Source organism: Saccopteryx leptura, chromosome 6, assembly GCF_036850995.1.
Source record: "Saccopteryx leptura isolate mSacLep1 chromosome 6, mSacLep1_pri_phased_curated, whole genome shotgun sequence".
In the NCBI taxonomy this organism is placed as follows: Eukaryota; Metazoa; Chordata; class Mammalia; order Chiroptera; family Emballonuridae; genus Saccopteryx; species Saccopteryx leptura.
This window is the reverse complement of record NC_089508.1, coordinates 48483588-48627766: the sequence shown is the minus strand read 5'-3', so window position 1 is coordinate 48627766 and position 144179 is coordinate 48483588. Positions and strand designations below refer to the sequence as shown.

Sequence of the window (144179 nt, the reverse complement as noted above, 5' to 3'; positions counted from 1 at the left end):
TCTGCCCCTCCGGGGCGTCACTCTGCCACGACCAGAGCCACTCTAGCGCCTGGGGCAGAGGCCAAGGAGCCATCCCCAGCGCCCGGGCCATCTTTGCTCCAATGGAGGGGAAGAGAGAGACAGAGAGAAAGGAGGGGGTAGGGGTGGAGAAGCAAATGGGCGCTTCTCCTATGTGCCCTGGCCAGGAATCGAACCCGGGTCCCCCGCACGTCAGGCTGACGCTCTACCGCTGAGCCAACCGGCCAGGGCTGTTGTTTTATGTATGGAAGAAAGCCTTCCAATGAAAGATGCAAAAAAAAAAATGTTGAACCATTAACTCAGGAGCCTCAGAACAAACTGTGAAATCTAAAGCAACTCTCCTATGGTGGAGTAACCTTAGAGAGAAGGAGGGGGCAGACTTGCTAACAAATCCCTACAGGATGAGTCCCTAGAAGGAAGCAAGACACCACGGAGACAGCTTTTATAGGTGCTTGTGACACTATTCCATTCCATTGCCCACCCCTCCCCAATTCCTCAGATAAATAAAGTAATTACCTGATTCACCCTACAGCTAAAATTAGTCCCTTCTTGGGTAGCAACAGCCCGACTTCTCTTCCATTTAACTTCTGACTACCGGGACAGGTCCTTTTGTCTTCATCAAAAAACTCTAAAGTCAATCGAGGAAAAACCAGGCTTGTCTGAGAGCAGGAGAAACTGTAGCCCCAAGGCAAGCTTGAACCCCACCTTCCCTGAGCGGGATCCAGGAGTCAAAGGAAACCCACGATCAAAACCGAGAATGCCTGTCTCCAGCTCTCCATCTGACTGCTCCCTATGAAATATTCACGCCGGGGGATACCCAGCTCCACTCGCTCCTTCAGTAATACCCAGTGGCACTGAGATGAAGGAGGAGCCACTGATAAAAAACAAAAACAAAAACTCAACCAAGGAATAAATTCTTAACACCAGGCAGGAGACCAAAGGGCCTCAGGCAACCAAAAGGGAGAAAAAAGAAGTCAACAGTACAATAAAGAACTCCTGACAGATTCTGAATTCTTTATAAATTAAGAATAAATAAATCCCACAGGTCATTGAGAACTCTTTTCGTCTCCAGAGTCCCCATTTGAGGGCTATCCTAGCATAGGAAAGATGACCCAGCACTCCGAGGAGACCTAAACAGCTCTGTCAAAGAGACGTGAGTATTTCCAGTACAAGCCCATGGTGCCCAGAGCATGAACTTCTGCTGGCCAACTGAGTGGCCCTAAATTGAAGCAACTATGAAAATGGGCCAGGAAATAAGACTGCTATCTTGACCCAACAGTTCGCAATAAGACTGACATAACACACTGGTGAAACTATATGCCACCAGACAGTATGTAACCATGGTGACCTACAACCATGGTTACTGCACAAAACTGGGACTGGCCTTTCTTACCGCCAACAGGAACATCAAAAATGTCACATGTGCAGCCTATTAATTTTTTTTAAAGTGATGAATCGATTTGAAAACTGACAGGCTCAATTCAGCTTCATTTTTAAGCAAGAAAGCAGCTAGATGAGCTTTGCTTTGCATCTATATTCAGCAATTTAAAAAGACTTTCATAGTTTGTTGTATCCCACCCCGGAAAGCCCCAGCACTCTTCTAGGCTTTCCGGGGTGGGATATAACAGACTGTGAGAGTCGAGTCAGGAGAAGTCCTTGGGGAACAAGGCAATAAGAGGAATAATCCTCTCTGGGCCTCTATTAGCTGTTCTGTAGATGGTGGGGAGGTGAACACAAAAGTTGCTATATTTACCATCAAAAGGGCCTATCTACAGGGTTCTGGAGGAGTTAGAAAAGTTCCAGTACATGAGGGGTGAAATGCTTCTCCCAACATACTCTTTTTTATTAAGACACAAGAAGCAAGATTCTACCCAGACTCAGGCCTCAACTCTTCTCTTTACTTATACATGAAACCAGAGTCTTACTTTTTTAAACAGTAAATCTCACTGGAAGTCAGCAGACGAGATAAAACGAAGCTGTAAGAAATACGCTGCCAGCAACAGAATCAGCTCTGCCCTAACTCTCTGGGGATCCCCAGGTGGCAACCAGAAACAAGCTGAAGAAAAATAAGGAATCACTTAATTTCTTAGCACCAAATAAGAATGCCTTGGGTACTAAACATAGCCGGCGAAGGAAGATAGCAGACTTGAAATTGTTCTCCAAATAACAAAAGCTTACCTCGTTAAGTGTTGAGACATGTTTTAACCATTTTTTCTTCATAAGGAAGCATCTCAGAGACATTCCATACTACTCAGGGTTGTTAAACATACTTTGTGTAATACAATGATACCCTTCCTAACGGCAAGCTAAATATTACAAACACTGCAATGCCAAAAGTATGCAATCACTTGCTCCCTGAAAATGTATATGCAAAACTCTTGTGCATGTGAATATACCGTATTTCCCCATGTATAAGACGTACCATTTTCCCCCCAAAAAATTTGGGGTCTAAAAACTGGGTGTATTACACAGTGGTTGTGGTACTTCAAATGCCGTAGATGGAACTGAGGACGAGGCAGTATATGAAGACAGTGATTCATTATCAGACACAGATGAGGACAAGCTAATGGATGGGAGTTTTGACAGTGAGGAGGAGTTGTATGAAGTTTATGATGAATAAAACTTGAGTTCAATAACTTTATGTAATACTTTTTGTTTTTCAAATTTCAGGCCCCCAAAATTAAGGTGCGTCTTATACATGGGAGCGTCTTATACATGGGGGCATATGGTATGTGTTTTATTGGGGGAGAAGCCCTATCTAAATTTTCAAAGGGACCCAGGAAAGGGTTGGAAACAGACTGAACCAAAACAGAAGTGGCCTCTGCCTCGGACCGACCTGCCCCCGGTGCTGATGTTCTAGGTAGCACTGTCTCGGTTCTCATGGCTTTCTCTGTTCTCAGCTGTCACTTCTCACCCACACTCTTGTAGCATTTTTGTGGTTTCTCTGTCTCTTTCCTGGCTACCTTTTCCCTCTCTTCTGGCTCACATTTTTGATACTGCTCCTTCACTTCGGGGGTAAGAACAGGTATTGCTTGTTTTTTTGTGGGTTTTTTTTGGAGAGAGAGAGAAGGGGGGGGAGGAACAGGAAGCATCTACTCATAGCAGTTGCTTCTCATATATGTCTTGACCAAGCATGCCGGGGGTTTCTAAACAGGGACCTCAGCGTTCCAGGTTGATGCTTTATCCAGTGCACCACCACAGGTCAGGCAGTAGTGCTTGTTTTTTTAAAAAAGCGCCCATTTGCTTCTCCACCCCTCTGCCACGCCATCCTCTCTGTCTCTCTCTTCCCCTCCTGCAGCCGAGGCTCCATTGGAGCAAAGATGGCCCGGGCGCTGGGGATGGCTCTGTGGCCTCTGCCTCAGGCGCTAGAGTGGCTCTGGTCGCAACATGGCGACGCCCAGGATGGGCAGAGCATCGCCTCCTGGTGGGCAGAGCGTCGCCCCCTGGTGGGCGTGCCGGGTGGATCCCGGTCGGGCGCATGCGGGAGTCTGTCTGACTGTCTCTCCCTGTTTCCAGCTTCAGAAAAATGCAAAAAAAAAAAAAAAAAAAAAGGTGCAAACTTTTGATTGGCAGACCAGTCATGTGTCTTCTAAAATTCAGTACTTGTGGCCAGTTTCATTTCTGATCAGCCTATGGGCTCTTTTGTTACCTTTGGGTTTGTGGGTATTCTGGAAAGCTGAGGATACTAGATATCTGATTGCTGGGGACACTATTGGACTAAGCTTCCTGCATATTGTAGTAAGCTGAACATGGATGTTAGACAGAAATGAACATATTCACACACATGCACATGCAAGCACACACACAAGCATGCACATACATACCTTCAATCAACCAACAATTGATCTATAGACTACTTTCAGAAAGTTGAGACACTTTGTCTTTTTTCCAGCTTATGTTAGTATCTGAAATATTGGCATCCCCAGGCTAAGCTAGGATGTGCAAGAAATATTTAGAGCTTGCTCAGCAAGGCATTTTCAATCATGTTCTATAAATAGCACGCTATTAAGAAAAAAAATCAAGAAAATGTTACTGCTCCTTTATTGGTTCATTGTGACGTGTAAAACAAAAAGAAGGGCGATGCCTGACCAGGTGGTGGCGCAGTGGATAGAGCGTCGAACTGGGATGCGGAGGACCCAAGTTCAAGACCCCGAGGTTGCCAGCTTGAGCGTGGGCTCATCTGGCTTGAGCAAAAAGCTCACCAGCTTGGACCCAAGGTCACTGGCTTGAATAAGGGGTCACTTGGTTTGCTGAAGGCCTGTGGTCAAGGTACTTATGAGAAAGCAATCAATGAGCAACTAAGGTGTCGCAACGAGAAACTGATGATTGATGCTTCTCATCTCTCTCTGTTCCTGTCTGTCTGTCCCTATCTATCCCTCTCTCTGACTCTCTCTCTCTCTGTCCCTGTAAAAAAAAAAAAGGCGATGAGGGAGGCAGATGAGCATGATTGCCGGAAAGCCCGGCGCGCCCGGCACCATGGTACAGGAATAGAGCCGTGGCAACTGCTGAATGCTGTGACAAGAACCAACTTTTACATCTGCTGTAGCCCATCACACAGGAGAAGATGCCAGCTCTGAGGGCCCAGACATACTGCTTTCATCTTCCACCTGTCAGGAATGCTGTTTTATAGTTTGGGGGTGGGATTGTTAGCTTTTTACACAACTAAAAATGACAGGGTCCTGGAGGAGAAAGCTATTTCCAAAAAAAACTAGAAGTGGCAGACACCAGATAATCTGAAAATAACCGAATCCAAAAATGTATAAACATAAAGCATGCACAGAAATGTCAGCTCTCCCATAGTTGAAACAGATGAAAACATTCAAACAATAGAAGAGTTAGCCATATGTATCCAAAAGGCAAGGAATAAGATGAGCAAGTAGCCGGTAACTGAGAAAAGCCACGAACTCCCTCCGGTGTCCTGTCTCCGAACCACAGCAACGCGATCCGTGGATATCCACACCGGCGGTTCCGGTGGATGTGGCTGTCTGAGTCCTTACCTCATTGTGGTCACTGGCCGGGATGTGGGAAGGGCTTGCTTCTTCATCGAGGGGCTCAATCACTGTCACCTCTGCAAACTCCTCCACAGATTCTTGAAACTCTGGTAAGGACCTTCGTCCATAACGCTTCCCACCTCTGACATATTTGGGTTGGGCTTCTAGTGAGCAGTCTGGGCAAGGAGACAAGAGTTGAGGCCACATTACATGACAATCTCAGCTTTAAGCTGACACTCGCAGCCGTCAGACGCAGCCTCTTATACCAGCCCCAAAATAAACCACCACCATTTGCCAGCTGTGCTGGATGTGGGTGTGTGGGAGCCACCAGGTCAGATGCAGAGGACAGCTTCTAATTCCAAATGACTGACGGTGCCTGAGCACATCCCTGCGTCGGATGGGAGGGAAGCAAGGCCGGCAGGACTGAGCCCGGGCTTCGGGCTCCTGTTCATTCTGTTTATGAAGGTGGTGTTTGGCAGGACAGGGAGAGGGCACCAGCATACTAACAAAGAGGCAAACTGGAGGTAGTCTTGGAAAAACCATGACAAAACAAACACAGTATCAGCTCTGTAAAGTTAGGATTCACACCACTTAGTCCGAAACACACCCCTCGCGTACCTGAGTGGCTCTTTGGTTAACCAGCCCACTTTCTGATTTATCAGAGAAGCAGGACGACAGGACAAAGAAACTGACACAGTGGATCCAAATCAATTAATGACAGACAGCTCATCAATAACATGAAACCTGGCATCAAGAGCTCATTATAAAATTAAACGCTCTGGAATTAAATAGGAAATGTGAAACTGCATTAAGAAAAAAAATGGTGTATTATGTTTTTTTCCTTCTTCGAGAACTTCAATGTTGTACAAAGTAAAAAGAATTGTGCATAAGAGAGTCATCTCTTGACCTTAACGAAGGACTGCAGCACTGACATGATGATGTGTCACAGGTTCAACATTCACCTCCACCACCACCACCTCCACCACCTTCACCATCACCACCACCTTCACCGCCACCACCACCACCACAAATTAATCTTTCTCCACAATGGCCAGCTTTAAAGCAGTAAAATAAATACTTCACTCTATGCAAATGTCATGTTAGATATAGGGTGTTGTTTTTTTTTCCAACTTGCACAGAATTAGGAGAACAAAATACTCTATTAACATACAAAAGACTAGCAATGCTTTAATTCTTATCATCCACACAGACACAGTGTCTCTCTAGAGAACATAATATGTGCTCTGTTTATACATGAAGCCCTAACAACATATGCCTGAACTCAAGCATGTAGATTTGTAGATGAGGTATACACAGATATCAACAAAGTGAGGGTGTCTGTTTAGATAAGAACTAAAAGAATGAAACCCTTCCTGTATCATCACTGAAACCATGTTAGGGGTTCGCCATTACTTGGTAGTGGCCCTGAAGGACAGTGGCCCTTGCCCCTCCTCGGGTATGAGCTCAGATTTCACAGATGTGGTCAGAAGCATCCTGAAAATGCTCGGCAAAGCTCAGAGTGAAGTACTTATGCTTGTTCTATAATTTCTAGCATATTTATAGCCAGCTTTTAAAAAGTTATCAGCCCAAGTCATTGTATTAGGATGAGCAATTCTCTTACAGGAAGGATTTAGGCATACAAAATTTATATTGAAAAAAATCACATGCATATTTGAAGGTACCTTTTATCAGAAGAGAGTGTGTCAGCTTGTAAGTATTCAGGATCGGCCCCGACACCCGAGCTACTTGTTGGCAGCTGACACCCACAGATGCTAGTCAGATAAGAGGCAATGCAGAACCATCCTTAATTTATGACATATTCTTACATTTTACTGGCAGACAACAAGATACACCATTAGTGATGATGGGGACTTGGGAAAGATAAAAAGGAAAACTTACAATGTCAGAAAATGGAACATGGGCTTTTCCCAGTGTGAGAACAGTTGCAGCCTGGGGGTGGGAGGGGAGGGATAGAGGAGCTCTGAATGCATGCTGCACTTTTGCCCAAGGGAATACAGTAGTGGGACAAAGCAACCATATTTAAAAACCCTCTGTAATTTAATCCCAAACCCACTTGTGGATGAGACAGTTCCTTAGCTCTTTGCCACTCAATACCCCACGCTGAGCAGGGAGCAGCCGTAGATCGGACACAGCTCCTTCTCTAAGCCATGGAAGGGAACAGACTGTGAGCAATTAGGGACCCTGTGGGGTTTGAGTCCACGTGTTCACTTACTTATTTCTGCATTGTCGGGAACTTAAAAAATGTTTTAAATTTATTTTATTGTAACTAATTCTGAGCAAATTTTCAGTTAACATTTTTCGCTGACGGTACATATATCACAAAGTAAATTTTAATCTTTCGGAAGAAAGATATTACTAGCACACACAAAAACTAAATGAGGTAGTAAGGCTTCCTCATACTGAAGTTCCTAAATTATCCACGTGACCAGTAAAGAGTTAGAGTCCCAGTGGTAGTCAACCTGGTCCCTACTGCCCACTAGTGGGAGTTCCAGCTTTCATGGTGGACAGTAGCGGAGCAACCAAAGTATAAATAAAAAGATAGATTTAACTATAGTAAGTTGTTTTATAAAGATTTATTCTGCCAAACTTAGCGAAAATCCGACATAAAGTACTTGGTAAGTACAGTGTGTCCCTAAAGTCATGGTGCACTTTTGAACAGTCACAGGAAAGCAACAAAAGACGATAGAAATGTGAAATCTGCACCAAATAAAAGGAAAACTCTCCCAGTTTCATACCTATTCAGTGCAGTTCAATGTGGGCTCATGCACAGATTTTTTAGGGCTCCTTAGGTAGCTATCCTGTATAGCCTCTACAGACTTGTCACTGACTGATGGCCTACCAGAACGGGGTTTCTCCACCAAACTGCCGGTTTCCTTCAACTGCTTATCCCACCGAGTAACGTTATTCCTATGTGGTGGCGCTTCGTTATAAATGTGCTGATATTCACGTTGTACTTTGGTCACAGATTCAAATTTAGTGAGCCACAGAACACACTGAACTTTCCTCTGTACCGTCCACATCTCAACTGGCATGGCCGTGGGCTGCTCTGTTGTATACACGGTGTTACATCATCATCTGCACATGCGCACATGCTGCCACATCATCCTACAGAAACTGGGAGGGTTTTCCTTCTATTTGGTGCAGATTTCAAATTTCTATCGTCTTTTGTTGCATTCCTGTGACCGGTCAAAAGTGCACCATGACTTTACGGACACACTGTAATTATTATTATATGGTTTGACTTGCTGTAACTCTGCCTTATAAATTTTATAAAGTTACTTCCCTACTTTATAAATCACCATTACTGTGGAACCAGTGGGCGGTTAGAAAATTTTACTACTAACAGAGATACAAAAGTGGGCGGTAGGTATAAAAAGGATGACTACCCCTGAGTTAGACTAATCACACCAATTAAAAAATTACTTCTTAGACTTGCACACGCACTCATCCCTCTCCTATTGAGAGCACCAGCATCACTGTCCTGACAGGATACGAAGGCAGAAAAGACAGCAAAAGGAGGTCGGGGGAAAAGCACGCAGCCAACAGCCATTGCCGTGTTAAGTATCTGAAAACTCTAGTCTCCTGGTCGATCTCTATCAGGTCCTTACAAGCCCACAGCAGCAGCTACCAAGCAGCCGGCCTTGCTGGGGATTTTAAGACACTCTCTCACATCCAAATGAAAGAATTCCTTACCCCTTTCCTTACCACGCCCAGTGAAGACTCATAAAACAGCAGTTTATTTACTGTAGGAGCGCATCCACCTGTAACTTACATAGTTCAGGGTGTCATGCTGGAACAATTTTATCGATGGACATTTGATTTACTATGAAGTACAATAATTTACCTCCATGGCTTCCTTTAACAAAAGTCTGAGTAACTGCTCCAATCATGAGCTTCAAGGAGAGATGGAAAATGTCAGGGAAACAAAATTGAAGTGCCTTGTTTCTGGTCTTCTATTTCCTTGAACATATATTCATAATTCTACCTGGATTGTCAAGCTTCTGGGTCATTTTCCATTTCTCCTAGTTGCCATCACTCCACACACAAATAAAAATGGGCTCTGAAGGAAAGTGGGCAAGCCCAGCCTGCCAGGGGAGTCTTGGACACCATCCATCCTGGAGAGTTTCTTGTGAGAGGCATCAACAGCACAGTAAGGTGACCTGAGGCAGTCCCACCTGACCTAGTTTGGATGATGTAGTCTTTTTTTTTTTTTAATGTCATCTTTTTTTTTTTTAATTTACTTTTTTAGATTTTATTTATTCATTTTTATTAGAGAGAGAGGGGGGAGAGAGAGAGGGGGAGAGATAGAGCGAGAACAGGGGAGAAGCAGGAAGCATCAACTCCCATATGTGCCTTGGCCAGGCAAGCCCAGGGTTTTGAACTGGCGACCTCAGCATTCCAGGTCGATGCTTTATCCACTGCGCCACCACAGGTCAGGCCTGGATGATGTAGTCTTTACTGCAGAAAACAAACACTTGGTCTGATTCAATTTCCTAAAGACTGCTGGAGTATCATGGAAGCAACTAACAGCCTCTATGGAGCAGGTGAGAAAAAACAACAACATCTAATTGGAGCTCAAAAGATAAAAAACAAAACAACAAAAACATTCCTTTTAACTATAAAAATAAAACAAAATCTGGATGTTCAGACACCACATTCTTTACTCTATACCTCATCTGTCCCAAGAAGAGGAATTCCAGACCTGTGATAATATTCACCTTCCTGAATCAGGATGAATCACCATGCTCATCATGCACATGTGTGACTTGTGACCAGAGGTCTTGTACGTATAATAATAATAAAATAACATTGAAATACAAGGTCGGTAATTAAGACCCTCAGGGAATAAGCCAGCTGCAGGCAGGGAAAACAACGGACACCCATCCAGCCCATCTCTGTCCGACTCCCTCCCCCCACTCTAACTGGGCAGTACTCTCTCCTAGAACTGACCACAGCCGCCAGAGGATGCCGAGCTGCCACTTGGAATACTATCTCCTGGTGGCCAAAGGCAAACCAATGAGGACCCAAGGGGACGCTGAAATAATTACCCGAGACACTATCCAATCAATGCTCTCTTTGCAAAAGCACAAGCACACTACCTGGAATGGAGCAGCACCCATAGCACACACATGGGAAGTGAAAGAAGAGTTTCAAAGATGTACTCCATCCAGTATTAGGCTGAATCACTTAACTCATTGCTACTTGAACACCTGCCACGGGCAAAGCATTATGTTGTACCTATTGAGGGACCAGATGGATGTTTTATCATTTTTTGAAGAAATTTCCCTGTTTCTAAAAATGACCTGAGGACATTTCAGGTCAGAGAAGACAGCCCCGCCTTATGGTGCTGATACTCTTATTTGGGGACTGCTTGTGCAGAGCCCTGCTTTCTGCTTTCCTTCTTGCCCCACCTAGTCGACCCAGGAAATCATTCCCCGACTGCACCTCCCCCCAGAGGACCTCAGCACAGGAGTACTGCCAGTCTGAGGCTCTCCAAACTACATTTCTGCCGAGTCTCAGGAGTCCCGAAATCTACTGTATTTTTTGCTCCATAATACGCACTCCCCACCACACAAAGTGGAGGGGAAAATGCCCGTGCACCTTATGGAGCGAAAAACACGGTATTTTATTAAATATTTTAACACACCATTTCGTTCAGAATATTTTTTTTCTTATTTTCCTCCTTAAAACCCTAGGTGTGTCTTCTGATCAGGTATATCTTATGGTGTGAAAAATACGGTCTTTAAAAATAAGAAGGCAAAATGAAGCACAGGCAAACCTGAAGAGAAGCATCCCAGAAGCTTCCCCGGAAAAAGGAGGTCGTGCAGTAAATGAGCACCACCCAGCCCACCGCACATGGCCACCTCCTTGCCTACTCTGCCCGCCCTTACACAGGTGCTACACAGCGAGAGTGCAGACCCACACCTGATTCTACAAGAGAGAAGAGGGAAGAGAAAGCATCAAAGGGGAGACCAAAATACAGAGAGAGAGAGAGAGACTGAGACAGAGCTGGAGAAGGACAAAGAGAGACAGAAAGACATATTGAGATAGAGACCAAAGGGGGTGGGGACAGAAGATGGGCAGAGACCCAGACCTATGGAGGGTAGGGGGGAGGAAGACCAGGAGGAACAGATGGGGGAGGGACCAAGAGGTTAAGGAAGAGTGGTGGGGGACAAGAGGAGAGGAAGGTAGAGGTGAGTTGGAGTGGTGGAGAAAGGAAGGAAGTGAGGTGGGGGCTGTCCCATGGAGGGGAGGGGAGGGCAGGGGTGGGGAGGTAAGGGGAGGGGAAAAGAAAGGCCAAAAGAAAATGAATAACATAAAAAAGACATCAGGAAAGCCTTCCGACATGACCCACCGTTCCTCTGCCTCCCAGAATGCTCCCTGCCTGAGGGAGGTCCTCAGCAGGCGGGGTCACCACCCCACACTTGTGTGCACACAGCCCTTCCAAGGCAGCAGCTTCCAGACCCAGGTCACAATGCTCCCCAACTACGCCTCTCTCCTGACGCACACACTCAGTCTGAGCCTCCAGGTCCTGCCTAGATGTGAGCATACTGGTTCCATCAGTCTCAATAATGCATTTTGCTGGAACACAGCTGCTTCCAGACACGAAGGTAATGGGGGTGGCTCAAAACAGCCTTGTCTGGGAGGGGATTTTAGAGGAGAAGGTTAGCATCCCACAACTGGGAGGTTTTTGAGGGGAAGGTTAGTGTCCAACAAGGGTGCCCAGAAGGCAACCCCCAGGGGTGACTGGTCTGACTCTATGGTCCATCTAAGCCCTACAGCACCCGAAGATCAGCCAAGAGAAAACTCTTTTGAGTAGACAATGATGATCTGATTGTTTCTCCAGCCTTCTTCTGGGAGCAGTAAGCGATGAGGGAGAGGCACCCACATGGGGCCCCAGCGCAGCAAAGTCAGGGAGAGTCCCACAACCCACAGTCCCTCACGAGAGCCCTCAACCTCCCTTCTGCTGTGGGTAAGATTAGTGGCAAAAGCATAGTGCCATTACCATGTCTGTCATCTCAGAAACTGGAACTGCCTCCAACTCATCACTGCCCTCATTTTCTCTCTCTCCAGCAACGGGCTGATGTGAAAGGGACGCACCAATTCTCTAAGACTTCTTGTAGAAAACGATCATTGTCCCTGGTTTGGGAACCTTCTCATACACTAAAGCTGAAATAACCTTACAACATCAGCAGCACTTCTGAGTAAACTGTTTCATTATTACAATTCTCACCAGCCCTATTTATTTAATTTTAAATAACATGAGCATTTTTTGCACACACCCATATTTTCTTAAAGATTGCCTTTTTACCCTTAGTAAATCATCATAACAATATTTTCTACAGCAGTTTAATAGTTTAGTCTTTGATTAAACAGATACATTATAGTTTGCCTAACCAATACACTGTTAAATATTTATGTTTGGTATATATTTTTTCACTATTTTAAATGACTATCCTATCCATACACCTCTGTGCAGATCCATAACTATATCTACAGTATAAAATCTGAGAGTAGCATTGATTAGCCAAAGGCATTTTTATAGTTTTTGGTGCCTACTATTTTTTTACATAATTCCAGAGGGTCCTATCATTTTATCTGACCACCATTGGGCATGAGTGTTTCCTATTCACCCGGACCTCATGAACTATTATTATTGGTGGTGATGACAGTGGTAGTGGTTTTATTTTGCCTTTTTTTTTTCTGTATTTTTCTGAAGTGAGAAGTGGGTAGGCAGTCAGACAGACTCCCACATGCACCCGTCAGAGATACACCGGGCATGACCACCAGGGGGCGATGCTCTGCCCATCTGGGGCGTTGATCTATTGTGGCTGGAGCCATTCTAGTGCCTGAGGCAGAGACCATGGAGCTGTCCTTAGTGCCTGGGCCAACTTTGCTCCAATAGAGCCTTGGCTGCGGGAGGGGAAGAGAGATACAGAGAGGAAGGAGGGGGGGAAGGGTGGAAAAACAGATGGGCACTTCTCCTGTGTGCCCTGGCCAGGACTTGAACCTGGGACATCCAGATGCCAAGCCGATGCTCTACCACTGAGCCAACTGGCCAGGGCCTTTATTTTAATTTATGGAGAAATGTTCTGGTCCTCACTGGTAGCATCTTATAGATACCAAGAAAATGGGGGACTATATTCTTCCTTATCTTACTCAACCAAAGAGAGGACAACAAAAACACGCCTGTTGCGCCATCTGTGTATAGTGACTTCTAAAAACAGGAGGGCCTCACATCAGGGCTTAGTTGCGAACACAAATCTTCAATCATTGCAGCTCAGGATCTAGTCCAATGTCTGGTCATCAGGTCTGCTGAATGAAAGGTGTCTGCTATCACAGTCATAGCTTCTTCAAAATATATGAAAAACAATGAAAATTCGGTGGTTCCTGGAATGAGGAACGTTTATTATAAAAACATCAATCATCTGCACCAAAACCATGCCTCGTCTTCTTTTTCTAATGATTTGGCTTGTCCAAACCTGAGTTTTTCCTCACCAGATAAAAAAAATAGGAGATATTTTATATTAACCATATCAGGGGAAAAAAAAAGGCTACCTGCATTATGCTAACATCAAACACAGAACAGACACCTATGCGAGATGCATCAAACGGGATGAGACCTCCGGGGAGCGGATGCAGACAGCTTGTGGAGGCCGGGCCGCTCACAGCCGTGCCAGGGCGCCCATGAGAAAAACCCTGTCAGCCAAGGCCACAGCACACTGAATACATGACTAACAATTAAGTTGTTGTCACTAACTTATTCCAGGAAAATAATTTAAAAGTTAAATTGCACATGTAGATAGGAGGGAGTTAACGCCACTGGCAATGGTAATCAGTTCGGAGTTTACAAAGGACTCTCTACAACCCCAATCCATTTTTTTCTGCTCTTATCTGAATTTCAGTATTTCTCATTGTATTGCTGTTTTGTTGCGGTGGCTATTCTTGCTTTTTTAAGGAAAACATTCCCTCCTAATATTTAGAATCATAAGTAGAAGAGTTAAAAGGATGCTGCAAACAATCTAGGCCATACCTTATCATTTTAAAAATAAAGAAGCTGTACCTCAAAGAAGTTATAAACGGCAGAGCCTGACTATGGAAACGATGACTTTGTTCCATCTTCTCTCAAATCCTATTATAGCTTGGTTTTTGTATTATTTATATATCACTACCTTTTCTAAGGGGAATATGAAAGCATGTCCTGTACTGGGCATTTGTTTCAAGGAAGCAAAACTTGATAGCCTCAGCCGGACCTGTGGTGGTGCAGTGGGGAGAGGGTTGACCTGAAACTCAGCACTGAGGTCGCCGGTTCAAAACCCTAGGCCTGCCCGGTCAAGGCACAGACGACAAGCAAACAATGAACAACTAAAGTGATGCAACTATGAGTTGATACTTCTTGCTCTCCGACCCCACACTTTAAAATCAATAAATAAGATCTTTAAAAAGAACTTGATAGTGTCCATTTATGTTACAGAAAGCTGTTTTTTTTTTCATAAAATTAGAAAATGTCATTTAGATATTAGGAGACAACACAATGAAATCTTGGAGCAGAATGTATTTTAAGCATTTTCCAGTACAAGCACTTTTACATAGGAAGTGACCACCAAAGGCCACAGGGATGGGACATATAAGGCCCCCCACACCGAAGGGCAGAGACAGTGTTCCAGAACTCCTGGCTCAAGGCTCTTTCTACCGTATCAAGATGGCTTTTCTATATTATGATCTGGTATAGCATCTGGTATTTTTAATATACAAAAATCTTAGTTGTTATAAAATATCAATTCATGACCCATTCAGTTTCCAAGGCTCTGCAATGCACTGTGGCCTTCTTACGTTTTCTGTCACCTTATAAAGTCTAGCAAGTCCACTGATTTCAAAACGCAAGACGAAAATACCACAGCCCTTAGGTAGAAGATGAATCAGGTACTGAACAGCCAAATAATGCTGAGGGCACAGGCCTCTCTGCCACTAATGATCGGGCGGAAACTGCTCTCATTCACTCCCTCCTGCTGCCTCTGGCCACGTGTCAGAATCTTTCTGGCCGGGCTGCACTGACAGGGCACTTGGTCATCCCCAGCTCACCCATCTGAGGGTTAACACCCTTAAACTAAAGGCTCCTGAAGTCACATCTCTTGGCAGTACAGCGTCAGCCTCCTCTCCTGCCACTATCTGTGAGACTTAATTTAAGCTATGACTCTCTTCAGGCCTCAATTTGCTCATGGAAAATAAAAAGGCAAAGTTCTCTGCAGCTCAACAATGATATATATGGTCTATGACTTAAGGGAGGGTTATTTTCATGAAGGAAAAAAAGGTGGGGTGCATTCGGGTCGCCTCCTAATACATTACATTTGAGTCCTGACCCTTCTTTCTCTGTCTCGCCAGCCAGTCAGCTGTGGGTGTGGAGTCACATTGTAGAGTGGGTAGGAGAACGTTTGAGTAGAAAGAACTGCATGATCCCCAGACACAACTGGAAGGGCCAGACAGAGATGGGCCAAGTCAGAAAAAGCAGAATGCTCAGGAACAATGCAGGTAATGTGTGAGGAAAGGCTGACTCACTGTCTCCTCTGAGCTAAAACACTCTTAAGGTACAGGCTCAATCCTAGATTTTATCCTGCTGGACCAGACGTCCGCGAAGTGACATAAAATGCTGGATGAAATGCTGTGCTATTCAGTACGTTCTTTGCTGCTTCATTACCTGTATTGGGGCAGCTCGGTAACACTTATGCCAGCCTTCCCAAAGGATGGAGCACACAGCAAACGATAACACGGAAGACTTGTTCAAATTCTGGCCTCGGCCAGCACAGCAGAGGCACACACAGAACTCTGAAATCACCATGTGGAACCAGATTCTTCTTCATTTTTTTTTTTTTTTTTTGTATTTTTCTGAAGTGAGAAGCAGCGGGGAGGCAGACAAGACTCCCGCATGCACCTGACTGGGATCCACCCAGCATGCCCACCAGGGGGTGATGCTCAGCCCCTCTGGGTTGTTGCTCTGCTGCAACCTCAGCCATTCTAGCTCCTGAGGCCAACTTTGCTCCAATGGAGCCTTGGCTGTGGGAGGAGAAGAGAAAGAGAGAAAGGACAAGGGGAAGGGTGGAGAAGCATATGGGTGCTTCTCCTGTGTGCCTTGACTGGGAATAGAACCTGGGACTTCCACACGCCAGGCTGACGTTCTACCGCTGAGCCAACTGGCCAGGGCCAGAGCCAGATTCATAACCATTCCTTTTTCACTGTTACCAAGCTCTGCTGGCTGCTGCCCATGTCCTCATCCCATTATTCAGGTCCCACCACTGCACAGCTCTGGGGTGCACCCTTTATGTTTCTGGTCACCATAAATCTATGTAATTATTATGACATTTTTCTGGCAGGGAACAGTGCAGGTTTTAAAGAAAGGGCAACAAACGAAGGGTATGGACCAGTGGCAGGGCTGCCCCTTCCAAGCCCATGTAAAAGCGCATGACAGCCTACGGAAGCACATGGAACTTATGTTGTTACCCATGCTCATATTAACCAAACTGCAGCGATGTCATCATAGCTCTATTCAGAATCCCTATATATAGCACCATTGTTACCAAGGATGATATGCAACCTTAAATAAGGAAATAAAGCAATAAAATGTGAAACCCCATAAGAACAAAAGTCCATGTTCCTGGTCATCTACAGAAATTCTAATGCTAGTCTGGAAACTCTCAAGAAGGCAATGACCTCCCTCCCAGGCTCACTGTGGGCTTCCAGAGGGCTCCGGCCAGCCTCAGTCAATGATAACCTTCTCCAAGGTGGTCGCCACATGCAAAAACTGGGAGGCGCATTCCAGAATCCAAAACAGGTCTAAACAGTGTTCATACACATGACACAAATCTGGAGCATCTGAGAAGGTGCCATGAACGGGATCTCCAGTGAGGATAAGAAACAAGTTCTCATCTGCACTGCATCTAAATAGGTCACAATGAATGACTTCTCACGGTCACAAAATGTTGATGATTTCTTCTTAGTCTCAAAAACTGGACTCTATTTTTGATGTTCTTTTAAAAGTAAGATTTATTAAGGTATAATTTACATGGGATAAATTATTTCAGTGCATAATTTTATGGGTTGGGAAAACTCATGAAATCCGTAAGTATCACCACAGTCAAAATTAAATAGTTTCATCACCCCCTGCAAATTCCCACAGAGCCCTTTAGTCAACCCTTAGCCCTAGCCCAGTAACCACTGCCTTCATAAAACTGGACTGTATTTAATACAAATTTCAACACTATTTAAACTTCCCCTCAGATATTTACATTTCATTGATTCTAAGACTCAGAAAGAACACGACTAGCTCTGAACACTGAAACTAGGATCTGCCTTACAATCAATGGCATTTTACCATAATTGGCAACAATTTTTCTTCTTAGAGATATATGAAATAATGATGTGTTTTAGCATCTATGGTGTCTGTTAAAAAAAAATCAATGAAGTATATTAAAGTCATAATATTTGAGTACTTACTTTGGGTTAAGCATACTACTGGGCCCTGAGAAATACAAAAATGAAATCAAATGGTCCTCAAGGAATCATCACTTGAGAGGGGGAGATAAACAGCTCTAATCAAATGTAATAATGTCTATGTGGAGGATTATCCATTCACAAGGATGAAATAAAATTCTCTCTAGATTGGCCACGCTTCTTCTTTCAGGCAAAATTCCCCCCAACTCCTGTCCTTCCGTGTGCACAGGAAGTAAGGCGGAAGGGAGTGTCACTCACTCAGCTGCAACGCTCACTCCGGGAGTGAGTTATTGCCACACCATCTGACATACGGCCCAGGAACAATCCAATTACTTCCTTCCATAATTCGCTGTTGTCGTAGGGAAGTCCCATTTTAGTGTTCAACAGCTGCAAGGCTTTTATGATAATATCAGAAGACAAGACACTGAAAATAACTGCTCAATCTCTGAAAGACAGATGCCCCAAATCTTCCCCAGACATGCTTCGAGGTCCCCAAATTCTTCCCTGCACAACCCTGAAAGGGGAATGTAGAGAAGACCAGTTAGTCTCCTTACCTGGCTCTTGAAAGTGTTCTTCATTCGATAGCGTTCTAGACAAGATAAGTATTAATGCTTCTTTAAATTGATCAAAGCGCACCTAAAAACAAGCAATTAAAAATAAATTCAAAACAGTTTCCACAGTCTTAAAGCGACAAACTCATCTACATACAAGGTGCCAGGACCTCTCTGGGAGCATCCTGAGAGCACTGAAGTCTGTCATCACCTGCCTGTGCTCCCTTTTCATCCCTTCATTTCTCTAAAGCACTAATGAGAAAATGGGCTGATTGCTTTTAACACCACAGTGTCATAAATGCTAATATCAACATCAACATCAATATTGATTCAACCCTGAAGGGGAAACCGATATAGTAAAACCTTCCTGATGAAGGCAGAAAAAGATGTGTTTTGAACTCTTAACCTTCTTTGTTTTTCTGAACAAGATGGGAAGAGAAAGATGTTAAGTTAGATATTTGGAAAAACTTCTCAAGTAAATGACTCATTGTAATGATGCCCCCAAAGATGCTTTCATTTCTTAAGATAGTCTAGAAAGAAGTAAGGTACCTTTTGAGGATGACTTAAATATAGTCTTGCCTGGGGCAGGTATACAATATTCATCTCTCTAGGCCCCTGGGATTCCATAAACAAGCAGAAATCAATAGCCAACACAAAAGGATGAAACAGCCTAGGAAAGCATTTTCCTGAATTCTTAAAAACACTGTTACCTTGACTAAGGTAGAAAAGAACTTGAGTTTTATTTAAGTAAACACTCAGAACTGAGATATCACTTTGGTTAATAGGATGACACCGTTTTCTTTATGGCCAAGTACACTCTTGTCTAACATTAATTTACATGATCTCACCGTGGGGCAGAAGAGAGAGATGTTATTTCTTCTCACCATCATTCTAGCTTGATAATGTGTCATCTATTTATACCAAAGCCCATACATAAATACAAAGTTAGCAAATCGGTAATCTGTGCTGTTATGGGTCTCTTTGGTCATCATTACAAAACAGTGCCTAGAATTTTAAACATAAATGACAGATAAAAAACACTTTAAAATTAAAATTAGAAAAGCAACAAATCTCATTAGCTATCTATACAATGGAAGAAAAATCATACAATGTCTTCTCCCTGCAAATCAAAACAAAGAAGGGGACTCCACTGAGATTCCTGGCATAAAATTGTCTGTACTTACAATTCACCAGACTCTTCCACAGTATATGTGATTTCCCCACTACATTAGTTTTGATTAACTGGAATTACATTCCCAAATCATATTTCTTTAGATCATGCACACTAAAAATCTAATCTAAAGAGCCAGAGCAGAAATCTATCAAAAGAGCCAAGGCCATACAATCAATGAAAGGGTTAAAAGATTGTAGAAATATAAGCTGTGCTAATTAGGTTTCACAGATGACAAATCGCAGAGAAACCTGGGGGAGAAGGGAGGGGCAGGCCCAGCCGTGTCCCAGAGTCAGAGATGGGCTTCAGGCACTGTGGCATCCCAGCTCCAGTTTCCAGGGGCAAGGCCATCTTCCCAGTCAGCCAGTCCACAGACATCACACAACCAAGGCTCTCCCACTAAGGGCACTTCCAGGCATTTACTACTTCCTGCCAGAATCATACCTCCTGGGGGGGGGGGCAGTAGAAGGGTTAGGAGCACAGGCTCTGGGCTCTGACTCTCATTCAGCCACTCACTTCCTTCTGGGAGCTAGCTTTGGTTTGCTCCTCTGTAAAGATGGTGCTATTTAGCAACTAATATTTACGATTACTTCAACAAACACTTATTGAGCAGCTGCTATGCACTGGGCACTGTCCTAAGCCCTGGTGATACAGCAGTGAATGAGTGCCTAATGTCCCTGCTGCCATGGAGCACCTATTTCAGGAAACGTCAAAGGGAGTCAGGCAGTACTATGCTAAGAGCATTGCATGTATTTTGTTATTTCTAATACCACCTCCCTCATAGCAATGTTCGGGAGATAAAATGAGAGTTTTGTACAGTGTCTAGAACTTCCTGGGAGTTTTTAGGTACTCAGCAAGTGAAAGCTAATACTAACAGGTATAGTAATTGGAGTGATTGTTTCTACCACTTTTTTTTTTTTTTTTCTGAAGCTGGAAACGGGGAGAGACAGTCAGACAGACAGTCAGACAGACTCCCGCATGCGCCCGACCAGGATCCACCCGGCACGCTCACCAGGGGCGACGCTCTGCCCTCCAGGGGGCGATGCTCTGCCCCTCCAGGGTGTCGCTCTGCCACGACCAGAGCCACTCTAGCGCCTGGGGCAAAGGCCAAGGAGCCATCCCCAGCGCCCGGGCCATCTTTGCTCCAATGGAGCCTTGGCTGCGGGAGGGGAAGAGAGAGACAGAGAGGAAGGAGGGGGAGGGGGTGGAGAAGCAAATGGGCGCTTCTCCTATGTGCCCTGGCCGGGAATCGAACCCGGGTCCCCCGCACGCCAGGCCGACGCTCTACCGCTGAGCCAACCGGCCAGGGCTGTTTCTACCATTTTTACAAAGAGACAGGGCCACGTTCTCAAGCAAAAGCAACTGGCCATGAGAGTAACCAGCAGTACAGCCAACAGCGTGTGTGTGCGTGTGTGTGTGTGTGTGTGTGTGTGTGTGTGTGTCTGGCGGGGTGCCAGGACAGCAGGGAAGCCCAGGAGTCTGCCTCGTCCCTGTGGTCTATGCCCCTTGGAGCAAACGGCCCAGTCTGCTGTGGTTAGGGACCCCGACTCTGGGTTTCTTCTCTGTCTTAAGATATTGATGGAGATGACCTGATGACTCGAATGAAACCTAGTCTCTCGTCACCATTATGAACTGAACAGAAAGAAGCTCCTGTTTCAAAAGGGAGGTGCCTGCCTTGAGATGTTCAAGCCCTTTACACTTGTGCCTGGGGCTTCCGCTGGGTCTTCTAAAGATAGAAATTTTGCGAGGTAACTGAAAAAGCCCTTCTGAATTGTGTCCTAACAGTCCAATTATGTGAGGGTTAGCCAGGAGAATCACCCAGGGGTCTCTATGCCCCAGTTCCACTCCCTCTGAAAAATGACAAAAAACAGCTGTAATCTGGAAGGTAATTCTAATCAACTTCCACGGCTTTATCACTCCACACTTAAGGGAGACTTAGGCCTCATACTACTAACACACCAGCTTCTGAGAGAATACTGTCCTCATTTACGGGCAGGTTGCTTATCTCTCAGCCTCAGTGACCAAGAGTTCGGCAGACAATCGGGAGACAAGAAGTGGGGCCAAAGCTAAGGACAGCATCGTGATGCCCACAGTCTTCTCAGTGGAAATGCCACAGAACGCACCCAGAAGCTCTTCATTCTCATGCTTCCAGAGTTAAACTTCATTATCCTGCTTTTCAACCCACTACAGATTAGACGCAGCAAATAAAAGATGGGGTGTACCAAGGCAAGAACAAAAATAAGTATCGCTATATGGGGAGACTAACTCATCCCTCTAACAAATAAAAGTATAATTTTTTTATATTCTAACAAACTACTTTAAATAAAACATATAAGTTTTATTTATTTATTTATTTATTTTTTTTCTGAAGCTGGAAACGGGGAGAGACAGTCAGACAGACTCCCGCATACGCCTGACTGAGATCCACCCGGCATGCCCACCAGGAGGCTACGCTCTGCCCACCAGGGGGCGATGCTCTGCCCCTCCGGGGCGTCGCTCTGTTGTGACCAGAGCCACTCCAGCGCCTGGGGCAGAGGCCGAGGAGTCATCCCCAGCGCCCGGGCCATCTTTGCTCCAATGGAGCCTCGGCTGCGGGAGGGGAAGAGAGAGACAGAGAGGAAGGAGAGGGGGAGGGGTGGAGAAGCAGATGGGCGCTTCTCCTGTGTGTCCTGGCCGGGAATCGAACCCGGGACTTCTGCACGCCAGGCCGACGCTCTATCACTGAGCCAACCGGCCAGGATAAGTTTTATTTTAAAAAGCACATGCCCTCAAAAACCTAGTAGGCTGATATCATTTAGTGTTGGGGAAGGATCTGTGTCCTGCTAAATAAAGCCTCAGGCTATATTACTCTTTTTTTTTTTTTTCTTCTGAAGCTGGAAACAGGGAGGCAGTCAGACAGACTCCAGCATGAGCCCAACCGGGATCCACCCGGCACGCCCACCAGGGGGCGATGCTCTGCCCATCTGGGGCGTCGCTCTGTTGTGACCAGAGCCATTCTAGCACCTGGGGCAGAGGCCAAGGAGCCATCCCCAGTGCCTGGGCCATCTTTTGCTCCAATGGAGCCTCGGCTGCGGGAGGGGAAGAGAGAGACAGAGAAGAAGGAGAGGGGGAAGGGTGGAGAAGCAGATGGGCGCCTCTCCTGTGTGCCCTGGCCGGGAATCGAACCCGGGACTTCTACACGCCAGGCCGACGCTCTACCACTGAGCAAACCGGCCAGGGCCAGTATATACTCTTTATAGAAGAATAAGTGATAGACCACAAAGATTTAAATGATCAAGAAAAATCTGTCCTGGCCGGTTGGCTCAGTGGTAGAGCGTCGGCCTAGCGTGCGGAGGACCCGGGTTCGATTCCCGGCCAGGGCACACAGGAGAAGCGCCCATTTGCTTCTCCACCCCTCCGCCGCACTTTCCTCCCTATCTCTCTCATCCCCTCCCGCAGCCAAGGCTCCATTGGAGCAAAGATGGCCCGGGCGCTGGGGATGGCTCTGTGGCCTCTGCCCCAGGCGCTAGAGTGGCTCTGGTCGCAATATGGCGACGCCCAGGATGGGCAGAGCATCGCCCCCTGGTGGGCAGAGCGTCGCCCCATGGTGGGCGTGCCGGGTGGATCCCGGTCGGGCGCATGCGGGAGTCTGTCTGACTGTCTCTCCCCGTTTCCTGCTTCAGAAAAATGAAAAAAAAAAAAAAAAAAAAAGAAAAATCTTATAATACTTAATATACTCTTTGGGTAAGACATTAATAAAAAAGGTTAATCTCCAACGGTTAATCCTTTCTTTAAAAAAAAAAAAAAGAGTCTGCCACTAATTGAGGAAAGAGATTCAGTTATTAGAAAATGTTAGTAATGTGGGTGGTGAATAATACTAGATGAACAGGGTACTGGGGTAGGTATATTCTTTCCTGGGCATTTGGTCATTCAGCTGGTGCAATATTCATGTGAGATGGTCGAGGCAGGCACCCGATGTTGACGAGAGAGGCTCAGGGAAGGCCTGCGCCTTGCCCATGGCCACACGTCTAGAGGGGAAGGAGTTACTTGGAGAACCCAGGTCTTCTCACTGGACCCATTAAAGTGCAGTAACTGAGCCTGCCTGCCTCATGTTGCCCCACTCCTGATCTGACTGCAGGGAAACCCTCTGCTGTTCCACGTCAAATCCTCAACTTGACACAAAGCCACTCAATATAAAGCAGTCCACATTGGGGGGGGGGTGTCTTCAGAGGCTACAAGATCAAGAGATACCTAACCTCTGCCCTCCAGGAGTTCATCAGCTACACTCCAGATCCTAGAGTGTGGGAGGGTGAAAAGGGGGAGAAAAGACGACAGTTTCTTAGTAACTCTAGGGTGGAATCTGGTATATTCTGAAACAGATAAAAAGAGCTGGGAGGGACCTCTGACAAGTGAGCATATCCTACTTGGCCAGCGGGGAGGGAAATAGGGACCTCTGGTGACATTTGACTTCCCCAAAATATTCACAGGCAGAGCTTCAAGTTTCCCAAAATGGACTTATAATGTATTAAATCTACCACACCTTAGAAGAAAAGGGTCTATAAAATACTAAACATGACTATTAACTCAGAGGTTCTTCATAATCCAACAATGTCTATCCAGGTGTAACCCCTTCTTCCCCAACAACAAAAATCTAGAAATGGCAAAAACAAAAATCTGGCCAACTGATCAAAACCACTGGAGCGGGGGTGGGGGGACGACATGGGTAACGGGGTTGATCATATGGGAACAGATGGAAACTGGGCTTTTGGTGGTGAGCGTGTTACAATGTATACAGTTCATGAATTATGATGCTGTATACCTGAAACTTACATACTATTAACCAATGTTACCTCAATTAAAATAAATATTGGAACAGTTTTCATTCTTACACTGATCTTTATTTTCTTTCTTGCAAGGACTTACAGACGCTGCACCCTCCACTTTAAATAGCAGTAAATTCTTTCTCTTTCGAGAAGAGAGCTCTCCAATAGAGGCAGGAGTAGGGGGGTGGGAGGGGTGGGCTGCTATTTTCCATCAATGCTCATGAATAAGGATGTGGCAGAGAAACCCCTCAGGATACAACCCAGAACCGAAATGTTAATAAATGCCTTCTATTGTGAAGAAATGTGCATCAGTTGGTTCACTAAGTTCCGTAACTGGAATTTTTAAGTACCGTTTCTTTCTCCTCCAAGGGAGTTTTACTATTGTATTAGGTTAAAATTTAGAAATCCTCACATATACACAATGCAATTAAGTCTCACTAGGTAACAAGCTTCCGAGCTGTGCCTGCCCTGGCGGGGACCTCTTCATTTGAATAATAATTGCTGCCATTCATTTACAAGCATTCCTATATCTTGTATGCCTCAAAGGGCAGTTTGCAGCAACGGGGAAATTACATGACTGACTGAAAACACACATGACATTTAAACTAAATTAACAGGAAGACCAGTCAAGTCTGATATTTTTTGTCATGTGTCACCACCACTTAATAGAAATTTACCTCATCATTTTTGCTCTCCAAATTTCATACCAATGCTTTTTTTAGAAACACAATTTGCCTTTATGAAAAAAGAATGCAAGCACCACATAAGAAACAAATGCTATTTTAAACCACATGTGAAAATAAAAACGGCAACAGGAAGTAAAAATAAGGAACCTAACATTGAATAAAATCATCTCATGCAATCTTGGAGATCAAATGTATAGTTTCCATAATGTGTGCACACTTGACTTCAAACAGACCCAAGATGAGAGAGCTCAAGCTAGGGTTTTACAAAGTGAGCTTGCGAAACAAGACAAAGGCCCATGTGACTATCTTCACACTAAGGAAGTCTGCAGCTAGTAACAGAAGGAAGTCGATGAGAGAACATTCAAAACATTGGTAGTTGAAATCGGTAGGGAAATATGGACTCATCAGAAGGTCAGTGTAGAGGAAAATAATGTTTCTGGCATTATGCAAAGAGAAAGGACACAGATGAACAAACAGTCGTAGTTTCATAATGAGAGAAACAGTTATAAGATGTTATATTCTACATAAAGCATTCAAGTTATTGTAGCTTAGTAGTCATTTACTGCAGACAATGTGGAGAGAGGCAAAGGCCATTTGAAAAGGCAAGTTTGAAAAACCTAAAGCCACTGGATGAAGTTGTGCTCCAAGACTGATTCAAGGAGCCCTGTCTACGGATAGAAGTAGATGAAACCACCACCACACGAGTGCCAAGCAAACCCATTCTCTAGTGTAGGGAGATTTCTCAGAAAATCTTTGCTGGAAACTCATTAATTATCAAAGACCCATTCTAGGTGTGTAAGAGAAGGAAGGAGATAGAGAACACAGCATTTAACTATGTGCCTGGCTCTATGATGTCTTTGGCATACATGACCTAGGTCAACCCTCATTACTATCTTACAAGGGGGAGGGTATTATTTTTACCATTACACAGATAAAAAAAACCTGAGACTCAGAGTATTTAAGATAATATGCCCATGTGGCTAAAATGTGGCAAGAGTCAGTGTATGAATCCAGGTCTGACTTCAAAGACTGTGATCCAATAGTGTACTGTCTTGATGTGGGGGTGGAGGTGGGTTGATCGAGGAGGGGAGAAAATGAGATTCATTTTTGCACATTTGGAGTCTGAGGAGTCTTGGACACAAGCATTCACACTCGGGGACCGGGAAAGCTGGGTTTCCACTCTGGTGCTGCTTCAAGTGAGTTGTCTGACCTTGCACAAATCACTGCACTTTTCCAAGTTCTGGATTCCAGGTTTCTCTGTCATACAGATGAGCATTTAAGTCTAAAAATCTGGGATGGACACTGAAGAACTCTAAGTCTCCTTGTCCAGACAAGATGCTACTTATAAAAGGATCAGTGGAGGCCTGACCTGTGGTGGCGCAGTGGATAAAGCGTCGACCTGGAAATGCTGAGGTCGCCGGTTCGAAACCCTGGGCTTGCCTGGTCAAGGCACATATGGGAGTTGATGCTTCCAGCTCCTCCCCCCTCCTCTCTCTCTGTCTCTCTCTCCTCTCTCTCCCTCTCTGTCTTTCTCTCTCCCTCTCCCTCTCTCCTCTCTAAAAATGAACAAATAAAATTAAAAAAAAATAAAAAATAAAAAAAATAAAAGGATCAGTGGAATATTGCGGAAATTTAATGAGCATTCCTGACCATACTTTCTCTGGCAAAAGAGATAATCATTACTGAAATAAAGTAGGTAGAAAAGAATAGCTATTTAGTACTTGTTCCCAACTCTCGCTAAAAGCAGATGGCCTTCCCGATAGCTCTCCCTTATGCCCTTGCTTTGGACAAACTAAATACCTGAGAGACTTAAGGTTCACAGTATGCAAATCCAAAGTTAATTTTACAATGAATTTGACAAGAAAGTGTTAATACAGAATGAAAACAAATCTTATAGCCTCTGACTCAGATGTCTTCCTGTCTGTAAATGGGAACCACAAACCCTTAGGAGTTTAGTTCAACTCCAGATGAAGTGATAGAGAGATGCCCAGAGTCACAAGACCAACACAAGAATCAGATAATATCCTTCACCATTTCAGGTTACTCTGTGGTGGTTAAACAGTAAGATACAGCGAAGGTTCAGACATTAAAAAGATGCAATGAGAAATGTTTCCACCATTCCCTCCAATGCATTAAAAAAAAAAACCCTCAGATCAATAATATGAAACAGGAGTATGAACATGAAGTAACTATAAATAGGCACTATTTGATGATCAAGTGTAATTTTGCACTCAGAGAACGAGTCCAAATAATCAACCCCAGAAAGTACTTCTGTATTTCTGACTTACTTTTCAAATGGTTAAAATGTATATAAAAGAAAAAAAAATCTTTAAAAGTTTTCAATGAATTGGAAACAATAAACAAGCAATCTTCCATGTGAAATTAATGTTGACATTTAAAAAAGAACCCTGAGGTCCTGGCCGGTGGCTCAGTGGATAGAGCATCAGCCTGGTGTATGGACATCCAGGGTTCGATTCCCAGTCAGGGCACACAAGAGAAGTGACCATGTGCTTCTCTCTCTCTCTCTCTCTCTCTCTCTCTCTCCCCCTTCTCTCCCTCTTCCCCTCCTGTAGCCAGTGGTTCATTCTGGTTCATTTGCATCACTTCAGCCCCAGAGGGGGGTTGCCGGGTGGATCCCAGTTGAGGCCCATGTGGGAGTTTGTCTCACTATCTCCCTCTTCTCACTTAAAAAAAAAGCCCCAAGTACTTTAAAATGAAAGGCAGGGCCTGACCTTTGGTGGCACAGTGGATAAAGCATGGACCTGGAATGCTTCTGAAGTCCCTTGGCTGGAGGCTTGCCCAGTCAAGGAACAAACAAGAAGCAACTACTATGTCTTGATGCTTCCTACCCCCCACCCCTTTCTCTCTCTCTCTCTCAAATCAATAAATAAGATCTTAATAAAATAAAAGGTAAGAAAGCTGAGCTAAACTATGTATTTCTATAGCTATCAAATTTTAATACAAAAATATTTCAAAGTGCCTTTGATGACCCGTCTACATACTTATAGAACCCTTTGGAAGCCAATGATAAGTTCTGCTTCCAGGTAGCTTGTTCTAGTTCTATAGAGTGCCAAGGGCATGAGGTCCTTCAGCATCCGGATTCATATTAAAGAGTATAGTAAGGAAACTTATCAGAACTCCAAGGGGCTGTTTTGTCTCAAAATTGGTATATTCCATAATGAAAGGAAAGTGTATTGTTAAAAACAGCATATAACTAAAGGCTTCAATAAAACCAAGGTAAATGATTATATTTATGTCCAGGTTCCTAATAAAAAAGACAGTGAGGCATATGGAAACACTTCATTTAAAAGACACAAAAACGGCCCAGCCTGGTTGGCTTAGCGGTAGAGCGACCGCCCAGCACGTGGAAGTCCCGGGTTTGATTCCGGGCTAAGGCACACAGGAGAAGCGCCCATCTGCATCTCCACCCTTCCCCCTCTCCTTTCTCTCTGTTTCTCTCTTCCCCTCTTGCAGCGGAGGCTTCATTGGAGCAAAGTTGGTCTGGTCACTGAGGATGGCTCCATGGCCTCCGCCATAGGCGCTAGAATGGCTCTGGTCGCAACAGAGCAGCACCCCAGATGGACAGAGCATCACCCCCTGGTGGGCATGCCAGGTGGATCCCGGTTGGGTGCATGCAGGAATCTGACTGCCTCCCTTCTTCTAACTTCACAAAAATACAAAATAAATAAAAATAATAAAATATAAAAGACACAAAACCAGGAAGTATCTACAATGGGTATTGAATGCTTGGATGAAAACTTAGTTCAATAAAAAAGCTAATGTGGCCTGACCAGGCGGTGGCGCAGTGGATAGAGTGTCAGATTGGGACACGGAGAACCTGGGTTTGAGACCCGGAGGTTGCCAGCTTGAGCGCGGGCTCATCGGGTTTGAACAAGGCTCACTAGCTTAAGCCCAAGGTTGCTGGCTCGAGCAAGGGGTCACTCGGTCTGTTGTAGCCCCGGGGTCAAGGCACATATGAGAAATCAATCAATGGACAACTAAGGAACCGTAATGAAGATCTGATGTTTCTCATCTCTCTCCTTTCTTGTCTGTCTGTCCCTCTCTCTGACTCCGTCTCTGCCACACACACACACACAAAAAAAAAAGCTAATGTGGTCCCCTCTTTTAAATGTTTGCAGTGCTAACTCACCTGCCAGGTCCATGACATGACCAGACTATAAATTCTTCAGTATCTTGAGGAGTCCCTTGTCCTGGGGTTTCACCCACCTGACAGCTACTTAACTGTGACAAACATCTAAATGGAGCTCTTTTGATAAATTAGTAGGAAATCCCTACCAGCAATGTCCTCTTTCCTTCAAATGGACAATTCTTCATCTTTAGGCATTTCACACAGGTGAGGTAAAAGTAGGTTTACAGTTGCTCTTATGAAAAATGATACAATAATAAATAATAACACAAGAATAAACTGTGTTTCATGTACTCACAACTGTAAACCCACCTTTGCCCTACCCTGTATAACCACTATACTCAGGGGAATATGGCTTCAAGTTTTAAAGCAAGATTGGGCAGGTGAATGGAAACATAACTCACGGGCAAGTGGGCTATTAGTAAAGTGAATGAAAATGGCAAGTCACTTAAGTTACTTTCCTTAACAACTGTCAAAAGAAACATCAGGCTTTAAGAAAAAAGAACAAGAAATTATTAAAGATGGATTTTTAAATAAAAAATAAAGAAACAATATTCATGTTCTTAGTTGAGGGGGATAGAACCTTTCTTTATATTACTTATTTTCAAGGAAATATGACTAATTGAGCCCAATTCCAATAAAGGTCAACTTAAAAGTTTTATTTAAAAACTATTCTTGCTAAGATTTAAAAGATAAAAATTAAAACCATAAGCGTCCAGGAAGCTGATGGATACTAATGTATCCAAAAGCCAACTTAATGGAAATCTGTAGTTTACAATAAACATTAAGTTGCACCTATAAGACTAGTTGACATCCTGACGTGCAGGGCACATACAACACAATATACATTTGTTGAATTAGTGAACAGTTGAATATATTTAGGTTTGTTATGCTACTACTTCTTTCTCCTGTTTTATGAAATCAAACTGCTAACCCTTATAAGTTTTCTAAAAATAATATCTAAAGAGAAAGAGAGATGACTGGCATCCAAAACTTATAATTTTACAACTTATGACCCTACTCAATAGATCAAGAAGGTGATAGCACTTGGATTGCTTCTGTAAAGTCTAAGGAATTCTTTCCCTATAATTTAAAATTATAGACCACATAGAGTGTCTTAACAGCATATGGTCAAGTTTATGCGATCATCTGAGGAGAATAATGCAACCTCATAAAAAATGCAGATTTAACAGTAGGGCATTAATTCATGCCAACCCTGCTCGCAAGACAATCATCAGGGACTCCCACATGAAATCAATATGCAGACATCTATTTAACTTTTAACAAGGGCTCAGTAAGTAAATATCACGCTATAGACCACATATGTATTCCTTATTCACAGGCAAACAGCAAACATAAAAAGCAGGCTGGTAGTGTCAAGTCATTAACAAATCAATCAATAACTGCTCCAGTTTGCCAAGAGAGGGCAAAGATGTGCAACATCTGGAGAGCAAACTGCTAACCCACTGCCGAGGTGTGATCTGTGTACAGCAGAGGCTTCCAGATTTACACGGACTCTAACACAATTTCTCTAAGAAATCTTAAGTTCTATTTTGTCTTCTCAGGCTTTAATAAGCATTTGAAAAGATTCCTCTTTCATACTATTCCTAGACACCAAAAAGCCTAAGCTCTCCAAGGACCACAGTGGGACACGCTACTCTTTTGACTCCCCAAAGTGTCTGGGACTGAGACGGAACTAAAATATGCTTCAGCATATTACACGGTGAGGAGTAAGCGGTTTAATTCTCGAATCCCCCATTTCTACTGTTTCCAAAGCAAAAAGTTTTAGCATTTTGGGGAGACAACACGTATTCACATGTAGCTAATTCCTCCAAAGCGACCGAGAATGATCCCAGTTTTGCAAAAACTAAATGTTTTTTAAAGTGTAAGAGCCCTGTTAAACACCACTGTCATGATGCCAAGCCCCTGAGAATATCATCCTTTGTGCATTAATTTCAGGGTGGCTGCTACTGCTGTCTGTTTCATGTCACTGAGAGCCAACACATCCCACTGTATCTGAGGTCACTGACCCAACTTGTCAGCTAACAGACAATGACAATGAAGCGGAAACAAGGAAGTTTGGTCACTGGAATAAAGTTGAGCTTCCTCAATTTACACATGATAAAAACTACTTATAAAGCGACAGCTAGACAGCAACAGAGCTCAAAAAGTATTGCCCATTTTCTCCTCTCAATCCATTCAAAAAAATCAATAGCCAAGACCCAACCCAAAGCCATACAAATGATGCTCTTAGTTATAATTATGAGAATTGAAGGCAGTATCAGATTGTGGGGGGTCAAATGTCCTTCCCACTAACAGCAAGAGGGAAAAAAAGAAACCTCTTTCTTACTCATCTTCGTGACTTGATCTATGGGGAGAGCATGACTATTTGTTGTCAAAGGCAGAAGTTAACATCAGCACACACACACACATCCTTGCTGGAAGCCAGTCGTGCTGGGTTTTAAATGAGCCTGCGCTGTATTTATTCACCCTCCTGTCTTACTTCCTGGGCAAAGAGTTTAATGAATACTTCACAAAACAATCCACAGAAGAGACAGCTTTATTGGGAGTAGAATTATAACAGCAATCTGTCTGTGCTGTGAATGGCAGTTTCCTTACTGCATGTCCCCTCTCTTCACTGGAAATCTGCCGCCACTCTACTGTCTCAATGATAAAAGTGGATTTCATAAAATCATCCACAAAGAACAGGAAGAAAGTTGGGAAACGTGCTCTTATTACCTCCTGTCCTCTCTGGATCTGAGAGGCTCAGTGAGCACCTTTCCAGGGCGTGGATGACAGCGGGTCTTCCTCACCCAGCAAACTGCGCCGCTACATCACGCCCACTACATTTTGTCTGTTTCTCAGGTTAAGAGTTAAGGGCACACACAGCCAGGATGTTAGAAACAAGTTGCAAAATGTGTGGTCTGCCCCACCCCCAGCGCCGGACAGAAACCGCACCCACTTCCCACCGCGGGGCTCTTCCCCGGCCTTACCCTGCCCACCAGGTTGTCCTGAAGCAGCGTCTCTTGCAGCACCGGGGCCACCTCCTCCAAACTCAGCATGTGGCAAAGGTCAGCGAGTTCCTCCTGTCCCAGGGACCCTGTGCCCGTCGTGTCAAAACTGTCAAACAGCTCCTTGAGTCGGGCCTCATGCTGGTCCTGCTCCACCTCATCCATCCCATAGCCCACAGTGCTCACCTGTGCGGGACAGACAGAGACAAGGACAGGTTGGGGCAGACCCTGGTATCTGGCTGCTGCCACCCCTCAGCACACCACCCCTACCCTCTGCAAGCCCTGGTCCCCTAGTGCTGGTGGTTGGGACCTTGGTGAGGGCCAGAAGGAGAGGTAACACTACACCCACCCCACCCCCCAGCAAGACCATGGGTCTCTGCAGGACCCAGCCCTGGCCAGTGGAGCTGCCCCATGCACGCACACCGGGCCTACCCACAAGGCTGGGTGACCGCAGGAACAGTGCCCGGAAGGGGGAGTCTTGCAGGTAGGAAAGTATCCCCTCCATGGCGGGGCAACCAGTCTGTCAAAGTCAATACTGACAGCAATTCTCTATCAGCTCATTTGGCCCAGGACTTAGAGACCAAGCTAGAACACTTCTGACCTCCAGTCCTTCCCAATGCAGTAGCTGTTCGTACAGGGCCAGAGCTTTCATGCAAGTCCCCGAGCTCCAGCCGGCCTGTCCAGATGTTCCAATCTGCTAGCGTGGATGGGGTGCTGCTTAGTGGCTCTTCCTGCAGCCCAGCTGCCCCCTTGGTGGTGAGACCAGGGGTTGCAGCAGCAGGCACTGGATGAACACGTCTGATACAAAGCCACCTTTCTGTTTATACGAGACCAAATACCTTTTACATGAGTTCCTCAAAAAGCAACTCAATTAACTTCAGGGGTGCAATTACGTGAGGTGTGACAGGAAGACTATTCCCTGAAGCCTGCTTTAGTCCCAGGGAGGTTTAGGTAACGCTTGTTGCCTAGAGAAAGGAGAAAACAATACTCCATCCTTTCAGATGGTGAGCTTCCAAGGAGCCACAGACGACATGAATCATACCAAATCTCAGGGGACCTCTACCATTCTAGGCCACCTCACCTCTGTTCACCTGGTTACTCTCTCCGTTCACCCGTCTTCCTCCTTCTGACCCACCCAAACGCCAGACCTTCTGTTTTTCTGATTTCCATGGAATCGGTAAAAACATGAAGTCATCAGTAACTCTCATAATCATTTTTGCTAAAAATATACATCATAAAATACTAGGTACATCATCCTTTAAGAATGAAATCTGATTTTTTGCTTGCACAAGCATTCATTTTTAATGTGTTGGGTCTTCCCATCAAAGTCTGACATCTGCACATCTGGAGGTCCCTTCCCCATGATGCAAAGAAAGCCAAACGCTACACACACTCTTGAGACGGTGACCTCAGTTCTCTGCAACAAGACTCTGAGGATCAACCCTTGACTATAAAAAGCAGCAGCTTTAAAAAAAAAATTATCTTGCCAATGTAATATTTTATTGTGATAAAAACCAAATAACATGAAAGCTACCCTATTAAGAATTGAAGTGTACAGTGCAGTGCTGTTCACTATAGGCACACAGCTCTACAGCAGATAGCTAGGTCTGTTTCATCTTGCACAACAAGCTTTATACCCACTACGCAGCAACTCCCCATTTCTTCCTTTCCTGACCACTGCAAACACCACTCTATATTTCAAGGCAGCACCTTTACGTAAACCAGGACCTGGGTCAGAAAACTCTAACTTCGAGGAGATGTTCCATGGCACAGATCATTACAACATGGGAAACATCTGAGTTAACATGTTGAACACATCCAGAACTGAAAATAATTTGAGGCCCTCCCACACAAATCAACGATGCTCTAGGTTGTGGGGCTTTCTTTTCATAGACAACTGTTCAAAACATAACAAGCTAAAACAGAGCCAAGATCATCCCAAGGTTTCCGCAGAACCAGGTGGATCCAGAAGATGGATTCCAGATTTTTACTATGGCTGCTCATTAACATGGAGTGGCACCGTTCTGGTCTAGGCTCCTGATATCAGAAGGTCTCTAGTCCTAATTATCAGTTTTTCTATTATTAAGGTGCTGCTGGCTCACTGGCTGCCTTCCCAGAGCTGGTCTGTTGGGTTAACTAATCATCATGTAAATGTTTTCAAAATAAGTTGAAAGTGCTATATAAACATCAAAGCATCAGAAAAGAAACACCCAGGTGCTAAGCAAAGCCACAAAAGTTAGAAATTTAGAAAAGGCCAGGCTTCATTAATGAGATTCACTTCAAGCCTGCCAGTTCATTGTCAGCTCAGATCTGAGAGTCCCCAAGGTGCTCTGGGATATTCCAGGTTGCCATGGCTCTCAGGCTCACTGAGTTTAACTGTCCCTTGGGCTGTAATCTGACCAACTTCATAAAAGCCAGAGTATTCTGCTCCTGCTTGATTTTGCATATTTTAAAAAAACTCAAAAGTCAAAGAATGCTAACACTTCCCCTTTTAAAAACTATTTTTAAGGGTTGGAGACTTGACCATCTAAACCAATGAAAGAGGACCATAAAACCCACAATGTACTGAGAAGTCCTGATCTTATCCATGGCTTTGAATTGGATAAACTATCATGCCCTGCTCTTTGGGAGGTCACTGAATTTTCACTAAAGAAAACCTCTTTTATTTTATAGTAGCTTTCTTCTCTTTTTTAGCGAGAGAGACAGAGAAAGATAGAGCGGGACAGGTAGAGACAGACAGGCAGGAAGGGAGAGAGATGAGAGCATCAGTTCTTCATTGCGGCACCTTAGTTGTTCATTGATTGCTTTCTCATATGTGCCTTGACCGGGGGGCTGCAGCTGAGCCAGTGACCCCTTGCTCAAGCCAGTGACCTTGGGTTCAAACCAGCAACCGTGGGATCATGTTTGTGATCCCACGCTCAAGTTAGCAATTCCGTGCTCCAACTGGTGAGCCTGCGCTCAAGCTGGCAACCTCAAGGTTTTGAATCTGGGTCCTCTGCATTCCAGGAAGATCAGATGCTCTATCCATTGCACCACTGCCTGGTTAAGATTCCTTCCTTCCTCCCTCCCTTCCTCTCTCCCTCCCTCCCTCCCTTCCTCCCTCTCTCCCTCCCTCCCTCCCTCTCTTTCCCTCTCTTTCTCTCCCTCCCTCCCTCTTTCTTTCTTTCTTTCTTTCTTTCTTTCTTTCTTTCTTTCTTTCTTTCTTTCTTTCTTTCTTTCTTTCTTTCTTTCTTTCTTCTCTGTATTTCATCTCTCTCTTTCCCAAGACACCATGCTTAGGAAGACATTATTTTGAGTAAAGGGGGAAAACAATCCTACCCCTGCAGAACAAATGATCGTATGTAAGGCAATGTCCAAAAGATGTTACATACGGTGATGAGTTGTCAGTACTCGTCTGGCACAGAATGCATTTTCACTGGTTGACATTATTCCCCAAATGTTCATCGGTAATCTCATGTGCAAGAATTTGTTTCTCCCTACTTGCCAGAAATTTCTTTAAGAGCAAGGTCCACAACTTCTATTTCTTTTACAGCTTCCCCAAATGCATAGTACAGTAGAGTCTTCACATCAGGACGCAGTAAACATGGACTGGCTGGGTATATGGAGATTTCTTAAGTGGAAACTTAACCTGAATGAGAGCTACAGAGAAAAATGAGCATATGTAGAGTATGAAATGCCTATTCCTTCTGCAAACACCCCTCTACTACTCACCCCCTTCCCATCCTTTTTCAAAGGCATTTTAAGTCCTAGACATAACAAAGCAGAAGTAGAAAGCCAGCACCCACTGCCAAATTGTACCCTGCAGAGCTGTCTGATGTTTGGTTCAGGAGTTAGTCAGTGAGTCAATGGATTCTCACACTTCAGGTGCGATTGTTTGTTATGGGATGTGGCTTTGGAAGACAGTCTACACTTAAACACCTTCCCTGACCCCTCGTTTGTAGAATGGGAAGAATAATACCCATCTGGAAAGGTTGTCCTGAGGGTTAAATATGGTAAGCAATTGAGAGTAGCTAATCCCTTAGAAAACTGATACAAGAGGAGAATTGAGAAAACCACCAAGAAAATACCTGTGACTTACAAAGAAGGGGTAACCTGAAGGGAGGAACTTACACAAGTCAATCAGCCATAGGTCTGCCTTTAAGGATGTGGAATGCCAGAATCTGGGGATTAAGAATGGGCATAGTATGGATTATGTACATTAAAATGTGATTTTACTAAATGGTAATGGAGGCAGGCAATGTTCAATGTTTCCTCAACCTTTAAAGGTGGCCTGTTGATAAATTTAATGTGAAACAAAAGCAGAAAGGCTGAAATATAGTTGAAACTTCAGAAGAAACAATTTTTTAAAAAATTCTGAGCATTGACTATAAACCTGGCCTCTGCAGAGTACTTTACCTATATGATCTCATTTAATTCTCCTAATGCTTTAAAGTAGATATCGTATTCCCATTTAAGATGTAGAAATTGGAGGTTGGCAAAAGTACTCAAATTGTGGCCTGACCAGGCAGTGGCGCAGTGGATAGAGTGTTGGACTGGGATGAAGAGGACCCAGGTTCGAGACCCCGAGGTCGCCAGTTTGAGCGTGGGCTCATCTGGTTTGAGCAAAACTCACCAGCTTGGACCCTGGCTTGAGCAAGGGGTTACTCAGTCTGCTGTAACCCCCCGGTCAAGGCACATATGAGAAATCAATCAATGAACAACTAAGGTGTCGCAATGAAAAGTGAATGATAGATGCTTCTCATCTCTCTCCGTTCCTGTCTATCTGTCCCTATCTATCCCTCTCTCTGACTCTCTCTTTGTCTCTGTAAAAAAAAAAAAAAAAGTACTCAAATTGTCAAAGGATACAGCACTAACATGAAGGTGGAGCTGAGATTGGAATCCTGGTCTCTGACTCTAATACACTGTCTCTCAGTCCTATATATTTATACATAGTCCTATATCCATAATAACAAATGAATGGGACCACTGAAATTATATTGGCTAATCACCTATCTCCATCTTTATGTGTTAACCAGCTGAACAGTACCAAGTACTAGAACACTTGTACTGCTGCATGGGACAATTGATGGCCACAAACTTGTCCAGGTTGGAATGGAGAGTGGTAGGGCTCCTCCCTCCCTACTACCCGGGGACCACTCATTGACTAATTATAGCCTCCAACGCATTAAGAATACACAGAATAAGCAATCTCTTTTTACTAAAGCAGCTTTGGGATTTAGGGCAAGGAAGAAATAAATTTGTATGTAAAAATGATCATGAAGAATCCCATATTTTCAACAATGGGCAAAGGCCAGGAATTGATAGTTGTTAAATTAATTCCCCCCAAACACTTAAAGATGTCTAATTTGTGCAATTCAAAGCTTTCCACTCAAAGCCTGACACCCATCTATGACAGGCATCTTACTCAGAGATAAAGAAAGTTGGGTTTGGAGTGATAAATCTTTCTTCAAATGGCAAAGAACAATTCCAGTTCTATAAGGCCTGCCACAAACCTGGGCCTCCCTTTAGACATTACCTTCCGAAACAAACTGTCAGAAGGGTTTACCACTCCTCTGGAATAAGAGGCCCAGTGTGGGCGATATCTTGGAGTTCTAACTAGGGATGGTTCAATAAGAGGCAGATGCACTGAGCTATTAATCAAAACATTTACCATCCAGTAACCACCCATAATGAGAACTATTCGGAGCATTTTCCTTCCAAATAACTCAAAACAAGGCTGCCAAAATGCACAGACCCTGACAGGGATGTCCATTACAGAGCGGTGCTATTGTGCACCACTCGGCAACCCTGGCTGATGAAATCACAGTGCCAACTGAGACTGTTAGAGACATTAGGTGGAGGGGAAGCTGGAATGATGAAGTCCCCAACATAAGGCCAGCATGAAGTGGAGATGTGAACTTATGAACTTTCCAGCATCCAAGATATAGAAAGGAGCTTGTAAGAATGGCACCCTGGCCAAAGGGGACGTCTGTTCTGGGCCAGAGGGAGTGAAAGGCGAACAAAGCCTGGCAAGGGAAAACCAAATAATAAATGAGCACAATGCCAGAGACCCTCGCCCAGGCCTTTTATTTCCCCTCCAGATGGTCCAGCAGCTGAACAGCTACGAGGAATGTCTGCATGCCCCCCTTGGCTCAGATGCTTTCCTTGGGTATTATAATGGATGCTTTTGGATCTGTGTTCAGACATAGCTGTTGGGGGTCTGCAGACCAGGCAGTGACCACCAAGTGGCTAATTTAGTTACTTTGTAACTAAAGCGATAAACATGCACAAACCCTGCTTTGGCAAAGCTTTTCATGAGAGCCTTTGGCTTTCCCATTTGGTAAGACAGAGACTCATAATCCAATGATCAAATTAAAATGTTTCTTTTTCTTCTCTCATTTCTGCACTTTAATTTACTACAAAGATTTCCAGTCTTACCATTTTGGATGAATCAAATTAAATAGGGATGAGAATAAATTTCAGTTTAGCAAAAAGCTTAATAGAAAAAGCAATTCTCCCCCCCCCCCCATTTATATATCTATATGGACTATTTCTGCCCAGAACAACTGCTCCTCAAACTGATTATTGTCAGATAGCCTCCTCTCTGCTCAGACAGCACCTCGTGTCTAGCCGGATACCAAAAGCACAAGGATATCACCAAGAATAAAATGGTAGAAAAATATAATACAAATCTTAAATGCCAGCACACAGGAAAAAAAAAAGTCACATTAAATTTGAAAGAATAACAACCTCTGCCAACTACACTAAATTTAACTTAGTTAAATTTAATTTAGCTAAGGTTCTCCTACTAATATTTATTCTAAAACATAAATAAATTTAGTATTTTACTATCTTGAATGATGTGGGCTACCCAATCAAGTTAACTTAGGAGAGCTGGAAGGATAAAATCATTCAACATCAATTCAATAACCTGTAGTCAGCTAATAAGTAAAACTACAGAAGCAGAAAACCAGCAGCCTGTTTGTTACTTTCTTAAAAGAGACTGCTGGTAACAACTTTTACTTCTTGGGCCATATTAACTCTTTTTTTTTTAGATCTTATTTATTCATTTTTAGAGAGAGAGAGAGACAAGGGGGGAGAAGCAGGAAGCATCAACTCCCATAAATGCCTTGACCAGACAAGCCCGGGGTTACGAATTGGCGACTTCAGCATTCCAGGTAGATGCTTTCTCCACTGCGCTACCACAGGTCGGGTCATATTAACATGTTAACTCAAATTAATGTAAAATGTATGCAGCTACAAGAACAGTTCCCTGTGGTCAAAGTGAAAAGCTTCATTTTTTACATCTATAAACAGCTTTTCTCGCCTGACCAGGCAGTGGCGCAGTGGATAGAGCGTCGGACTGGGATGAGGAAGGACCCAGGTTCGAGACCCCGAGGACGCCAGCTTGAGTGCGGGCTCATCTGGTTTGAGCGAGGCTCAGCAGCTTGGACCCAAGGTCACTGGCTCCAGCAAGGGGTTGCTCGGTCTGCTGAAGGCCTGCGGTCAAGGCACATGTGAGAGAGCAATCGATGAACTAAGGTGTTGCAACACGCAATGAAAAACTAATGATTGATGCTTCTCATCTCTCTCTGTTCCTGTCCGTCTGTCCCTGTCTATCCCTCTCTCTGACTCACTTTCTGTCTCTGTAAAAAAAAAATAAATAAATAATTAAAAAAAAACCCAGCTTTTCTCAACTTTGCTTTTTAAGTGAGCGTTAGAACATAAATACTTTGTACTTTTTCCATCCAAAAGCTGGAATAAATGGCCAATTGCTGGTATGTGTTGCAGTCAGAAGTATCCTCATTTCAAGGTTGTTCACATGGACATACCCATGATCTTTTTAAAATTCTATTTTACTTGTAAATAAGATAAAATATTTTTTTGCAAGCTTCAGTAAGTCTTTCTACAAGCTCCAGCCCAACAGATGTAAGTTCAATAGCCAGAATTCAAACCACATAATTTATTGGCCTACCAATGAATTGGCAATCTATAAAAATAAACCTCCTGAAAAGACTCCAGGCCGGTTGAATCCCTCCAAAGCACTCTGGTCAAACGTGCCAACCCTTTATCAATGTTAACCTGGTAAAAACGTATTTTCATTATCAACATAAAATGGAAGCATCAAGATTGCTGAAATGTTAGTTTAGAAAGCCATTTGCAGTGACATTTAAAACAATTTACTTTAACAGCATTTAGCTTATGATAAGAATATTGCCCATTAAATTAAGATTGGTTGTTCAGTATCCGCTGGAGCCCTGTTCTCCCCTCTGTAGCAGTTAATATCTTTTGATATTATGGGTCATCACATATCTAATATGAAGGGGAAAAAAAAAGAACAAGAAAAAAGACACTCATGCCATTCTGAGCAAGTGCCTATTAAAATGACTGATCCATGATATTTTAATGCAAAGACTGTAACCTGTGATAGCTTCCTTTCTCTTGTCCCCTCTAAAGCCTTTGCCTGCTTTTGCCCCATGTTCGACCCATTTGGAACATCCTACCCTTTAGCTATACTGCAGCTCAGAATGCTTTCCTCTGAAAAATCACCAGAGAACAGGTGAAAGTAAACAAATCTGCAAAGAAACTCCCCAGCAGTTCATTTGACCTCCCTAAGGACAGTGACAACAGCTTAAGAGACCACAAGAAACTGGTTTTGCAGCCAGCCTGTAATGTCACTTTTATACACAGTCTGAGAATTTTCACAGCCCCCTTCAACTCTAGAGCAAGATGTGCCAATATTCTAGGTCAGCCACCAGCATGCTAGACACTAGAGAAGATCAAGATAAAATTAAGCGCTCTCTCTCTCTCTCTCTCTCTCTCTCTCTCTCTCTCTCACACACACACACACACACAATTTCCTTGCACATTGTCAAGCCTCAGGAAACAAGCAAACATATACATTTATTTTAATGTACATAAGGAAGCCAACTGAGAATCTTCGATGGTCTCAGGAGCTTAGCCCATGTGCCATGGTGGACTTTTAGGATTCTAATCCTAATCAGTTACCACCTCAGGCACAAAAGACAACCATGCACTCTTGTTTTCATTTCATGAATTCAGAAGTTAAACTGTATGGTAAACCCATCTCAGGAATTCCTCGGCACCAGGAGAGGATCTGTTCCAGTGAAGTGAAGACAGCATTAGAACTCATAATAGCCAAGTTGTCTAGACACAGGGTACGTGGGAGAACAATCTTTCCAGCCCTCATTTTATTTGCAAGGCCGAGGCTAGGAAATCGCCTTTTCCTATCTCTATCTCTTTCAACTTCACAGAAAGAGCTCCCAGGGGTAAACTGTTTCCATCAGCTCTGTCCTTTTGTCGGGGACCGGTTTGGCAGCTGCAGAAGCCCAGCTCCTGGAACCCTGGAAGCTTCTCGCGCAACACTCCACACCTACATTCTGCTGGTCTGGCGAGCAAGGCTTTCAGGCAACCAACGAGTGTCATTCAGTTCTTTGCCCTTTCTTACTAGTAATTGCCCTAGGAAAGTCCATATTCATTGATTCCACACACCTTCGGAAACCCCCACTTTCAGGATAGCTCTCCGACACTCCAGACAGCCAAGGCTAACGCGTTGGGCTTCCCCAGACTGGTTTCTCTTCAGCTTCTCAATCACAAGGCAGCCTGGGTTGCTCAAGGCAATAGAACAACTACCCTTTCTGCTGCTTCCGGACTCAAGTCCATTCCTGGACCAACACACAGTAGCAGCTCTGAGCTCGCGGTTGCGAGCTGGGACCATGCGGGTGGCGAGGGTGTCCAGACCCGACTGCGCGGCGGGGCGCGGGAGGCGAGGTGCGGAAGGGCAGGCGCGCCGCCCAGGTCCCTGGCAACCTGTGATGCAGATTTGTTCCTAACCCGCCGGCCCATCGCCGCCCTCAGGAACCTCAGACACCCGACTGTATCGCCGGGCAGCACGCTCTCTCGGTCCCCGTGGTCCTCTCCTACCTTCTGTCAGCCTCTCCGCTGCGCCCGCACAGCCGGCCGCCCGCCTCCAGTGCTCTGCAAAGCGAAGGCGGACGCTTTGTTAGGGCGCAAGAAACGGGACAATACTTCTCAGGCGGCGCTGAGGTTCTGGGCGGGCGTCCTTCAAAAGGACGCAAATGGGAACCCGCGCGACCGTCATTTCCATATGTAAGGGACCACCTTTTACAAAAGCGCCGCTCCAGGGGCTGCGGCGCGCGTCCTCCCCACCCCAGGCCCGCCCCCGCCAGCGCAGTCCGCGCCCCCACCGCCAGCCCCTCCTCCCGCCTCCGCAGCCGCCCCCTCCCAGCCCGGGTCCCCCGGGAGCGTCCCGGCCGGGCCAGCCGCCAGGCCACCCGCTACCTCGCGGCCGCTCCTTGCGCCCGGCCGGTGGGGAACGCTGCCGCCCTGGCCCCGGAGTCCGAAGGGGAAGCCCCCGCCTGTCCCGGTGCCGGATAAGTTCGGGGCGCACAGGGCCCCACAGACGGCGTGGGGGCAGCGCCAGGCCTCCGCCACCCGAGGCCGTGAGCGGGGGTTCCGGGAGCGGGCGCTCCGCTTACCGCGTCCCGGGGCTCAAGCGCCGGTCGCCGCCGCAGGGACCATGGCCGCGGGCGCACTCGGGGCTCGCACGCGCCGGCAGCGGCAGCGGCAGCGGCAGCGGCAGCGGCAGCGGCAGCGGCAGCGGGACGGCCGCGCCCAGCGCGCTCGGCTCCCGGCTCCACAGCAGCCTCCAGGAGCTCTGGACGTCGGGTTGGAAGGGCCAGGCCACCGCGGGGAGGAGGAGCCAGGGCGGCGCCGGCCCGGGCGCGGCTCCTCCTCCTCGATCCGCGCCGCTTGGGCGGCAGAGGGAGGGGTGCCATGCGCCTCCCGGGCCCTCGCGGGGTGTCCGGTTCCCCTCCCTCCCGGCCCCCAATCTCCGCCGAGACGGCGCCCCGGGTTCCGACTGCTCGTGTCGCCGGAGCCCGGAGAAGCCCAGTCCCGTCTTGGGTACTGAGTGACTGGGGCGGTTGCTTCGAAGATTTGAACTTGGAAACACCAGGGCTCGAGAAGGTGCAGGTGGAGGAGGCTAGCGCCCCGAGGTTGCCCGGGGACAGCGGCTGGCGCATCCACCACTCGACCCCCTGCCCTCTCGCCTTCCTTTCCTGGCAAATAAGTCCTCACACACCCCGCTGCGCCCCGGACACCCGGCGGCCACTTCTAGGTGTAGAGGAAAGGCCCCGCCCTCAGCCAGCGGTACTATAAGGTGAAGATGTGGGTGCCTCTCTCGCCCTAGAGTTTTCAGCTCTCGAGCGCCCATTGGTCGTCATTGGAAGAAAGGTCCCGGAGGCCAAAGGGCTCTAGACTCGACTGTGAACCCCTTTACAGCGATTTCAACACACCTACTAGATCTAGACCGGCTTCCGCATCTGCCCCCCATGCCATCATAGGCTCCACTCCCTATCCAGTCTTCCGCGGGTACACTCAGCGTTCGGTCACTAGCCACGCAACCGGAAACTCCTTGGAGCTGGTAGTTTTCCCGCCAACAATTGCTAGGTATTTACCACCTCCTCCCACTTTTCTCCCATTCCCCCCCACCCCCCACCCCACCCCCACACACGCAAAGCCTTCGTTTCCTCACTCTCCCATCCCTACACTTCTGACCTGGGTGCAAACAGGATTCCAAGACCAGGCCATGAGCGGTGGCAGCTGTGGGCTGGGGCGATACTCAAGACTCTCTGAGCTGCAGGGTTAAATGTGTTGCCCTTGAAAAAGGAAGTCTGGTTATTTCAACAAGAAACTGGAGAAAGCTCCCTTGCTACCGAAAGAACAAGGGATAGACAGGAAGAAAACTAGCATGTGAGAATCAATCCACTGTGCTGGAAACTCAACAGAAAGATCTTACCTAATCCTTACACCACCTTTAGAAGACAGATACTATATATTACATTTTACAGTGAAGGATGTTAAGGACCTTGCTCAGAATCACACAGTTAGTACTTGGCAGACCTGGGATTCAAAAGCAGATCACATATGTGATATAATTATGTGAAACTAAGAACACGCACAAACGAGTGCATGTAAAACTGGCAGCATTTGAATAAGGCCCTAGGATTGTATCAATGTCAGTTGCCTGGTTGCGGTAGTAGTGTACTAGTTATGCAAGATGTTATCACTGGGGGGGAAATTGGGTAAAGGGTATAGAAAGAATTTCTGTATTATTTCTTCACCTTAATGTGAATCTACAGTTATTTCAAAGAAGAAAGTTAAAAAAAAAAACAAAAACAGGTAGATCAGTCTTATTTTAGAACCAAGCTCTCTTTCTTGAACACAGTACGCTTGGAGAGTAAGAGAAGTTTGTGTTCCATGTGCACATCCACATGTGTGTACATTATGCATGGTTGTTCAGACCAGTAATAACTATACAACACACATACAAACTGTTAAGCAAATACCTAACTTGTTACCAGAATGCTTCCATAAGTGTCATTTTATATACTGAGAGAATAATGTTCACCAGGGATCGATACAGCCCAAAGTCTAAAAAGGTAAGAATAAAGACATGTTTTTCTTGTTTTACCTAATCTCTGCCATGGGAGCCTCACCTTACTGGTTTTCTCTCCAAACATACTTAAGGATCCTTAAGTATGAAGCTGCAAGAATCCTTAAGGATGAAACTACTCATGTGTTTGAAGCATAGTGATTCTTGGGGGCCAGAGATGTTGGAACCAGCATTCACTCCCTATGGAGGAAGTTCAGAATTGGTGAAAGTTATATAATTGGAAAAACAGGAGATACTCTTTCTGGAGAGGAGTGACCAGTGCGGAGCTAGTGCTGAGGCTAGGAACTAGAAAGTACATTCAACAGCCTCCAACCTCGGTACAAAAGCCGAAGAGGCGCAGCATGGGGACTTCGTGGTATAGCATTGTAAGAGCATTTCTACTAAGGTAGATACTTGAACACAATGTTCCTGCAGTTTAGGATAAACAGGGTAAAAGGTTAAGTGACTTCAGTCCACTCAAGTCACTGGAAGAAAGCAGGACTTACCTTAGAACCTATCACTTAAGAGAACTTTTCTCTCTGTTAAATCAAAAATGAAGATCACAGCAGAAATAGTAGCCAAGCTCCAGCTCCACAGTATATGCAATATTAGGAAAAATGAAAAAGAAATGTAAACATTTACCCTGTGTTAATATCCTTTCCAAACCACATTTCACTCTGATCTGTTGTAGTTCATCTGCCTCTGATACAAATTCTCATTTTACAAAGAGCCTTGTTCTGAGACCCAGGATTCTTCAAGTATTTTGTAGAAGACATTTTTGAATGGCCTTCTGCAACATTTTTCAATATTAAACTGGCTTTCTCAGATGATTAAAAGCTCTAAGAAGTTACCTAAAGAGTAATCCAATGAAGAGAAAGTTGTTCTTTGTTTTTTCCTGAAAGTAACTTTGCAATGATTAGTTTAGAGTCAGGACAACACAAAGATGAATATTAAAATAAAAAAGGAGAGAGAAAAAGCAAGTACAAGCTTTGTAAACTTCTTAGGGTCTCCAGAGTTAGAGTTGCCTTTTATTTCCTGGTCAGGGAAAGCCTGTAGCTCTAACCAAACTGAGTCAACCCCCCAAAGTTGCGGTTGCATGTATCAATAAGTTATTTCTCATGTACAAAATAGTAAACAAACAATCCCCCTCCCAAAAAAAACCCCCACCTTACCTGTCACTCTGAAGTAATTCCCAGATGTCCTTCTACACTTCTTTTTTTTTGAGACAGGCAGGAGAGAGAGAGACAGGAACATCGAGCTGCTCCTGTATGTGCCCTGACTGGGAATCAAACTCGCAACCTCCGCACTCTGGGAGGACACTCCGACCAACTAAACTATGGGCCAGAGCTTAATTTTTATTGATTTTTTTTTTTTAGAAAGACAGAAAGAGGAAGGGGGGAGGGGGAAGGGGAAGGGAAGCATTTGTTGTTCCACTCAGCCATGCATTTTTTGGTTGCTTCCTGTGTGTGCCCTGACCGGGGATCAAACCCACAACCTTGTTGTTTCAGGACAATGCTCTTAACCAACTGAGCTAAAAGAGCTTTCATTAGGAACTAGGAATTTCTCTTCCTTTTCCCTCATAAAAAACATGAAGTAAGAGGAAATGGATTTGGCACTATTTATTTATTTATTTATTTATTATTATTATTTTTTTTTTTGCTTTTTCTGAAGCTAGAAACCGGGAGGCAGTCAGACAGACTCCTGCATGTGCCTGACCGGGATCCACCCGGCACGCCCACCAGGGGGCGATGCTCTGCCCATCTGGGGTGTTGCTCTGTTGCATCTAGAGCCATTCTAGCGCCTGAGGCAGAGGCCACAGAGCCATCCTCAGCGACTGGGCCAACTTTGCTCCAATGGAGCCTTGGCTGCGGGAGGGGAAGAGAGAGGCAGGGAGGAAAGAGAGGGGGAGGGGTGGAGAAGCAGATGGGCACTTCTCCTGTGTGCCCTGGCCGGGAATGGAACCTGGGAGTCCTGCACGCCAGGCCGATGCTCTACCACTAAGCCAACCGGCCAGGGCCACAATTTATTAATTTTTACAGTAAGCATTGAGCACCTACTCTGTGCTTACTGCTATCCTGAAAGTCACGAGATATTCAAAAGAAACATTAATCTTGGATTTTGCCCTTGAGGAATGTATCATTATCCCTGGAGGAAGCAAAAATAAGCACACACAGGACAGTAAGGGAATAACGTGAGGTGCATTGGATTCTAATCAGGTCCTCCACTTGGGGGACACACATACCACAGTCTGACGGAGAAGAGAGGACTGATTTCCTAGAAGCATGGCTTCTATCAGGGCATTCAGCCCACTGCTTTTCTTTCTTTCTTTTTTAAAAATTTTATTTAGAAAATTAAATTTAATGGGGTGACAGTTATCAATTAGAGTGCATAGGTTTCAGGTAAACATTTCTACAGCATTTGAACTGTTGATTGTGTTGTGTGCCTATCGCTCAGTCAAATCATTTTCCATCACCATATACTGTTCCTCTTATTGCCCTCACCCCAACGCCATCCCCCTGGTAACCACTTCACTTTTATCTATGTCCATGAGAGGATTGGATAAAGAAGATGTGGTACATATATATACAATAGAATACTACTCAGCCATAAGAAAAAATGACATATTGCCATTTATGACAACATGGATAAACCTTGAGAACATTATACTAAGTAAAATAAGTAAATCAGAAAAACCTAGCACTACATGATTTTACACATAGATGGGATATACAAACGAGATTCATGGAGCCCATTGCTTTTTTTTTTTTTTTTAATTTTAGAGAGTAGAGAGAGAGAAAGGGAGAAAAGCAGGAAGGATTGACTCCTATAGGTGCCTTGACCAGGCAAGCCCAGGGTTTTGAACCAGCGACCTCAGCGTTCCAGGTCAATGCTTTATTCACTGTGCCACCACAGATTAGGCCCCCATTTCTTGTTATATCAGGGCCTAGATCTCCTTCCTAACATTTCAGGAATTCAAGTATCCTACTGATTCATGCAAACGTATGTCTCTCTAGTGTTCCCAGACAACCTATCTTCCTTCCACTCTGCTCATATGTGTTGCTGAGTCTTCCCTCTGCTACTCTTCCTACCCAGATCAATCAGCCTGAAGGTATATTTGATGCCCTGTCCCCGCCCCCTGTTCAATTGACCTAGAAGTTCATGCACATCAGGAAGTGGTTATTCAATATGTGTTTTGGGAAGCTCATGGGGTGAGCATTTAGGTGCTTTCCAAATACTTGGCACTCTCATGGAGAAGAGATGTTGCATATCTGTGCATAAGAAGATGGGGGTGCTCCTTGATCATCACTTTTGGAACTATGCTTTTTCATGTGCTGGAATCTGAAAATGTCCCACTATTCTAAAGACTGCCTAAAGATGAACAACACAGTGTCATTCAAAGTAGAAGGAAATGAAATTCTACTTTAAGAAACATTGGTGTTCCTTCCCCTCACACTTTCTTAAACACTTAACCAACACAACATGAAATCACCCTCTTGTTAAAAAAAAAAAGGACCTTTGACTAGAAAATTATGTAACATTTTCCCTCAAACAAAACTAAGTTTGCTAGAATTTGATGCAGACACAAAAGAACTATGAACCCAGAAACATATTTATATATATTTTAAAAGTTCTTCAAATAGGTAAGTAATTAAATAAGCAAATAAAACAATTCGGTCCAATAGAAATACAATGTGAGCCACACATGTAATTCAAAATTTTCTGCTAGCTACACTTCAACAAGTAAAACCAAAAAATAAACATTTTATTTAACCCAATATACCCTAAAATAGTATGATTTCAACATGTAATCAATATGAAAAGTATCAGTGAGATCGTTTACATCAGTATTTGTAGGAAGTCCTTGAAATCTGGTGTGTTTGTGCACTTATGGCAGGTCTCAATTCAAACTGGCCACATGTGGCCAGTGGCTACTGCTCAGACAGTGCAATGTTAGAACAGGGAAAAGATTCCAGCGTCACCTAACCCACTCCCTGTTGTTACAAGGAACCTGGGTTCAGGAGTGTTTGGTGCCTTCGCTCAAGATGCTCACACAGTGATTGCATCAGAGCTCTAGGCTGGGCCCATCCATGACAGCATTTACCTCCTGTGAGGGCTCATGGGTGATGCAAACAGCTGTCTCAGAATGAAACAGTGTTTAAAAATACTTTAAAATGCACCTCCCTCTAAATAGGACTTATGGAGCCCTGTAAGTATTTTAGCAAATATAATTTCAGAAGAAAATAGCCCAATACGTACTATTTTAATACTTAGAAATGACAACCCTCTCTGTAAGCCATCTGTTAAGACCTGCCCCACAGCCTACCTGCTTTCTACTCAGCTGTACCTGAGTCTGCAGGGTACCCAGTGGAGAGAAGGTTGGAGGAAAAGAAGGTGGTGCCACGCCTGCCCTCCAGGGACCTGTGGGCATGGAGCTTCTCCGTCTTCCATCCTTCATCCCATCCACATCCACTCCTGCCGCCATCCTGAGGACCCTTGTTGTGTTCCACGAGTAATCTCAAAGACCTTGACATAACTGAGTGACTTTTTGTCTTCCACTCTGCACGTGTTGTAGTGCTTTCTGAACCAAGCCAAAGCTGAATTCAGGGAAATGACCACTTCAAAAACAGAAAATGAGACCAATAAGAAGAGCATGGCTTCTGATGATGAGGACATTTGGGAATAAACTGAATGAGGAGGTCATCTTTGCATCTGGATTGATGAAGAAGCAAAACATACATCATTACAAAAAGCAACCTAAATCTTTGATTTGCATTTTGTTTTCAATTGGGAGAGAATGGACATGGTTCTCTAAGGATATAATTTAGGTCTCTTTGCACCAAAAATAATGAGGTCAAAGTGATGGCAAATCTTGTGGTAGTGAGGCAGAGGGTTGTGGGTTGATGCTGAGATGCTCAGAGGCTGTACTCAGGCTTTAATAAAAACGTACTTTGTCCAATTCTTGATTATTAAGATTTCTTCACCTACATCATGCAGCCTACTTCTGGGTCCCCTACAGTGAAAACAGGATGAAAGGAAATAAGATCAGCAGAGAAAAAAAATCAGTGTCTATTTATGGGTCACTGGTCCCAGGTCAAGCTGTGTATGTGAGAGAGAGAGAGAAGGTAGGTGTGCTTGGTAGCTTGTTTGTCCTCTCTGCACTTCTCCGCCTGCTCTATGTGCTGAGAGGCCAACCTAGATTCACTGCATTAAGGGGCTCCCTTGTGCCCTGGCATTCCATTAGGCCCAGCTGATGGAGTCACTGGCAAAAGGTTGGAAGGAGAAAAGGGCATGAGATTGGGGCATTTATTCACCCAGCTGGGTCTCTATAGGTTCTCTAAGCTGGTTGTATCCCAGATCACAGCTCTCCTCTTACCAGTGAGGCCTAGACCAATATGTCACCAGCTCTCCTCTTACCAATGAGGCCTAGGATTAGTAATAACCCCATGATATCAACTTCCAGGCAGGTACTATCCTTGTTTCTCTGTGCTCAGCCCACCCCATTATAATTAGTCCCTTTATTAGCTATTCTCCAAATACCTAATTTGAATGTATCCTCTATTTCCTTCTAAGATTTTTTTTGGGGGGGGTATTTTTCTGAAGGGAGAAGCAGGGAGGCAGAGAGATAGACTTCTGCATGCACCCGACCAGAATCCACCTGGCAAGTCCATTAGGGGGTGACGTTTTGCCCATCTGGGGCGTTGCTCCATTGCAACCACAGCCGGAGCCATTCTAGCACCTGAGGCAGAGGCCATGGAGCCATCCTCAGCGCCTGGGCCAACTTTGCTCCAGTGGAGCCTTGGCTGCGGGAGAGGAAGAGAGAGATAGAGAGAAAGGAGAGGGGGGGAAGAGTGGAGAAGCAGATGGGCGCTTCTTCTGTGTGTCCTGGCCAGGAATCCAACCTGGGACTTTCACATGGTGGGCTGAAGCTCTACCACTGAGCCAACTGGCCAGGGCCTCCTTCTAGGATCTTGATTGATAAAGTAGTTATGCATACATTCCATGATCCAGAAACAATGGTCCTTCTCTCTATTAGCATAAAATACCTTGGTTTTTCTGTTATTCAGAATTTTAGGTTAGTTCCCACAAGCAGATCCTGAGATGAGGATTTGTGTGCAAGAGTTTTATTAAAGAGCCTGACCTGTGGTGGCGCAGTGGATAAAGCGTTGATCTGGAATCCTGAGGTCGCCGGTTTGAAACCCCGGGCTTGCCTGGTCAAAGCACATATGGAAGTTGATGCTTCCAGCTCCTCCTCCTGTTCTCTCTCTCTCTCTCTCTCTCCCTCTTCTCTCTCTCTAATAAAAATGAATAAATAAAATCTAAAAAAAGTTTCCTATTTTTTTTTTTAAAAAAGAGTTTTATTAAAGAGAGGCTCCCAGGAGAAACCTGCAAGGGGGTGTGGTGGAGGAAGAGGAGGTGGGAAGCAAGACAGAGAAGGCAGAAGGGAAGTACTCAGCAAGGGTGCAATTTCAGACAAAGCCTCAGCCTTGGCTGTATCTTAAGTGTAGCTCTGAGGCATCTACTGTACCTCAGAGTTTGCACCAGTAAGTCAGGGCCCCTGGGTGTCCAAGCCAAGTGCCATCAATTTAATTTTAAAAATATTTTTATTGATTGATTTTAGAGAAACAGAGACGGGGGAGAGAGAGAAAGAGACATTCATTTGTTGTTCCATTTAGTTATGCGTTCACTGGTCACTTCCCATATGTGCCCTGACTGGGGATCAAACCTGCAACCTTGGTGTTTTGGGACAACCTGTAACTGACTGAGCTAACTGGCCAGGGCCCAAGCACCTTCAATTTATATTTCATACATATCCCCTGTAATTTGAAAGTACTTAGGGAAGGAGACACACTGGTTATTAATTGGCTCAATAATGAAGTTATTGGTGAAGAGGAAAGAGAATTACCTCCAGGTACCAAAAAAGCTCACAGCAGGTTCTAAGGCACACACTCTTTGAAAAAACACTGCACATAATTAAATAGTATTTGCTTTTTTTTTTTCAGAGACAGAGAGGGATAGATAGGGACAGACAGACAGGAACGGAGAGAAATGAGAAGCATCAATCATTAGTTTTTTGTTGTGACACCTTAGTTGTTCATTGATTGCTCTCTCATATGTGCCTTGACTGTAGGGCCTACAGCAGACCAAGTAACCCCTTGCTCAAGCCAGCGACCTTGGGTCCAAGCTGAGAGCTTTTTGCTCAAACCAGATGAGCCTGTGCTCAAACTGGCGACCTCAAGGTCTCAAACCTGGGTCCTCTGCATCCCAGTCCGACGCTCTATCCACTGTGCCACCGCCTGGTCAGGCTGCTTTTATTTTCAGTAAAATCAAATCAGAGCAGATAGTACCCTTAAAGAGCAAAGGTATCTTTGTGGGGATCTCAGCTCCCAGGTGCAGGTGGTATGTAGTTCTATGCTCTATGTGTGCCCGTGACTGGGGTGGGGGTGCATCCACACTTGCCATTTCCCTCTTAAGCTTCTAACACTTGGAAATTTGTCATTGAAGCTTTTCTCATCTGCAGTTCAAACACTTTTTTTTTTCAGCAGGAATTTAACTGAAGTTGAAATTACCATCTGGTATCTCATATTGAAGAGGGATCTTTGTGTGCCAAGAACTTTTTCTCTTGGCAATGATGTTGACTGTGATCTTTCAAAAATGTTTCTTGGGTTGGCAGTCTTGACTGAACAGAGCAAGAAGCCTGTCTTGGAATTTAGGAAGAGATGTGTTGAGCAAGTTGTTGCCCCGGGAAGAAAAGTGCGAGGTGAAAAGTTGAACCTTAGGTTTCGAAACCCTAGAAGTCAGAGCTGTTATTATTAAACTGTAACCAGTTAGGGAATAAAATCTCAGTAGTATGATTAGAAGTAGTAAAATGTCACACAAGACCTAGAAAAGGAGTATTCACTTTGTACCAACAAATGCTATTTAAGCACTTTTTGGGTGCAAAGTGATATCCTCCATGCCTTAGGGTAGCAGTTTCCAACTGACTGCTATGTCACAGCAGGCACACTGGGGTGGCACAAGATTTTTAAAAACATGCAGTACCTGACTATTTAGTCCGAGGCACTGGCCTCTGTTTCCTCAGACTGTCAAATTAAAAAATGACAACAGCCGCCTGACCAGGTGGTGGCACAGTGGATAGAGCATCGGACTGGGATGCAGAGGACCCAGGTTCGAGATCCTGAGGTCGCCAGTTTGAGCATGGGCTCATCTGGTTTGAGCAAAAAGCTCCCAGCTTGGACCCAAGGTCGCTGGCTCGAGCAAGGGGTCACTCGGTCTGCTGAAGGCCCGCGGTCAAGGCACATATGAGAAAACAATCAATGAACAAGTAAGGTGTAGCAACGAAAAACTAATGATTGATGCTTCTCATCTCCCTCCATTCCTGTCTGTCTGTCCCTATCTATCCCTCTCTCTGACTCTCTCTCTGTCTCTGTAAAAAAAAAAAAAAAGACAACAGCCAACACAACAATAACTGTCTGATGGAATGAATCAGAATAATACCTATTTTTTGTGTGTGTCAGATTGGCAAAAGATATATTTTGTGTGTGCTGAAGAATTTTAGTAATTAGTTTATGTGTGCCATGAGATTAACAAAAAAAGTTGAAAGTCGCTGCCTCAGGGATATAACAGTGACTAAGAAGGGTCTTTGCAGGCAGGTGGAGCACCCCCTGGTGGCTGGGAGAGGCCTGGGGAAACGAGGCAGACAGACCCCTAAGGTGTGAGGCTGACACTGTCCGCTCCTCCCAGACGCTCTCAGATGCCTTTTACCCCGTGTGCAGCTCCATTGGCTCTGACGTGCTTTTGCTTCCAATGCGTGGGCCTATAGCTCCTCTTCGGTGGCGGCCCTTGGGTGCTGTGTACATATGCAGAGAGCAGAAATGCTTAGAGCCTAGTTCCAGGCCACTGGCTGCTCAGTGAGGGAGTAAGGAAGCGTAGGTCTTTAACCTGACCACAGGACACCAATTGTTATCACTAGAGAACCAGGCAGAGCTACTCCCTCTGGGACTTTGCCTAAACTCACTTTTGCTCAGTCTCTTTCCCTTCCCTCTTTTCCTTCCCACATTTTCTAGCTTGTCTCTTCTGGGGGCGTTTCCTTAATAAAATACTTCCCTACAAATTCTCCACTCAGAATCAGCTTCTGGGAACTTGACCTAAGACAAAGGGTGGAATAAGACTATTTTAAAAAAAAAATGCTAGGAGAGCACAGAAGGAGTGACTAATTCCGCCCAGAGATCAAGGAAGTTTCCATAAAAGGAAGGCTATTTGAACCAGGCCGTGAAGGGTAATATGGATTTTGCCAGGCAGAAGGAATTGAGGAATGTCATAATAAATCAGGGGAAATACATATACATATGTGCAGGGATAATGCCAGCGATTGTGGAAAGTGATAGGAGAAGCAGCTGTAAAGTTGGGCTGGGTTTAACCAAAGTCTTAAATGTTAAAGAATTTGGGCTTTTTATAAATGGGCAATAATAAACCACTATGGATTTCTGAGCAGGGGAGAATCATGATACATCTCTCTTTGAGAAAACAATTAAGTGAAAACACAAAGAATGGGCCAGAGAGATAAAATATAAACAATGGAAGCCAATTTGGGGAGTCAGTGCAACATCCTGGGTGAGGATGACAAAGGACTGGCTTAGGGCACTGGGCATGCGAGCGAAAAGGAAAGGGTGGATCTACAGAGTGAATGAATGCACTTGTCAACTGACTGAATGGAGGTGGGAAAACGAGAGTAATCAGAAGTGACTAGCCCTGGCTGGTTGGCTCAGTGGTAGAGCGTCGGCCTGGCACGCAGGAGTCCCGGGTTCGATTCCTGGCCAGGGCACACAGGAGAAGCGCCCATCTGCTTCTCCACCCCTCCCCCTCTCCTTCCTCTTTGTCTCTCTCTTCCCCTCCTGCAGCCAAGGCTCCATTGGAGCAGAGTTGGCCCGGGCGCTGAGGAAGGCTCCATGGCCTCTGCCTCAGGTGCTAGAATGGCTCTGGTTGCAACAGAGCAACGCCCCAGATGGGCAGAGCATCACCCCCTGGTGGGCATGCCGGGTGGATCCTGGTCGGGTGCATGTGCGAGTCTGTCTGACTGCCTCCCTGTTTCCAACTTAAGAAAAATTTTAAAAAGGGGCTAAGCGTTGGGTTGGATCAGAGAGTGAATGATGGAATCATCCAGAGAGAGAACCAGGAGGCAAAGCCAGAAAATTAAATGAGTTCATTTTTGGATATGTTGACATTGAAAGAGATACCTGAAAAAAATCTCTAATAACTCAAAGAAACTTAAAGTCTGATAATAAAGAACAAAGAAGGAAAAATATAATATGTTCAAACACTGAAGTTCTAGTTCAAAGTTAAACCAAAGAGCCCTGGCTGGTTGGCTCAGCGGTAGAGCGTCGGCCTAGCGTGCGGAGGACCCGGGTTCGATTCCCGGCCAGGGCATACAGGAGAAGCGCCCATTTGCTTCTCCACCCCTCTGCCGCGCTTTCCTCTCTGTCTCTCTCTTCCCTTCCTGCAGCCAAGGCTCCATTGGAGCAAAGATGGCCCGGGCGCTGGGGATGGCTCTGTGGCCTCTGCCTCAGGCGCTAGAGTGGCTCTGGAAGCAACATGACGACGCCCAGGATGGGCAGAGCATCGCCCCCTGGTGGGCAGAGCGTCGCCCCATGGTGGGCGTGCCGGGTGGATCCCGGTCGGGCGCATGCGGGAGTCTGTCTGACTGTCTCTCCCTGTTTCCAGCTTCAGAAAAATGAAAAAAAAAAAAAAAAAAAAGTTAAACCAAAGAGAAATACCTTTTAAAAAAAAAAAGAGAGAGAGACACTTTCTAAAAGTAGCTTTCTGGAATGGAATCAAATAACAAAATCAACCACAGGAACTTGAACACCCTTTAGGAATAAGAACATTTAAAATTTACTTATGACAAAGTGAAAGTCTTTAGTTTCATTATGGTTTTATCTTACTGATTAAAACTAGAGTGGAGCATCTATATGATCTAAAGATTATATCTGATATATTGAATTTGTCTGGTTATTTGGAGCAATCTATGAAAGCAGAGTCTTTTGACAATGGTGCTGAAAGAAAGAAAAATAACACCTTTAGTATTTGCAGCCTATTATCTGACTAATGTAACACATTGCTGGTGGAGGGACTGCTGGAAAAATAAATCCATCAACTGACAGTGGTCATTCCCTAGGCCTTAATTATTGCTGTTCACTGGCTTATGGCTTTGGATTGATTTTTTAAAAAATCAATCAATATGTCCATGTAAGAACTGGCATCCCTGCAATGCGTTGACATTTGGAGCTGCACACAAATTAGAAGAGAAAGCACAAGTCCAAATTCTTTAAAAATGTTTCAGTTTGAGGGAAAGTCTACTTTACACAAGACACATTGTTCCGAAAGCCAAGTGAATTATAGGGTAGCAGAGAGCCCTTACTACTCTGTATCAATGTTGTAAGTTAGCTCTTCTCTCTGAGCACACTTAGAAACTAACACTTCCTCCTGTCCTAAGGTAAGATGTAGATTTCAAAAGCCAACTTACCCATAGAAATAATAGAGGAAGAGAAGATAGAAAACCAAAGGGGCAAGAGAAGGAGGACATTAGTTGTGTTGATTCACTCAATCCTTCTTCCTCCCTCCTTCACTCCTTCCCTTCCTCCCACCCCACTTCCAGGAACACTTGAGAATCCACTGTGTGCTAGGAACTGTACTAGGGCTAAGAGATAACATACGGAGTAAGAGAACACATACATGATCTCTCCAAGAAAATACATAAATTTAGGGAATTTAAGTCTATCATAATTGATTTCAGATTCTACATATAAATAAAAGATAATATCACTTGTTTTTTGCTCCTGTTCTCTCTCACCTTCATGTGTAATAAAGCATATTGGGTTCACCCATTTGTCTGGCAAATGTGCTAGGCTTAACCCAGCTAGGCTGCCTGCACATTAAATCCAACTCTCTCACTTAATAATCGTGACTAGCCTTTTGATCTTCTGTCTCTTCATCTATAAAACATATGATAATAGCACATGCCTCATAGGACAGTTTTTGAGTATTTCAAGAATGAATTCATTTAGAACTTAGAACGGGCTCTGGTACACAGTGAGTGATCAATTGGTGTTACTATTATTTGTGTCATGCAGAGGAATAAGCAGATGAAACAGATCATATCTTTTGAGGCACTTATAGTCTTGCAAGTGGAGACAGACAGGTACACAGATAAAAGCAATAAAGTGTGGTGGATGAAATGAAGAAAGAATGTTTATACTATCATGAGGGGTTCACAAAGAAGGGAGTGGTGAATTCTTTGGATCAACTCTTTTGAGACGGATGTAATATCAATCCAAAGTAGTTTCTTATTTCCCTGACCCTTAGGTAAATGATCCTTCCCTATTAAATGCCTGTTTTGCTTGCTTTATTTGCCCATAGTTATTCCACTGTGAATAATTACGTAAGCACAAATGAAGGCTTGTTATGAAGGGACATTGTGGTCCCTCTTTATTTACACTCCGAATAAAGGAGCTTACCATAATAGGTGAAACTGGGTTACATTTTCCTGATTTCTTATGCTCAGTGGCATATTTCTTATAGAAATCAGAGTTGTTTGTGCAAAGGGGAAAACAGGCCCTTTCTTATCCCAGAAAGTGATCTTGTTCCTTTTGCTAGTGACTGCCTGTGTCAGGGCCATATGATTTTTTTTTTCCTGGCCAATGGCAACCAAAGTAAGCTGGGGGTTCTGGAAAGATTGTCTCAATAATATGAAACTAATGGGAGGGAAATCATTATTCTTCTCTGGATTTTGTTGGTCTGCATGCTATGGCTGGCACATGAGCAGTCACCTTGTGACCATACAAGGAGATACTACTGACATCCTAAGGATGGCAAAGTAGAAAGATGGAAACAATGTGGGTCCCCGAAGACATCCTTGAGCCTGACCAGGTGGTGGCACAGTGGATAGAGCATCGGACTGGGATGCTGAGGATGCAGGTTTGAAATCCCAAGGTTGCCGGTTTGAGCATGGGCTCACCAGCTTGAGAGTGGGGTTGCCTGCTTGAGCATGGGATCATAGACATGATGTCATGGTCACTGGTTTGAAGAGCAAGGTTGCTGGCTTGAGCCCAAGGTCACTGGCTTAGGCAAGGTGTCACTGGCTTGGTTGGAGCCCCCAAGTCAAGGCACATATGAGAAAGCAATCAATGAACAACTGAGGTGTCACAATGACAGGTTGATGCTTCTCATCTCTCTCCCTTACTATCTGTCTGTCTGTTTCACTTGCTAAAAAAAAAAAAAAAAAGGAAATCCTTGAGCTGCTGGATTCCTTAAGCTGCTGGGTTCACATATTTAGGCCATGATCCATCTCTGGACTACTTGTTGTATGAGAAAACAACCCCTTAATTCTTCATGCTGCTTTTAGATGGTTTTTCTTTCAGTTAACTCCTTGTGGTTAGCTTGTCTACAGTACTTTGGAATACTTCTCTGCAGGCAAATTGTACATACTCTTTCTTTTAAGCCCAGTCATGGACATATGATTTGTTTTGACTAAAGAAATGTGAGCAGGTCCTGGCCATGTGGCTGAATAGATAGAGCATCACTCTTGTGTGCTGAGGTCATGGGTTCAACCCCCCAGTCAGGGCACATATGAGAAGCAACTGATGAGTGCACAATTAAGTGGAACAACTAGTTGATGCTTTCTCTCTCTCTCTCTTTCTCTCAAATCATTGGAAAAATAAAAAATAAAAAAACACGTGAGCAACACGATGGCGCATTTCTGGGCAGAAGCTTCAAAGGCCAGTATATGGTTTGCGGTGCTCCCTCTGCCCTGCCCCTTCGACCAGGGAAACGTGTTGAGATGGAGTCTCTGCCAGCCTGGTTCTCCATGACAACAAGGGACTTCTTGTCCCTGCCATGATGGACTTGTGACATGAACAAGAAATAAACTTTATCATTTTAAGCTGCTGAAATGCGTTGTTATTGTTGGTTGTTTTTTTTTTTAATTTTTCTGAAGCTGGAAACGGGGAGGCAGTCAGACAGACTCCCGCATGCTCCTGACCGGGATCCACCCAGCATGCCCACCAGGAGGCGATGCTCTGCCCATCTGGGCCGTTGCTCTGCTGCAACCAGAGCCATTCTAGCTTCTGAGGCAGAGGCCACAGAGCCATCCTCAGCACCCGGGCCAACTTTGCTCCAATGGAGCCTTGGCTGCGGGAGGGGAAGAGAGAGACAGAGAGGAAGGAGAGGGGGAGGGGTGGAGAAGCAGATGGGCGCTTCTCCTGTGTGCCCTGGCTGGGAATTGAACCCAGGACTCCTGCACGCCAGGCTGACGCTCTACCACTGAGCCAACCGGCCAGGGCCTGTTATTGTTGTTACCAAGAATAAATCTAGTCCGTTTAAACTGAAAAACATCCTAAAAGCTGTAGTGACTAAAAACAATGAAGTGAAAGCGAGAGCTTGAGATGCAGAACCTTGACTCGGAGCAACTGAGCAGTTACCGGAAAGAACAGGCCCTTCCGCCCACTGCACGCACTCCCGGGTCAAGGAGATGAGCCTCAGCATGGTAGGTCATTTAATCCAAATAATACTTTTCAAGTGTTCTCACGTCAATGCATTATTCAGAGTAAATGATCACAACTCATTAAGTGTCCCTTTAGTATCGCTGACACTCACCTCATCCCTTTCCCCCCCAGCTGTTTCTGTAATGACCTCATTGTGCACCCCCCTAACCACCCACCTACCTAGACACCTCCTGAGGGGGTGTAGCTCGGTAAGAGCTCAGTGGTCATATAGCTGAATTTCTGTTGTGCCAATGTGAAATGAGGGTGACGCGTTGGTGGGGAGGGGCACAGGAGAATGACGATGGTGATAGGTAGCACTTACATAACATTTGTTCTATACCGGGTGTCATTCTGTGCTCTTGACATATAGTAACTCACTTAACCCTCATCGAATGAGGCAGGTATTATTATTCTCCCTCTTTTACAGAGTAGGAAACAGAGGCACAGAGAGCTTAACTGTCTTGTCCAATGTTGTTGTGCAATGACAATGTGGTGACGCTTGGATTTGATTCCAGGCAATCTGGCTCCAGGGTCATGTTCTAACTATGATGCTTAACCAAGAGAGGCTGGGGGGTGTTCTTGGGCAGCAGTTTTTAAGGAAGCAACAGGTTAGGAGCCTAGTTGAGCTTTGCCTGACTTAAAGCCTAACCGGGTGTTATTTCATAATTCGCAACACATGTCCCCTGGCCGGTTGGTTCAGTGGTAGAGCGTCACCCTGGGGTGCAGAAGTCCCGGGTTCGATTCCCGGCCAGGGCACACAGGAGAAGCGCCCATCTGCTTCTCCACCCCTCCCCCTCTCCTTCCTCTCTGTCTCTCTCTTCCCCTCCCGCAGCCTAGGCTCCATTGGAGCAAAAGATGGCCCGGGCGCTGGGGATGGCTCCTTGGCCTCTGCCTCAGGCGCTAGAGTGGCTCTGGTCGCGGCAGAGCGACGCCCCGGAGGGGCAGAGCGTCGCCCCCTGGTGGGCGTGCCGGGTGGATCCCGGTCGGGCGCATGCGGGAGTCTGTCTGACTGTCTCTCCCCGTTTCTAGCTTCGGAAAAATACAAAAAAAAAAACCAAAAAAAAAAAACCCCAAAAAAACAAAAAAACCCACACATGTCTATGTCTCGGTTTCTTCAATGGAAGATGCTGCTGCTGGTGGTTCTGTGCTCTGTGAAGTAACTGAGGCATGTGAACACCTTCGTTTCGAGTTGGGTTTTGGTAATATTATTGAGGCTGCTGTAGCAATCTAGGGCAGAACCCCTACGCCCCCCAAAGGGTGCAGAAGCGTTGGTCATGTGAAGAGTCACGCCCAAATACGAAATGACCATTTGGAAACTTCTCTGTGAGTTTGTAGGAGGGTGCAGATTGCAAGGTGACAATAGGACCTGGGAAAGGCTGTCTGGAGAGTCACTTCTGGGATCTGTCGACACAACAGTAGCTGAGACACACTTGACATCCTGGACAGGATGGTTGGGTAAGCCATTTGGACCAACTGTGATTTAGAGGGTTGGAGGCAGAATACTATCGAATATAAACTGCAACTGAAATTTTTTTAAGAAGAGAGTTTGGGGCATTTTCCTGAGGTCTTAAAGAGGGTACATAGATTTTTGCATATGAGTAGGGATGTGAGGGCAAAGAACTTGGATCTGAAACTGTTTCAAAAAAACCTTAGAAAGTAGCTCAAGAGAGAGAACTTATTTTGGGAAAATGCAGTTAACTATAATACCAGCAGGTTGTATCTCTAAGATGTATTTTGAAATCGAACACTTCTCACCGTCCCCACTGTGGCCACTGCCCACACCCTACTTCTGGCCACCAGTGTGGTTCTCCTGGACTCCTAAGTCAGTCTCACTGGTCTCCCTGCTTCCACACTTGTCCCTGCCCCCATCTGTCCATTTGCCTCTTGGAGACAAGGTGATCTTTTTTTAAAACAGAGTCAGTTCCTGTGGCTTCTTTTCACTCTCAGAACAAACCTTAAATCTTCACTACACAATCTGGCCCTGCCTAACACCTGGCTCTCCGGTCTTACTCACGCCCCCTCCCCTGCGTCTTCCCAGGCCAGCCCCGCAGCCCTCCTCTCTGTTAGGGGAACGCACCGAGCTCCTTCCCGCATTAGCTGTGCCCGCTGCCTGCAATGCTTTCCCGGGCTCTTCACATAGCTGGCACCTTCTCCTCCTTTGGTCTTGATCCAAACAGCACCTTCTCCGATCCGATTTCCCCATCCCCTGTCCCCTGCCCCTCACCCTCTCTCCTGGCCACTCTCTATGCCATTAGCAGATGTCCTTTATTTCACGGCGCTCAGGGCTATCTGAAGTGGTCTTGTTTGTTCATTTGCCCATTTAAAGCGCTGTCCCCGGATGAGCCTGACTGGGCCTGTTTACCTTATTCATGCTGTATCCCTAGAACCCAGATCAGTTTCCAGCGCAGGGACGCTCCATAAATTAAGAAATAAGTAATTTACATTTAATTTATGTCAGTAATACATTTCAAACAGTTTAGTTATACGTGTCCCAGTGGAATAAAGGAGAAAAAAATTAATTTCATTCACATTTAATTGAATATTGATGTGTTCTTTGGAGAATGGCTATGGGATAGTGACATCTGAACGCAATTTTGTGAGGTTATCTACCCCTGGAAAACCTGAAATTACATTTGGCTCAGAATAAATTATTTTTACATAGAAACGTTTATACCCAGGAGCCATGATTGATAGGTTCCTGTTTTTAAATATTATGAAAATATAAAATTTTACATGTGGCAAAAATGTAAAATCTGTTACAATGTTTCTATAATAAAAAGCTCATAATTGTAAGGGTAAAGAATACAATATCAAAATCTAGTTAACCCTTTTTTTTTTTTTTTTACTGATTTCTTTGAATAATTTATTGGTACTAAATATTTGGAATCCTTTGCAATATTAACATTCTACCTCAGTATTAACTACATTTGCCTATTTGTCTTATTTCTGGATATGATTCAACATTTTTATATATATAAAGATCCTTACTGAGGAGCCCTCTGAAACATAGTCATTTTCAATCCACATATATGGCTAAATTTGGTCATACAGAGCCCTCTCTGAGAAGTAAATATTAATGTTCATCGTTTTGAAAAAGGAACTCTTAGGGCACCTCTTCTCCTTCTTTCCATATTTAGACGCCTCTGTGAGCTGCCTTAACACTTGAGGGGAAGTGTTTTTAAAAGAGCTTGTGAAGATTTGGAAAAGATTTCATTTTTAATATCCCAGATTGCATCCTCTCTGCCTTCGACCGGTTTTGTTGCATGTGCTCCATCTGTCTTGGCGATGTGGAAGGCTCGGTTAGGGAAAAAGAGAAAGGGCAGACTTGTTCCCCTAGTTTCCTAAAATGACTAAAAGTTCCTTCACGTGTAGGGTCCAGGACAGGGCTTCCTTCCCTTCTGCCTCCCATGACGGTCACTACCCTGATATAGGTGCCTGTCAACCTGGAGTCCGCCGCAGGGAGAGAGGAACTGCTCAGGGAGTCCCCGGTTAGAAAGCTTGCAAAGCTGAAAGCCTTTTTGCACAACCTCTTCTTTGAAAGACTTCTGTAAGATGTCTTATCATTTCAGGTGAATTTAATGACCCACAGATTGGTTCTTTTATTATGAATGTACTTAAAAAGAACATAATTGATTTACTTGCTGTCTACAGTTGATCTGGGATTTCTGATACCCCTCTTTCCTGTTTCAGGCTAAGTACTGGATGAAAAAAAAATCTGAAAAACAAAACATTTCTTTGCCTATCCCCAGCTGCACCTGACAGTGAAAGAAGCTGAAATCTTACTCCTGACTGGACATTACAACCAATTTTAAGCTTCTATTTATCTTTTTTTTTAAAGCCACGGGAGAATACCTAGTAAAGTTTTTTGTTTTTCTGAAAATCAGCCGGTTATATTTGTAATTAGAGCACTTCATGAATTGGGTGTCTGGGAGACCTAAGTGCTTTTATCTGGCCTACCATTGTTTAATGTAATACTTACGTATTTATTGAGTGTCTTGTAGCCTTAGAATGTGGACTTCTGGAGATTAAAGATCTTTTATGATGTGGGTAGCACCAAGTAAAATAGGGATTCCTCAATATCATCTCAAAAGAGACTTGAAGCTGGAGGTATAAAGTGACACTTCTTTCACTTGTGAATAGAATCAAACCTTCAATAAGCAAGATTCACAGCCCTCAACTCTATGAACCTCTACTGAATTGAGATGATGTTAGTATCCTGGTTTGTTCATTTTGTGGAGGATCATTATTTTAGAATTGTTATAAATAAAGTATTTTAAAACAAAATGCACTGTTTAAATATCATGTGACACTTAAAGCTGGCTTTACAGTTTACAAATCATGGTTCAAGCTGATGAATGTATACATTAGTGCCTAACCCACATAATATCAAATTTTCTCATGTCCTATGACTCATCTGAGAGCTCTATTCACTTGCCATCAATATCACCTATCCTGTTACAAGACCTTGTCATCACCTGGAACTGCTTCACCTCTGAAATTCTGAACTTTGAAATTCCACTCTGACCTCAACCATATCCCCTTCTCTCCCCTATACCTTCACCCCACCTGTCTTCATGTCACTAAGGTATTGGCCTTCAATCTCCCCGTCTAACAGCCTCCAGCGGTCTTGGGTTTAAGGACATACTCTCATCATTGGACACAACCCCCTTCCTCCTTTGACTCGCAGGCACAGCCAACCAACCAATCCTCAGTCTTGGACCCGGCCATTCACGTGCTCTCTCTGGCCCCTGAGCATTACAAGAGAACGTCACATAGCCCATAATCATGCAGTCAGGTGCTAATACAAATTTTGAATTTTAGACTTCAGCTGGACCCTCGGGACTATCTGAAATTCTTTGATCATTCCTAATTAATTCCCTGTGTAATCTACCTGATCTGAGATATGTGGGACCAGATCGCACGAATTACAGACACTTGGATGGAGCGAAACTATCTCACTCAAAATACATCAAGTTCCTTTTTCCCCTTGGATTTCATGAGGGACAAACTTTTCCCATTTTTTGGTATGTGTTTCCTTTTATTTTCATTCTCTTTTTGCAGTTTTCCAAATAGATTACTTGTTGGAGTAACAAAAGTTTAGGGGTGTATTAGAGTTTAAGATAATTACAAAATATTGACAAGACACCTACAAGGTGCCAAGTACTCTTTAGGACAGCGGTTCTCAACCTGTGGGTCGCGACCCCAGCGGGGCCCTGAGAGGGGGCCTCGCAATGTGTTCACGTGGTGCTTTTGTTGAATTCACAAAAGTGAAATATTGTAATCACTATTGGTTAAGATATCATCTGTTTCCACATGTCCCCTCTGTATCAGGTAGCAATGAAGTGGCTACGGAATTTTGGGGGATTAGTTAAGAGGAATTTAAGTTGGAAACACATTTAGTTTGGGTTCAGTGGAAAACATCTGTGTGGTTTGGTCGCTTCCATTAGATTTCAGTTATTGTTGGTCATCCCAAGACTCTTGCTGTCCTCTGCGCCCAGGTGCAGGGCAGAATAAGGTGGCGGATTTGTGTCCCGTAGAGCCTGGCCGCAGAGGCAGAGAGGAAGAGGGGAAAACAGGGTTTCAAATATACAGAACCAGCAGTTAGCTGGTGGGAAGTTCTTGTAATCCTCTGATATATAAAATTGTAAGTAGAATATTTGATTCTCAGGACATAGTCGAAACGGAAGTCTTTTAAACAATTGTTTACTTATTTCCTAATTATTAAAGAATTATTTAATAATAAATAATCATTTAAAATTAATTTTTAACACATTATGATAGACTAAATGTTTGTATACCACTGCCAATTCATATGTTGAAGCCCTAACTTCCATGTGATGATATTTGGAGATAGAGGTCTCTGGGAGGTGATTGTGTTTAAACAACGTAATGAGGGTGGGGTCCTCATGATGGGATTAGTGGCCTTATAAGAAAAGACCAGTGAGCTTGCTCATTTTCTCTCAATCATGTGAGTATAGAGTGAGAAGGTGGCTGTCTGCAAACCAGGATAAGGGTCTTTGCTAGAACCTAACCCAGCTGGTACCCTGGTTTTGGACTTCCAGCTTCAGAACTGTGAGAAATCAATGTCTGTTGTTCAAGGTATCCAGTCCATAGTATGTTGCTATAGCAGCCCAAGCTGACATACATTATACATTTTTTCTTTTTTAATGGGAATCACATTAGATAGAATTATACAGTTCCTGTGTTTGCAGAGCTGAATGCTATAGCAGTACTACAAATAGGAGGTAAGTCTGTGTGTGAAGTTGTAAGCTTTGTGCATACTGCATCAGCATTAGAAAACAAACCTCAACCAACCGCATTAGAAAAAATACTGAATTACCCTTCTGCACTCTCTTCAGAAAATATTACAAACATTATTGTAATTTTAACAATGATCAGAGTTTATAGCCAAATATGTAGAGAAAAGACAGCATTGTAGAGAGGAGTGTGCTACTTGATGAGTATAAATCTCATTATTTTCAGAATTTTATAAGCTTTGCAGTATTAGTCTGCGTTTTAAAAATTTGTGCAATTTCTTTTCTAATTCTATTCACTTTGTCCCTAATTTTGATTTGGTAAATTTTGTGTTCTTTTCCCTAAGCAGACCCTCCTTCTAAACTGCATACATTTCAGGTCCCAAGACCCACTTCTGTGGAGGAAAGAGGACTGAGGAAGAGCCTAGTTTTTTCGGGTCAGCCACACTTGGCTATGTGGGACAGAACATGGGATCCTTTCCTCTTGCTGCTGACCTGTTAGGGACTTTATGTCCACATGGAATCCCCACGGGCACCTCACCGACTTCTCCCATTTCTTCTAAGCATTTTTTTTTAATATTAAAAAAAATTTTATTGACTTTAGAGAGAGAGAGAGAGAGACAGGAACATCGACCTGTTCCTATACGTGCCCTGACCGGGGATCAAACCTGACAACCTCTGTGCTTTGGGACTATGCTCTAACCAACTGAGCTATCCAACCAAGGCTAAGTGTGCTGTTATTGTAGCATTCCCAGCATACCTGAGGAGAGCCATCCTCATCCCAGTCACCTAACCTGGGTGCCAAGCACCGGCCTCCTCTCTCCACACTGTGTCATGGACCCAGCCTTGTCTCCTCAGCAGAGCTCAGTGTCGTCCCCCTTCTCCACCCACCTTGACCACCTCAGAGGCCCAGATTAATCTGAAAACCAAATCTGATCACAGCTTTCCTTTGTTTTCAATCCTCTCCGAGTCTTCAGGATGAAACGGCCTCCTTAGTGTCATGGGGCTCCTGCCAACCTTTCCAGCCCAGTTCTTCCAGTTCTGTGTCTCCTAGCCCTCACTCCCTGAGTCACCCAAACTACAGGTTAAGTGAGGGGTTAGAAGCAAGCGCCGGGGAGCCGCATTGCCTCAGTTCAAGTCCTGGCTCCACCACTCTTTTTTTTATTATTTTTTTTATTTTTCCAAAGTTGGAAACAGGGAGGCAGTCAGACAGACTCCCGCATGCGCCTGATCGGAATCCACCCGGCATGCCCACCAGGGGGTGATGCTCTGCCCATCTTGGGTCATTGCTCTGCCGCAACCAGAGCCATTCTAGCGCCTGAGGCAGAGGCCACAGAGCCATCCCCAGCACCCGGGCAAACTTTGCTCCAATGGAGCCTTGGCTGCGAGAGGGGAAAAGAGAGACAGAGAGGAAGGAGGGGGGGGGTGGAGAAGCAGATGGGCGCTTCTCTTGTGTGCCCTGGCCGGGAATTGAACCCGGAACTCCTGCACGCCAGGCCGACGCTCTACCACGGAGCCAACAGGCCAGGGCCCTGGCTCCACCACTCTTAACTGCATGACCTTGGAAGAAACCACTGCCCCTCTGTGCCTCAGGGACCTCAGCTTTATAATAACAGCACTCTTGCAGAACTGTGAGAACTAAGAGATAGGATACATGAAATGTTCAGAACAGGGCCACAATATAAATAGGAAAGCTCAGTAGCAGAAGGACATTACTTTGTGTTTCCTTTCCCTTGTTCTCTGCCTGGCCAACCTGTCCTTCAGACTCGGCTCAGGCATCTCCTCCTGAGAACCTTCCTGGACCTGGGCTAGCGCTGGTGCGGCTGGGGCAGGGGGCGGCTGTCTGCTCATCTCACAGAAAGCTCACCATTTACTTAGCTGTGTTCTGCACAAGAATGTGTGGTCCTCTGGGTGCGGACAGGGGCCACCTCCCTTTACAACCTAGCACCCACCTAGAGCCTAGCACAGGGCAGGCGTTCAGCAAGTGCTTAGAAGCTGAATATATTAAAGAGAGAACACACATCAAAGGACAAAGTGTTAAAATAAAGAAGAGCCAGTCCTCATCTACTCTCCAGTCATTTTGCTATTCAACGTGTTGTATAATATCTGGACATCGCTTACTGTTGTTCTGAGTGGTCCTGTCTGTATCAAGTCCTTTCCTGACCAATTCCTGGGCCTGACAGCAACATGCTTCCAGAAGAGAGAGGAAAAGGGGAGCGTGTGGGGTGGGAGGGCAGGCAGGGTGCTGGTGGGGGAAGGGAGCCCTCAGCCCGTTCCTCAGGAAGTAGGTCTCCACGGACACCATAGCCCCCTGATACTCCCTGAGCAAAGAGGAGGGCAACAGCAGGAGCAGAGGTAAATACATCTTTAAGGATCGAAGAGAAAGCCCGGCTATGTGAAGTCTTGGCTGAGGGTGTGTCCAGTGTGGCAATGGCCTTGACTTTAGTTAGAGCCATCCTCATACTTCTTCTTTAAAAAAAAAAAAACCATTGCAAAACAATTCATTTCTTGGGAAAGGATGAAACAATACAGGAAGGTAGAGAGTAAAAAGCAAAACTGACTCATACCCCAGTACTACTCCCCGACACAGTCTTTGCTTTGGGGCAGATTTTAAAATACACCCAGGGAGGACGGCAGTCACTGTCCAGTAGGGCTGCCACCATACTTAAAACGTCGGAATCATGCAACTATGCTGAGCTGTGTCCAGAGAGACAAACTAGATGGAAATAACTACAATAAACACACATTGTGTATAGTGAAAGAAAGAAGCTATTTAAAATATAATGCATACAAGGGTCGCTTTTTATCAGGGAAGGCCTGTGGTGCGGCTGGGACTGGAGAACAGACTGGGCTGGGGAGAGCAGAGCGGGGATCTACCCCTCCCCTCCCCCTCCCCCATCTCCTCTCTTTAAAGCAGTCCTCACTGTTCCAACTTGTCACTGCCAAACAAAGGCAAGGCAAGCGCAGCACCTGTAGGCTAGGGCTTTGGAACGCAGGAGCAACAGCTGTTCGAGGGGAAGCCCAGAGCAGGAGGGCAGCCCTGACCGAGTCTGAAAATAAACCCGGCCTGACAACCTAACAAAGGCCTCTTCTCAGCCGCGCGCAGCAAGAGGGGCTGTCCTGGCCGCTCCTTGCCAGGCTCCCGGGGGCCACCCCGTGGGAGTGAGCCCAGGCCCTCCCTCTCCGTGGGTCACTGCCCTCAGTGACACCTTTTCAGTCGCCAGCCCCCAGCCTCGTTTTGGTGGTTTAATGATGGATGGGCTGTGGTACCTTTGTTTACAAAATCTCCTGCCCGCGGGGAAAGCCAACCCGGCACCGCCCACGCTGTTCCTAGGCTTTCCAGACAGGCAGCGATGAACTGAATGTGAGGGTGGTGTGGGGGGAGAGGAGAAGGCCTGGGAAACCCTGGGCTCCTGCAGCGCCGGCCTGGCCACCCTGGCTTTTGGGCAGAGCCGGTCGGTGCCGCCTCTGCACCGCGCAGAGCTAGTGTTTGCGCCCTGGGGCTGGCGCCTTCAACTTGGATTGGTCAGGGAGAGATTTCTCAACTTGAACATGATCAAACTCCTAAATGGATTAAAAAGGAAAATTGTCAATAGGAAAAGCAAAAACATTTTGGGAAGTAAGGAAGCATATACTAGAAGAGTGAATACTTTTAACATTTAATTTTTAAAGGTTTAAAAAATTAGTTCTGTTTGGTTTGAATAATTTTAAATAGAGCTAGCTGACATCTCAATGACTAGAGTCAAAGTTTCAGGCTCAAAGTTGTCATCACCATTGTTTATGCTCCTCATTGGCTCACCGCTGCCCCCAAGTGTCTGGTCTAAAAACCACAACGAAGAACTTGGCATTTTCTGCTTGGGAAAGAAATGGAGGTTAAACCCCCATCAGTCTATTAGCTCCCAAGACAATAAACAGTATAGAATTAAAGCAGTGTTTTAGCTTGTTAGTGAGAGCTGTATGACCTAGATGAGTTTTCTACCAAGTCTTTCATTTTAGAAGACATCTTTATATCACTTTTTTTGTTGTTTGTTTTGCAATTCATTGTGCCTTTGCTGAAAGGATCAATTTAATCCTTAAAGGGAGTGGCTTTAAATTTAATCCTTTGCAGGAATGGTTATGATTGCATTAGTGATGTAAGTCCTACTAATGAGACTACCTTCCAGAGAAACCATGACTTATTTATTGATGTGCGTTGGATTTTATTTTATAGCAGTCGATAAAAATCCTGTGTTCAGAATGACTGAAAGTTTGCACAAAGAATGTCTGATGTGAGATGATTTCTGCTACATGGCTCAACAAATGCACATCAAAGTGCCACTTCCTTGTTTGTACTTACCTGGCACCTTCTTTCCAGTGAGTAGATTGGATCCCCAATTCGATGTGAAACTAGGCTGCCTCTGGGTTTGTATTAATTGCCAATTCTTCCTGTTTCTTGCTCATTCATGTAGTTTCTCTGATTCACTTCTTTCATAGAAACTGAGACCATACAGAATATCAGGTTGTCTGAGACAGAATTTGGAAAATCACTTCCATACTGACTAGATCAAGAAAGGCGAGGGTCAGAGAGCAGTGGAATTTATTTGAAGCTGCAAGATAAGTATAGCATATCTTCTTAAATTATTGGTTTTACTGAAAGGTTGGGGAAATGTACAGTTCTATAAGAGAAATAATGATATGTAATAGGGTGTGAATCAGTTGGGATTAAGCTCAGCTGTAACATTCTGGGAAAAACCCAGAATGTCAATGGCTTAATGAAAATGGACATTTCCGCCCCGGAGGGGCAGAGCATCGCCCCCTGGTGGGCGTGCCGGGTGGATCCCGGTCGGGCGCATGTGAGAGTCTGTCTGACTGTCTCTCCCCGTTTCCAGCTTCAGAAAAATACAAAAAGAAAAAAAAAAAAAGAAAGAAAGAAAGAAAATGGAGATTTCTTTTTTGTCTTATATTCAGGAGTTTGAGAGGTAGTCAGTTCAGGGCTGGTCAGGCCTTCCATGGAGTCAAGGACACAGCCTCTTCTGTTCATTGTTTGGCCTTGAGTAGCTCCCATTCTCAAAGGCAGCTCATGGTACAAATAGCTACTGGAGAAGTAGCCTTTAAACTTGTATTCCAGGCAGCAGAAAGGAGGAAAGGATGTCCTTTTAAGGATAATTCTGGGAAGTCACATATATCACTTTCTTTATGTCACATAGCCATAACTATCCACAAGGGAGGCTTAGAGAAGTAATCTTTATCGAAGGAAGATGTATTTCTGATAGTCTTATGGCTGTAGAAGGAAAATAAAGATTGGGCATCACTTTTAATAAACTCTCAGGTGATGCTGATGTTGCTGCTCCTTGGACTACCCTTTGGGTGTCAAGGGACATGACCTTGCATGACCTGGCCCTTCTCCAACCTGTGTCCTATCTCTCTTCCCCTCATTCCCTGTGCTTCCTGCTGGGTCTCAACCACTTTAAGCGTGTGTTCCCAATGGGTGACTTTGAACTTGCTATCCCCTCTGCCTGGAGCTCTACTCTTAAGTCTTGTCATTAATAACTCAGATAGTTTCTCTATTACTTGATTTCATTTTAATAGCACTTATTTAAATTTGTATTATGTCTTCTTTATTTTATATGATTTTTTTTTGTTCTTTCCCCTCTATAATGTCAGCATCATGAGAGCAGGGAAGTTAGGTGTCTTGGCTAACAATGAATTTCTAGCACTTAAAATAGCAGCACTTAGCACATATGTTCAACATGTTTGTAGAATAATATGGAATTTCTCTAACTATAACAATTAGTTCTTGAGATCAGGAACCATGTCTTATATTTCTACGCTCCTCCAAAGTGCCTAGCATGGTATAACATATACTGTTGACATTTGATGAATGCGTGTTGAATGGAATCACACAAGAAAAAAGATACTTGTCTAATCTTCGAATGGGTCAAGGGTAGAGTAAGATCCAACTTTACACAGGGCATGATGGCTACACCAAGCTTGGAGCTTGGCTGTGGGTGGAAAGAGTGAGAACAGGCCAGTGGGTCCCACACAGGCCTCCACGGGAGCTCTTCCAGCACTTCTGCTCTCCCCGCGCTCTTTTTTCCTATCATTATGCACTTTGCAATTTTATAGGTGTGAATCAGAAAAATGCCAGAGGGGCTTCTAGGTTGGAATTTTGTGTCACTGGACTGGCTGCTGTACATTCATGCTTTCCCATTATTCATTCATCCTACAAAACACATATGGAGCACCTGCTACATACCAGGCATTATACTAGAATACACATCTCCTGCATGTATGAAATATTCTCCCAAACTTGGGAAGTAGCACCAGACACAGCAAGGATTCCTGGTTCATACAGTGCAAGACTAAAGTATTGCATGGTCAACACTATAGCCCTTCTACTTAATTGTTCAGCAGGTTACCTCGCAATGCTACTCAACACTCACTGGATTAATGAATTGGTGTTTGCGAAGTAATTGGTACCAGCTGGGCTGGGAGGGCTCTAGCCTCTTTGCCGCTTAGCAGGCAGGAGAGGGAAGAGCATCCCCACCCCCACCCTCCCAGGCTCCTTTGTCTCTCACACTGTAAAGAGGATATCAATTTTTAATTCTTTTTGGTTGGCGGTGAAGTAGAAGACAGTGGCCTCCTTGGTACATTATTAGTGTGTGTACTATAATTTACTGGCAATGAAACTTCTATGTTAATCTATAAGCCATCATGCTGATGATTGTCTTTTTAAATGAGTATGGCAAGGAGCCTGACAACAACAGTATCAAACAAATTCGTTAATAAATAATATCAATACTGTACATTTGTAGGCTGAAATTTTTTTTAACTTCAAAGAAGAGCTTTTATATCTATGATCTCACCTCACACTACATATTATTTTTTAAAAACTCCTCTCTAGGGGCAGGTCTTCCCATGCATGCAAATCCAGGCCGGGTGAGGATAACGAGGACCTGCCTCAGGCTACCCAACCTCATTCACAGGCGGTCCAGCCCACACATCGCCACGGAGGTCCCCCCGGGTCTCTCCCTGCTTGTTTAAAAACTAAAGGAAAAAAATACAGTAATTTCAAGCCGTGCTGGGAGCACACAGACACTCAGGTCATGAACAGGGGAACTAAAAAACCGAGATGACTTCCAGGAACATCTTTAGACATTCTTCAAACACGGAGGAATCAACTACTTCAAACTAATGTCAGGCATCCAGAAAGCCCAGAATTGGGAACCTTTCTTGTCCTGGGACTGAAAAGCCAGCTCCTGTTTACTTTATCTACAGCTGTGACTTTCTTCCTGTCTGCTACAATTGCTCCATGCGGATGCCTTCATTTTTAGAAAGATATTTTTATCTATTGTCACAGAATCTTTAACTTTTCCTGTTTGACTTCCTCTAGAGTAAAAAAACACACAAAAGAACCTCAGTGTTTTCCCTAAGGCTGGACTATGGACTATGGAAGTGCCCTTACTGTACTCTGACTTGGTTAGAGGCACATTGAAAGCAATAACTCAAGTAGAAGTCAAGAAAAAAATAATCCTTGATGGTAACACTTTCCCGGCCTCCTTGTCTTTATGGTTCTAAAACCAACCACTGTGTTTCCACTTTACAAATATTCAGGCTGTGTCGCCTGCTGGGGAGTGGATACTGCAGAGGTTGCTTCAGAATCTCCTACCTGGATATCTGAGATGACTAGACCCTGTAGGTGGTGAATTCTTCCACCCTGATTACTCACAAAGCAGAAATGGCTGACCTGTGAGTACAAGAACTAGTAACCCAATTTACTACCAGTCGGTCCCGCCACCTTGCCATCCCAGCCCTGCCCCTGGGATGTTTGGCACAGGTTAGTTTTTTAGTAGATACCAGGTACCCTTTGAAAGTTGGTCTCACCTTGCTCCTTTGAATAAGTGTAGCCCATGCTGTGCCTTGCAAGCAGTGGGCACTCAATGAATACTGTATGAATGCTGCTTACCGCCCATCAATTGGTCTCTCTGGGTCTTAGTTTCCTCTATGTAAATTGAGAGTAGTGGCAAATGATTGACTGCTTCTATCTTTTCTAGTCTTAACATTCCATGGATCCTTTCAGATAGCCATTTAAAATTATCTCCCATCTCCAATGCTGTTTCTAAGCAACAGAACAGTATTTCCCTGGACTCCTTGCCTGACCTCTTCAGCCCACAGAGATGTTTCTCACTGAGCCTGCAGCATTGTATTATCTGTAATGCACATGTGCTTGTTATCTGGTGATACATCTCAGGTTGTTATTAAGCTTTTCATCTGTGTGGGTTCTGTCCTTACCATTAGCGTGTAAGCTTCCCAAGCCAGATACTCTACAAAATGTGCTTAATAAATATTTGTTAAGTAAATAAATACTGTATCAAGAAACAGCCATAATTCCATCTAGAGGGAATTTTGGGCTTACCGGAAGCAGAAAGATCAAGGGTGAACCCCAAGTTTGTGGTTTGGGACACTTGGTGCCTGATGGTGCTATTCTTTATGACAAGGAATCCTGCAGGTGAGACAGGCTTGGAGGAAAGAGGACAGGAGGTTAATTTAGTGAAAAAAGCTGGGAGATTTTCAAAGAACATCAGCCAACTCATGATTTTGAGACATGAGATCCTGGCCAAAGGAATGTATTTACTGTGGTTAGCCCAAAAGTCCCCAAATAATGGAACATGGTTTGAGAAATACTGATATAACATTAGAATAGGCCTGACCTGTGGTGGCACAGTGGATAAAGCGTAGACCTGGAAATGCTGAGGTTGCCAGTTCAAAACCCTGGGCTTGCCTGGTCAAGGCACATATGGGAGTTGATGCTTCCAGCTCCTCCCCCCTTCTCCCTTTCTGTCTCTCTCTCTCTCTCCCTCTCTCTCTCTTCTCTAAAAATGAATAAGTAAAAAAATAAAATTAAATAAAAAAATAACATAAGAAGAAAAGCAGGGCTAGGACGGAAGGCTGCAGAACAATTACGGTAGCTTTTAAGGAAGGGCCAAAACAATTTGAAAAGGAGCCTGCAGAGGAGGAGGGCACGCTAACCCCTGAGCTCTAATCCTGGCCCCATCTTCCCACTGAAAGAGAGAAAAACCGAGGCCCGTCTCTTCCTGTAGAAAACGGGGGCCCATGGGCCACGTCTCGAATGTGCAGAGTTCTTTGGAAGAAAGGCACTCACAGGCACTTCCAGATTCAACTCTCCTCATCCTCTCTTCTCAAGGAGTTCACCTTTTACCACAAGAAAGCCCACAGTATACGAACACTCTCCAGTTCAAGCACCTAAGAATATTCTATATCCAATCTCATCACTATAATGAATTGTCTTAAATTAGACCTGATATAGGTAAAGACAAAACAAAACCTTAACAGCATAGAAGAAATAAAAGTCACCTTACACATGCCCCATCATCTGGAAGTATCCTCAAACTTCCCTTTAATATTTCATTTCAGTCTCAACAGAAGCAGTTTTTAAAAATTCCCTGTTTGTGTGTGGAAAGCTAAAAAATGGTGGAAAAGGACGGGCAAAGGAAATGCAAAGTGGTGATTTTCACAAGGCCTGGGCCGTGGGAGAGCGTGTACAATGGGATGGCCACTTTGGAAAGCAGGTTAGCAGCCCCTCAAAAAAATTACACACAACGTCACCCCATAACGCGGTAAGGGGTATGGGGCTCCCTCTTGGGTACTGAAAATGTTGTAACATTAAGTAGTAGTAGCAGATGCAGAACTCTGTGAATGTACTAAAACTATTGAATCGTGCACTTTAAAAGGGTGAAGTTTGGGATATGTGAACTACATTTTAATAAAGCCATTATTTAATTTTTTTTTTTGTATTTTTGTATTTTTCTGAAGCTGGAAACGGGGAGAGACAGTCAGACTCCCGCATGTGCCCGACCGGGATCCACCCGGCACGCCCAACAGGGGCAACGCTCTGCCCACCAGGGGTGATGCTCTGCCCCTCCGGGGTGTCACTCTGCCGCGACCTAGAGCCACTCTAGCACCTGGGGCAGAGGCCAAGGAGCCATCCCCAGCGCCCGGGCCATCTTTGCTCCAATGGAGCCTCGGTTGCGGGAGGGGAAGAGAGAGACAGAGAGGAAGGAGGGGGGGGGGTGGAGAAGCAAATGGGCGCTTCTCCTATGTGCCCTGGCCGGGAATCGAACCCGGATCCCCCGCACGCCAGACCGACGCTCTACCGCTGAGTCAACCAGCCAGGGCCAATAAAGCCATTATTTAAAAAGAAGAAAAGGCCAGGGGGATGAATACTTTCAAGATGAAATGTTCTGGCCCTGGCCGGTTGGCTCAGCGGTAGAGCGTCAGCCCTGTGTGTGGAAGTCCTGGGTTCGATGTCTGGTCAGGGCACACAGGAGAAGCACCTATCTGCTTCTCCACCCTTCCTTCTCTCCTTCCTCTCTGTCTCTCTCTTCCCCTCCCACAGCTGAGGCTCCATTGGAGCAAAGTTGGCCTGGGTGCTGAGGACAGCTCCATGACCTCTGCTTCAGGCGCTAGAATTGCTCCAATCACAATGGAGCGACGCCCCAGATGGGCAGAACATCGCCCCCTGGTGGGCATGCCGGGTGGATCTCAGTCAGGCGCATGTGGGCATCTGTCTGTCTGCCTCCCACTTGTCACTTCGGAAAAATACAAAAAAAAAATTTTTTTTTTAAATGATGAAATGTTCTCCAAATAGTAAGCAGTCAGCAAGCTGTTGCTTGCTCCTTCCTGGTTCCTCAGCTGCTTTATGAAGCCCCAGAGCGGAGCTGGAGCCAGAGCCGGGCGGAGCCTTGTGGCCACTGCGGGACGGCCACTCCCACTCCTTTCCTTCAGAATCATTTTAGGTGGAAAAATTAATATGGCTTTTAAAAAAATTATTTTTATTTAGGCAATTAAATTTAACAGGGTGACATGGGTCAACCAGAGTATACAGATTTAGAGAAAACATTTCCACATTATTTGGACAGTCGATTATGCTGTATACCCATCATCCAAAGTCAAATCATCCTCTGTCACCTTATATTTGTTTCTCTTTATACCCATCCCCTCCCCTCTCCCTCTCTGCCCTTCTCCTCCCCCTGGTAACCTCTGCACTTTTATCTGTGTCCATGAGTCTCAATTTTGTGCCCACCTATGTATGGAATCATATAGTTCTTAGTTTTTTTTGACTTACTTATTTCACTTAGTATAATGTTATCAAGGTCCATCCATGTTGTCATAATCAAGATCTTTTTTTCTACTTGAAATTACCTCCAACTCTTGGTTTGCGACATATTTTTACCCATGTAGAGGTCTGTCTTGACGTTTTTACAACCCAGGACACGTTTGTTTATATAGTTTATCTGTACATTTGTTGGATCACTTTTCCAAAAGTCAGGCTTGTTGAGGTATAGTTTAAGTTCAGTCAAATTTTCCCCCTTGGAAGGTTTTCAATTCTATGAATTTTGGTGAAAGTTTACAGTCACGTATCCTCCAGCACACTTGAGATACAGACTATTTCTATCACCCTGAAATGTTCCCTCCTGTCCCCTCTCCCTGCATCCAGTCCCTGAGCTGCCAATCTGATCCCCACCCTTAGGGTACTCTTCAATTTCTGTTTTATGTTTCCATGATTTATCCTGAGGTCTGTCTGTCTATCAGGCAGGATCAGGCTTTGTGTCCCTGTAGTGTAGTGCCTAATGCAGCTCGGTCACCTAAAAGTTGCTCTGTAAATACATGGTGAATAAATGAAGGAATCACTTGGTTTTTAGATGTGGCCAAATCATTTCTGGGACCTTGCTCTCTGGTTCCTATGATGTGCTATTTGGAAAGGAGCTATTAACGTCGGGAAAAGCTTTCTCCTAAAGTTTTAATTTATGCAATCTTTTTATTTTTTTTAAAGGACCATAGTGATTTCCAACTTCAGAGGTTTTTCTGAGCATTTCAAATATTTCCTTAGACTTGGGGCTTACAGGTTTGTTTATTTGCTCAACCAGCATGCAAGCCTCTACCCTCTCCATCTGAATACACAGATGGAAATAGGATCTGGGACCAAACACAGCTGCTGCTCTCTCCGGCCCCAGGGTCTCACTCAAGGCTTCCCTGAATATGTTCTGTGGGATTCCAGACCCACTTTATAAACAACTCCAGGTGTGGAATCTGACACCTGCTGGAGTTGGAACTTAACCTCTCTCATCATGTGGGGTGTGGCCCTGTGAAAACCCACCTGCAGCTGGTTCAGCAGTCAGGTTTAGATCCCCTTGGTCCTTCCTGTTCTGATTCCTCTTCTTATCTTGAGATGAATCAGAAAGTTGACATTCCCCGAGCAATTACAAGAGGCAGTGACCAGAATTCCCCCTTGCCTGACCAGTTGTGTCAAATAGCCTAGTCCTTGGAAAAACTGCCCTTTCTTGAAAAGTGTGTGGGTGCTTTCTTCCAGAGTGGCCTCCTCACTCCACACAGATGGGTCCCTGTGTGCTTTCTGTGGGTTGGCAGTCTCCTGCTGTGTCCTCTGCCCACCTGGCAAAGCCCAAGCTGTACGGGCACCAGGAAACCTCACATTTTCTCTCTGGGGTGGTTGCAGCTTGCCTCCAAATGTATTAAAACAGAACCCCATCCTCTCTTATCTACATTTACTTCGCACTCTGCCCTGTGGTTTCCCATTAAATCTGAAACGTCTACGTCAATGTCTTTTTATTTTCTTCTCCCCATGAATCCTCGGCTTAAACAATAATCTTAAACTCCCTGAATCCAGCAGTTCTTCTGGAGAACGGGTCCTGCTCCTACGTGACAATGCATTCTGGGGACCCAAATCCTGTTAAACTATTCATAGTGTGAACTCCTAGTGCAAGGGGGGGGGGGGGGTTCTGCTACATGCTATGTAATAAACAAAACACTGAAAAGGTGTTCATTTTGAACACCCTTTGTGCAGTTCATAACCCATGGACAGATAAACCATTATTCCACAGAAGAGAGACAAAGAAATTCTTTGTATAGTAATGACAAGAGAGAGAGAGAGAGAGAGAGAGAGAGAGAGAGAAGAAGGAGAAGGTAAGGGGATGCCGATGTTTCAGGAAAAGAGAAAAACAAAAGAGAGAAAAAATACAAAGGGGTCAAAGTAGAAGAAAGCTTATATTCTTCATGAAAATCTATCACAGCTGTGACCATCACAATTCTGTTTTATTACTATCATCATAAGAAAGGGCGGGCACACCCATACACAGATGCATAAAAAAATAAAATAAAATAAAATTGTGCTCAGTTAATTATAAGTATCGGAGACTTGTTTCTATGTTGCTCTGTGTGTGTGTTTGTGTAGGGTGCCCCCTCGCGCAGCCCTGAAACCCCACTCAGGTCGCGTCCGCTCCCGCGGTGAGGCCAGGCGCCCTTGCTCCCCGGCCCGCGGGCCCCGCTGTCGCCGCCCTGCCTGGTTGCGGCTCCGCGCGGGGCAGGAGGGCGGGCTGGACACCGCGGGGGCGGGCCAGGCGCGCCCCGGGCTCCCTGCGGTAGCTCCCGCGGTGTCAGGACGGGATACCGTGCGGGATGCAGCCAGAAGAGGAGCATTCCGTGGCCGCCTGGTGGCACATGGTCGTGCGGAACGTGCGGTGAGTGCGCGCGCCCGCGGCGGGGCGACGTGTGCCCCGGGAGCGCCGGGGCCGCTCGGGCTGCTCCGGGATGGGGCGGAGGGAGGGGAGAGGGGAGAGCAAGGCCGGCGGTGACCCGCGCGCGTGGGCTCGCCCCGGGCCCGCGGGCAGGTGCTGTGGCGCCTGGGGGTGGGGGGGGATCGGAGACCCCAGAGCTCTGTGGACCCCGCGGCTCTTTGGATGACGCCTTAACCTCAGCTTCAGCCCCTACCAAGGCCGGCAGAACTCTTGAGGTTGAGTTTTTAAGGAACTCATGTATCCCTTTGGTGCTAGAGATTCCAGAGAGTGGTTCAGGTTCCTGTATCAATCTCTTAGCTGCCTTGACCATTTTACTAATATGCAGGATGGGTTTAAAAAGTAATAACAGTGACAATAATAATCTATGCTGTAGTCTTGGGTGGCATCCTTTTAGGTCAAGGGCCTATCTGGTAGATGGAGCATGGGCAAGCCAGCTGGCTCTCCGGCATGTGTTTACAGAACAAACACCCCTCCATCACGCTGAAGATGAATAGTACCCTGAAACCATAGGCTGGCAGCTCCTGTGCCAAGTTCTTCCATTCTTTAAATCTGAAATGTCGATGCCAACATGTGTTTTTCTTCCTCCCATGAATCCGTGGCTTAAACAATAATCTCAAACTCCCTGTATTCACCAGCAATGTATTGATTGGAGAGCCTGGACTCGGGAACGCTGGTATCTTTTTTATTTTCCTGGTGTGGGAAGAAGGTATTGGCATTTTTGTTTACCCTTGTTTTTACTTAATTTTTGCTCATTACAAAATATCCAAGAGTCGCATGCAAACAAAGGAGACTTCATTTTGGAATGTCTTAGCAGTGAAGACAAACACCAGTCTTCTGTCTCTAGTCCTCTGTAGCTCAAGGCAGGAAGCAGAAAGCAGTTCTCCCTGTCCCAGCATGCAGGCCCACGCCCCCTTCTGCGCTGGATCTGAGTACCAGTCAGCATATCCTGACAGCTTTTTTCAAACTTTGCACTCACTGGCCTTACCTCCCTGATCCCTGATCTCCGATCTCCAAATCGGGTTAGTTCTGGGAAAGCCAGCATTTACAGACAATCTTCTTTGTGCCTTCTGTAGAGCTGATGGCTGCTCATTTCACATTTATTTTGGCGGAGAATCAAAGCTACAGTTCATGTTTTTAGAGAACAACTCACTGTGTTGATAATGGGGTGAGAGATGGGGGAGTTGGGGACCCTCTATTACTAGCCTTACTAATTACTAAAAAATAAGTCACAAGTGATGCTTCCTGAAGGAATAAAATACTAGTGCATTTCTTTGTCCAAGCAGAACATTACTGATTTCACTGAAGCTGTGCTGAGGCTGAGGCTCAGACCGGTACCCAGCATTCTGGATCCCTTTGTGTCTGGGAGCCAGGTTAGTTCAGGGCAGCGCACATCATGGAGGGCTTACGGAGGGCCTTTTCTTTCAGTGTCCTCCTGTTGCTCAACAAATATTTATGGGGCTCAGCCCTGTGCTAGACAGAGTGGAATGTAATAGAAGCATTATATGCCATGTGGCTCTTGTCGCCTGGGGCCTGGCACAGTGTTGGAAAGACAGGGCTAATGATGACAAAACAATCAGACAACAATTAAGGGTCTAAGGGAGGCCCTGATTATAATTAGTGGGAGGGGAGAAGGAAAGTCACTATTGGAAGATCAGTCTAGACAGAAAAAGACACAAGTGGATGTGAAGGGAGGGGAAGATTTGGCTGGGAGGAAAGAAGAAAGGAAGGCATAGCTGTTACTTGCTGCTTGGTGACCAATACATGTTGGCGAAATGAATGGGCACAGACGGTGAATGTGCTGCATGTCTTAATATTTGAAAGAGTTGTCTTGCCAAATGTGGTTAGACTTGGGTGTCCCAAAGCTGGTTTGTAGACACTTCTGAGCATGCAGCAAGCATGATCTACCCTGTAGCAGCTCAGGCTCCACCAGTAAGAATCACCAGTTAGGTCCTGTGGCCCCCGTGGGATGCTGTGTAGTTACAGCCACATCTAATCAAAGGGCAGTCGAAGGATCACCAGAGCATCGAGGTGGCTGTTTGATGTGGCTTGGCCATTAGTGGGAAGTGCGCTGAAGCTGCATCCTCTGCTGAAATAAGGTTTATTAGCCACTGGTGACTTTTGATTTCTTACTGTTCTAGGGGAAGTCAAATTGACAATCCTCTAGTTAAAAGAAGCCGCTGTGCATGCTCCAATGGGTTCGGTCACTCTGTTCTCTTCTTACAGAAGTGTCTTGAGCTATTTGAGAGGGTTTTGTATGAATTATTCTTTATAAACAGGAACATATTTCCTTCAACTGCCTCTGCCTCCCAAGCGCCCTGCGACCTTCAAAAGATAACTTAGCAGGAGCCTAACAGGTGGGGTAGCCTGAGTTCAGAGAGTTAGGAGAATGAAAGCTGGGGCCTGCCACCCGGTCGGAGGCACAAGAATTCAGGCTGTGCTCAGTTCTGCCCATTTTGGCTTGATCTGTGGCTCAAAGTGGCTTCTGTTCTGATGTCTTATCTCTAAAATCAGAACAACAATGCCCTCTCCTTCCTACCACCTTCACAGAGGCTATTTTAAAAGGATTATGCAACAGTTATTTTTATTTCTTTCTTGCTGATTTCATGAGTAGGCAATTGCTCATATCTGATGTATCTGAAGAGCTATACGTTACCCTTAGCCCATATATCTTTTCCATTCCCTGCAAAATTGCTGGAAATTCATCAGAGATTCATTATCTTCTCCCTTCATGCTTCTTTCAAACATAGATAAGCATTCTGACTTTTAAGTTGTTAACACTCAAGGAAAAATTCTTTTTTAGAGGTCTTTCTTTGATACTTCGTTATCAGAAGGCTCCTGAGAATACAGTAACAGGAAGAGGGGAGTAAGTGGGAGGAGGAAGGGACCCTGAGAGGGGACAAGGGTGCAGAAAGGGAGAAGCGGGGTCCTGAAACAGCCCTCTCCAAGAGCTGAATTGTGACAGAGACCAGCTTTGTCCCTGCGGTTCATTTTTGCTTGCACGGGTGGCAAGATGAACTCACCAAGAGTGTGACAGCTCACTGGAGATCACTGTAGAACTCTGGGGTCAGACAGACCTGGGTACACGTGGCTCTGCTATTCCCTGGTTGTGTGACTTTGGAAAGACTACTTAACTTTTCAGTCTTCTCATTTGCAAAGTACAGCTAATAATAGTTACCTGTTAAACTGCCTCTGGTCTAGCAAAGAAATCAAGGAGGGGAAGCAGTTCATCAAAAATGCTTTTCAGCCCCCGGCCTTTGATTACACTGAGCAGTCTTTACATTGACAGCTCACAATAGGGGAAGGGGTATATTGAATGGATAATGTGGACGAAAACTGGCAGCAGAGGTGTTGACACTGACCTCCTGTATCCCTTATTTTTCAAAGGTAAAGGATACTCAACCCTCATGAGAGGTGTGAGTAGAGACAGAAGTGACATTAGTGATCCCTTGTGGACAAATTATAATTTGGCTGCTGATGACTCCCAGTTTAGGTGGTTTGTGTCACAGGGAACCGTAGGACAAACAGCATGTGCCAGCCCCACTATGTCCCTCGCTGACCAGGCTCCATCCCTGCTGCCTCCAACCTCCAGGTCGTCCCCGCTCCCCACCCTGCTCCTCATGGTCCCTTTCACCAGGGATGTCACATCAGAGTCTGAGTTTTCTCTTATTGGTTCATTTCTCCCAGTCAGAGGAGTGGTGATCTGACGGTTATTTGGTCAATGCTTTAGAAAAATAATAATATTAATAACAATAATAAAATAGCTGACATATACAGCACTGAATTATGATGTAATTAAACACTGTGGCAACTGTTAAATTGAATCCTGGTTCCTGATGACTTTGGGGTCCTTCCTTGGGGCTACAGAGAGGGAACAGGCCTGACTCTGGTGCATCTGTGTCCCCTCCCCTCCTGTGCTGGCGCTCCTGGGCTTTTCCAGCAGCTGGTTGGGGCTCCACCTTATTGCTTTCCTCACCTGTTTCTCCCGTAGTGCCTGCCCAGTCTTGATCTGCCCTAGTTACATACAGCTCTGTAAATACTTAAATGCCAAGTTACCTGTATTCTCTGTTAGTCTCTGGAATTTGATTTGGACCTTAAGAGAAAAAACTAACCAAGACAAAGCCTGGACATTTTTTTTTTTTTTTTTAGTGAGAGAAGGGGAGGCAGAGAAGACTCCTGCATGCGCCCCGACCAAGATCCACCTGGCAAGCCCACTAGAGGAAGATGCTCTGCCCATCTGGGGCCCTTGGTCCTTTGCAGCTGGAGCCATTTTTAGCAGCTGAGGCAGAGGCCATGAGCCATCCTCAGTGCCCAGGGCCAACTTGCTCTAATTGAGCCATGGCAGGAAGAGAGAAGAAGAGAGAGAGAGAGAGAAAAGTGAGAGCAGGAGGGGTGGAGAAGCAGATGGGCACTTCTCCTGTGTGCCCTGACAGGGAATCAAACCTGGGACATCCACACACTGGGCCAACGCTCTACCACTGAGCAAACTGGCCAGGGCTGGACTGATTTTTGACTACCTTGTTTGTTTCACAATATCTTGCAGATCTGTTCCACAACGCTGTGAAATACTCAAAAGAAAAATTGCTGCTCAGTACAACAGCTTTACCAGTAAATCATTAAAAGAACACATTTTTCCTCCTCTGATGGACATGCTAATTTATTTTAATTTTTGTAAGTATATACCTTTTATGCATTTGCCAATATACGTATTTTTTTTCCCCCCAAATAACCCACTGCCCTTAAAGTTATGGCACAATGAAAAAGACACATCAGTTATAAAATTGTGGCTAGATAAAATGGTCTGAAACCAATTTACTGTTGGCTTTGGGGTCTAGCAGGAGTTCTTGCAATCTGTTGGAAATAGATACAAAAACATGACCTTGTGGATAGGGCTCCAATTTGGAAGCTCAGTTTTCAAATGAGCTGTTGATGTGGATATTTTACAGCCTATTGTAGTCTCTTTTTTACTTCCTTATCATACCTATAAGTAGAGAGAGAGAGAGAGGCCGATGGTAGGACTCTATTTTCCCATGTTTTTTCTACCGCGTGCTGTGTTAGTCAATGTACTACATAGTCCTTCTAGTACATGGGTAATGCTCTCCCCTGCATGCCCCCAGGTCTATGTTTATCCTGGACATTTCACGGCTTATGGCTAATAATTAGCTTTCACTTTAAAAAGTAACACTTGACAGTCGCAGAGCGCTCATTACCTGTTTCTAGGTCCTCTTACCTTTTTAGGAGAATGGTCTCCTTTGAATTTAGCTTGACACAAAGATAAAGATGAAAAAACTCTATTATGAGCTACAACACACTGCTGCTATTTTAAAGGCTAGCTTTAGATTTTTTTTTTTTTTTTTGGCCAACTTTTCCATAGGCTAGTCCTGGTTTATAAAATAAAATACTTTGCTAAAAACTTAGTGCAGTAGCTTGCAGCTGAGAAACATGTTAACCACAAGGCTAATTACTTTTATTTATATTTTTATTGTAATTAAAAAAACCTGGAATTTGATTCTGGGAGTTGATAATGATTTTTATTTTCCAGTCAAAGCACCATTTCTCGTGGATTTAAAGAAACCAGAGTTAAAGATAGCTCACACAGTGAACTTCTATATCAAAGTTGAACCTGGGGTGATGCTGGGAATCTGGTGAGTGCAGTGATTGGGCGCCGGGTTCTGCAGCGGACTTGGTTTCCATGTTACAAGGGCAAGGGTAGCCCTGCTGCGCCGCCTGCTTGTGGAGAGGCCGGGGTTCCTGGGAGGCACCTGGAAGCGATCCACACACCTTCCCTCTGTCCTGATCTCTGAGCTGCTTCACTTTGCTTCTCAGGAACTTGACTTTGGAGTGTGAGAACGGATAGGTGCTGCCCTGTGCTTTGGGTCTTTTGCCAGGCCTGGAGCTGGCCCCTTCTCCTGACTGATTCCACACCACGCTCTCTGTCTGCAACAATTCCTTCTCTCTCTCTCTCTTTTTTTTTTTTTTTGTATTTTTCTGAAGCTGGAAACGGGGAGAGACAGACAGACTCCCGCATGCGCCCGACCGGGATCCACCCGGCACGCACACCAGGGGCGACGCTCTGCCCACCAGGGGGCGATGCTCTGCCCCTCCGGGGCGTCGCTCTGCCTCGAACAGAGCGAACAGAGCCACTCTAGCGCCTGGGGCAGAGGCCAAGGAGCCATCTCCAGCGCCCAGGCCATCTTTGCTCCAATGGAGCCTTGGCTGCGGGAGGGGAAGAGAGAGACAGAGAGGAAGGAGGGAGGGGGGTGGAGAAGCAAATGGGCGCCTCTCCTATGTGCCCTGGCCGGGAATCGAACCCAGGTCCCTCGCACGCCAGGCCGACGCTCTACCGCTGAGCCAACTGGCCAGGGCTGCAACAATTCCTTCTCTCTGCTCCTTCTGTTCCCGCCTTCTACCTACCTAACTGCCGACTCATCCTTTGGATCTCAGATTGTAATTTTCAGGAAAGCCTTTCCTCATCCCCATTTTAGGCATATGTTAGTGACAACCTCTGCTTGTCCTACGGCATTTATTCCCACTGTCATTAAATAAATGTGGGCGCAGTTATTTGGTGTTTGTCTTCCTTACAAATGACATCTCTCATAGGTGACTTTGTTGGTGGGTTTTCATTGCTTAGCATAGTGCTTGGCACCGAGATGACATGCAGTACATATCTGTCAAATGAAGTCATGAGCATTCGCTGGTCTTTGCTACTATGCTAATCTCAGTATCATCTTCTGTTTGGTTCTACTGCTTGTTCTTGGCTGCCAAGTTTTCCAGAGCTGTTTTATATTTCATCTCCCTGAGTTTAAACATGTGATCATAGAATGTTTAGGAACCAATGTGGATTATCATAACTTCATCCTAAACGGCAGCGTACAGTTCAGCTAAGAATATTGGAATTTGAAAGCCTTTTTATTCCTTGTTCTTACCCCATCAGTCCTTGGTTTGGAGAGTCAGCGGTCTCTTTGGTTTATGTAGTTGGCAGCAATGCCTGTTCTCAGCGTGTCATCGTGTGTCTAGTTTTCCAAGTCACCTTATGACACGTCGTATATCAGTATTTATATTTTCAGGGTTTATTCACTGGGGTAACGAGGTGGAGGAACTGATGCTGACGGGTGTATAAAAATCACTTAAGTCACTGGGTTTCTTCAGTAGGATAGCTCAGTTCATGTTGAAGTTCTTTTCTCCTATCTACACTGATTTCCTTTTAAATTCTTTGCAACCTGTCTATTCCACCAAATCAATAGCACGTGGCAAATATCTGTTGTCGTTTACTTGTTTCCACTCAACAAACTGCATTTTGATGGACTGCATCTAAGAATTGCAGTGTTGGGAAGTTATTAGGTGTGGGAGTCAGAAGAACTAAAACAAGAAATAGTTAAAAAGGGTCTTCTCTATGCATGGGGGAGATGGGGTAGAGCAATAGTGGTTTTCATTATAGGATGCTTTGTAGTATCATATTTTAATGTTTATTGTGTGCATATAGTACCTAGATAAACGTTTATATATTTTCATAAGTTTGCATATATATAAACCATCTATCTATCTATCTATCATCTATCTATCTATCTATCTATCTATCTATCTATCTATCTATCTATCTATCTATCTATCTGACTGAGCTAAGGAGCGTTATAGACTTTGGCATGGAAAGAGAATTCTCTCTGTCCATGTTTATTAAAAACTTTCCTTGCTCCTCAGGCATACAGTTCCCACCTGCCGGGAGGAAGATGCTGAGGGGAAGGACCGTTGTTGGTACGAAGCAGCCCTTCATGATGGTAACCCGATTATTGTTTACCTTCATGGCAGTGCAGAACACAGGTCAGTCCGTGCCCTTGCTTGGACATTTTTTTTTTTTTTAACCAGGGAGTCAGAGAGCATTTCAGCCCCATGGGAGAGTGAGAGGCAGGGCTCAGTTTTCAACTCTGTAAGCATGCCTCCACATATTTTATTCCTCTACAGGAATTTGACCATGTTCTGGCAGTAGGCTTCTCTTCTAAAAACTCGTATATTCTATATGTAGAATAATGTGGATCCTTAACTGAGATGGACACTAACTTCCAAAATTTAGATATTGGCTTCCAGGAAGGCAGTGGTTCCTTTACCTCCCTAAAAGTGTCTGAACTGAGGGATTGAACCCGTAGACGACAGGAGAGGGAATAGTCATGAGATACGGCGACAGGAAGAGCAATTTTCATATCGATGGTCTTTTCACAAAAATACACGAAGATTCTTTTATTTAGCATGAATCCTGTTAATCAGAGGTATGGACTCCCTACGAGACATAGTCTAGAATTCTGACCGAAGGGACGATGGACCATCTGACCAATTCTAGCCAAGAATACTGAGGCCTCAGCTTCTGCTCTCTGGTCCCAACCTTGCTTTGTAACAAAGAACGCCTCCCCGAAGGCTGGCTCTCCTTTGTTGTGCTGCCAGGGCTTTCGGAGGGCCTGTAATTACCGTGGGTGATGATTATCAGCTCTGACTGTGCCTCGGCAGCTTGGGGGAGGGGTGGTGTGCCTCGCAGACCCACTGACCTGGCTCTGTCTCTGGAGGGACACTTCAAACTAAGTGACAAGCCCTGGAATCTGCCCCTTGGCTCCTCTGCCTTCTTTTCACTGCCTTTTTCTATCAGATGATGGCTTTCTCAAGACTTGTCTTTCCTTAAGGGGCTTTCTTGAAGTATCCATTTTAGAGTCACATTTACAGAGACTGCCTGTGAATTTAACACTTTTGAACATTGTCTGACATTGTTCTGAGAGTGCAGGCTCGGGCATGGTATTACACTGTTCTTATTTAAAGGATCATTTGGATCACAGGTTCACATACCCTCTGTGTGGATCTGCTGCTGCCCACGGTTACTGCAGATTCACTAGCTCTGTGGTTGGCCCAGCTTCCTCCTGTCCCCTGCCCAGAAGTCTCAACTTGCTCTCAGTAGGACTGAGCTGAAGAGAGGCCAGATGGGAGCTTATGAAGGACCTTGCTGGAAACAGTGGTTCTAGATTTGAGATCCATAAAAGCCCTAGAGGGGCCGTGAACTCCCTCACCAAATCTGTACATAAAATTTGAAGTGTAAATACATTTTTTTTCTGGTCCATAGCTTTAACTACATGTTCAAAAGCCTCCGTGAGCCATTAAAGTTTAAGAAATTTGGCTGTAAGACAAAATTCAAATAGTTTTTAAAGAATTCTCTGCCTTTTGAATAATCTTCGTCTCTCTTCCATTAATGCAGTTGATAGAGTGTAGCAATATGGTTATTTTAGGGGGGAAATGTTTCTTGTACCTCCAGGGCTGTGCATCTCTGTCCTTCACTTCATCTTGCACCGTGTGGAAGAACGGACCGGGTCCAGGCAGATCTTAAGTTTAGCGAACATGACTATATGATTCTTTGTTCTAAAAAGCCACTTTCTGGGACTTATTTTCCTTTAGCTTCTAAAAGTATTTGTAGAAATAAATTTTTCTGTGTAGAAGTGTAAGGAGATGGATTCAAATGTCACCATGCTTATTTATCAAATGCTTATGACAAGGAGCTGGGATCTGGGACCCAGCGGTCACTCAAAGGAACTGGGGAGCTGTCAATCATGCACCCTGACACTGCACTTCTCTTTCTCCTAGCTATTATTTCTCTAACCTGGAAAAGAAAGGTGTGACATCAGATGCCGGCTGCATATAGTGATTTCTATTGAATTTGTCATCACAATTCCTAATTCTTGTTTTGTTTTGTTTTTCCTAAAACTTTTCTACAGGGCTGCTCCTCACAGGCTTAATCTAGTAAAGGTATGTCTGAAGGGGCCGCGAAGCACCAGCTTTATGTCTCCATTTATTCTCTTCTGGACACCAGCCAGAAGTGCTTCCTCAGTCGCCAGCATGGTTATTTAATCTATTGGGAGCTCCCCAGATGGGTGTGGTGTCTGGGACCCAAAGTTCCATGGGTGGACTTTTTCTCCTGCCTTGACCATGGGGGATCAAAATAGATGGGAATATTTCTGAATCCCAAAACCCTTTCATGAATGTATTACCTTCATTAGCAGCTGGAGTTTAAGATGTGTTTATTTGCTTTCTCTGAGGGTTGGGGGATGGGTCGAGAGACGATATGAAGCGCAAAAGTCACTCCTACAAAATACTTTTTAAAAAATTTTTTACTTTTTACAATTGATCTGAGAGAGAGAGAAAGAGAGATAGGAGTATATATGTTTCTGACCAAGGATCACACCAGCAAGCTCTGTGCTTCCGGACGAAGCTCTAACTGAGCTATCCAGCAAGGGCTAGAACATCTGCATTTCAAGTCATTCAGGCCCTGGTTTCAGCTCCATTAAAGCGTTTGCAGAATGGGATGGTGGCTGCACATTGCTGTCCTCACAAGCCTGCTCCATGACTTCAGCTTGTTGGGGCAGACCCTGCATTGCCGAGTGCGAGGGTGAGGGCAGGCTCTCCACTTCACCATCTCTAACTTCTGACTCAGCTGGTCAAGCAAGCTGTTTATCCTGCCCACACTCCAGTTGGGTAATTTTTGCAGCAGGTGACCTGGTGACTTGTCCAGTGACTGATCATGAGACCCGATCTCACCTCTCCTGTGCCAGTTCCTACCTCAGCTCTTTCCTGATTTAACAGTTAGTGGGGCCCAGAACCTCACCCCATCTTTATCCCCTCCCCCCCATGCAGGAAGCTCCTCCCTCACCACTGCCTCAGAGCTGACTGGTGGAGTAGTGGTGGGCTGGACACAGTTTTGCCTGGGATGATGGCGCCTATTCATTTTTAGGTCTGTTTTCCAACCGGCACCCCTCCCTCTCTTTGCACTTCCCACGTGGGATGGGGGTGAAGCGAATGTTCGTGAGAACATGTATTTTTTTCTCCTCCCACTCTTGGCAGAGCTGAATTGTATGTCCTCTATGTGCACAGAGGGGAGAGGAGCTGGAGGGGTGGGTGTGAAAAGTGGCTGGTCATCACTGTGGTAGTCGGTGTGGGTGGGGAAGGTATGAGAAGACTCCTTCCCCAGGCAGACTCGATCAATACGAGGCGGGGCGCTCTCATCGCTGCCCAGCCTGACCACACTTCCTTAGCTCTCCATTTTCTCCTTTGGGTAGCTGATGCTTTTTTAAAAAAAGAATTGCTACAGAAAATGTAAGCATTTAGTTGATTCTTCTTTGGGATTTTTTTCCTGGAGATATATTCTTAGAAAATCGCTTGCTGTTGTTCAATTTACAATGTCACAAACAACACACAAATATTTCCATTTCCCTGGATGCTTCATTGTCTTGTTTCTTAGATAACTTTTTTTTTGAGTGAATGCAGTTTAAATATCTAGATATTAAAAAGTTACATTTATTTTCTCAATATTAGTTCAATTTATTTTATTTATTTATTTTTTATTTTATTTTATTTTATTTTTTTGTATATTTCTGAAGCTGGAAACAGGGAGAGACAGTCAGACAGACTCCCGCATGCACCCGACCGGGATCCACCCGGCACGCCCACCAGGGGGCGACGCTCTGCCCACCAGGGGGCGATGCTCTGCCCCTCCAGGCCGTCACTCTGTTGCGACCAGAGCCACTCCAGCGCCTGGGGCAGAGGCCAAGGAGCCATCCCCAGCGCCCGGGCCATCTTTGCTCCAATGGAGCCTAGTTGCGGGAGGGGAAGAGAGAGATAGAGAGGAAGGAGAGGGGGAGGGGTGGAGAAGCAGATGGGCGCTTCTCCTGTGTGCCCTGCCCGGGAATCGAACCCTGGACTTCTGCACGCCAGGCCGACGCTCTACCACTGAGCCAACCGGCTAGGGTCAATTTATTTTATTTGTTAATTGAATTTTATTGGGGTGACACTGGTCAACATAGTTTCACAGGTCTCAGGTGCCCACCTCTACAACACCTCCCTGTGCACTGTATTGTGAGTTCTCACCCCAAGTCACCTGTATTTCCCCTTGTATAAGACACTCCCATGTATAAGATGCACTTAATTTTGGGGCCCAAAATTTGAAAAAAAAATGTATTACATCAAGTTATTGAACTCAAGTTTTATTCATCATAAAATTCATACAAGTCCTCATCACTGTCAAAACTCCCATCCATTAGCTTGTCCTCATCTGTGTCTGATAACACATCACTATCTTCAACAAGGAGCGCGTAAACAAGTGCAAAAAAGCAGGAAACGCAAGTAAAAAAATCTATAGTCACTGTATAAGACGCACCCAGTTTTTAGACCCCACATTTTTTGTAAAAGGGTGAGTCTTATACATGGGGGAGTACGGTAAGTCTTCATAGATCACCATTGATTCCCCCAATACTCCTTGGTTCGCTATCACATCACTGTTGTCTGTGTCCATGAGTATTTTCTGGTCCTTTTTCACTCTATCCCTCTACCTCCCTCACCCACCCCTGCCCCTGGACAGCTGTCAGCCAGCTCTCTGTGTGTGAGTTTGTTTTTGTTTTGCTTTTAGTTTTGTTCATTAGATTCTACATATAAATGAGATCATATGGTACTTGTCTTTCTCTGACTGGCTTATTTCACTGAGCATAATGATCTCCATGTCCATCCATGCTGTCGCAAAGGGTATGATTTTCTTCTTCTTTAGTTCAATTTGTATTTAAAAGTTCCTAATGGGATTCAACCGCCCACATGTATACTGTGGGAGAGGAAGCACACAGCATTTGGACAGATGCAGGCCCAGATGTGAATCTTGGTTCTGCCTCTAGCCATTTGAATGACTGATCACGAACAAATTACCTAAACTATCAAAGGCCTGGGTTCTTTATCCATTAAGTGGGGAAAATACCTACCTACCTTATGACTGTTGATTTAGATGTGAAAGTGTCTGTACAGTAAATTTTGTCTTTTTCTCTCTTTGTCTGTCTTTGTAATTCATTTAATGTTATGTTTTCATATTCTTTCCTTATTTATCTACATAGGGCGTGGCAGTGGTTTAATATACTGCTCACAAAAATTAGGGGATATTTCAAAATGAACATGAAGCTATAAAATATCCCCTAAATTTTGTGAGCAGTATATAATCCAGTGACCTATTTTTTTTATTAATTCTTTATCTGCTTATATTTAATATAATGATCTCCCCATTATCTGATTGCCCCTACTACAACTCTGTGAAGAGTTCTTATTCTCAAGGAAATTCTTAAAAAAGGCATTTATGGCATAACAAGATATTTTAATATGTCATCTCATGTAATTGTCCAACAATTCTGAAGACCACTACTATTGTTTTTCACTTTTCAGAATGACATTTACATATTTAAATGTTAATGGCTTGCCCAAGGTCACACAGCTGGTGAGGGGCGGAGCCACAGCGGGACCCAGGCTGTCAGACCCAGCTAGCTCTGCCCGCTGCTTTCCTTCCCTCCCATGGAGTCTGACCTTCTCGAGATTGAAGTCAAACACCAGCTTTCAAAAACACAGCTTTTCTCTATTATTAAACGGTCACAACTAGGGTTATGAGCGTGTTGAGGAAGTTATATCATAACCTTTTCTGTTTGACTCTTCTAATTAAAGTGGTAACAGCTCCTTTGTCATCTAGGTGCTGAGTGACGGTGGCTTTCATGTCTTGTCTGTTGACTACAGAGGTATGTGTTAAGAACAGTATACAGAGATTTTTCCAGAAGCAGGAGGTTCTGATGACTGTCACTCTGGAGATGGTATACCGTGTTTGCCTTCCCTTGCTGCCAGGCTACGGGGACTCCACGGGTCAGCCCACAGAGGAGGGACTGACCGCGGATGCTATTTGTGTCTATGAGTGGACCAAGGCAAGAAGTGGTGCCACCCCCGTGTGCCTCTGGGGCCACTCTCTGGGTACAGGGTAAGTTGTTCTGAAGATGGGTCCTTAGGTGGGTCCTTGGGGCTTTAGGCAGCAGTGAGCTCTGGAAGGAGCAATGACCTAGGAGACAGGGACTCTTCCCTGATTTCTCTTACTTCCCACATGTGGTTAGAGACCTGGCCTTCTCAGTGTGCCTGTTTGTATAACAAGAGAGGCTCTAATCAGCTCTGTGGTTATTTGTGACACTGAAGTCCATCCCAGAATTCTCCTTGAGCGTTTTAAAGAAAAGCATTGCAAATTTAGGGTCAGTGGGACCCCTTGAAATCCTGTGCAAAATTTTGTGTCTGTGTGCACTTTCTATCCAGAGGTTCCAAAACTTTCATCAGATGCTTAGACTGGGTGTTGCATTTTGTGTTATTTACTTGACTGTTAAGTCACTGCTTCACATACATGCTAATTTTCATTGCTTTACAGAGTTGTAACAAATGCTGCAAGAGTACTAGAAGAGAAAGGTACTATAAAATGCTTATATGGTATAATTTCCTGGCTTGAGGTGGGAAACTGAAAACAGTCAATATACTATTGTGCAGCCTGACCAGGCGATGGCGCAGTGGATAGAGCGTTGGACTGGGACGCAGAGGATCTAGGTTCGAAACCCCGAGGTTGCCAGCTTGAGCGCGGGCTCATCTGGTTTGAGCACAGGCTCACCAGCTTGAGTGTAAGGTTGCTGGCTAAAATGAGGGGTCACTTGGTCTGCTGTAGTGCCCCCCCCCCCCACATCAAGGCAAGGCACATATGAGAAAGCAATCAATGAGAAACTAAGGTGCCTCAAAGAACTGATGCTCCTCATTTCTGTCCCTCTCTCTGTCTGTCTCTGTCTCTGTCTCTCTCTCTCACACACACAGACTGTTGTGCAAACTTGGAACACAGAGATACCTACAGCACCTTAGCTCTAGGCAGTTTCTGCTAATGTGACAAACTCCCTCCCTTTGTTTAATATAAAACAATAGCTGTTTTTTAAGATTATGGAGTTAAAAATAAATACTAAGAGTTAAAATTACCTTGGAAAGAGCTCTCGTTGTGAAGAGATAATAAATGTTATTATGGAGTAATTTGGATTACAGGAGAGGGAAATAATATGTATGAAATAATAGGCAGGGCTTGCTTTCCGCAGGCCTTCTTACATAATGTTCACATCAGCATTTCTCCTAATGGGCAGAGAACTGCTCGTCTCAGAACCTCCTGCGGGTGCTTTTCTAACACACAAGTTCCTTGGATCTATTTTCATGCACTGGAATCTCTGTGAATAGCACAAGGTGATTTTGATGTCCACTGAAAGCTGGTAATCTCTTGCATCATATCTTTAACTTTACTTGGCAATACAGGTCAGGCTGAGTTACGTAAACATTTTAAAGGAAGTCACCTGCTAGTCATAATCTTAACTGCTTATGTAAATAAACTGAACATTATTTCAATGCTCCTCTGAGCTCTCAGAGCTCTGTCACTTCCTTCCCAGTGTTGACAATGCTATGCAATCTGAACTAAATTCTCACATAAATGATTGCTTCCTAGGCAATGCAATAACCTTGGGACACTTTAACTCCATTTATATCCTTAACTGACGAACTCTTCCTATCATGTATTTTAAATTTTGCTATACACAATCCATAAAACATTATTACTCTTATGTCAATATTTAGATTTAATCTTTTCTTGTTAGTTTCAGCATTTCTCTGTTTCCATCTGGAATTTTTGTTCTGCCTGCCTATTTTGAAGAATTCTTTCAATTTTGGTCTGAAATGTCTTTATTTCATCTTCATTTTTGAAGGATATATTCATTAGGCATAGAATTCTAGATTGACAGTAAATTTATTTCAACACTTTGTTCTGGCTTTGTCTGTTTTATTAGGAAGTCAGCTGCCAGTCTTATTGTTGCTCCTTTGAAGATAATGCTTACTTTTTTCTTTATTCTTGAGATTTTCTTTTGGTCTTGATTTTTTAGCAGTTTCACTATGATTTTCACAGGTATGGGTTTCTTAGTATTTATTCTGCCTGGGGTTCATAACACATCTGAACTCTGTGGCTTGATGTTCATCTCTTTTGGAAAATTGTTTGGTCCTTTATCTTCAAATATTGTGCCTGCCCCATTCTTCTCTCCCTCTGGGCCTATACTTACATGTATATATATTTTCATCTGTTTCCATGTCCTGTACATTCTTTTCTGGGTATTCCAGACCTTTTTCTCTTTGTGCTCTAATTTATTTTCTTTTGCTCTATTACACAGTTTACTAATTCTTTTCAGCAGATTCTAATCTGGTACTTCACCAGTCTGTTGATTTCTTAATTTCAATTAAATTGTATTTTTTACAGTTTTAGAATTTCTATTTGATCACTTTTTATAGAATTTATAGTTTTCTACTAAAAATATTTCTTGTCATTGATTTCTTGAATGTATTAATCACTTAAAGATATATTTAAATTGTTTGTGCATGTATGTATATGTAAATAATTTTAAATTTGAGAATTTTAATACTATAATATCAATATACTAATGCTTTAATAATTATTAAAAATTGTTTATATTTTTATTGGCTTTTTTCATTTTGGGGGGAAGGCTATTTTTTATCTTTTTTTGTGCTAGTTATTTTTAATTATGGGCTAGACATTGTTTATGGAAACCTGTAGACATATTTTGAAGTTAGGTAAGTTCTCTAAGTTTAGGAAGAATTTATTTTTCTCCTGGAAGGAAGTTATGATAAGGGGAGATCACCTAAATCCAAGCAGAGATAGAGCTGATTTTAAGCTGGGCTACAGTCTTTATGAGGGCTGGTCTATTTCTAGTTCACAATTACTCCCAAGGTGTCATCCTTTGCAGTCAAACCCAAAGCCTGAGAAAATAACTGAGGCCCTCCTCCTTGTCAGATCTTGAACTCTAATTTTGTCCTTTTGGTCCTGTGAGAATGCTGAAAGTTCTAAGCTTCTAAGCTACCACTGTTGCTTTTGAAGTTTCAGCTGCTTTGAGGGGGAAGGCAGCTCAAACTCTCACGGTCTTTTGCTTTTGGTATTGGCTCTTCAAAATCTCACTGCTTTAGTAGCCCCCAGCTACCTTCAGACATATACATATACATATACATATACATACACATATATACACATACCCTCATCTGAGACATATTTTCTAACTGTTCTTTGAGAAAGTGTTGGCCAAAATCACCTAGTCAGCCTATGGCACACTCTTAACCATGGACTGAAGAACACTTTCCCTTCCCATAGTACTTTGTTTCTTAAATTATCCAGGCCGTGAAAATATGGTTGTGTTTTAGAAGAAGGTAGTGGTTTGCAACTACTGTATGCATGGAAATCTCTTGGTTGCGTGTGTGGAGGAGTTGTTAAAAATGTACATCCTGACACCCCCAAACCCCTGGAGATTGACTTCTGACTCAGTAAGTCTGGGGGTGGGGTCCAGGAATTTGCATCATTAACAAGCTTCACAAATGATTCCGAGGCTGGTAGTTCATGTACAAGATCTTCAATCCCCCTTATTCAGGGAAGAAATGCCCTCATTTTTAGATATGATAGGGGACTTATTCTTTTTATTATTATTTTCAAGGATCCCCAGTTGATGCTATTATTCTAGAAGCCCCATTTACCAACATGTGGGATGCAAGTATCAATTATCCCCTGTTAAAGGTGAGTCTCTTACTCAGCTTCTGAAAATGTCAAAGTGTTTCCACACACTTATGTTTATGAACCACATTCTTTTTCTTAACTAGTTTTGTGTGTTTCTAAGTTACTCTCACTTGAGACAGGTTACTAGCTAGTTGCTATGAAGGAGGGCACGGTGGCTTTTGGATTTGGTAGTCCTTTGTTTTCTTCTAATGGCTTGAGTGGCTTATTAATAGCCAAAGCTTTAACTCTTATATTTTTCACAAGTTTTTAATACATTTGATTTAGGTTTGTTTATTTATTATTATTCTTTCTAAAAGTGAAAACAAACCTCTCATACATCATTTTTAGTCCTATGACTATCAGCCATATGTCTTTCATAATTTTATGATAAAAACGCCTGTAGCGAATTCAAGGAAGCTGTCAAAATATTTTATACAGTATCCCACACATAAAGGATAATCTTTCCGAGAAGAAAAGGTATAAATAATTGGGCAACAAGATGTAGTTTTTTAAAATCTGTTGTGTAGCTTATCCTAATTTTATAAATTTATTTCAAGCCCAGTACTTAATTGCTGATAGTCATACATTCATATAAATGTTAGCAAATGAGTGAGAGTGAGGGAGAGCGGGAGGGTGGGGGCCGGTGGAGAGAAGAGAGGGAGAGAAAGGAGAGATTCTTAAAAGGAATACATGGCCCCAAAATTTAAATTGTTGTCAAACACTAGAAGGCATCTTAGGAGTACTTCTACCCAACTGCCACTACTCAGAATAGGAATAGGAAGGGCGCATGTCCGTGGAAAGAGCGTGGGCTATGGAGCTAGAAATACTCCAATTCAAACTTGACCTCTGCCACTGACCAATTATGACCTAGGGAAGTTATTTTTCTTCTCTGAATTTGCCATTTTCATATAATGGGGTTGATAACTGCCTATTGCACAGGGTTGTTGCAAAGATTAAGTAAAACAATCTATGCAAAGTCCCCAGCTGCTAACAGGCACTCAGCAAATGCATGTTCTCTCTTCCCACTCTTTCTGCTACAAAGCAGACAGCGTAAGTGTTAGCAGAACAGTAACTTCAGGAGAAGGAGAACTCAGGGAAGAGAAGGGCCTGTGTGCAGGTGTGGTCAGTGAAGACTTACCAACTGTTAGGACCTACATTTCTTTCTGGAAGGTGCGGGGGAGCCGTTAGGCCACACAATGAGGGGGGAGAATGCACATCCAGGCACATGGCTGCAATGGGCAACTATGTTATAAGATACCCAAGACTCACGGAGGCCTTCCATATACGATCTTTCACACTCGTTATCCTTTTACGTCCTCACAGAACACTGAGTGGCATCACTGCCTCCACTGGGTTGAGGGTAATGGAGCCATAGGGGCTTGCCCCGTGCCACAGGCCTGATCAGAAGAGGAAAGAGGACCCAGCCCTACACTTTCTTACCCTGGGCAGACAGATGGGAGTGTGCAGCCTTTACAGTGAGAGACTGTGGCCAGAGGTGGATGGGCTTGCAGCCAAGCTAGGAGTTTTGTTTTTGTGTCAAGCAGATGGTGTGGCACTCCTAAAGCTTTGTAACAGCAGATTTCATGTAACTGGTATTTTAAGAATATTTACCTGGCGGTACTCCAGAACAGAGAGGAGGTGGGGAGACCAATTAGGAGCCCAGTGCTCTGCGCTCTGGGCTGGAGAGGACGCTATGACCTCTGAGTCTCACGGGGCAGCAGGGCTGGGGAGGGTGAGGGACGCAGGGGTAGATCGACGTGGGCCGGCTTTCTTCTTACTCCTGTGGAATTTAAGATGAATTGCTGAAGGGCTTCTCTTACTGAATTTCCCTCAGAGGAGTTCCTGATTCCAGGAGTGGTGGAATCAGAAGACAAAGAAAAAGAAAATAATACAAGAAATCTTGTTCTCAGTATGAGTAAAGGCAGGAAAAGGAAGAAAGAGAAGGAGAGACAGTGTTGGGATCTCCAGACTGCACCTGAATGCAAATCATTTGCTATAAGGCCAGACAAAACAGGCAGGGCAGACACACGCCACGAGCCCACGGCGGCCCCTGGAGACAGCGGCTGATGCCGGACCGTGCAGCGGGGTGTGTCGCTGTGGCCCAGCCTACAGATCGCGTACCCATTCTCCTACCAACTCCCTGCAGTTCACCACAGTTCCTACAAGGGCATGAAGTACTTTTTCAAATTAAAAGTTTTTTAAAAAGTTTATTATATTTAGAAAGTTACTATTCTTTATAGTACCATAGTTCATAGTGGGAGACTACACAAATTACATATTATAGCAACTAACTCTAATTTCTCTATACTCATAAAGGAGCAGTAATATGCATAATCTAAAGATTGCTTCTACAGTGAACACAATTCTTTTTAAAACTGTGGAGCTGAAGTTTGTATTTATTGGCTGCAGCCTGCCTATTCTGTACCCATTTCCTTCCCCAGGCAATGCCCCATTTACTGCATTGCAACCCCACTCCCTTTCCTCTTTATTCTTTTTTATTTTCTTTTCTAAGTGAAAGGAGGAGAAATAGACTCCTGCATGTGCCCTGACCATATCCACCCAGCAACCCTTGTCTGGGGATGATACTCTTCCCACCTGGGGCCATGCTTGCACAAGAGCTATTTTTAGTGCCTGAGGTAGAGGCTCCATGGAGCCGTACTCAGTGCTCAGGGCCAAAGCGATCAAATAAACTGAGCCATGGCTATGAGAGAGGAAGAGAGAGAGAGAGGAGGGGGAGGGGTGAAGAAGTAGATGGTCGCTTCTTCTGTGTGCCCTGACTGGGAATCAAACCCAGGACATCTACATGCTGGGCCGACACTCTACCAGTAGGCCAACCGGCCAGGGTCCCTTTTCTCTCTATTCTAAGGAATAAAATCTGAATGAAATTCAGTCATAAGATGAAAATGACTGAGAATGGCTTAAAGTGTATGCCAGAAATATTTACATAATAGACTCATTTCATGTTTCACAAATATTGAGTGTTCATTAGGTACCAGGAATTTTTCTAGGTTCTGGAAGTATCACAGAGTATAAGAAAGTTGTGGTTCATCCTCCTGTGAAGTTCATATACTTGCTGGAGAGACAGAAGACAAGTGCTCAATAAGAGGATTTTCGATAGTGAGAAGTGCTCTGATAGTCACACAATGTGACGGTGAATGGTGGGGTGGTGGGAGGTTCCATAGCTGCTTAGGGAAAGCTGCCTCCTGAGCTGAGATCTGCCTGGTAAGAAGCCAGCTGTCATGGGAAAATCTGGAGGACTAGGCCCTGGCCGGTTGGCTCAGTGGTAGAGCGTCGGCCTGGCGTGCAGAAGTCCCGGGTTCGATTCCCGGCCAGGGCACACAGGAGAAGCGCCCATCTGCTTCTCCACCCCTCCCCCTCTCCTTCCTCTCTGTCTCTCTCTTCCCCTCCTGCAGCCGAGGCTCCATTGGAGCAAAGATGGCCCGGGCGCTGGGGATGGCTCCTTGGCCTCTGCCCCAGGCGCTAGAGTGGCTCTGGTCGCAACAGAGCGACGCCCCGGAGGGGCAGAGCGTCGCCCCCTGGTGGGCGTGCTGGGTGGATCCCGGTTGGGCGCATGCGGGAGTCTGACTGTCTCTCCCCATTTCCAGCTTCAGAAAAATACAAAAAAAAAAAAAAAAATCTGGAGGACTAGGGCTGAGGGACAAGCAAGGGCAAGGGCCCTGTGGTGGGATCAAGGCTGTTCCAGGAGCAGAAGGCAGCAGGGCCTGAGGGTGGACAGGAAGGGGCCCAGTGATAGGATATGAGGCTGGAGGCAGAGGCAGCAGCCAGCCTGTGTCAGGCCTTGAAGGCCAAATGACACTTGGGTTAAATCCAAGTCGCTTTTGATGAAATGAAGCGAAAGAGTGACAGGATGTGATTAGCATGGTAAAATGATCACGTTCTGTGTGGGAAATGGATTCCAGCAGGGCAAGCGTGGAAGCAGAGAGCCTCTTGGGATTGCTGGTGTAATTCAAGCAAGAGATGGAAGGTGTGCTAGGTAGGCTGAGTGAGAGTGGAAATGCAGAGAAATGAGTGGATTTGGGATAGAGTTTGGAGGCAGGATTGAAGTGTGTGAGGGAGGTGTAGTATTGCACAGGGTTTTTGTTCCTTCATTTTTAGATGAAGTAAATGCATTCAGGGCATATAAACCAATTCATCTGTTGATTTCATCCAAGTACGGTAAAGCTGATTTAACTAGAATTCCATTTACTGGGATTTGCCATTAGAGAGGAAATTCAGTATGTTTAGAAGTATTTGGAGTTCTGTGGCCATTTTTTAAATGGCCACAAAATGTGTATGTGAGAGAGAGAGAGAGAGAGAGAGAGAGGAACATAGATCTGTTCCTGTATGTGCCCTGACTGAGGATCAAACCAGCAAGCTCTGAGCTTTGGGATAATGCTCTAACCAATTGAGCTATCTGGCCAAGGCTCATTGTTAAAACCTAAAATGCCTTTGAAAATACTGAAGTATGGGCCCTGGCTGGTTGGCTCAGTGGTAGTTGGCCCTGTGTGTGGATGTCTGGGTTCAATTCCCAGTCAGGGCATACAGAAGAAGTGCCCATCTGCTTTTCTACCCCTCCCCCTCTTGTTTCTCCACTGAGGATGGTTCCATGGCCTCTGCCTCAGGTGCTAAGAAGAACTTGGTTGCTGAGCAATGGAGCAAAGCCCCAGATGGGCAGAGCATCACCTCCTAGTGGACTTGCTGGGTGGATCCCAGTTGGGGCACATGCAAGAGTCTGTCTCTGCCTCCTCTCCTCTCACTGAATAAACCCCCCCCCCCAAAAAAAATAACCTGAAGTTTGAATGCAACAGAGTTTATAATGTTCAAATCCTTTAAAACCAATTATCTATGTATTATACACTTTCATCAGAATTTTTGACTAATCAGAATATTCTGTTCCCCAAACTAAACCAGTTAATTATGTTCCCTGTAGAAGCAAATTTTAGATTGTGTATATCATTGCTCCTTTGAGAATATGAAGACATAAGTTAGTGGTGCTATTTGTATTTTAAAGAAAGAAGGAAGTAAAAACAACCAAATGTTGACAGTGATGGTCTATGGATGGTGAGATGATATGAGGTTTGTTTCTTCTGCTTTTCCTTCTCTATTTTCCAAGTTCCCTGCAATGATACGAATTACTTTTAACATCATAAAAGTTTTGTATTTTAAGAAAGTTTATTATATTTAGAAAGTTATTACTCTCTTTATTACCATAGTTCATGATGGAAAACTACAACAAATGATATAGCTGCGAGCACATTTTTAATTTCTTTTTCCTTCTAAAAAAATAGATTTACCGGAAACTTCCAGGATTTTTACAAACACTTATGGATGCCCTGAGAAAAGACAAAATAGTCTTCCCTAATGATGAAAAGTAAGCTAAAGAAAAACATCCTTCATTACATTACTATGTCAATAGGACCCCGGTGGGCAACTATCATGTGACTTACTGGATGGCAGCAGAGAAGTCTGAAAGAGTGGATGAGAGAAGTCTTAGGTGGGCACTAGGACTTAGGGTAATGGAGCTATAGATTTTTAGTATTTGACATTTTCCTCATGACTAATTTGATGACTTCACAGATTCAGTGATTTCTCTAAAGTCATAGAAGGAGTTACAGATTTTGGGCCTACTGGGACCTTTTAAAGATCCTCTAGGATCTAGCTAGCCTAACATTTTTTAGGGGGAGGGGGAGTCCTTTGACTTCTAGACCTTATTCCCCATGTAACCAAAACCCATCCACCATCTATCCAGCTTACTACCCTGATAGTAAGTCCAATGACTAGAATTTGGCAAGGTATACACTTTATAGTTTGAAAATTGGAGCGCCTGCAAATAGGCAGTTGTTATCAGTATTTTTTTTATTACAACACACTTGAGGGATCTGACATCCTCAGGAGTAACAGCAGGCCACTGTGGCATGGATGGATGGGTATCAAAATTGGGGGTGAGAGGGAAGTCTTGTTTGAGGGTGTTATTGGCATCAAGAACAAGCATTCTTCATGCTATATCCTTTCTGAATGACCAAAGTAAGTGAGGTTGACCAGAACGCTAATCAAATCTATTTTATATTAATTGCATGTTCACCGTGTATATTTATGGGGAAGAGTAAATAAATTGCTACCAAGAGTTCTACCTTGCCTTGTGTTAGTTCTTGTTATTTTGGGGTTCTGAGTTATTTTCTTTTAATTACAGCATTCCAAATATTATGATATAAGGTGGAGTAAGAAAAAAGATGAGGTTCTTCTAACTCTGTATTAATTCAGTATTTCAGTGTTTTTCTTCATTATTTAAAAAAACTACATAGAAATAGATTAAATTAGAAACCTAATTAAACTGTATGAGTAAATAGAAGAGGGAGAATCTTACCCAGAGGAAAAAAATAAGTGACTATATGAAGTTTATTATCTATATATGAAGTTGTTATTCCTGGGAGGGAAGGAAAGAGAGTTCTTGTATTTTGAGCAAACCTCATGTTTTGGTAAAGCTTTAACTTGGAGGAAGAGGAGAAATCCTAAAGTATAATTCTTGGACTGAATGCTTTTCTCCTACTTGTTTCTAGTGTGAAATTCCTGTCTTCTCCCCTTCTCATCCTCCATGGCGAGGATGACCGTACCGTGCCTTTGCAGATTGGAAAACAGGTAAACCAAGAGCTCAGCCCTGACTGACACCTACTGTCCCTATTTCACCACATTCTCTTCTGGTCAAACTGGGATTAGAGCCTGAAGGAGGTCTCTGACATTCTCGGGATTCTCTACACCCCTAAGCAGCCATGCTGCCTGGGGTATCTAGTAAGCATCCATGTCCTATGCCACTCAGCTCAAAGGAGCATGTATGGCGGGCCCTGGTTCTTCATTTGGGGTCTGTGAACCGGGAACTGTCATGAAAATCCTAGGATACTATGGGACCCTCCATGTAATTTTTTTTCTGTAGTGGCTCTAAAAAAGGGGATGCAGTTTATTTTCTATTAACCAAACAAAGTGCACCCATCACAATTCCTCACTCCCTTGCAGGGAGGTGTGGGCAGCGGAAGAAAAAGGTGGTACTAGTATTCTATGTTAGCGTCTGTCCCTTAGCTGTAGGGGCAGCCAGTTGGGAATGTGTCGAGTCCCCATGCCTCTGACTTAATGGGACTAATGTCTCAAACTGGCTGTTTCTGTACCCATTTAAGTAATGAGACTGGAAAAACAGCAGCTTTGACTGTTAGCCTTTGATTCTCTGTCCTTTGGTCCCCTTGCAGCTCTATGAAATCGCACACAATGCGTACAGGTGCAAAGAGAGGGTCAAGATGGCGATCTTCCCTCCCGGCTTCCAACACAACCTGCTGTGTAGAAACCCCACACTGGTAAAAATTGTGAGGTAAGAGTAGCTTTGCTAAATGTGGTTTTCTTTTCTTAAAGGCAATTAGGGAATTGCCTTTGGACCACGAGCTGGGGGAAGCATGTGACCTGATCTATGTTCTTTTCCTACAGAGATTTCCTGAGCCAGCAGTGGGCATGAGGTCTGAGGGCAGCAGAAATCTTCAGTGAAGATTTGGTCCAAACACCACCTGTGATGTGTATTTTTTTGTGTAAAATTGTACTGGGCTGCTTGGATGAGCTAAAGTCATCGGCATTTCTACAAGTCACTGCCATCTATAAAGCACAGAAGCTGGGCAGTATGGCATGTTCCCATTTAGCTTATCATAATCTACAGTATGGGACATGCTGAAACATCACTGTGGAGGATCAGAATTTGGTAAAAACTGGGCCCCCTACAAAATTGTGTAGTTACCAAACATCCTGGGCTATTTGTAAATAAGGTGATCTTTGGTTTGGTCTTAGATAGCAGTGTAAGAAAGGTGTCCCAGTGTTGTTAAATAATTTGTAATTTAGTTTAATTTAAATGGCATTAAAAAGTCCCAAGCAGCTTTCTGGATTTCTGATTAGGCCAGGAAGAGTCCTAGCGTGCTAATGAATTTGTTATAAAATAACACCCTTTGTCACTCAGGTAGCCTTGGAAATCCACACTTTATTTTTAGCCCTAATACAGTTATACACTTTCCCTCCCAATTCCCAGAGATACTTAACGGGATTATTAGCTTACAAAAACAAAACAAAATCAAAGAATGTTGCAAAAATGCTCAAGTTCGATAAGAAGCCATTTTTTTTCTAGAGACATCTTACAACTTACTTTCCATTGGCCTTGTACACCCCATTGCTAGATTCACTGGATAGGGAAATCTTTATATCTGAAGGCTCCATGTTCCAGATGTCCCTGGCGTATTCCTTAATTGTTCGGTCACTGGAGAACTTCCCCGAGGCAGCTATGTTTTTGAGCACCATCATGTTCCAGGCCTTTGGATTCTGTAAACAGCATAGACATATATGGCCCAGGGCCTGACTGCCCCCTGAGCTTTAACAACAAACATCAGGCCAAGCCCAGTGTAGCCCGTGTCAGGGAGAAAATGTCAGGAGTAAATTGCTGTGAATCATAAATACATTTGTTTCACAGTTGAAAGCTAAATAGGACAGACTGCTTTCCTCCTGTTTAGAGTATCAATTTCTCTTAAGAATGAAAAAGATGTATTTTTCATTTTCAGAGAAACCATGGATATAAATTACCTAATTGATAACTTTTGCATATAGTTACAATGTCTTGGCACAGACATCATATTTCCTGTGCTTTATATGGAAAAAGATAACTTTCCTTTAAACTACAGGGGAAAGGAAGGGACACTAACATTCATTATCTGCTAGATAACGGGTCAAGAGATTGAACCTGTGGCTCACAAAGCTTGAAAAGCACTATACTAGGATGCTAGCTCTCAGGCACACAATCCAATGAGGGACCTGACTGACCTACTTCTCTTCCTGTTCTTTTCTGAAGGTAGGTGCCCCAGTACGTTACACTGTACCTCAAATACTCTGTTGGGGCTTCAAAACAGGATCAATTAAAGCTTCATCTTTAATAAAATATGTAATATCCAAATCCCATAATTTCTTATACAAATGAGGATATAAGAAAGTATTTATTTTATAGCCTCGTAATTTTGTAAAGAACTCTAGGCATTCATTGAAAACAACCAGAACACTATTCAAAACCAATAGCAATGCATTCATTGTAACCCTTAAGAAAAAACAAACCCTAAAACTACCATCATTCCTTACGGTACTGCAGAAAAGAACCTGAAATTAGTTTGTTCACATTCTGGAAATGTACTGAGGTATGAGAATGAAAGTTTCCTCTCTTCACTTTCTTTGTATTGTTGAGGCTCAGAAGACACTCTCACGTAGTTGGGAAGTCTGCTCATTAAGCCTCAACAATACAATTATTGTTAAGAGTAAAAACTGCAATTTGCACTAACGAACAAGAATGACTAAACCAAATACTTGGCTTCTAGATGGGCATCCTTTGGATGAGGGCCATCATTTTAACAGAAGAGACCCATTGTGCAAATTCAACATTCACATTTGTGCCTGGCCTGGACCACATTTTCCTTTCCTGCTCTGTTTTATTTCTGTTTCTTTCCCCCTGCAGTCTCTCTACAGACAAGCATGGGTTGAAATAAAGAGGAAAGAGCTGGATGTGGCCATTTTCCTTTCTCTGTCTGTGCGTTCTTGAAGGCTGCCTGTGGCTGCTCTCTCCAGTGCTCAGGGAGCAGGGAGGGAGCCACGAAGTGTAACTCTAGTACTGCCCCTGCTTGCTTATGGCCATTAACTTGAATTTACTCTGGTTGGTACACTTCTGGGGAACTGGCTATGACTGTGCCAGAAGGTAAGGGCTGTGAAGCAGCATGAGCCTTGAATGATCCTATTTGAAAACCCCAATGGGATACCTGGGATGACTGGAGGAACCACCCTGTTACCTGCTTTGGGAAAGGAATAGAAAGACACATTAGTGAAGGATGTCTCTGTTGGATGTAGTTACTGATGTGTCCAAAGGGCAGGAGGTGGTGAGTTTTTGGATCCTTGCTGTTCTGCTGTATGCTTTTTAAGTTGGAGGGCAAGAATGGACTATGGGGACAAGGGCAACCATGCCCAGAAGGCTGAACGACATCGACCTCAAGAGACCCATCCTAGAGTCTTGGCAAAGAGCCAGCCCCTCCTGTATCTGTTCTTCAGTGGTGTCTGCAATTCACTAAAAGTTCTTTCTATCAGAAATAATCAATCTTCCATGTGTTTACTAAATGCACCCAGAGGACTGGGCTGTTTGATAAAGATGTACATGGCTCTGACCTTTCCTACCTTTCCTTCTTTTATACAAGTATAGCTTTTCTTGTTCTTACTTTAAAAAGAAATTCAAACATGAAAATTTTAAAGAATAGGTGGTCAGTGTTTATCTCAATACACTAAGACTCAGCCTTAGAACTGTTTAAGCAGGTTTTTTAAGCACTGATGCTGATCCCTCCCACTACTAGGTCAGAGTCTCTCGGAAGGGGGCTGGCACCTGTAGTTAATAAGCCACCTTGGTGCTTCTGATGCACTAACCTTGAGGGGAGGCAGGGAGGGGTCTTGACTGTCCACGCTGGGGTCTCGGTGCCCAGCGCAGTGCCAGCCATGGAGAAGGCCCCAGTGCCTCTCCACTGAATAAATGAGTGGGTGCAATGACTATTAATTTGTCTTTATATCCTCAGTTTCCAGGACATGGCTGGTGCACAATAAATATGAAATTATTTGTGATTTTGTTTTTACTTGGATGTTAAAAAATTTACAATGGCTACTGAAATGTCAAGTCCCAACCTCTGCCTAAACTTGGGAAAAGTCAAGCTTTGATTTGAACAGCCTAGACAGTTATCTCACTCCCTTTTTTGAATGGTCACTGGGGCCCTGTTATTAAGATTTAATACAAAGAAACAAAATGTTTAATTAACCATAGTAAACTGGTTTGCTTTATGTCTTATCAATGTACTCACCATGTATAGTTGACTGACTTTTTCTTGACACTTGACGTATGCTTCATAGTCTGCAAACACTTTAAACCTGGATTTTTTTTGTGATTGAAAGGAAAGATCAAAATAACACAATGCTTTGTTAACAGATATGTGTTATGATTCCATTTAAAATCCTCCTTCACTTAATGTCAGGCATGGCTGGTTTACCAAACTCATATTTCTAGTCAGAAGAATTTTAAACAGCCCTCAACCTTTTTATGGTTCTTCCCACATGTACGAATGTGATCATATAGATGTACTTGAAAGCGGTGCACACCAGTGGAAGGAGAAACAGAATACCAGACTGTGTGTCTTATTCCTAAAGTTCCCTAGCATTGTCAGTGCAGGTTTTTTTTTTTTTTTGGTATTTTTTCAAAGTGAGAAGTGGGGTGGCAGACCGACAGACTCCCGCATGCACCTGACCTGGATCCACCCGGCATGCCCACCAGGGGGCGATGCTCTGCCCATCTGGGGCGTTGCTCTGTTGCAACTGGAGCCATTCTAGTGCCTGAGGCAGAGGCCGAGGAGCCATCCTCAGCGCCTGGGACAACTTTGCTCCAATGGAGCCTTGGTTGCAGGAGGGGAAGAGAGAGATAGAAAGGAGAGGGGGAGTGGTGGAGAAGCAAATGGGCACTTCTCCTGTGTGCCCTGGCTGGAATTGAACCAGGGACTTCCATACACCAGGCTGACGTTCTACCACTGAGCCAACTGACCAGGGCCCAGATTTAATTTTTCTTTCCAAGCCTAGGTTAGTTTATCAGATCACAGATCTCTGCCCATCTACACAGTTGGGTTGTAGTTAGCTTAAGATGTTCTTGTTTCCTTTTCACAGCCCAAATAACATCATCTTCTTGGAGGAACTCACCTGTCATGATAAAAGAGCATGTTGATCAAGTCTTTGAAGAGGTCAGGCTGCTTGGGAGAATAGAAGCCATTGTCAATCTGGTCAATAGCCAGCTTCAGCTCTGGAAGGGCCTCGTAATATTCTTTTGCCTTGTACCTGTGGGGTGAGAGTGTGATAGAAAAAGGTTCTGTTAGTGTTTGTGGTTAACACACTAGATACCACATCAGCTATGAAGAATGCATTCAGAAATACTAGCATTTATAGAAGTCATTATAAAGTTCAATATGGGTATCAATAATATTTGACTATATCCTGACATTATTTTTCCCATTTAAATTTGATTATTTCCTTGTAAAGGAAGACACTGATAGTACATAAAAATATTCTAGTCAGCCCTGGCCGGTTGGCTCAGTGGTAGAGCGTCGGCCTGGCGTGCGGAAGCCCCGGGTTCGATTCCCGGCCAGGGCACACAGGAGAGGCGTCCATCTGCTTATCCACCCCTCCCCCTCTCCTTCCTCTCTGTCTCTCTCTTCCCCTCCCGCAGCCGAGGCTCCATTGGAGCAAAGATGGCCCGGGCGCTGGGGATGGCTCCTCGGCCTCTGCCCCAGGCGCTAGAGTGGCTCTGGTCACAATAGAACGACGCCCAGGACGGGCAGAGCATCGCCCCCTGGTGGGCGTGCCGGGTGGATCCCGGTTGGGCGCATGCGGGAGTCTGTCTGACTGTCTCTCCCCGTTTCTAGCTTCAGAAAAATACAAGAAAAAAAAAAATTCTAGTCATAGAGTGATAATCTAATCTGGTAAAATACAATTAAGATTCATTTCAAAGCACTCTATATGGCCCTAAACAAGCATTGTGTTAAGTGACCCAGTTGTTTTTGGACCCACAGATCCCTAAATTTGTTACTGCTGAGTTAAAATTTACTTCCAAGGGTCAGGGACTATACCCAACACCCTTCAAATTTTGTGATTCCTGTCCAGCACTCTTGATTTCTTGTTTGAATCCAGTTAATAAACCTATCCACATATTTTTTTTTGTTTGGGAGAGAGAGTCAGAGAGAGGGATAAATAGGGACAGAAAGACAGGAACGGAGAGAAATGAGAAGTATCAATCATTAGTTTTTCGTTGCGACACTTTAGCTGTTCATTGATTGCTTTCTCATATGTGCCTTGACAGTGGGCCTTTAGCAGACCGAATGACCCCTTGCTCGAGCCAGCGACCTTGGGTTCAAGCTGGTGAGCTTTGCTCAAACCAGATGAGCCCGCGCTCAAGCTGGCGACCTAGGGTCTTGAACCTGGGTCCTCCGCATCCCAGTCCGACGCTCTATCCACTGCGCCACTGCCTGGTCAGGCTAAACCTATCCACATATTAAAGGCAACAGCATTCCTGGGTGCTTCTGTACATCCATACCTATCCTCTCCCATATTTTAAAGATTTTATTCATTGATTTTAGAGAGAGAATATAGAGAGAGAAAGGGGGGGAGAGGAGCAGGAAGCATCTACTTAGAGTAGTTGCTTCCTGCATGTGCCTTGACTGGGCAAGCCTGGGGCTTTAACCTTGACCTCAGCATTCCAGGTCAATGCTTTATCCACTGCAGTCTCCCACATTTCAATCATTTCTTTGCAATCTTAAAAGAGGACTAGATGGTTTGAATTACAGGCAAAAACTTCTAAAAACTGGTTCATCTTTTGATCAAAGTAAAACCCACAGTATGCAGAGGAGTGACTAGCGCATCAGGACAACTCTGCAATGGCTGATAGTAGGGAGCAACGGCCCTGTGCACCGGGGCCCACGCCCCTTTACGTTCACCTGCTGGGTTTCCTAAGACTGCTCTGTGCCCAGGAGGCTCCTCTGACTCCGGGGAGATGTCTGCTGCCCATTTCATGTGACTCGGCCTCAACGGGATACCAGGGTGGGCAGGTCCCCTCCTCTCCTGGGAGAGCTGCTTTCTCACCCTTTCCTGTCCAAAGCAGCCACATCATCGACTCTCATGCCAAAGATGAACATGTTCTCTTCCCCGGCTTCCTCTGCCATTTCCACGTTGGCCCCATCCATGGTCCCGATGGTCAGGGCCCCATTCAGCATGAACTTCATGTTGCCTGTCCCTGAAGCTTCAGTGCCTGCGGTGGAAATCTGCTCGGACAGATCCGTGGCTGGAATGACTGCAAGCCAAGCAGGCGTGTTAAAACGAGCGATTCTGTCTCTCTGGATCTACTTGCACTATATCCAAGGATGTATTCAGCTGGCCTGTCCTGATCACTGAAGGAGTTCCTGCCATCAAGATAAACATCCAAACGGGGAAGGACAGATGCACTCTTCCTCTCTGGCAACTACTTTTGTCCATTTATGATGTGCTATCTTGGTGGTTATAGCCACAGTGCTAAATAACGATGTGCTTATACTAATGTTTCTTGGTCTATAAACTTCAGAGCATCTACTGACTTTCTGTTATAAAGTGACACATTTCTCCATTTTCTTACTTTCAATTTTTGTTGTGGTTTTCTTATTGTTTTTCTTTATAATTTTAAATAACATATTGAAATTTCTCTTTCCTGAGCCTTAAAATTCAGAATCCTTCCTGACCCTTTCTTTGCAACCTGAGGAAATTGGATGGTCTTCATTTCTCACTCTTCTCCCACCTCCTTCCACCTTTACTGCAGGGGAATCAGCCACAGGCAGCTGAGGTGCATGACACCAGGCACTAGACACCACGCCTCTGACCTTTCAGCCTGATTCATACACAAATTAGTGCTGCCTACCCTCCCCACCCCCTTTGATTATAAAGGTTGGGACTAATTTTCTGCTGCAGTTTGAGAGCTTATTTGCAAATTAGATAAATCCTCATTTGCATCCAGAGGGACCTGGCTCTGCTTTGTGTAGCTATTTCTTAAACAGTAACATCAGAGGACCCACAAACACCTCAAAAAGAGAAAGATCCCTTTTCAACTTGGAAAACGGGTGAATACACAGTTGGCAATTGAATGTGGATGGTGCTCTGTGGGCACGTGATGCAAATAAGCGAAGGTCCCAGTGGCAGAGAAAGGGATGCTGGCTCCTTGCCACTAGGGCTATCCCCACGTGGGAGCTCAAGGCCTGATCTCGGAGTGCCCATCTGGGCACATCTGAGCCTTGTGCTCTGGGAGCCTGGTGTCTGTCCTCATTCCCTGTGGCCACATGAACAAATGACAGCCCTTCCTGGAAGTGACCAGAGGATTATCTGGTAACTGGGGAACTGGTGTCCTATTGCAAAACTGCTGGGAACTGTAGACCTTTCCTTTCTTTTGCAGAGCAGTCTGCACTTTACCAAAACCTCAGGGCCTCCTCCACCCCTCAGCTCTGACCAGCTGGGAGGAAAATGCTCCTGCAAGTGTATACTGTGATGCTGTGACAGGTATACTGTGAACTGACTCTAGGAGCAGCTATCTCATTGTTAGCTGGATCGCTTTAAGAGCTCTTAGCTTAGGCTCCTATTCTGCCCGAGAGTGACACCTTCGAACCCAAGTTCCTGGCTCCCTGAGCTCAGCTGCCCCATTTGCCCATATCTTACACTCTTTCCTTAGAATTTGCCCTGGCTCAAATGGTTTGCAACAAAGGCACTACCTTTTTCAGCAAGAGACACTCTGTAGTTCTCCAAGAAGATGACTTTCAACTTGTTTCCAACCATGGGGTCGTTGTTCACCACATCTGCCACGGATGTGATCAGCTTTATGATCATTTTGGCCATGTGATATCCTGGGGCAGCCTTGGGGAAGAAGGTCGCACACACTGACAGAATGCAGCCACGAGGGAGTGGAGAAATGGCAAGAGATCAGAGCCCCCACACCCCCCAGTGAACAGAACCGACTTACTTTGCCACCAATTATAACTGTTCTGGGCACGAATAACTTCTTAGGGTCTTTCTTAATGCCTGAAAAAGATGGAGAAGTGGGTGGAACACGAAACGGATGGTGAGACCTGGACCGAGCGGGGCTCCCCCCTCCTGGGGACCTGGTGGCACAGGCCGACTCACGGTTGTACATGGTGACCACATGCAGGCAGTTCAGCAGCTGCCGCTTGTACTCGTGGATCCTCTTCACCTGCACGTCGAACAAGGAGGAGGGGTTGATCTTCACCTTGTACTCCTTCTCGAGGAACTGAGAAAACTTCAGCTTGTTTTCCTGTGGAGACAGTGCACGGTGCAGGGGTCCTGTCTTACACCTTTTTTATAAATATTTTATTTATTCATTTTTAGAGACAGAGAGAGAGAGAAGAGGGCAGGAGCAGGAAGCATCAACTCCCATATGTGCCTTGACCAGAGAGAGAGAGAGAGAGAGAGAAAGAGAGAGAGAGAGAAGGGGGAGGAGCAGGAAGCATCAACTCCCATATGTGTCCTGACCAGGCAAGCCCAGGGTTTCGAACCAGTGACCGCAGCATTCCGGGTCGGTGACTTATCCACTGTGCCACCACAGGTCAGGTTGCAGGGGTTCTTCCGACTTAGAAGCATCAGGTGGTCTCTCTTTGAAACGTGCAGCGTAAACCCTCCCGGTGAGTGCTGGGGAAAGAATCCACACCAGGCAGGCAGCCTCACCTGCTTCACGTTGGAAATTTCCCGGAGGAAGACGTCGTCGCCCAGGAAGCTGTGTAGCTTCGTCAGCTGGCTCAAGTCTTTCACATAGTCTTCCCCAATTTTCTTTCATTTAAAGGAAGAGGTGACTTTAGTCAGGGGTGGTGGTCAAGCCCAAACGAGCAGTTTCTGTCACTGGGGTGAGTGCTCACACTCTCCTCCAGTTGGCTAGCTCCACAACCACACAATACCCTGAACGGCTTCACTCACAGAAGAGGCCAGCAATGCTGCGTGGGAAGAACACTTTGCTAGTATCTTAAATGTAGTGTCAGTGACACTCAGTGTTAAAAACAGGAAATCTACCTGAGGGAGGGGGAGGAACCCAGGTTCCACCAGTTATTTAAGTAGCCTTTGTTATCCTCTTTTACGAAAAAGGGTTATAATCTTTCATCTGTGTGCCATATGAATACTGTTAGTCAGGATCAGGTACATAATTTGCGAGGGCCCTCGCTCAAAAATTAAAAATGTCAAGATGACTGCAGCAGAGAACTGAGTCAAACCCGGAGCCTTGTGGGCCTGCACAGGCCACACGTGGAGGAAGCGGCGCTGCTATAGTCTGGACCTGCAAATGACAAGTGCACTCGGGCCTCTCGCATTCCGGTCAGCCCCCCCTCAGCCTCAGCGCTTCCCACTCACCTCTGCGATTAGCTCTGCAAGCCCGGGGTTGCAGAGCAGGAGCCAGCGCCTTGGAGTGATCCCATTGGTTTTATTCTGAAACTTATCTGGTTCGAGCTCACTGAAGTCCTTGAATCTGGGGACAGAAGAGACACATCACTGAATCTGGCTGAAACAGCAGGCTCCTGATGCAGCATGAAGCTCAGAGTTAGAGTCAGGAAGCCAAGGGTAGGTTGAGAAAGATCAAGGGTGGAGGGAGAGGCTGACAGCAGCTATGGCTGTAATTCTAAATAGAAACCATTTGCAATTCAAAATAGTTAGAAGAAAAAAATCCAAATCTAATCATTGCCATATGATTTCCTGGCACTGACATATAAACCAGATTTTTCAGCAGAATAATTTTTTTGGGGGAGGCTCCTAAGTCTCAAATTAGGATGGTTCAGAGACGAAAGCCTTTTCTTGTTTAAGAGATGGGCACTTTGTATAGAGAGAAACACTCTGAGACATTCTGATGGGGTCTGTCCTCATCCAAAGCAACCCTGATTTACTAGCACTGTCTCGTTAATGGAGCAACGTCAGACCCACTCCCACAGGAATGGAAGCTCACACTTCGGTCTTAATGATGTCTGAGTGGATTTTAGCCACGCCATTCACAGCATGGGAGCCCACAATGCAGAGATGAGCCATGTTGATCCTTTTGCCTCCTTCTTCTTCTATGAGAGACATCCTTCTCAGACGGTCGATGTCTTTAGGAAACAGCGCTGCAATTTTCTAGCCAAAGGAAGAGAAAGGCCGCACTGATCACTCAATGTTTAAAACAACATTGGAACAATGTTCACTTGCCCAACAAAATCTTTGATGGAGCAAACATAAAACTTCACGTCTACAGAGAGGGGTTGGTTAGCCTGAGGGAGATGCCATCCCTCTATTTTAGTATTTTCAAAGATGTCTTCACCAGAGTCCCACCCAAACTTGGATACTTTTGACATATCAACGATGCAAAGAGTGTAGGTCTCAAGTTTGGCAAGAGGAACACTGCGGCCTCTTGGAACCTCTCAAGACCTCATTCTCATGAAACTCTCAACATGACTTACATCTAAATGCTTCTGATTTATCTCATACACGATTTGCAAGTGTCGAGGAAGCAACTTTTCCACCAGGTCTACAGGCCAACGCTCCAGGGCTTCTGGGAGCACAGTGTGGTTGGTGTATGCGAAGGTCTTCTGCGTGATCTCCCATGCCTGAGGAGAAGGCGGGCTTAGCAGGTTTCCTGTGCAAGAAAGGCTGCCCACAGGTACACACCTCATCCCACAGGGCTGAACAGGCCCTCAATTCCCACCTATTTGTAGCAGGACAACTCATTTGCAAGAGAACAATTCTAACTGCTTGTGTGCAATGAGACATACTTGATTCCATTAGGTCCCTGACTGCTCCAGAGAGTAGGAATATGTTTTTGGGGCAAAAAAGGGCAGCTGGTTCTAAAACTGACTGATAAAACTTAAGAAAGCATGCTGAGAAATTGTCCCCACCACTCTAACATGTCTTTTATGTATTAAATAAACAAAATTTGCCTGATCAGATGGTGGCATGATGGATAGAGCCTCAGCCTGGGACACAGAGGACCCAGGTTTGAAACCCCAAGGTTGCCGGCTTGGGCATGGGCTCATCTGGCTGAAGTTGTCAGCTTGAGCGGGGGATCACAGACATGACCCCATGGTTGCTGCCTTTAGCCCAAAGGTTGCTGGCTTCAAGTTTAAGGTTAAGTTTAAGGAGGAGGAGGAGGAGAGGAGGGGAAGAGAAGGGAAGAGGGAGGGGGAGAGACGCAGATGGTCATTTTTCTTGGGTGCCCTGACCAGGAATCGAACCCTGGGATGTCCATACACTGGGATGACACCCTGTCCACTAAGCTACTGGCCAGGGCTATAATTATTTCTAAAAACCACAAACGGAGCTTTAGGCAAAATGTCCCAACCAAAAATACCCTGGCTAACTGAAGGAAAAGGAAACCAAACTATGCAGACCTTGGACCAGGGCAACTTTTCAATATCCACAAAAATCCTCATCAGCTCAGGGATGGCGAGCGCAGGGTGTGTGTCATTCAGCTGGATGGCAACCTGTGTGGAGGAAAAGCACCAACATGAAGGCAGCTGACGGCTCCGGTCTGGCTTCCCTGACCTCGTACGTGCCAGGCAAAGACCAAGCAACGTGCCCACCATCCACAGAGCACTAGAGCATGCTATACCTACTCAACGTTTTTAGCTGAAATAGAGGAGTAAATCTGATAGGAAGTCCTCGTCCCTTCACTTGTCCCTGCCAGTGTCCATAGACCGAATACTTGCCTGATCCGGAAAGGCATCAAATGCAGTTCCGGCACTATCCGTGGAGCCAAACTTGGAGGCTTTGAAACGTCGAATGACATCTTGCAAGGTAGCCGCCACCACAAAGTACTCCTGCTTCAATCTGAGCTCCTTCCCTTCAAAAAACTTTAAGCCAGAGAGACTGAGTGAGTGGCTCACACTACGAAGTGTGGCTACAACTTGATTGGTGCCTCTGCCAGAGAACTTTAAGGCTAAAGCCCATTGGACACCTGGTGGAAGATGGCAGGTCGGACACCAAGCATTACCCCTTGCTCGTCCCTGACACTCCAGGTGAATGACAGTAGGAGGACATTAGAAAGGCGTACTGATAAAGAATGAAGGGAACTGGAGAGAAGACAATAGCAACAATTTTTTAGAAGCTGAAAAATGGCTCAGTGGTAACTGAGCCAGAAGACCCGGGAAAGCTGAATCCTGACTTAGTATTGGCAAAGAGCCAAAAAGCAACTCAATTTCTACCTCGAAGCCCCCAAAGGTTCAGGAGATGACAGCACTGTGTCGCCTAAGGGAGCAGGGGTGAAGACGGGCTAAAAGGTTAGCTGAGAGCCTAAGAAGCGGGAGCCTCAGACCTCATCCCAATTTCCTCAGCTGAGCAACCTCCTCTCCCAACGGAAGCAGAAGCTGTTGGTGTTTCTGCAAAGATGGTGGAACAGAGCCTCTGGATTGGGGGGCACTAGGCAAGGGGAACGTGGGGTACCACCCCATACTGAAAATGGGAAGAAGGGGGTCAAGTCAAAGTTTACGTACTGAATACGGAGACATTTTCTCTTAAACAAACTTCAGAACACAGGCAGTCAGTATTAAGGCTATAAGAGCCTTCTCTAGGGAATTTGAATAGCCCAGGGGAGGCCTAAGACACTGGCTGGAAGTGCTCCCAAGGAAATAGCCCCAACAGATCACAGCAGAGTGAAGCCCCAACAGCAAACCCCACTCAAGTACAGAGCTACCCCAATGCTGTGGGTCCCGCTCCCTTAAACTTTAGTGGCCCACTAAGAATCAACAGACATCTAAGAAAACTTTGTAAAAGAAAGAGGTCAAAATAATAAACAAACAAAAACAACTTAGAGGACAAAGATATTAGAAAAAAGAATATTATAAAAATACTATCAATATCCTCAGATAGATTAGAAAAGATAGTATATTGGAGAAGATTAAGATGCTTTAAGAAAATATCTAGAGAAAAAATGATTGATTAGAAATTAAAACATGATAACTGAAATGAAAAACCCAATAGAAGAACTAGAAGAGAGAGTTGTGATCACCCAGAAAGTTGGGCAAGAAGACAAACGAATGATAAATATAAGAAGACAGGTAAAGAAACTAAAGGACCAAGGCCCTGGCCGGTTGGGTCAGTGGTACAGCATTGGCCCAGTGTGTGGAGGTCCCGGGTTTGATTCCCGGCCAGGGCACACAGGAGAAGCATCCGATTCTCCATCCCTTCCCCTCTTGCTTCTCTCTCTCTCTCTATGTCTCTATCTCTCTCTTCTCCTCCCCTCCTGTAGCTGTGGCTGGATTGGAGCGCGTTGGCCCTGGGTGCTGAGATGGCTCCATGGCCTCCAGCTTAGATGCTCCGGTTGCAATGGAGCAAGGGCCCCAGATGGGCAGAGCATTGACCCTAGTGGGCTTGCCGAGTGGATCCCAGTCGGGGAACATGCGGGAGTCTGTCTCTCTGCCCCCCCCCCATTAAATCAAACAAAACCCCAAAAACTCCAAAAATCTAAAGGACCAGATGAGGATGTTCATTAGTTCCAGATCATTTCTTAGAGAACTGAGTGCTTCCAGAGAAAACAGATACCCAGACTCGACAGATAAAAACAGACTCATACCAAAGCATCCCCCCAAATTTAGTATACTTGGAAGTAGGTGGTTGAGAAAAGGAAAGAAGGAGGGATGGAGAGAAGATGGGAGGTGCAGACAGAGGGAGACTAAAAGCTTTCAATAGGGAAAAAGAGCAGGATTCAAACAAAAAGTCAATAACTAGAATTGTGTCGACTGTAACTTAAAATTTTTTTATAATTAAAAAAAGTCAAAATTGCATTGTACTTCTCAGCAATACTGAAAACTAGAAGACAACATCAACAAAAAATATGAGTGTTCTACATTCAGGCAAACTATTGATGTGAGGGCAGAATAAAGACATTTTCCGACATGCACGGTCTCAAAAAAATTAACCTTATCTACAACCTTTCCCAGGAAGCCCTTGAAGCATGTGTACTACTGAAACAAGGCAGTAAACAAAGGAAAAGAAAAACATGAAAACAGATGACCCCAGGAATTCAATGAGCACACGGTCCTCTGAATAACAGGGAAAGAAGATCCCAAGATGACTGGGGAGCAGTCAGCCAGCAGAGGTCCAGAAGAGGCTTTTCACAATAACCGAGCTAACGAAACACCTACCTGATGTGTCTGAATATATCGAGAGGAAATTTCTACAGCTGAGGGAGAGTGAAGGGTAAATTAGGGAAAAGTACTCAGAAAACCAAGCCAAAATAATAAAAATTATTAACTCCAGGAATAACAAAACTTTTTAAGGAAAGGAAAGATAAGTGTGTCATTATATGATGACACACATATGCCCAGATCAGCATCCTGAAGCATTTACATGATGATAATAATTTAAACACAGACTACGGAGCTAGTGGAGATGACATGTACCACGTTGAGAGGCCTGGGGCAGGAAACAGGCGTCGGTGTGGTGAGGGAAGGAGTGAACGTGAGGCAGTGAGCTCGACTCGCATCTTCCACAGTGGGAGTCGAGAACTGTAAAAACAGGCAAACTAAGAAGAAGCAACAGCATGCTGTTAGAAATATGGAGGTAAGAATCCAGAAAATCAGTTCAAAGCAAGGGGATAGAGTTGCTTCTGGGAAGTGTAAAATGGGAGACTATGGTTTTATATAAGCCTCACAGAACTGGTTTTCTCTTTAAACTATGTGTGTGTATAACTTTGACCAAAATTTAAAAACTAAATTAAAAAATGTAAAGTCATTAATAGGAAACTGGATTGATATCATCAATGAGAATTTATAGGTGAAATTTGGAATCTTTTTAACTTTCCTTTTGGCACTCTTTTATATTGCTTACACTTTTTTCTAAAGGCATGTGTCATGGTAAAAATGATAAAGAAATCATTCTTAAAAGTACTCTAAATCCATCCAAAATGAATTTAAACATTTATTGAGTTAGGGAATTTTTAATATCCTAGAAAGAAAATGATTAAACATAATTGCTGACCTCAAGAATTTCAACCTAGTGGGAGAGATGTGTAAACAAGGCTTTAAATAGTGATGATTTTTTAGAAAGTTAATGTTATATTTTAGTACATATACGCAGTTCTTTGGGAACCTGGGTCCTCAGGTAATTTTTTATCTGAGCCCTGAAAGATGAGTAGCAACTGGTCAGATGGGCACAGAAGCAGGGAAGCCTGGGAAAGCAGCCAGGTGAGAAAGAACGGCCAGAGCAAACTGTCCTGCACATCTGGGACCTCACTGCCAGGCACGATCATGACCATGTTAATGAAGACTTAGCACATCTAAGATTCTGTGCTTCTCTTACAGGTGCTCAGAAGTCTTTAAAGATCCTTAAGCAAGAAAAAATTATCTAACTCATTGTAGAGGGAGGACAGATTCTCCCAAGTTAGGGAGAAGGAATGAGTTTATTCTTGTAATTACAGTACGAAAACAATTTAATAGGCTTCTACGGCCATACCACCCTGAACATGCCCGATCTCGTCAAAAACAATTTAATTTGTACTTAAATATAAGCTACCTCTTACTCAATAAATTTAGGCCATGGAGTCATCCTCAGTGCCTGAGCCTAACTCACTCCAATCGAGCCATGGCTACAGGAGGGGAAGACAGAAAGAGAGAGAGAGAGAGAGAGAGAGAGAGAGAGAGGCAACAGGGGGCAGGGTGGAGAAGCAGATGGGCGCTTCTCCTGTTGCTCTGTGCTCTGACCAGGAATTGAACCTGGGACATCCACACTTCCAGCCAATGCTCTACCACGGAGGAAACCAGCCAGGGCGTATTATTTTTTAAAAAATCATTACAGCTTCAAGAAAATGATTTTACTCATATAACAGTTAGAGCTAGGTATATTTAAACCCAATAAAACCCATACAGTCATCTGAGATTCAGTTCCAAGTGTTTTTTTTTTTTAAGCTAAAGTTATTCTTAGTGTAGAATTAGGAATAATAGCCTATTAAGAAAAGGTGTAAAGAAATAAATAAGAGGCAGAAGAAACAAGTGTTTGCTCTTGGGTCAGCACCAAGGTCCATGACCCCACCTAACTGGGGATCAGAGGGCTGGAAGAGCCCCATCATCACGGGGAAGAGGCCAGGCAGGAAGCCTCCAGGGACCCTGAGTATGGACGAATGAAATTTCTGTCTGGAAAGTAAGTAGTGCTTCAACTCATCTTTTATATCCAGGTTTGTTTGGAAATACATGGACAGAGCTTCTCAGTTAGTCAGGGGGTCACTAATCAAGGGCAAATGCCAATTTTGATTACATGAATGGCACAAATTTGTTTTCCTTACTCAGGGGGAGGGGAAATCTAGACAATTCAGGAAGAGATATGGAAATTAGTTTGCACTGAAGAAACAAAATCAATATTAAAGCTGTGCTTTATAAGGCTACTGAACAGGTGCTTCTAAAATAAGCTGCTTCTGTTTCCACTGAGAAGGCAAGCTTGATCACTCACATTATCATTGGGATAGAGGACTCGCGAGATGTTCTCGGCCAGATTTCGGTCCAGCACGGCCTGAATGTAGTCTCCAACGTTAACTGAGGGGAACGTCAGAACAATGAATAAACAGACAAGCCAGCAGCTGTTAATCGAAGCCCCTTGATCACATCTGTTGCTTGCTGCGTGCCATGTGGGATTCCTACAATTCCTAGAACTCCAAAAGGATTTCAATAAACCTTTACGTTTTGATTCACAAGAGTCTAAGAAGGCCAGACTCAAGGACTGCTTTAAAAATGTCCTCCATACTTGCTCTTTCATATGGCTGCTTAGTCACTGAGAAGTTCAGATCAGAAACTCAAGGCTTTTTTTCTCAAGCTCAGTTTGGTTCTAACCAGCAATAAAAAAGAAACCATTAGTCCCCAAGATCCTTGCTTTGTGTTATCTTTCTAGAGCAGTGTACTGACTTGCTTCTGAGATCAAAAAGATTAAGCACACACACAGAGAAACAAGAGCCCGTGCTATACTCACAGTCTTGGAGGTTAAAGTCATTGGGCGCCCGAGCAGACCAGAGGCGCATGGTGTTGACAGTGTTATTCATGTACCCAGGCACTGGGGTGTCATATGGCAGGGCCAGGACCACCTGTGGGATTGAACCAAAGCAGCTGTTCACTGTTTCCCAAGCATGATGATGTGGGTTGAACAATGGGCTGGGAGACAGCAACTGGAATTCTGTTCCTGGCTCTATCACCAACTCAAACTGTGTGAGGCCTAAACCAAGACAAGGATCCCTGGGCTGGGCCAGGCTCGCAGGCTGTATTAGAGGACACTGCGAATCCTCCTCCCATCAGACCCGTCGGGAAAGCTGGAACCACCCAGACCGCAGGTCCTCTGCATCATTTCCCTGTGGACGTCTCTCTTGTGTTCCCTGTCTGGATCTGGATGCGGGTCTTTTATGTTTCAGATCAAACCACTGTTCTAAGAATAATAAAATATAATGTGCAAAGTGACAAATGTGAATCTATACCCATTAAAAAACAGTAATCAAGATAAGTTTAGTGTAGGTTATTAAATGATCTGATTTCAAATATGGTAAAAATCAGTGGAACGGAAAATTTATGAAGATAGATTACTTATGGTGTTTAAAATGCTATAAAACTGACACTCATACAGACAACAGTATGCTGATTACCACGGGGAAGGGGGTGAGGAAGTAGGAAAGAGTAAAGGAGGCCAAATATATAGTGACAGAAGATAATCTGACTTAGGGTGCCGGGCACACAATACAACATACAGATCATGTATCATAGAAATGTACATCTGAAACCCATATGACCTTATTGACCAGTGTCACCCTAATAAACTTAATAAAAAAATAAAATGCTATGCTAGGTTTTCAAAGTTGCATGAAGAAGAGTGATTTTAGTGATCTGACAAATCAGCTGATAATTAGCTGAGATGAGTCTAAGTAAGCTCTGGAAAAATCTAGCTCAATCTTTGTGACAGTCATTGAAACAGAGAACAGAAAGATAAACTGTGTTTCATGTGAGTTTAAAATTTACACTGGAAAAGACTAAGACTCCTTTCTATTCCCTGCCTTAGAGTCAAGCTCTAACGAAGAGGAACGACAGATTAATTACATGGGAGGATGCTGGAGATCATTTAGTGCAACCCACCCATTTTGGACTTGAAGGGAATGAGGCTGAGAGAGAAGTGACTTGTCCAAGGTCACAGTCAATGGTAGGGTTGAAATTGAAACACAAATCTCTTTAATTGAGTCTGCTGAGTAATGAATGAATGAATGAAACATTATAGCCCATATCAATCAATCAATCATACATACTCAGTCACGCTTTCATGAATGCCATTAACCTCATAGTAATACATCAGTCTTCCTTGACTATCTTTCACTAGGCAATAAAGGTCTCTGGTGATTTTTCAAGTAAGTTGTGATCAATCAGGAAAAGTTGTTTACAGAGTGGGTTGATTCTGGGTTCAAACACAGTTTGTCCTTCTGACCCTTGGAGCATAACTGAGGCAGCTGGGGAAGCACATGGCTCGGAAGTCCCTTTAGAGAACTTCAGGCAGAAGTGCTGCCTCTGGGCTCCACCTGAAGCCGTCTTTCTCTGCGATGCTACCATTGTGGAGAATGAGAGCTGGCACGCCTCTCGGGAGCAATCCTGACTCTCAGGTTCCATCAGCCTGGCTGCTTGCTCAGAACTGCGCTGCTGTCTGAGGCTCTTCCTGAGAGTCCCCCTCATTCCCCCTGTGTTTGTCAAAGGTGTCACACCTATAGTGCAGTCTGACAGGCTTCCCACCTCCTCCGGCTCCCTCTCCCCTTTATCTTCCACAGACATTTGCCCACTATATCACCTGCACTTCTACTTCTCTGGGGTCTGCTTCCAGAGGACCTGTCCTGACACAGTGCCGTGAACTGCTCAGTGTACTGGCAGCTGCCCACAGCACGCATACACCATGTCTGACCTCATGTCTTCTGACCCGACCTGCTACAGGTCTGGGGCTGATCAGTGAGGATTTGCATAAGTCTACAAAGTTCTGCACTGTTTGGGTCACTCACCTTCTATTACATCTGCCCCCTAATCTTGCCTTTGTGGGCACAGAAAACACAGTCTCCCTAATTGAATTTCTGGATACATTATGAAAATGTTTAGAGGTTTTTATAAATACAAGGTAGCTTAACACTGGGACCAACAGTGCAGACAGAATGCTTCCAGGACTGATTGTGTCAAGAGCACATATTTAAACAGATCAGAAGTCACTGGAAGTTTTGGACATCAAATCTATACCAAGTGCTTGTTAGTTTAATACCAAATACATGTATGAATTCTTTGGACATATTAACAATTGATTTGTTTGCAGCTCTCCTGATCATATTTATAACCAATTGCAACTTTTAATCTGTTTCATCAAAACAAAAAAGAGAGACTATCTTGAAATCACCATATGAGTTTATTCTATCAATATACTATGACCTAGTTTTAGCTTCTAATATGTTACTTCATATGCTGAATAAATTCAAGTTTAATAGGAAAACTTTTTAAAAAGAGACTAGCGTTACATGAATCAGCAGAACAGACCATCAGTTTAATAAGTCAGTTAGTTATAACATGGATTTAAGTGCTTCTAAGACAAAAATGAAGCGTTTATTCATGGAGACTAATCCACAAACCAACTGAACTCAGTATTACAATACTAAATTTCCCTTCCAGTAATAACATTTACTTGATCTTTATTACTTTCTTTAATTTTTAAAGAATGACCAGTGAATAAATCTATTCTAGTCTAAGGCCATATTTGCTAAACAAATATCTCATGTGGAGGTAGACAGTGCAGCCCTGTATACCTAGCAGTTATTTACCAGGAAGTGTGAAGCCAGCAAAGCACAAGCCACCACTGGGGGTGCTGAAAACTGAATTGTTCAGCAACAGAGTAACACTCAAATCTAGTGGTCATGAAGTAAGTACACTCTGTTGACATCAACATTTTTCTCTAGGAATGATTTGGCACAAATAACAAAGTAACATTTTGCAATATTTTGCATTATTCTTTGACATCTCAATGAATAGGAACTTTGGAAATTCTTTGAATAATTACTTTAGTTTTAAAATATTTACCCCTGAGAAGTTATAAGTAAATAAATGTATATATGTGGTGGGGTGAGGAAGTACTCTTCAATTTATTCAATCTTGGTATCAACACCTTCCCGTAGAGCTGAACATACTACGATTGTAGAATTGATTAATCTCTGGTAAAGCTGATTGTAAAACAACCCTGGTGAATCACTCGACCTTGGGAAAGTCACTCATCTCTTGGCCTCAGCTTCCTGTCTCCAAAATGAGTGGGTTACACCAAGAGGAGTAACATATTTATTTATAAAAATATATTATTCAATATACAACACATTATACTTAATATTATATACACATTATACTCTAGCTACATATTCACTGTGCTGTACTATACAAAATGCTCCGAGTCAGACGCTCTCAATACCTGGGTGTCGATCCACTTGGCCCCAGCCTCGCTGTGCTCTACTCTTCCGTAGAAGTGCACAGGCAGCATGAACTCGGGGCGGGCCTTCTCCCAGGGGTTTCCATGCCTGAGCCAATCATCTGCCTCTTCTACCTGCAAAGAAGATAAGTCTTAGGAAGTATATTTCAGGAGATGGGGACCTTGCTGTTTTCATTATATCAAATTAAAAATATCTTTAACTGGGCCCTGGCCAGTTGGCTCAGTAGTAAAGCATCAGCCCAGTGTGTGGAAGTTCCAGGTTCAATTCCTGGCCATGGCACACGGGAGAAGTGCCCATCTGCTTCTCCACCCTTCCCCCTCTCTTTCTGTCTCTCTCTTCCCCTCCTGTAGTCAAGGCTCCAGTGAAGCAAAGTTGGCCTGGGCACTGAGGATGGCTCCATGGTCTCTAACTCAGGTATTAGGATGGCTCAGGTTGCAATGGAGAAATGCCCCAGATGGGCAGAGCATCGCCCCCTAGTGGGCTTGCCAGGTGGATCCTGGTTGGGCACATGCGGGACTCAGTTTCTCTGCCTCCCTGCTTCTCACTTCAGAAAAATATAAAAAAAGATATCTTTAACTAAATCAACTTGAGAATATTGTTGGCAAGAACAGTGTTGGTTCTGTCAATCTCAATTCATGGCTGTTACTGTCTTACAACTGAAATCAACAAAAACAGTACTTGTTAATACTACTCTAAATGTTTTATATGAATTTTTTCATTTAATCCTTATAGCAAACCTACAGGAGGACACTATGATTCCTTTTTTTTCAAGTGAGAGTAGGGGAGATACAGAGACAGCCTTCCTTCCACATGCGCCCTGACTGGGATCCACCCAGCAATCCCTGTCCTGGGGCCAATGCTCTGTCCATCTTGAGCCAGGCTCACAACTGAGCTATTTTTAGTGCCTGAGGTGGAGGTTCCATGGAGCCATTCTCAGCACTCAGGCTGATGTACTCAAACTAATTGAGCCATGGCTGCAGGAGGGGAAGAGAGAGAGAGAGAGAGAGAGAGAGAAAGAGAGAGAAGGAAGAGGGGTGTGTGTGTGTGGGGGGGGGGAAGAAACAGATGGTCACTTCTCCTGTGTGCCCTGACTAGGAATCGAACTCAGGACATCCACATACCTGGTTGACACTCTATTGATGAGTCAACCAGCCAGGGCTGATTTCTTTTTTTTTTTTTTTTTTTCTGAAGCTGGAAACAGGGAGAGACAGTCAGACAGACTCCCGCATGCGCCCGATCGGGATCTACCCGGCACGCCCACCAGGGGCGATGCTCTGCCCACCAGGGGGCGATGCTCTGCCCATCCTGGGCGTCGCCATGTTGCGACCAGAGCCACTCTAGCGCCTGGGGCAGAGGCCACAGAGCCATCCCCAGTGCCCGGGCCATCTTTGCTCCAATGGAGCCTTGGCTGCGGGAGGGGAAGAGAGAGACAGAGAGGGAAAGCGCGGCAGAGGGGTGGAGAAGCAAATGGGCGCTTCTCCTGTGTGCCCTGGCCGGGAATCGAACCCGGGTCCTCCGCACGCTAGGCCGACGCTCTACCGCTGAGCCAACCGGCCAGGGCTGATTTCTTTTTTAAAAACAAGAAAATTGTAACTTGCTCAAAGTTGCACAGATAGTAAATGATACAGCTAAAATGTGACCTTAGGAATGTGTTCTAGAGCCTAAGTCTTAACTTTGGTGAATACAAGTATCCAGCTTTAGTGAAAGAGAGAGCCCTCCAAGGATGTTCGTAGTTGGGAGAGCTGGACATGACGGGTCCTACATGATGGTTTCAGTCAAGATTCTGCGCCTGTTATGTACAGAATCAGTTAAGAAATGCTACTCATAGAAAACTCCCTTAATAAAGCTGATTTCAGTAGAGGTACAGAAGACTATTACATTTTGTTGTCTTTATTTAATTTAATCCTTATATAATTTTGATTGAATAATGATTATTAATTATGGTTCATTTTGAAAATAACACATACTAAGAGGTAAGAAATTTATTTTGAAAATTTCAATATTTTACCATTTATTTATGTTAATTATAACAAAAATTCTTATAAAAATTTTAAAATCATAATTGGTATTTGGGATATCTAAATATCAAATGAATTTTGTTTTTTAATAAACAAAAACATCAAGAAGAACAAAAAACAAGTTGGGGGAGTGTATTTTTAATGTAAAGATATTATTTGTGAGATTTAAAATATATATAACATATATTTAAAAAATGGAATTATGTTCTGATAGTAAGGTTTTTATTTTTTAGTACAAAGTATCCTTGGCAATGAGATTAGAATATGGTTATTTATTCAGCTTTAGTTTAAGAAGATACTGTTTATGAATTAAGACACATCATCACTGGATGCCTCATGATCGCTTAAATATGAATTCAATGCTTGTCCCAGGCACAATGTGGAGAGAGAAGCAAATACAGTTACTGTTTTTTGAGCTAGGACACAAAATATTAATGTCAACAACCAGATAAGCAAATACATAATCATTTATTGAAACACTGCTCATGACTTTATAGCAAGAAAGCCACCCATTAACTATGAGCATAATGATGAATGAAAAGGGGACTCACATAAACAGCATTCTTGGGTGGAAGGTCTGGGGGCTGGAGAGCCGCAGGGTCAGGAGGATGTTTCAGATGCAGACTGAAGCCTAGGGGAGGCTGGAGCTAGATCTGAGCTAATGGGCAGACTGCACCTTAAAACGCAGACTCTCAGTCAATCTGCTGTGGGGTCTGAAATTCGGCATTTTTAACACTTCCCCAAGGGTTACATGGTGCAGCAGGAGCTACAAGGTGATGTAAACTCAGTAACTATAATTCAGAATTTAGACTTCCACTATTCCAGTAATAAAGAGATAAAAAATTAAAATTTAATAAGGACACAACTGAATTTTATCTGCTGCTAAGGAACTGTGTTAATAACTAGAAGTCTAAGACAATTAAGTGAGGATATCCAGAAAGGATCAAAACATCCTGAGTTACAAATCACTCTATGCTGCATTTAGGCAAGGGCAGGTCTGGGGTTTTTAAACTCTGGGCAATGGGTACACTGCTTCCTGTAACAGGAAAGAACTGTAAGGCCCGTTTGCCTCATTTCAGCACTCAGGACTGTTGTAAAACACACCTAAAGGTTTTATAGGAAACAGGAAGATGATGAGGCAGGAACAGTTGTCCAATGAAAAATCAAGTGCATAGGAGAACCAACGACATATTTTCTGCTGAGAACTGCAGCAGGATCATGCTGTCCTGCCTGCCCTGAAGCTGCCTGACATGCTTCCAGAAGCGAGGACGGGCTCCCAGAAGCGAGGACGGGCTCCCACTGTCCCACCGCCAGCCCACTCCAGACTCCCATGGAGTCTGAGGTTGCTCTCACTCTGTGACAGGGTGATCAGTAATCAGTCAGCTGATTACTCCTAATGCCCTCCAATGTAGGTCTTATTTTTCCCTGCCAAATAATGGCTGATTTTAATTTCACTGGGTTAATGAGCTCTGTAGGAGAACAGAGCTCTAAGCTAGCTGTTCTGTATTTTTAATCTCCTTCTGATTCAGCAAGGAATCAGTTAATAAGTCCTGCAATTTTACAAAGCTTGTTTTTAAGGTAAATTGAAAAAACAGGTATTTCGTAACCACAAGCTGGCCTGAGCAGATCAGAGGAAGAGAGAAGTGCCCCCCACCCCCCACTGCCCTCACTAAATCCACAGATGCTGCTGGAGGGTGATAAACCTCTTCTCTGCCTTGCTTTTTTCCCAGAGAATCAACAAAGTGGTCTGTAAATTGAGATTTCCATGAAGCCAGCGATTACTGAATGCACTAACATGCCAAGCCATACAAAGGGAGGGGCAGGACAGGAGGAGAGCTTTCATTTACACCTAAGTGGGCTACGGGACCTGAGCAGCTCAGCTGAAAGAGCTGAGACAAAGCCAGCACGGCTCTGCGGAGTGAGGAGCAGTGTGCCAGTCTGCGGCGGGGGTGGGGCAGCCTGCACTTGGCACCTCCCTGGGGGAATTACTCAATGCAATCTACATTCCAGCCAGTGTGGAAGCAGAGGTCAGCTCAGGGGGCTGTCAGTGACTGAATTCTAGGAAATGCTTCCCCCTCAACTGTGGGATACACAGGACATGAAGATCCAGGGAGCAAACACTAGGAGCAGTCAACAAACTTTGCTGTCTGATGGTACAAATAATTGAAAAACTGTTTCTAGGAACGGCAAGAATTCAACAATAGTAACCAAAAGACTGCCAGTTAATGGCAAGTTTGCATGACTAGTTATTGCAGGTCTGGCATGGGTCTAAGAGAGAGAACGGTCCAGCAGTTTTGGTTCAACTACAAGATACCTACTGTGGGTGCCTTTCTACTCAGAACTTTGGCGTGTGGCTGTTAAACTTACTGTGAGGTTGTTGCAATGATCCTTCCCCCTCTTCCTCCCAGAGGCCAATTATTTTTATAGAGGACTACTACTGATCCCCATTAGAGTTGAAGGTAAGCCAGGAATTTTAGCAATAAAATTTCACAACAAACACATTATAACTGCAAATCTTCCTTGAAAAGAGACTTTAAAAATTAAAAGCCCATCAACCTTTAAAAATCTTCTCAGCTTGCATAATTTTCACCAGTCTTCTCTGTTATCTGCTGTTATAAGAACAAGGACATATCTGATGTGAGTGGGGATGTGACCACACCCTGAAGATGCAGCTGCTTTTCTGGAAAATACTTTTCGTTTTTTATGGAAATGGTTTCTTTTTGGGATGACGGGTTTTATGTACGCTCTCTAAAATCCGACCCTGGTAGATAAAGGAGGTGGCAAGTGAAATCTTGTGTGCTTCTGACTCAATTTCAAATCATACTAAAAGAAGTGATGGTGGCTAGTGAGGCTTGTTTTGGAGACTAGCAAAAGCCATTTGGTCTCTTTTCTTAAAGAACACTGGGTAATAAACATATAATTCCTGGGTCTGATAGGAGAGATGTATACTTCCTTGGTATGATAGTAGAAAAAGGGATGGTTTCTTGGAAAAAAAAAACCATTTCAAAGTTACAAAGGTAGTAGGTGTAAGTGACCCTTTGTAAAATTCTGGGGTAAATAAACTGAAAAAGATTAAAAAAAAATTGATTTGCTGAGTTTCTTTTAAATCTTTCACACGAGAGTAGTTAAAAGATAAGAAATGAAATCCTTAAACATTCTGGGGTATAATGAATACCATGTAAGATACTTTCAAAGAGAATGGATACCTTGTATTGCTTGGTGAGTTGCATCAAAATGTTGGTTATACTGGAAATGCCTGTTTAGTTAGCTAAGCTTCTCTCCATGGAATGCTACATTATTTTACTGGGAAAGAAAACCAATTATTTCATTTTTACAGCTCTTTATGACTCTAAAATTCATACTTCTCATGGAATGAGACATATAGAAGTATAAATATAAGATAGTAAAAGTCACCTGTAATTTTACCTCCCAAAAATAATGACTGTTGAAGTGTTAATGTATTTTTTTTCTAGCACTTAATCTTTCTGGCTGCTTTTGGATAGTTGAGTTCATACCATCCACATGATTCTATACCTCCTTTTTTCAAGTAACATAATTTCCCATTTCATTAAAATTAATAAAGATATAATATTAATGGCTACATTAATATTTTATTATGTAAGACCACAACTTATTAAATCATCCTCCTTTCCTTAAGCAAAATTAACATTTTATCCAATGCTTGTTTGTGTGCTGGACATCTTGCATATTTTCATAATAATTCGGTGAAGCTGGTATCTCTGTTATGCAGATGAGAAAACTGAGGCTCAGAAAAGTTCAGTGACCTCATGGAGGTGGCACACCTCCTCAGGGTAATGAGTTGCAATTAGAAATGAAATCTCAAATTAGGGCTCTGACCCGTTTTCCTATACAGTGCTGCCTCCTGATTTATTTAGAAGTCGATGAGGGTACACTGGTCCTTGGCAAAATTCGGAAGTTTATCCTTTAACAGGTTCCCAGTATTCTCCTTCTGAGCCTTTTTCCTTGGGGCAGTCTCTCACCGTCCCCTATCTTCTAGTTCCTTCCCTGCTCGGCCCAGACAGCGTCCGAATACTGAGAGAAGGGCAAGAGGGTGGCAGTGGGAAGTCTCGGCTCATTATCCTTCCTCTCCCCTGGGGTTAGCTCCAGCCTCCGTCCCCCATTCAGTCCCTGAGCATGCTTCCCTCAGACTGACTCTTGGAACAATGGGAAGGGCTTAGAGAACTCGGGCTTCTTGGAAAACTAATCCAGCATCTTTTTGTCAATGGTGTATGTACGTGAGACAAAGGCAGAGAGAGAGAAAGCCTAAATCATACTTAGCATCAGGGAAAACTGTCCACACTAGGGCAAATTGTAGATTCAAAGAGTTCTCAAAGATATAAGAAGCAAGTTCCTAAGAATCTGGTTTGGTTATAGAAAAGTAAAATTAGAGTCATTTGTGTGGAGTGATTACTACTTGTGGAAATCTACCCAGCACTATAATGATACCTATTAAATGTGCCCGATTTACTTGATGTAACAACTAACAGGATTGCATGCTTTTATCTTATTAAAAAAATTAGAGTCCGGAGCTTATGTATCTTGTAGGATAGGCATGTTAAGGAAGACAAGACTGAACCCAGAAAAGAATACTAAACCTGTCCCTGGAAACCTGGGGATGGACCCATGTTTGCCAGCAGTGTGATCTGAGGTGACTCCATTTCTTAAGAGCCTCAGTTTTCTCACCTATAAAACAGCCACATGCTTCCTACCATGGTAGAGTACTGGGAGAGATCATAAATCAAATGATAAGCTTCCCCATTTTGCATGCTGCAGAGAACGAATGTCACACATTGTAGGCAGTCCACATTCAGACAGTCACTGATAAATGTTTTTGGAGCAGCTGGTGAGTCAGGCACTGCAGAAGATGCTATGGAGCCGGTGGTGAATGATACTGGCAGGCTCTTTGCCGTTAGGGAATGTACCTCCCGAAAGGGGTAGACTGACAATGTTCACTGACGTCAATCAAGTGCAAGGGAAATTAGTGAAGTTCTATGTTAAATGCCTGTAATTTATAAATAATCCAGAACACTCTAAAGGAGAAGTATTTTAACGACAAAATCGAGAAAGATGGCTCACATACCTGCCACCCATCTCGGATTTTCTGATTGAAGATTCCATATTCATATCGAATGCCATATCCATAGGCTGCAAGGCCCAGGGTTGCCATGGAATCCAAGAAGCAGGCTGCATTAATCAAAACACAAGCAAGAGGCAGAGCCATCGAGGTCAGTTAAATTTTCAGGTCTTTCACTAAAAAACATGACAGCCACGAAACATTTTTCTGTGAGAAACCACATTTATATTTTATTTTATTTATTTTTTTCACATTTATATTTTTAAAGTGCAGAGACTACTGCATAATGGGTATTCATTTTTAAAGTAACATTTTAAATTATAAAACAAATATTAATGTTTTTCAGTTTACTTTTTTAAAGACTTTATTTATTTTAGGAAGAAGAAAGAGAAAGAGACAGAGAGAGGCGGAAGGAGCAAGAAGCATCAACTCCCATATGTGCCTTGACCAGGCAAGCCCGGGGTCTCTAACCGGTGACCTCAGTATTCCAGGTCCACACTTTACCCACTGTGCCACCACAGGTCAGGCTAAATATTAATTTTTAAAGTAACATTTTAAATTATAAAATAGAAAAGTTAGAAAATACAAAAATGTATAAAGAAAACAAGTATCATTTATTACCTCACCATTTAGGAATAACCACTGTATGCCTGTTGACATTTCATTTGAGACCAGATAAGGAAGCTGGCCTGCATTAGAAATGTCCATTATTGTGCCTGCCACTCACTCTGCCCTTTCTGAGGGAGGCTGTCTCCGTAGCTCCCCACTTGAAAAGACAGCCCCAGGAGAGTATAATTTACCCGTGGCCACCTGACTGACTAGCTGGACATCTGTGGCAGCTTCTCTTTCTGGCTGAAGGAATTCCAATGCTGTTCAGATATCAAATGGCCTTACGCTACGGGGAGGCTGGACTAGAAGTGAATCTTGCTCGACTAGTCTAAGCCTCTAAGCCAAGCAAAGTGCGTGTATTTCCTTCCCCAGTCACTGCTTTTGGCACAACTATGAGAGGTACTCTCAATGAGAGGTACCAGGAAGTCTTCTGGGTGCAGCGAAAGATTTTCCTTGCTGCTGCCATTGTTTTTCCGTGGGGGAAACCCAAAAGAACCAGAGATCCACAGTCCTGACAGAACTTTCCTGCAGAATAGACTAATCCTGGAATGGCCCGAACTCTGGACTTCTTGTTCTGTGATAACACGTCCTTGTTGGTAGAATCCTTTTTTTTTTTTTTTTTTGCTAAGTTTTCTGTCACTTGTTGTCAAGAGCATTAATGACAGAGCACCTCACCCAGAGCAGGCGATCTACAGGCCGGGCAGGGATCTACCTGGCGGCCAGGTGTAACCTGAGGGCTTACGTGAACCAGATTTTCCTTTAGGAATTTGAACTGAGAAATATACAGAGAATGAGGATATGGACAGCAGGATCTAAAATGGAAAAGAACATTGAATTGCAGATCAACCAGGAAGGGACTGAGTTAGGTTCATGGTGGAGCCATGAAACAGAGATCCGCAAAGGCCAATGGCCAATCCTTCGAGTTACGGCAACAGCACAATGGTTTTCCTGCCCCTGTCATGTGGCCTGGCTCTGCTCCGGCTCCTGCTCTCTTCGAGCTGTGGCTAGCTGTCTTTTCCGGGGTCTTCATCAAATTATCCTTAGAGCCTGACCAGAATGGGGTCCCACCATCTTCAGTCAGGTAAGAGATGAGGCCATCTAATGAGAATGACTCCACCTCATTAGCCACTTTACTCTTTGACCTTACCAGCCAAGTGAAGAAGTGACGTCAGGCGTAGAGTGGGGTTAACCCAGTCAACAAATATTGAAGGTCTGGGGCTATACATTTAAAAAAAGGCTGGCTGGTTGTCATTCTTAGAAGTGCATGCCATTGGCTCTGCTGGTCTTCCTACAGCCCACGGAAAGCCTCCTAAACTAGCTGACAAATGACTTCACCAGGTAGCAAGTATCCCAAAGGCATTTTTTTTCTATTATTAAGGGCAACATTAAAGCACACTGCAACTAGCCTGACCAGGCGGTGGCGCAGTGGATAGAGCGTCAGACTGGGATGCTGAAGACCCATGTTCGAGACCCTGAGGTCGCCAGCTTGAGTGCGAGCTCATCTGGCTTGATCAAAAGCTCACCAGCTTGGACCCAGGGTTGCTGGCTCCAGTAAGGGGTTACTCAATCTGCTGAAGGCCCGCAGTCAAGGCACATATGAGAAAGCAATCAATGAACAACTAAGAAGTCGTAACGCGCAACGAAAAACTAATGATTGATGCTTCTCATCTGTCTCCATTCCTGTCTGTCTGTCCCTGTCTATCCCTCTGACTCTCTCTCTGTCTCTGAAAAAAAATAAAAATTAAAAAAAAAAAGCACACTGCAACTAACATAGTAAGGATGAAACAATATGAAACACATGCAAGTGGATTTCCAGTAAGTTGGAGATTTGTGTAAAATGAAGAGATTTTGGAACCATTTCTAAAAAAAGAGAAAATAGATATTTATTTTTCAGAGAGTACAATCTGATACATACATATATGGTAGCACACTTTTATTGTTAAATTTAAGTTTCACAAGAAATAAATGAATAATCCTCCTTGTAAAAACAAAAATTAAAATGTTACAAACTGGACTAGCATCCACCTTGATTGCCACCCCTAATTCTGACTTCCTCTCTATGGAAGATCATAAGGAATTTAGTGTTTCAAATTCCAGACTATGAATTTACATAAAAATGTACACAGAAATACTAGTTTTTTAAAATTATCTTTTAATTTTAGTTTTTAAAACTGAGTTTATTGGGGGCAACATTGGTTAATAAATTATATAGGTTTCAGGTGTACAATTCTATAATACATCATTTGTATATTGTATTGTATGAAAAATATTAGTTTTTAAAAAACAAATAGTAGCATGCTATATGGCTTTTAATGCAAATTGCTTCTCCCCCTGCCCCCAGAGGTCTATCCAGGGCATTACCCTATAGATCAATTTTCTTTTATTTTTTTTATTGCTGCATATTATTCTATAATATGGATTGTTCCACTACTTATTTCATATTTTCCTATTGAGGGACATTAGGTTATTTCTAACAGTTTGCTTTTAAAAACAATACTGTAACAATTTCTTTTCACATGCCTTCTTTTTTTTTTTTGTTTTTTTTTTTTTTTTTTTTCATTTTTCTGAAGCTGGAAACAGGGAGAGACAGTCAGACAGACTCCCGCATGCGCCCGACCGGGATCCACCCGGCACGCCCACCAGGGGCGACGCTCTGCCCACCAGGGGGCGATGCTCTGCCCATCCTGGGCGTCGCCATGTTGCGACCAGAGCCACTCTAGCGCCTGGGGCAGAGGCCACAGAGCCATCCCCAGCGCCCGGGCCATCTTTGCTCCAATGGAGCCTTGGCTGCGGAAGGGGAAGAGAGAGACAGAGAGGAAAGCGCGGCGGAGGGGTGGAGAAGCAAATGGGCGCTTCTCCTGTGTGCCCTGGCCAGGAATCGAACCCGGGTCCTCCGCACGCTAGGCCGACGCTCTACCGCTGAGCCAACCGGCCAGGGCTCACATGCCTTCTTGTACACATACATGGTTGAGTGTTGTTTTTTTACAGCAGATAACAGGAAGTAGAACTGTCGCTCAGAGGGATATTATATTTTTAATGTTTTCCTCTATATTTGTTGAAAAACCATTTCCTGAATGAAGCAAAGAACTCAAATAGCATCCCTACAGAAAAGAATATTAATGAACTAGATTATATTAATACTATAACAAGTGTATCATTACTTACCAGTCAATCAAAAAGCAAACTGTCAAGTACACAAGACAACACCACAACAGTTAAATAACTTAGGTCTGCCTGACCAGGCGGTGGCGCAGTGGATAGAGTGTCAGACTGGGATGCAGAGGACCCAGGTTCGAGACCCCTGAGGTTGCCAGTTTGAGTGCGGGCTCATCTGGTTTGAGCAAAAGCCCACCAGCTTGAACCCAAGGTCGCTGGCTCCAGCAAGGGGCTACTGTCTGCTGAAGGACCGTGGTCAAGGCACATATGAGAAAGCAATCAATGAACAACTAAGGTGTTGCAATACGCAACGAGAAACTAATGATTGATGCTTCTCATCTCTCCGTTTCTGTCTGTCTGTCCTGTCATTCCCTCTCTCTGACTCACTCTCTGTCTCTGTAAAAAAATAAAAAAAACAAAAAAAACTTAGGTCACACCACACGGGTATGTGAACTGAGTAGCTGTGAACATAACAGTGAAGTAAAGGGGCCACTTGGGAAACCCTTATGTGTGCAGGAAGGATCTGGTTAACCTTAAGGCTTTAAGCAATGTCTCTAAGAGTTTTAAGCAATGTCTCTTTTGTTTAAGTTCCCTTCTCTACTGTTTGTGTAGAACTGATCAAACCACAGTGCAAACTCAAAAACAAGTACATCTATAACCAGGTCACATCTTGCACTTCTAGGAAGCCTGTTTGGTTCTTAGCAGTGTGGCTATGTGGCACCTGAGAAGGCATCAACTGGCCAGACACTATGACACACCAACCATGTCACTTACCAGCGAGCCTCCCAAGACCACCATTGCCAAGCCCAGCATCTTCTTCGATTTCTTCTAACTCCTCCATATCCAAGCCAAGCTGGTGAGGAAAGGGGAACATCACTGGATGTGGATACAGATGCAGGCCATTGCAGAGAATGATCATTTCCTAAAGCTCTGGGTCAGGTATCCAGGTTTATCTGTGTACTCAATCCTACCACCTTCCCGGCAACTTGTTCTGGCACTGGATGCCCACTGCAGATGCTGGTGACTGCAGTGTGAACCGACGAGATGGCGTAGCAGCAACTGGTAGAGAACTGTGGGCTCTCAGTGTCCATTATTGCCTCTGTCATTTCCTAGCTATATGACTCTGGGCAAGCTAATAAATCTCTCTATGGCCTGACCAGGCGGTGGTGCAGTGGATAGAGCGTCAGACTGGGATGCAGAAGACCCAGGTTCGAGACCCTGAGGTCGCCAGCTTGAGCATGGGCTCATCTGGTTTGAGCAAAAATTCATCAGCTTGGACCCAAGGTCGCTGCCTCAAGCAAGGGGTTACTTGGTCTGCTGAAGGCCCATGGTCAAGGCACATATGAGAAAGCAATCAATGAACAACTAAGATGTCACAATGAGCAACGAAAAACTAATGATTGATACTTCTCATCTCTCCATTCCTGTCTGTCTGTCCCTGTCTATCCCTCTCTCTGACTCTGTCTCTGTAAAAATAAAAATAAATTAAAAAAAAATCTCTCTATGCCTCACTTCTCTTATTTAAAAGATAAGTCCTCATTGGACGACAATATGTACCACATATAGGATTGTTGTGAATTAAATGAGATTATACAAACAAACCATTTAGATTATTCCTGGGCAGATGTTCTTCACTAAATGTTAACCTATTATTATTTTTTGATTTTTTTTTTTGTGTGTGTGTGTCTGTGTGTGCTGTCAGGGTAAAAACCTAAGAAACAGTCCAGTACCAAGCTGACACTAACCAGGCTGAAGGATTTTAAAAACTATCAAAAGGTATGAGGTCAAACTTTCCAGGATGGAGTAAAGTTCATCCTTTCAGGACCACAGCATATTTACTCAGTAGGGTCAGTGGCTGTTAACCCCAAACCAGTGAGTGAGTCACTGCTCATGAGACCTGGGCCAGACACCGACATGGAAACCTCAACCCTGCGGACTAGCTCAACGATTTTCAACCTTTTTCATCTCATGGCATATATAAAACTAATTATTAAAATTCTGAAGCATACCGAAAAATACACTTTTTGCTGATCTGACAAAAAAAAATAGGTATAATTTTGATTTACTTATGCCAGTTATTGTTCTGTTGGCTATTGTTATTTTTTTTATTTCACAATATAAGGGAAAAGAGTCAGGTATCACATACTTTAAAAATTCTTGTGGCACACTGGTTAAAAATAGCTGGTCTAGCTGTGTGGAGCTAAAAATCCTCTACTTCTCTCTGGGTTGAATAAAAGGCTGTGGGGTCCTAGAAGCATCTGTGACCTTGGGGACTGCCAGTCAGCTCCCGCCCCCAAAGTGCTGGGATTCGCACAGCCAGAGGCCATTAGCACTGCTGAACCCTCGAGACCACTTTGCACTGGTCATCTCACAGTGAGGAAATTGATAGCAGATATAGTATATGACCTGTCCTATGCTGACCAGATAAAAATTCAGCCCAGGATTGGCTAATGATGGCCTGTTGTAAAATGAGTGCATTCTCATCTGAAAGTGAGGCAATCCATGACATGAGATGTTTAAGATGGAAACATAATGGACACATTTGAAAATACATGCAGAGGAACCAACCATGCTTGAAACTGATGCCCGTTTCCACGGCCACCTACTTGGATCCCTACCTTACACCACAAATTGCTTTGTCACACACGTTCTTGGTAAGTCAGTCCTCTGAGAGTTCAAAAATGGCTTTGCTTCTGTTCATTGTGGAAGGGACTTTCAAATTTGCTCCCTGGTGTGAGCAGTTTACTGGGGTCCTTGTACAAGTTAACTGCTAATGCTAACATTGAGGATTTTTTAAATTCTAAAAAAGTAAGTCTAAAGTAGGATATATATTTTGACCAAATAGACAGGGGTCACTTCATCCCACCTGGTTATACGCTAGGCCCTGGGAGGTATATTATTTCAGCTACTGTCAGGGGAAAGCAAGAAAAGTCAGTGAAGGGGAGCAGCAATGGTTCTTCCACAGATAATACTCTACCTAACTCAGGTGAAGCAAAGCAGCCCTTAGTGACCAGCAGCTGACCACGAGAGGGGTCAAGCCCACGCCAAGGGAAAGGAGCCGTTTGAATAGCCTCCCATTTAGCATGTGTCACGGCAACTCCCCATTCCTCCTTTCAGCCACGTCCAAGGTCAAGGACTACTTGCTTTTGGTATGGGGATCCTGCAAGCTCAGGGGAGAAACAGTTATAGATCTTCATAAAAACAAATTAGCCTATTAGGTTTAAGACCTCAGCTCCTCATTTAAGGAGGAGGTATATTGTACATCTCATTTAGCAATAGATAAAGTATGATGATAAAATTTTCAAAGCTTATTATTTTCACATGTTGTCTTGAAATACAAATAATAGTCAAACTTTGATCATTTTTAAAAGATAGATAGGAGCCTAAAGTAAAGCTTGTGATTTTGACAGCAGGGAGTCAAGCACTTTTAAAAGGCATGCTCAGATGCTAATTTGTAAGATGTAATTTGCTGGGGAATGCTGTCAGGAGCTTTGATTACAAAAGAAAATTCTTATTAGGCAAAACTAGTTCTCTAGCTTTGTTTCTCTTGAGTCAGCAATCACCAGTAGTTTATATTTTTAATAGTTTGTAATAGCCATGTCTATAGAAGTAACTTTTCACCTTTTTTGGGGGTGGGGAAGTGCTACGTCCCCAAGGTTCCTCAGTTGAATTGAATTATAAGGGGAGAGAATGAGAGAAATACAGAGACAATGTACCTGGTAAATGGCCTCATCACAGGCATTTTGCAGGCCAAGGTTGATCATGGTGTTCTGTAATGTTCGGCCCATGTAAAATTCCAAAGAAAGGTAATAAACCCTCTGAAACAAAGAAAAGAGAGGTTATGCTAATTCTGTGAGGCCAACCTTACTGGTCAATATAAACACATCTGGTCAACAATAAAAAGCAAACAGACAGAACTACTTTGGCACAGGTTCAAATAAAACTCCTATAGATTAACAGAATTCTAAATAAAAGCGTTACTGACAAGTGGCTTTGGGAAAACCATTTTATAGCCTATTTATAGCAAAGTAGTTCCGTGTCTTTTACCCCCAGGGAGAAAAAAATAAACTCATCCAACAAATCAGACTCTGTGTGGTTTTTTTTTTTCTTCCTGTTCATAAGCCTTATAAATTAAGTATATGTTTTGGACAAACAGAAGTCAGACTGCCATAGCTCATCATTCATTTATAAAATTTTTGAGATGAGAGTCAGGTAGGGTTGGCTGTGACCAAGTCATCCAAGAAATAGAGAATAACTCCTTCCAGATATACCCAGTGACTAGAAAGTATTCCTCCTTGACTGATTACTGTAAATAATATTATAATTAATTATTTTAGAATTAAATTATTCTAGAAAGTCATGAACTGGCAATAACAAAAGATTATCTCAGGTTTATTGGTGTTTGTTCTTGATGAAATGGGAAATTTCTCTAGCAACTTAGAAACTGACTATGACATAGTACAAGCCAGGTAAATGCTATCAGAGTTGAGTGAAAGGGGCAAAGGTCAGACTTACCTTTTAAAATACAAGTTCAGTTTACTGATTTCTTTCTAATGAACAGATCAGTGAGTAACTTCATCATCCCTTTTTAAAATATCTTTTTCTCCCTATCAGTTCCTTTTTTTCTCACCAAACGCAAAACAACAAAAATATGTAAATGCAGTCACCTAAAATTTTAGGGACACCCCCCCCCATTTCTCAATAAAAAAACCCTAAAAAGTATTTGATCAATCCAAAAATATAAATAAGTTATAAATATAGTTCAATACAACAATGTCTATTACAATATGTAACTCATTAGTTATACATATATTTAAAATATATGAAAATGTCAATGTAGAAATTTTACTTTTCCCCACTTGTGTTTTGTGAAACACCTGAATTCTAAGCCTTCACGTGAATAGTCAACATCCACAGTTAGTGGGTCGTTCATTGCACACTATGTTCCAGAGTTGGGGAAAGGTATCTTTTCTGGGCAGATAGAGGCCAGAGCAGTGCAGGGTACTGATCACATGGCTGATGCCCTTGTACAGGAGGCCACTGTCACGGGAAAGAGTCTCAAGCCACAGATACCCATCTGCATAACATCGGGGGCAGTTTTTTTCTCTTCATTTTTCTCTGTATTATCACGATCTCAATATAACCACTATGTACTGCTTGTTTACTTTCTAGTGATGTATAAAAAGATTGCTTATAAATACAGTATATAAATCCCACACTTGGCAGTTGAGAAGTTACACCCCCAGGAGTAATGACTGTATCTGTCAAATTTCTTTGCCTCTCCTTTAATGATTCCAAGCTAAAATGGACTTAAGATATTTTAAGACATTTCAAGGTCTCTAGAAAATGTTGCTGTTTAAGATAATTTAGAGACTTCACTTCACAGCCAACTTTACAAAGACATGTATGTAAGGTGTATTTCCTATTTCCTCATAAAAGTAATAGTTGGAGGGACTTCACTTTATATTTGAGGATGTATAAGACCTTGAAAAATAGATCTCCCTCATCCTCTTAGTTAGTGGTCTCTAAACATTTATTACACACTCCTAGTAGTAAAATATACAGCATCTCCAAAAAAACCTTAAAAATTATATGCGTGCATTACTATCACTAATAATTATGTATATTTTAGAGAAAGTGGACATTTTCAAAAAGCATGCAAAGATAAATGAGATACCAATAACAAAGATTTTAAAATGGGAGTTGATGCTTCCAGCTCCTCCCCCCCTTCTCTGTCTCTCCTCTCTCTCTCTCTCTCTTTCTCTCTGTCTCTCCCTCTCCTCTCTAAAATGAATAAATAAAAAATTAAAAAAAAATAATTTAAATTTTATTCCTGGCATTAATCACAGGACTTGGGTACTTCTGGGAAGACACAGGGAACCGGTGACAAAACTGAGATTTGCAGGAGAGGCAAGAGTTGAGCAGAGACAGTAGCAAGAAGGTCATTCCAGGTGTAGGGTGCAGGGCGGGCAGAAGCCTAGAAATGTGGAGAGAGGCATGGATGGGATAGCACATTGGTTTAGCAGGACAGCAAGGTAGTCCAGGAGGGTAATGGAAGATGGGAAAGACAGGTTCACCTGCACTGAGAAGGACTTTAAGTGCTTGATTAAGGACGGTGGCAGGCAATGGGAGCCAATGATACCTGAGCAAAAGGCAAGATTTTTTGTCAACTTAATGGAACTACAATGCACAGAATGAGCCGGGATTGCTGACTCAGATACCTTCAGGAGCCAGGCAGAGAAAACACCTCTGTAATGGAAGTCACATAAAACAATGAGGAGTACTCAGCCAAGAACTGGAGTGTACAGGTTGTGCCCAAAGGCACTAAAAATTGCTTAAAGATGTCTTGCTTGCTGAACAAAATATGTCTGCTAGCCATAAACATATTTGGCTGCATGCTGCCAGTTGTACCAATTCTGGGATAGACCAGTAGCCAGGGCCTGAAATAGGCAGAGAAGTGAGACAGCAGGAGAGTAATTTCAACAGAACCTGAAGAAATCATTGGCATCTCGCAACCTGTTGAATGGGGACTACAGGAGGAAGTCAAAGGCAAGACGGAAGTTTTGTGTCTCGGTGACTATCAAGGTTGCAAGGCCATTAGAATGGGAAACACAGAAGTTGGGGCAGGACTGGGAGAGATAATGATTTGAGTTTGAGGAAACAGGAGATCTAGGCCTGTTCACAAAGCATTCAGAAGTGCAGGGATGTTGTTTGAAAAAGAATTCAGACTAGAGAGCCAGATTTGGGATTCATCCGCACTTTTACTAGAGAACTTAGATACATCAACTGTATCTAGGCCACGCTCTGGGGAGCAGGGCCCTCTTGTTTAGGTGAATGGCTGTTACAGAGATTATTTTATTAACGTGTGGACTGAATCTTGTTCACTGTTGTAACCCCAGTGCAGTGTAAACCTGGTTTACACCAGCGTTCAAGCAGGGATGGAGAGCCCTGTGAAGAAACTAGCTAGAGAAACATACAGGCGAGTGTGTTCTGTGATGCGTGGCGATAAATGCTACAGACGAGTGTGTGTAAGGAGGGGGAGGTTTAAGGGGGAGGTCAGGTCCTAAAATATGGCTCATCATCTCACTCTCCAGTTTAACTACTTAAAAAAATAATTTCCAATGCAATAAGTCCCCTCATGCAAATTAAAAAAGATATAGTAAATATATTTATACACAAAGTCTTTTCTGAGGATATCTTTCAGCAGTTGCTACCTCGGGATAGAGGCCTAGGCCTCTGGAGTGAGGAAGTTACTTTCCATTTGAAAGCTTTGTTAGTTTCCTTTATTATTGAGAACTTACTTTCTTTTGCTCAGGTTTTTCTTTTTTTTGGGGGGGGGCATTGTGACTGTGGACTATCCTTTTCTTTTTCATGCCTTTACATATTAAAAAATTCTTAATGTATTTCTCACTGCCTCCATGATATATCAATCTTTCACCTTTTCCAATAGCCTCCAACCAGCTTTCCTCTCCCGATACCGACTCACACCCACCTCTCTGCAGCAGCCAGAGCTGCTCTCACCCTCACTGCACAACACAACCCCTCTCCCTGCTGTCCTCTTCAATTCTCTCCGACCCACCTTCCCAGACTGGCAGGGGGAGGCAGTGTCCCTCTGTGTGCCCAAAAGCCCCCTAAGAAACCCTCCATCAGCCCCTGCGCAGTGGACAGGGCTGCTCTGTGAAGAGCCCTTCTTCAGCAGCTCTCAGGTAGATCTTGGAGTTCAAAGCATGCCCTGGGAGAAGGCCTCCATCCCACAGGAATCAGGAAGTCCAGGAGCGCCACACCCTGTTCATCGCAACCGGGGAGGGGCGGGCAGAGCTCGGTCCTCGGAGTGGGACCTCTATCCACCTTTCCACCATATTCAGACAGTTCCCTAGAAGCCCCAGACGGTCGAGCATCCTCTAGTCTAGGCCTCCAAAGGCTCTACAGGCAGTGATGCTCCTCCAACTCCCTCCCCCCGCCCTGACCTATTATCATTTGGCGTACTCTATATCCATGTCTCCCTTCCCTAAATACTAAGCTTCTCCGAGGCAGGGCTTTAGTCCGTTTTGCTCAGGGCCGACTACCAGGGCCCCAGAGCTGTGCTTGGCATACAGACAGTAGGCGCCGGACACCTCTTGATTACAAGTTGAGGGTCAATGCTCCAAAAATTGTGAAATAAGTGGTCAGGCGAGGGAGGCCCGAGCCTGTGCTCACCAGGCGGTCCCCAGGGGCGGTCTGCTTTGGGCCGGGCGGGCCCGTCCACCGCCCAGACACGCCTCCCCGGATTTCGGGGAGCGCCCCTCACGCGGGGCAGGAACCGGGTGGGGGAGGGTCACCTCGGGGGCTCCCCCCGCGCGGCAGCTGGAGGAGCCGGGCCGGTACCTTGGGGCACTTCTCGTAGTAGTACTGCTGCGTGCGGATCCAGCGCCCCACCAGGTGATCGCGCACCGTGTGCGCCAGCGCGAAGAAGTAGTCGCGGGGGGTGGCCACGTTGCGGTCCTTGACCAGCGTGAAGTGCAGGTGCCGGTTGAAGCCCTTCTTCAGCTCGGCCACGTTCTCCACGCCCACGATGCCGCGGATGCTGATCTGCCGCCGCTTCTCCTGGTCGGTCAGGGGCTTGGCCATGGCGGCGGCGGGCGGCGCAGCGAGCGGGACTTGAGGCCCGAGGAGCCCGGCGGCAGGACACGGCTGGAGGAGGCTCCACAGCTTTCGCCACTGCCGCTTTTGAGTTGAAGGGAAGTTCAGGGTCCGCCCCTGGACGCGGCGCCGCCCCGGCTCGGGGCTACTGGCCGGGGTGGCGAAGGTCCGACCAGGCTCCTCCCCGGACCTGGGGCCACGGAGCGGGCGTGCGCGCAGGGAGACCCCTGCCGGCGAGTGTGCGCACCCAACGCGCCCGGATGGAGCGGGGCGGGGCGGGGCGGGGCGGGAGCGGCCCAGGGCCCGGGCTGAGCCCCCCTGGCGGTTGAAGGTGGGATCTTAGGCAAGCACGTAGCCATTCAGAGGGTCCCTTGGGGATCTGTGGAACCTGGGAGGGCAGCAATTGTCCTAGTCCCCACTCCCAACTCTAGGCTTTTGGTTTCTAGGAGGATGTCTGTGTGTGAAAGCACGTTACTGTAAGGTGA

General features: G+C 44.3%; 4 protein-coding genes across 12 annotated transcripts in view; 2 read left to right on the top strand and 2 right to left on the bottom strand.

Annotated features, from left to right (window-relative positions):
* Nucleotides 1-44417, bottom strand: part of NIN (ninein) — a 118501-nt gene extending 74084 nt beyond the window's left edge. For 2 of the 9 annotated variants that reach the window (XM_066344137.1, XM_066344142.1), the window contains exons 1-5: nt 32486-32538; nt 31867-32070; nt 18071-18152; nt 6692-6781; nt 5016-5185 (exon numbers count right to left, since the gene is read on the bottom strand). In XM_066344137.1, coding sequence (XP_066200234.1) covers nt 5016-5185; nt 6692-6781; nt 18071-18152; nt 31867-32070; nt 32486-32536 — 597 coding nt within the window. In that variant the 5' untranslated portion in view covers nt 32537-32538. Of the gene's footprint in view, nt 1-5015; nt 5186-6691; nt 6782-18070; nt 18153-31866; nt 32071-32485; nt 32540-41808; nt 41863-42383; nt 42479-44405 lie in introns of those variants that run through there. The other 7 variants (XM_066344141.1, XM_066344143.1, XM_066344139.1 and 4 more) reach the window with 6 other exon arrangements.
* LOC136377062 (basic proline-rich protein-like) lies at nt 41964-42821 on the top strand. Its single transcript, XM_066343619.1, has one exon. The coding sequence runs from the start codon at nt 41964-41966 to the stop codon at nt 42819-42821; it is 858 nt and encodes a 285-aa protein (XP_066199716.1).
* Nucleotides 44418-78497: 34080 nt separating the features above from the next.
* Nucleotides 78498-104291, top strand: ABHD12B (abhydrolase domain containing 12B). The gene is made up of 13 exons (XM_066344389.1): nt 78498-78667; nt 83265-83392; nt 84264-84366; nt 86420-86539; nt 88465-88495; nt 92238-92283; nt 92387-92516; nt 92949-92986; nt 96085-96164; nt 101432-101514; nt 102701-102779; nt 103379-103497; nt 103611-104291. Exons 1-13 carry the CDS (start codon nt 78606-78608, stop codon nt 103636-103638), a joined length of 1047 nt encoding a protein of 348 aa, XP_066200486.1. The 5' UTR covers nt 78498-78605; the 3' UTR covers nt 103639-104291.
* PYGL (glycogen phosphorylase L) lies at nt 100404-143898 on the bottom strand. The gene is made up of 21 exons (XM_066344388.1): nt 143440-143898; nt 138792-138893; nt 135850-135928; nt 131317-131420; nt 124179-124310; nt 120696-120807; nt 120183-120265; nt 115451-115594; nt 115133-115225; nt 114206-114352; nt 113719-113882; nt 113133-113247; nt 112461-112562; nt 111903-112050; nt 111742-111800; nt 111494-111635; nt 109848-110055; nt 107916-108050; nt 107033-107099; nt 104311-104483; nt 100404-101260 (listed from the first exon to the last, which is right to left on the bottom strand). The coding sequence occupies exons 1-21, from the start codon at nt 143680-143682 to the stop codon at nt 101245-101247; spliced, it is 2568 nt and encodes an 855-aa protein (XP_066200485.1). The 5' UTR covers nt 143683-143898; the 3' UTR covers nt 100404-101244.
* Between the last annotated feature and the right edge of the window lie 281 nt (nt 143899-144179).

Coding starts and splice junctions, on each gene's coding strand:
- LOC136377062 (XM_066343619.1), top strand. CDS start 41,964: ATGGGAACCCGCGCGACCGTCATTTCCATATGTAAGGGACCACCTTTT.
- ABHD12B (XM_066344389.1), top strand. CDS start 78,606: ATGCAGCCAGAAGAGGAGCATTCCGTGGCCGCCTGGTGGCACATGGTC. Junction 78,668..83,264: donor ATGGTCGTGCGGAACGTGCG/GTGAGTGCGCGC, acceptor AATATCTTGCAG/ATCTGTTCCACAACGCTGTG. Junction 83,393..84,263: donor GCTAATTTATTTTAATTTTT/GTAAGTATATAC, acceptor TTTATTTTCCAG/TCAAAGCACCATTTCTCGTG.
- PYGL (XM_066344388.1), bottom strand. CDS start 143,682: ATGGCCAAGCCCCTGACCGACCAGGAGAAGCGGCGGCAGATCAGCATC. Junction 113,883..114,205: donor TAAATCAGAAGCATTTAGAT/GTAAGTCATGTT, acceptor TCCTTTGGCTAG/AAAATTGCAGCGCTGTTTCC. Junction 113,248..113,718: donor GACATCATTAAGACCGAAGT/GTGAGCTTCCAT, acceptor TTCTGTCCCCAG/ATTCAAGGACTTCAGTGAGC.